We start from the raw sequence: 144179 nt of genomic DNA on the forward strand, positions 1-144179 counted from the left end.
CATCCCAAGACTCACTTTCCAGCTACATGACGACTACAAAATTATTGCAGACCTTAGTTTTTCAAAATTATGAGACTATTTGCTCCCATTTACCCTTATCACTGAAATTTTTTCTTCCCTCTTTTGCCACTGAGTTCTCCACAACTGTATCTGTCTTCAGCACAACTGCTGGGCTCTGCCAGCCTGCACCTGCATGATGAGGGGTTTGGTCAGCCAGGGAAAACTGGTCCCATAATATATTCGGCAGTAAGTGACCAGGAACAGAGTCTTCCAGTGAAAAACATAAGGTAACCATAACCACAGCCAGTACTATCAGTTTCATCTACAACAATGTGCAGGTTTTGTTTTTCAGCAATTTATAAAATGAAAGATTAAAAATTAAATAATACTAAGCTATAATTTATCTGGAACATTAACATACTTACAAATTGCATTTTCGGAATAACTAATTCGTTTATCTCAATCATGAAAATGTATTTATTCTGTACAAAGATTATTTGTGGATGCCCACTTTGGAAGTGGACAATAAAAGAAACTGAAGCAAAGAAAAATAAATGTTCATGTGAGGATTTTGTAAAATTTCTGTGTAATTTATATTCATACTTGAGCTTCTTTTTGAAACAGCCTTATAATGCAGACAGAAGGATTTCTCAGCTTTTGGTAATGAAGCTTTGCATAAACAGTGGCTTAACTCGGCAGGCTGCTTATAGAGTACGTCAATTCCTTACAGATCAGCTCATTTCAGACAGCTTTAATTTTCATTATCCTTTCAAACAGCATGAATTGTTACCTAAAGCAATGTTGTAGGAAAATACAAAATTAACTCAGTCACTGAGGAAGAGGCCCTTCAACCTGGCTATAATTTAAGGCAGGAAAAATTGTGATACTCATGACAAGAGGCACCAGTAACACCAACGAATCACAAATGGCAAGGACAGAAAATAAGTTACTGCTAACAATTCTACAATGTCCCCTTGTATTACATTCAAATTCTAACAGAACACACCTATGCCACACAGTGTGTGCACCTGTATGCTAAACAACTCAAAGCTCTATTTTTCACCTATCCATGATGCAGTTACTTAAGCCCAGACAGGATGCTCCTTGACTTGCTAAAAATGGTACCTCTTCAGCAGAAAGCAATAGGAGATTGAGTACACAAGGATTACAATAGCACAGAACCCCCAGACATGAAGCTATCACATAAAAGGAATAAGGAAACCACAAAACTAAACCACAAAACTAATGTCACCACACTGGAGTAAGCAGGATCAGATCTGCACATCATCTCCTGTACTGGCTACACCGAGTAGCTGATTGGAGGAAAAGCTGTACCACTTTCCCTGACCCAACAGTGATAACACTATAGCAATGCTGGGCACTCTCTGGGTTCAGAGCCAGCCAAGAGCCCTGTGTTGGTACCTAACACAGAGCCCTGTTTCAGAACCTATAGCCTTAGAAGATCACAATTCAGGACAGCACACCACCAGTCTGGTAAACTAGCAAAATGGAATAGCGCAGGCCATCAGGCTGGTCCAAGTTCTCAAGCATGTGGAATTTCCTGCAACAGTTCTCAAATCTGACACTTCCTGGCAGAATGAAAGGAGTTTGTTTCCCTTTGCTTCCCAAGCTGAAACTTGGTATTGCCTTGCTTAGTACTCACAGAAAGAGCTCTCTCCCCACATCTCCTAAGGGGAACTCAAGCTCTCCCATATGGACCCAAGCTCCAGCAGTCTGTTAAGCAGATGCCTGTCTGGACATCAGCAATCATCAGTTACCAAAAATACTTCAAAGCTGTACCTTTCATTTGCATAGGAGACAAAACTAAATGAGCACTTGTCCCTCAGGTAAGGAATGGAATGCCATTTCTCTTCAAAAATCATGCTAGTGCCAGTGAAATAAATAGCTGCATACTAAGAATATCCAGGAAGAATGAAGTCTACATAGTAAGCTTACTGTCAGATAGCTTTTCAGGAATTTAAGGAATGCATGCTGCTATAGGAGAGAGACCTGTGAGACCTCCTATGTCCATTAGATGATCTGATCTGCACAGGCCACTTCAATGGAAGCAGACTGTGGTGGACACTGAACTCAGTAACAGAGCAGAAAACTCTTACTGATCCACTCGTTGAAGGAATGAATTTTTCTTTAGTCTGAAGACATCTCCCAGATGGCAACCCAGTAAGAGACAGACCTCAGAATTTGCTTACACATCTCTTGATGAAGCGAAAAACTCCTAAGACAGAAGATTTTTTGACACTGCCCTGTGCCCCATCCAGAGCCAGACTGTTTTGCAGATCACTGCCAGAGCCAGTTTAGCAGATGGTACCTCTAATGAAGGCTGCAGAGAGATCCAGACTACAAAACAGATCCCATCCCGTTTGCAATAAAACTCTCTGATGACCAAGAACAACAGCATGAAGAAAGATGACCAGCTAGTCAGCATATTTATTATCCTGATGAGCTAGGAACCCTTGGTGCTCAACTGCAATAATCCTTAATAAGATCAAAAGTTCCCTGCAGCTGAGTAAATTTCCTCAGCTGCTGCATAGCAGCAAACACAAAATGTAAAAACAAAGGCATTCTTGACTAAATTCTCCTTCCAATTTCTAGCAGCCAGCAGTTTAAATGTATTTACTGAAAAATAGATATTCTTTTAAAAAGAAACACTAAAGTTCAGGTCCCCATCTCAAACGAAGCAGATGCTTTCCCCCCACAGGCAATTGCATAGGGGAATAAAAATTAATTTTCTTCACACTTGGCAACATTTCTCAAAGATTAGGATGACCATGAAAATCTTCAGACTCTTGACTGGATCCAATATGAATCAGTGGACAACGTTACTGTAGTTTTAACCTTCTTTTCAGCAAAGATAACTAGCTTCTCTTACGCCTTGAGAGCGAGAAAGGCCATGTACAAGTCAGTGAGGGAGGCCTCTGGTCATTCTGGATGGTGTAAAGGATCCCCAGCTCCTCACCATAAATTCAGGCACCCTCCATGCCAGCAGCAGGCAGAGAATACACTCTCCATCAAACCAGAAATCAGATCAGAAAAATCAGGGAGCGATGGATCACTCCTGTTTGCTTTTGAAGAGGGTTGGAACAGGGAACCTGGAATACATGGTTCTCTCCCAATAAAGCCAGGAAGATGAAAAGAAATGGGAGTTACTTCAAATCATGCCTGCATGCAGCCACCTGTGATTACTATCACTGAAGTTAAGCTCTGTCAGCCCAGCACTGACAAACTATCTCCAAAGCTTACTAGTGCCCACTAAGGAAATGGGCAAGCTTAGTCACCAACCTCTCAATCTTTAAGGCAGACGCCTGCTCAAGCAGAAAAACAAAAGAGGACTTATTCTGGAAACGGATCATGATTTACGTATGAGAGAAGAAAAAGGCCAATGAACTACTTGAATTGCCCTGGGAAAGGAACAAAGTCCAAAATGGATAAAGTTGCATTGTTAAATACTAGAGAATCAGATTTCATTCTTTTCTACATCACCAAGCACTGAAAAAAGGGGGAACCATACAACAAAATGCTTTCATACATTTTATGGAAGTATACTACAAAAACCAAAGATTGCTTTATTTCCCAGGAAAATAAAAACCTAAAAGAGTTCCCAAAGTAAGTGACTAAGACTTTCTTAAGGAGGTGACACAGAAGATGACAGATACTCTCCTGAGCTTTGTCATAAATAAATATAAGGGAATCCAGTTCCTCAGTAGAAAAACTAAATCTCACCCATTCCCACACTGCTGTGAACAGCAAACAGAACTAACAGAGCAGGCAGATAACCATTTAAGCCAGGGGCCACACAGACCTCTGAGGCAGAACCTACCACTGTACAAGACCAGAAATTAATCCACAAGTATCTGCAGACACAAGAGGAGAAACCACACACAGAAAAGTTAAAAAGGCTGTAAAAGTGTTTCACTCTACAAAGCAAAACCACTGCCCAATTCCTGCTACCTTCTTTGTCCACACTTCATTATAATCAGTGCTTCCATTACCAGTTTCAGGATATAAACTAGCAAAAAAAATGTACCAAGTATGACTAGTACTTCTGCTTCCTCTAAAGAGAACTTTCTCAATTGCAACTTGTAAATTTCCAAAGTCTATGCAATTTTAATACAGCTCTTCTATAATTATATTAACTTCTCAGAAGACTTAATTACTGAGGTGACACTTACTAATAAACTAAATAAAGAAGGTGGAAAGCCTACACCCTACTTTGAGAAATGCCAAGGCAAAACCATTTTCACTTAGTATTAAAATAGCATCCACATATCACTACAGAATTAGGATAGGCATGAGATCCTGTTGATAGCTGGTGAAAACCAAAAAGTGAACAAACTACATCCCTGTGTCAAAGTCAGTTAAAAAAAATTCAGGAGAGGGAAAGGAGAAAGGTGTATAAGGCATGCAGGTAGGAAAAACATCATTACAGATATGGCAGTTTTCTTTTTAAAAAAGAAACATTTTTATCCTCTTAAACTGAGATTAGAAATGGAGTACTTCAATACACCGTGCCAAAATTAACTGCATCAACATTTGCAAACCTCTTCTAATATAAAAACTGAGCTTTTGAAAAGAAATATCTATATAAATTAACAATACATAAGAAAGAGAAATACCAACTTTGGCCCAAAATCAATGTCACCTTATAAAAGAAGTATTTTCCTTAAGAAATACATACAGAATCTCAACTTTATAAATATTTTTGCTTTCAAGTTCTAAACTACAAATAATTTACTATAAGAAGTAGCAGAATTCAAAAACATCTTGATGGGGAAGTTCATATATATATATATGTGTGTGTGTGTATATATATGCTATATTGTAAACATATGTGACATCCCCAAGAGCAGTTGTGCTTATGAATTAATGCTACACATTAATGTACACTTGTGGGAAATATTTAAAGAACTAAAATAAACCAAGTAAAACTATAAATAATACAATATTGTTTTTTAAACGTGAGATCATAAAGAAAAAGTCTGACACAGAGTAAGCAAAACAGGTGGTTATTGCACACATATACTTCTACTTCTATAAAAGTAAGATCTGATGATGAAAGTATTTTTACCTTGTTCTGAAATGCACAACTGCATTGCTGCCAGAGTACACGTAATATAAATGCAAACAAACTTAGCAGTTTTAAAAACAATACCCATGATGCTATGCACTGAGACAATACTCTGTAAATCAGTTTATTTCCCATGTAGTGGACAAATCCAGTCATTGTAACGATCTTTCTGCATGATGAATCCTAAAATCAAGCTGCTTATTTTCCCACAAGTCACTGTGAGAATAAGGGTCTTGCTATACTTCTTAAAGCTTTCAATTCAAAAGTTAATTCTAGAAATTTGGAACTGTAACATCAGTGTCTTTTGCCATTAATAACAACGACAACGCTACAAATGGCTAAAGAGCAGTTATTTGTAGAACAGTTCAACAGCCCAGTTACGGAAAAGAGTTTTAGTGCACTTTGCTCATTTTAGCCAACGTGCTACATTGCCCTTTTTGCATACAAAGTGGACTCACTGATTTCCACTGTAAGAAAGAATGACTTGGCAAGCAAAACACTGTGTCAGGCTGCCCTTTTTTTCCTTAGACATTTTAAGACAAAAACTTTGCAAGACATGACACAATTCTTTGCTTTTATTATTAAGTGAGGAAGTCTGATTTGTAACACTGCTAGTCAGAAATGCTTCAATGATGGAAGTCAATGCTGGATCAACCCAAGGCCTCATTTTACAACATTTGTCTACAGAGAAATTACAGTGACTTCCAACACACCCAATAAAAAATTCTCTGCTTCCTTCAGAGGTAAGTCCCATCATTCTTCCTGTAGCGAGCATGTTACTCAATAAATTACAGTTTTTGTTTCTGGACAAAATATCCCCAAATCTTCACAAGAACAAATGGGCCTCTACAGGTGTTAGAGAAGTCTTCACACATCATCATCATCTGATGTATCACTGCTGCTTGTCTCAGAATCCTCATTCTCCAGAGCAGGTTTGAAAGTGCTGTTTTTCCAGGGGCTAAATTTAAAATTACAGATGAGGCCATTTTTCAAAATGCCATTTTTCCGAAGGCCATTTTTTTGTAACTGAAATGGGAAAACATGACACATTTAGAGAAAGAAAGTGCCAAACACAATAATCTGTTGCAATTCAACAGTTTGCATCTTTACCACTGGGCTACACTGGATACACAGCTTTTCATATATGCACAGAAAGGAAAACTCCCCTGCGAGCCTTCACTTCTGGCCAGCCACCTGTATCCCAGTGTCTCCAGTTGTGCTGAACTCCTGCAGTGAGAGTTCACCCTGTTCTCCTTGCCCCAGAGATCCCTCCTCCCAAATGGTTTCTCCCTGCAATCCAGTCCCCTTTCCCACAGTGCTGCAAACATCTGTGCTAAGAAGGGCAAGAGGCAATAGGGAAGGAGTTCGGAAGAGATGTTATAGAGCGGAATGCGTATCTCAGCAATTGGAAAGTCAAAGACACTGAAGAGAAAAGAAACAGCTAATTCTGCAAAAAAAGAAATTAATTACGGCATTTTCAAGACCATGCAGAAGGTATGCACTAAGACAAGCACTTGAAAGTTTAATATTCCAAATGCTCAGTGTTTGTGGCTAGAAATGGCAATACAAATGTTCAGATTTAGCATCACACACTAGGCTCCTTCTCACTGACCCCACCAGGTATACGCAACATTTCTTATTTAAAAAAAAAAAAAAGTCTAGATTGCCTTTTCATACTTTGTTACTAGTAAATTAAATGTCCCTCAATTCCCAAAAAAGAAAATGCAGCTCTCAGAGTAGCAAGGAAACTACATAAAAACCTTGAAAGAAGACTCCTTCCTTAGGCTAAGCTGAGGAGCTTGACAGCCTGTGCACTTCTACCACCAATAGTTAAACTACTCAGAAGCACACCCTACCCCTTCCCTTGATACTTTGTGAATAGGCCTGAGCTACAGTCAGCATTGGTATCCTATTTTTTTGAAACAACTATACTTTCAAAAGCACAGTATCAAAATGGTAGTGGAACAGCAACATCCCTAATGATCAAAAATTACTTCAGATCCTCCTCAAAGGTAGGCATCTAGGGTAACCAACTACAGGTTTATAATGCAAAATTAACTTAGTCTTACCTGTTCACTAATGACTTGGAACTCCCTCATCTCATCCTCAGTTAGTGGAGCACACGTTTCATCATTTTCACTGTCTTCCTGCCAGCCCATCTCCTTTAACAACCTTTAAATTAAGGACAACATTAAGGAATTTGCTGCACAGTCAGACATCAAGCTCTGCCTACATACATGTCTAAAGACCTGTAATAAATGCATTGATCAATCAGCCTGTATTTTTTTTAAAAAAAAATCTTACATAAGTGTGAGTTCAAAGTCTTGTAAAAGGTATGTAAAGCATAGAAGCTGAGTCCTCAGGTCCCTCAAAGATTACCCTATCCTAACACTATATGTGGTGAATACTATACCTTCATTCTACAGCAAGTGATCTGTGTCAGATAGAACAGTATGAACGTATTTTCTTAACATAACTTATAAACTGTTAGTGAAGCAGCAATGTACTCCCCTGAGAACTGCATGAAGAGACAAAGACTTTGCAGGTTTTCCTGAATAACAAAGCAGAGCAAAGCACAAGGAATATTGGTGGTGTGTAGTGGTGCGAGAGTTGTTTTATTAAGTTCTTTTTGTAAGATTTGTAAGTTATTTTTGTAATGGTTCTGTCCACTGTACCTCCCTGTGTTCTGGAATGGTTTTCCCCCTTACAAGTTAGGTATATAACCAGATGTTTTATGCCAATCATTCCTCCCCTGCACCTGTCCCTGTCAATCCCCCCTCTCTCCTCTTGGTCGCCCTATCTGTCACTTCGAGACCCTTCCCTGGATTCTGGAAAAATCCAGGAGAGGCGCCGAGTGATAGGCTGGTGCCCGGGGAATCCCCTCCTTCCCTCTTGTGATTTGTTAATGGTTCAGAAGTTGACACCCGCTGTTACACCCCTGTGTTCCCTGGTTGGCTGACCCGTTGTCACCACCCCTGGATCCTCCCCCATTTATAAGTGGCTGTCAAGCTTTGATCTCTGCTCTCTCTGGGCAGCAGTGGTCTGAGACAGAGTTCTTTGCCAGACTCCCCTTAATAAACTACCTTCTACCCTGCCTAAAGAGAGTCGACTCTTTTTCCGTTGCCGCAGTCGCAACTCCATCAGGTCCACTCGCTGGTGTGGGGAACCAGGATCTCACCGGGAGGAGGTTACTCGCCCAGCCTGTAACCCCGACCGATCCACGCTGTCACAGTGCAGAACTGAGCTAGCCTGCGTGCCTGCCAGGCGTGAGGGGACACTGCCATAGTGGTGTCCCTTGATGGAAACCAATTCAGGATGCAATAGCCTCATGTGATTTCTTTTTCATACCACATGCTCTTGTCAACAGCTGCGTCAGGCTTCTTCACAATTGAGTCTCAGCCAACAGCACATGCCTGTATTTTAGCTCAAACAGCTAGGAGTGAATTTTGGGATAAGGGGAAGAAATGAAGACAAGAAAGACTCCTTTTGTAACTAAGCTTGAGATATACAAAGGTGCAATAATCAGCATGTTTTGGCTAGTTCCAAAAGAAGGATGGCAGTATCTGAGCAGGACAGAAGTGGTTTTACATTAGAAGATGCTGTGAGAACAGGGGTTACCTGAGGGTGAAGACACGGTGACATTTAACAATGAAGTTATTAAGTTTGCTTGCTGCATTTTTTTTGCAAAGAGGATTAGCACCTTCTTCAGTCAAGCCAAGTATCTTTTGACCTTAAACATTAAAGCAGACTAAAGCTATTTCACAAAAAAATAAAGTGGTTTCTAAAATGTATGCCAGAGCTGACACTTAAAAGCTAATAAACAGTGAATATATTAAAATAGGGAAGTAAGACAAACATACAGCTGATACCATATACGAAGCACTTCATTTAGGCAGACATCAGCAAAAAATGCCCTTCAATAAAACCCTCCCCACAAAGAACCCTATATCCCAGTACAATGGATGTGCACTGGGCAAATTTGCAGGTAACCAAAGCCACCAATGACTTTTTAGAATCGTAACAAAAGCCTGGAATTGCAGAAGAAGTAAAGCACTATGCTTAACAAAAAATCAGCAGGACAATAACAGAAATGGAAATTGTATCTCCTGTTGCATTCGGACCAAAATGGAAAGCATAACAGGAAGAAACAATCAAATCATCAGGATGCAGCCAAAATGTATGAAAATCATCCAAAACTCTAAGAGAATACATTGTACAGAAAAACACAATGCCAAATTCAGTTCGGTGACAGTTAGTTGAGTTTAAAAGTTTCACTGCAACCAAGCTTAGATATTAACACTGCATTCAGTGAAGTAAACAGTTATAGAGCTGCTGTTAACGTAAGTGAAATTTAGGGTAACGGCTAGCTAACTTTAAAGCAACATTCTATAATGTTAGCAGCACCACTGTCCCTTTAAATTGACACCATTCTAGAATGGTTAAAAGTGTGAATAACATAAAGAAAACTACTTTGGATTAGCAAACTTGATACCAAAGGATTGCTGCCTGTTGGAAACCGCCCCAGCAGGAAGGAAGCCCTTTTGTACCAAATGTTACTAGGTATGCAAAGTAAGCTGGGAGCTAAGATGGTGACCCAAAGTACAAATTACCACAAAAAGGCTAATCGTAACATCTGTCCATATGCATGCTGAACACACAGCCAGAGAGCTAGGGCAGCAAGGACACACAGCCTCTCTGGGATACCACAAAAGAAAGATATTTGCCCAGAAATCCTAACAAAGCTATTTAAAGTAATTTGAATTGAAAAACTGAGTTAGATTTGACTCTCATCTTCCAGTCAAAAAATCATAAGCCTCTAGTGCCAAAGATTTCACAGACTCCCAAAACAGCCTGAGTTGGAAGAGACCCACAAGGAATGCAGTATCCAACTCCTGGCCCTGAACAGAACAACCCCAAGAATCACACCCTATGACTGAGAATGCTGCCCAAACACTTCTTCAAACCTGTCAGGCTTGGTGTTATGATTGCTGCCTGGGAATCCTGTTCCAGCGCCCAACTATCCTCTGGATGAAGAACATTCCCATTCTGAGAGTTACAGATTTTCTCCCTACAATGTCAAGCAGCATTTTTGTAGCCCTCACATGTCCATGTGTGCTGATTTTGACTGATTGACATTTAGTGAGGAGGTAAGAAGCCAGCCACGGAAATTATTTTTTCTAAGAGGAGCTGCTAAGAGTCTCCTCTGTGCCTGACAAAACCAATCAGTGACTAGTTTTGAATACTGACACTTTGTTAAACCCCTAAGAAGTTGAGCACACTTCATGTTAAAAATCACACACACGTTAAAAATTGAACAAATCCCAGGAGAGCTCTTTTTCCTTCCTGCCTGGGAACAGCTAACAGGCCGGCTTGGGCCCCTGCTTGTGGCCAGGCCAGGCAGGCCCTGCCAAGGGGCCGGACCCTTCCTGGGGAGTCCACTGGGCCCCATCCCAGCTGGGCCGGGCTCCAGCGGCTATTAACATCCTCCTGCCGGGCCGGCTCTCCCCTGGCCTCCAGCGTGGGCCTGGCAGGGCCCTGAGATCCTAGCATAGCCCCCAGCGGGGCCTGAATCCTGCTTCGGCTACCGCCAACCATCTTGACCATCTACAGTCCCCAGGCAAGATATTAACTATTGCAGTGCATAGATGAAACTTGCAAGACATTGATTCTCTCTCAAGTGAGAGAAAAGGACAGAGTGAAGACATGTAGAGAAACAACATGAAGACACCAAGGTCAGTGAAGGAGGAGTCAAGCTCAAGATGGGAGGAGAATGAGAAGATGCCTTAGTCTTAGGCTGAAATTCTTTTGCAAGGCCATGGTGATGGACTTAATACACTAAAATATCCCTTTAATTCATGGAAACAGTATGGGGAGAGGGAGTGTTCAAATTGCAGACATGAGCAAAGGCATCTGTGTTGACGCAAGTAGATGTTGAAGTAGCTGTGATCTCATGAGAAGCTTGAACAGAGAGAGATATAAGAGAGATGAAAGACCCTCTGCCCCCCGGGAAGACAACCTCTGTTCCTAGAGATGAAGATGATCTCAGAGATAGATGAAGAGAACCTCTGCTTTTGAACAGCTCATCCTTAAAATAGTACCCCATGAGTCTGACATGGCCCATGAATGCAGCTGTAGGAAGGCTGCATGAGATGGGAGATTGCAAATGCAGATTTCTGGGCAGCTGCTATTTGTGAGAATTGAAGCGACAAGAGAATTGTTTTCTTGTGGAGAAGTCTCCATGACAAAGCAAAGGAGACTCCTCTCCCTAAGAGAACTCATGAAAGACTATTTTAGAGGTGATAAACTGACCTAAGTCCCAGGTTTTGTCTCTCTACATTGCCATAAAAAAAGAAAGAAAAGAAAAGAAAAGAAAAGAAAAGAAAAGAAAAGAAAAGAAAAGAAAAGAAAAGAAAAGAAAAGAAAAGAAAAGAAAAGAAAAGAAAAGAAAAGAAAAGAAAAGAAAAGAAAAGAAAAGAAAAGAAAAGAAAAGAAAAGAAAAGAAAAGAAAAGAAAAGAAAAGAAAAGAAAAGAAAAGAAAAGAAAAGAAAAGAAGGGGGAGGAGAAGTGTTCTGAAGGTTTTAGTCTTCTAAATATTTTTCCTTTTCTTGTAGTTTTGTTAATAAAGCTTTCTTTATACCCTTAAAAGTTTGAGCCTGCTTTGCTCTTCCCCTAATCCTGTCTCACAGAAGAAAAAGAGTAAATAATTCTAGTGGGGGCTCAACCCACCACCTTAGTTAGTGCATTAGCTGGGAAACAAAAATCTGGTGAACCAAAACCACTACACAAAATTGGTGTTTCTGCCTGATTTCAACCTGAAACTCCCACACCGTGGTATTCCAAGTCAATATCCAGCAAGTTGAAGTCCCCCATTAGAACAGCAGCAGTTTATTTAGAGGTGTTCCTTTGTTCCTTAAAGGACAGTCAGTGTCATCATCCTGGGTGGGTGGCCTACAGTGGACACCAACAATGACACCTGCTTTTTCTGTTTGCTCCATAATCCTTATCCAGGGCCTTCAACCATGCTGTCACCATCTGCAAGCTCCATATATTCCCCCCATCCATTAGATACAACACCACACCCCCACCTCTCCTGCCATCTGCACCTCCTGAGGAGCCTGCCATTAACCACAACACTGCAGTGACGGAACTCATCCCACCTGGTGTCACTTATGGCAGTGATGCTCCTACTCCAAGACCAGGCCAAGGCTTTCTGTTTCCAAAGCCAATAGCGGGGAAAAAAGGGAAAAGAGCAGGGTGCTTTGTATCCTTTACACTTATGAAAAATAAGAGGAAATTAAAGTTTCGTCTATAGGCACTACAAAATGAAGAGCTGTCCAGTCGAATATATAGACTGTATCGCCAAAAAAGGCAAAAAAAAAAAAAAAAACTGTCTATCACTGCAATTCTGGAGTTGACAGAAACCATTAGAATCTGAATCAGATTTCATGACTAGCTCATTTCCAGACTGGGTTCTAATTTTCCTGCAGCATCGTTCTCATATCTACCAACTGCTACTGTCACTGCTTTACTGAGATAATAGAATTGTTTCAATTCTTTTTGTGAAATTCCTTTCTCACCTTCCAGTGGACTGTCTTGTAATATCGCTAATAGTGTAAACAAGTCAGCAAAAATAATTAACTACCTTAATAATGATGAAAAGCTCACTGGAATTTTATATAAGCTGCAGCATTTAAAATATTAATAATACAAAAAGCAACTGAACACATCGTTCCTCCCAGACACCTAGACCAATATCAGAGGGATGCTATACGCCTTACTAAGAAATAAACTTTCTTTACTAAAAATTGGATGCAAGTCAGTACACAGGTCTAAGAAACAAAGTATATCTCGTTAAAGTTGTACATGTCTAAAAGATAAATTTGACATTACTCAAGAAACATTTTATGTGTTCTCAATTTTCAGATTCTGACTTCTGAACTAATAAGAATTTATGAACATCCTCAGTTTCCATGAAGGAACTCCCTTTATGTTACATTAAGTACATACCTATGCTCTGCCTCTAGTGAGCTTGAAAGAACATTTGCCTGAGGGAAAGCTGAAGACTGAATGATCTGCTGAGGTGTAATTGAAGCATTGCCATTCTCCTGCAGAATTTCATTTTCAAAGTTTCGGTTTATATCTCTCTCACGATGAGGACTGTTGCTGTTATGCAAGCTGAAGGATTCATCATCCTAAATACAAGAATAATTTTACTTTACAAAATGTGAAAGTGAGTTCCATCCACACGTAAATACCCAGAAGTGCTGCAATTCAGTGGTTTTGTTTAGTTTAAATAAAGTTTAAATGGAGAGACTCTGCGCTTCACAGGTAATTCTCTTCACCCTTTCGGCATTTGCAATACCTGCATACTAGACAATTCCTAAGATACGCTACTGATAAGTAATACAGAAAGCAACTCACATGCTTTTCCACATTTTTTTCTACAAAGTTTCACATATCTTAAAATTCAAACTTACTTCAGCTGTCCTTCATACTTACAAAAATAACAGGCTGTTGAATTTTTAATGTTCCTAATTAAATATCAGAGCTGTATGTGTCAGGAGAAGTCTGAAAGTATGAGTTCTCAAGTTTACTTAGTTTAAGGGACAGGTCATAACACCCATACCTCAAATAGCAAATTCTCTGCCATGAATTCAGAAATACTGCATACTTCTCTTTAAATTCAGACCAGTTCACTTACACACATGCACTCAACCCCAACTTCTCAGGCTGTAAATTATTAGCCATGAAATACAAACCAAGAAGAAAAATCATTTAGAAAGCAGATTGTTCAGGTTCACTCAAAGATTAAAACGTTTTTTGCCTATTAACACAAGGTATTTCTTTCTACTCTACTCATTCAGCAACCTGTAATTCTTATTTATGAATGAGACAAACAGCCTCAGAAGTCTTACCAACTGTAAAAATAAAGAAAAGTACAATCATTATCTATTTAACCCCTTTTCAATAACAAAATCCCTAAACTGGGCATATAACAGCATTACCCATAGCAGAAGGAAATCATGCAATCTTCTGCATCTGTAAGAAATCATACTTCACAGCACCGGTATAAGACCATCACTATTTCCCTCCCACTCACACACAGTCTGCTTTCAGAAATTTTAGAATAGTCAGCAAGATAATGTTAAGAACACATATCCCAGTAAACATATATTCAGCTGTCACATTATAAGCCTGAAGAATATGTCACATAATACAAAGAAAAATGTATAAATTTATTAAGCAACTCTAATATATAGGGCAAGACAGATTCTTCCAAATGTGATTCAGCTGCTGAGTACAATTTGCTTCATTATTTCATAATTCTGAATCTCTAGATTTTTCCTAAGATCTTTCTAATCCTAAATCAAAATCTTTGTATATTTCCTGAACACATGAACGAAGCCACCTCCAATATCCATCTCAGCTCACTCAGTAACAGAACACCTAATGAAAAGGTGTAGGCGTTTTTTAGCTCGCACATACAGCTAAGTTATACAGTCCCATTACAGCAAATTGCATTTTGTCTGAAATAGGAACAGGGTCAGAAAAGTCAATCTCAGTTCTATGAGCAATGTACACTAGCACTGTTTTTCTTTCTAAAATCTCAGAAGCCTAATATCTCTTCCTCAACATCACTTGCTTATCTGGTTGATTTGTACTTTATGGATATTTTTTAATTTCAATATGACATTTTAAACCACTCATTTACAGCAAACAGGCTTGTAATCACCTCATTCAGAATAATAAAATACTTATCTTCACTTGGACTATGTTGGTGGCTGGTAGCATTTGACACAAATATCCTCTAGTATCAATCAAGCACTGCATAAATCAATGCAGACTGAAAAAAACCTGATGCATATTATACACAGCCATTACAGGCTTTCAAGTTCTCAATTAGTAAAAACCAGTGGTTTATGCACATATTGAGCTATTGGTCCTATGATTAGACCAAGAACAGAGAACTTCTGGCTGCCTAAACGCTAATTAGAAAGGAAATGGTTTGAGAAGCAGAAACAACTTTTCTTTTGTTTTGTAGGATAACTAGAAGCCAAGGTATGAAACACTGTCCTCCACAAGTCTGTTGGGGCTAGGTGGGATTCACACAAGAGCAGGAGCTCACAGTTCACTGAGCCACTTTCCATCATTTAACCAGCAGTCCTGGATTACCAGAGAGGTCCCAGGCAACTGGAGGTTGGCAAATGGGAAACCCATTTGCAAAAAAGGGTTGAAAGGCGATTCCAAAGAACTACAGGCTTGTCACACTGGCTGTGGTACCAAGGAAAGTCATCAGCCAGATCACTCTGAGTGCCATCACACAGCACATGCAGGACAACCAGGGGATCAGGCCAGCCAGCATAGATTTGGGAAAGACAAGTCCTGCTTGGCCAACTGTCCTAGGGTAACTTTATGATGCTGGTATCCCCAATCATCTGTTCTGTTTGTGCTGTATATTGAGTCCTGTGCCTTTAAGACTGGTTCTAAGAGCAAGGAGAAGCGCAGAGTTTGTTTTGAGAAAATTGCCTGACTCCTCCACATTCTTCTGCAGATGGGGTGTTCGGTGGAAGCTTGGAGAGACTGCAGGACAGAGATCTTTCCTTGCTTTTAGTTAGTTTCAGCTAGCTGGGGCAGAGAAGTTCCCTGGACTGTTTTTTTTTCCTTTTCCTTGGAACTGTTTAAACCTGCTCTGGACTGAAAAAACCCAGGGGAGCACTGGGGGCTGCACCTGCGGCCCACCGGGGCCTGGACCTCGGCATTTTCCAGCAGCGCCGGAGAGACTGAGACTGAGGAGACGCTGAGAGAGAGCCGAGCTACACCCACGGCAAGGACTTTCTCAATTTGCCATCTCACTTCAGAAGGAGAGGTTTTATTGTTTCATATTATTCGTTCTTTATACTTGTATGCACTTCATTTGTTTAGTAAAATAGTTTTTTCCACTTTTCTCCAAAGAGGTTTTTTTTACTGGACCGGTTGGAGGGAGGGGCCACTTGGGTTTGCTTCCTTAGAGGAATCCTATACAGGGGTTTTCCCCCAAATTTGTCCCAAACCAGGACACCAACCTGATCTCCTTCCATGATGAGGTGACCTACTAAGTGGATGAAGGAAAGGTTGTGGATATTTTGTGCTTGAACTTCAATTAAGCCTTTCTCTGACACAGTTTCCCAGAGAACTGTCCAGCAGAAGCTGGTAGCCCATGGCTTGGACACATGCACTGTTCTCTGGGTAAAAACAGCCTGGATGGCTGAGCCCAGCATGGTGTGACTGGAATTATTTGGTGGTGGCTGGTCATAGGTGGGGTTCCCCTGGGCTCAGTAGTGGGGGCAGTTCCATTTAGTATCTTTATCAATTATGTTGATCAAGTGCACTCTCAGTCCATTTGCAGGCAAAACCAATTTGGGTGGGAGTGTTGGTCTGCTGGAGGGCAGGAAGGCTCTGCAGAGGGATCTGCCCAGGCTGGATCCACGGGCTGAGGCCGATGGTGTGAGGTTCAACAAGGCCCAGGGCCGGGTCCTGCCCTTGGGTCACAGCAGCCCCAGGCAGTGCCACAGGCTGGGACAGAGTGGCTGGAAAGGACCTGGGGGTGCTGGTGCCAGCAGCTGAACGTGAGCCAGGGTGTGCCCAGGGGGCCAAGAAGGGCAATGGCATCCTGGCCTGGATCAGCAATGGTGTGGCCAGCAGGAGCAGGGCAGGGATTGTCCCCCTGTGCTGGGCACTGGTGAGGCCACACCTCGAGTGCTGTGTCCAGGTCTGGGCCCTCAGTGCAAGAAAGACACTGAGGTGTGGAGTGAGTGCAGAGAAGGGCAACAGAGCTGGGGAAGGGTCTGGAGCACCAGTGCTGTGAGGAGCAGCTGAGGGAGCTGAGGGTGTTTAGCCTGGAAAAAGGAGACTCAGAGGAGATGCTATCACTCTCCACAACTGCCTGAAAGGAGGCTGTGGCCAGGTGGGGGCTGGCCAACACTGTGATAGGACAAAAGAAATGGCCACAAGGTGCATCAGGGAAAATTCAGGTTACACATCAGGAAGAGTAGTGAAGCACTGGAATGGGTTATCCAGGGAAGGGGCTAAGTTACCATCCCTGGAGTTATTTAAAAGACGTGTAGATGTGATACTTGAATACATGGTTTACTTGCAGACTTGACAGTATTGAGTTAATGGTTGGACTTGACTATCTCAAAGGTCTTTTCTAACATAAATTCATCTATGATTAGGTTAGTTTATTAAGACTATTTTATCCTCTTTATGTTATTAAAGACACAAGATAATGAACACGCACTATGTCATGAACATGCACTAACAGATACTGCAGAAAGACAAAAAGAAACTACAAAGCAGCACCGGAGAAAGAGGACACTTGCAACAATGCTTTTAAATTCAACAAAAGATAATTTCCTTTCCTCCATTTAGAGATCCAAGACCATTACTTAACAGCTGTTTACAGCAAAATAAAAAGCAGTTTATAGTTTGTCTGAAACCTACTGGATCTACAGTAAGTATGAGCAAAATTACCTTCTCTTGCCCATCATGATTCTCATCTTCATGTTCCTCTTTCACTCTATCTCTTTTCAAAGCTTTCAAAAATTCACTCTTCTTATCAGTCCGCATTCTTGTCAATTTTGTTAAACGAGGTTGACCAGATTTATCAACAGGGGATGAAGAATTTGACCGATTACACTAGTATAGGAAGTCAGAAAGAATGTTAGAAGTGTTTTCATTTATAAAAAATTTAAATAAAGACACAGGTATCTGTTGTTTCAGGTTTCACATATATTCACAGTCAAAAGCAGAGGGAAGATCTGTATTTTGGTAAATACAGTTTGTAGATGTAAACCCAGAGATGCAGGCTTACGGAGCACTGCTAATGAACAGTAAGCCTTCTGAAACATGTAATACCTTTAGCAGTTTTGAAGTCTAAATGTATCAGGATGTACTTCCTAATGTGGGTTTTTATTCCAAATCAAACCTACAAAGGAAACTGTGCCATACTTTAAGGCCAGTGATGTGCCTTCCATCTTTCTCACACATTAAGTTCCAAAAAAAAAAAAAATTCATTTAATACAATTTCGCATAAAATTTACTGACCATCCTCACTTAAATAAATTAAATGTTTTATAGATTTAACTACAGCCACTGCTTTACCTCTTTAACTGAATTTTGTGTTACAGCAAATGCCTTGACAGTTGATTTGAAAGGACTGAAATTGCCAACACCATATGCAGATTCAAGAGGAAACGCATTCCCAAGTTTATTTTCTTTTGCTTGGCTTTTCCACTGTGTGTGCTAGACAGAAATATAAACAGAGATGTAAAGAGTCATTAACTACAAAAGGATTCTGAAGAATCTTCAGAAAAATAATTAAGCAAAAGCAAATCATAACTGCAACCTTAATGTAGTGCAAACATCTGTTTTCTTGTGGAAAAGAGGCTGTTCAGGAGCAATTCATCTGCTCATAAATACTGTTCCCGCTGTTTATATAAAGACTAAAATTTCAAAACAATTAAGATCCTCATATTTGAGGTATTGAAAATGAAATATGGGACTTCAACTGCTGAAAGTATCATTTTAGATTCAAAATGTTACAGAGTTAAGAACTAGTCCATTATATGTTCTCAAGAGCACAGAAAAAATACTGAAACAAAAAAATAGAGATGAAGTCAGTGAGAAGAGCTCAATTGGTTAGAGCCTGGCACTAATGATGCCACAGCTGTGGATTTAAATTCTATATGGACCATTTACTTAAGAGTTGAACTGGATGATTCTTGTGGGTCCCTTCCAACTCAGAATATTCTGTGATTATGCACATAGAAAGTTGCATTTGGAAAGAGACCAGAGTGAAACTAACAGGTCATAGCATCATCTCTGTCTATAACTGAGACAAATTCTGAAGGTATTATTATGCCAACTATACCTCTCCACTATGTACCTAATTTCGTTCTGTTAAAATCATATACAAAAAAGGGACTGCTATTCCATAAGTTTAAAACCACCATTTTTACTCTCACTTGTACAGCTGTTGCACTTCTCAAAAGTGTTAGATGAGAAGCAAAGAGACTAAATTACAATATAAAAAGAAAAATGCAAGAAAGTTGCTTATATTAATTTTTGAGGTGTGTTGCATTTTGCAAGTGTTGGATACATGATAATCTAGGAACAGTATTCTCAGGAATGAAATAAGCACGTTCAGAATTACAGCATGACTTTTCTAGCCATGTTTTTCTTAACACTGGTATCCAATACTCACTTTTGTGGGTGGAGTGACAGGTTTGGGTACTAATCCTTTATAAACACTTGTGCCAGTGCCATTCCTTACTGGCTGTGAGTGAAGACTTCCCACTACTGGGAATCCAGATATCCGCAGTTCTTTCGTACTGCCTTTTTTAATAACCAGCATTCTCTGAGATCTAGGTTTAGGATTTAAAGGGTACTCTGAAAGAAAAAAAAAGAAGTATGTGTTATAGGTAAGTGTATGTGTATGTGCCTGTGTACACAATCTCACTAGTTTTTAATTCATAAGGTACTGTACAACCATATTCTCCAGAGCAAACAGGCAGAAATCAGGAACTTGTATCAGTATTAGTTCCACAAATAACATACTGTGCAAACCTGGAAAAACACGGGTTCCGTTCCATTTTCTACAATAATCATTTTAAAAATATTTCATTTGGCAATGCAGGAATTGCACTTTTGAAATAAAATACATCCTTTAAAGAAGCCTGCTACACAGTTCTGGAGACTGTTGCATAGCAATTCTAAAATCAAAATACTACTTGTTGTTGATAGTTACCCAAACTTCAAAAGAGATTATGGCTTTCATATTCCCTTTAAAGTTTCCTAAAGAATAATTAGTTATACATTTATTGACAGCTCAGTTTAGAGCTATGCACTGAAGTCCTATAAACATGAAACACAATGTGCACTACACCTTAGATCATAACAATGACCAGTTTCTCTCGCTCTATGCTTCAGATGGACATAACAAGACAAAATTTCCATGTTCATTGGAGCACAAATTAGGAGACACACAGTCAATTGTCAAGCTAAGAGAAACTGCCATTTAGCAGTGTTAAGGAACGTCTATTAAAAACAGTTCTGAAATTGTCAAAAAGTGGAAAAAGAAATAATTTTTGTACATGCATTACAACACTGAGTTAAGGGACTTTTCAAGGATTATGTTCTCTCTCTGCAAGCAATTCTACTTCACAGTCACTATACCCTCTGTTAAAAAAAAAAAAAAAATTCAAAAGCATTCATGACTTTTGCTTTAACAGGTAGATGCTACAAAATAGTAATCATAACTGAAAGCTCCATTCTCATTAAACCACATGACAAGATTTTTCAGAATACTCACAGGCTTCCATCACATAGACATAAACTAAAATGGAATCTAAGAGATGCCTACATTTTTAACTGATATTAGAAGGGATTCTAACAGTCCTCTGTCCTGAATATTGTTTCCTTCTAAAGGGAATAATTACAGCCTTAATTTCAGTTTTTCAATTACAAAACAAGACTCTTTTATTGAAAGATAGAGTATCACATGAAAGCTGCTAACAATACAAAATCAGAAAGATGGATATTACCATATTAAATAATATTTAATAATATTGTATTATATATATATAATTACCAAAATTATTTATGATGCTGCAAAGATTTACAGCAATTAGATATTTATATTGAGGGGTTTGCCTATATCTATTGTTACTTTAGCATGCAAAAAATATTGGTTAAGTATGAGAAAAAGAATCAGCAAATTAAAATACCTTTTAAATCTCAGTATTAGCATTAGTTTAAGTAGACAAGTAAAAGTTTTCATGTTTAATTATATTCTTAAAATAATGAGAAATGTTCTTATTTTGAGTACTTTCATTACTTTAAAACCCCTGCCATCTAAAGCTACCACCATCTTAAGGGGTAAATAATTGACTACATAAAGCCCATTAGAATTAGATTAGAAGTAATAGCCAAACATAACTAGCTGAGGATGACTACAGGTCCGCTCAATGCCCATGCTCAGGACTGTATTTGTCGTAAAAATAATACACAAACACAACCAACAGCATAAGACATTTGCTTCCAGAAAGAGACCTTAAATCTCTGAAGCTAACCTACTCTTCCAGCTCTCCCAGGTTTCTCTCCTCCCAGGCTGGAAATTCTTCCGACACATCTAATCAGTCAGAAGCATTCTTTTACAAAGCCTTCAGCTAGCAATCAACACCACTAATTTAGGTGACTAACCTTCATTGCACTTCCTCTTGAAAATAAAGGTGAAGATTTCTTTACATCTTTATAAAAAAAGATGTACACTTGTTCTGGGAAAGAATACTAGTTGTGGTTGCATCTACAGACTAGCTGACTGATACTTATATGAAAAGTGTTATCCTTTAACAAAAAGATACTTACATTGTAATAATATTGAAGTCTTCTCAGTCTCTACCTCTATAATTCTAAAATGAGGTTTGTGTTTCAAATAAAACAACTTCAGATCTCTGCTACATTTTTGCATTTAAAACCATCAAAAATACTCACCCCACACACCTGCAGCTAGAGATTTATTCTGGCTTGGTTCCCTCTCATATTCAGGGTTTAAAGATGGCTGAAAGAAAATTCTGTCATTATTAAAAAAGTAACTCTTGAATTGTGAGATGAATGAAATAAAGAACCACAATAACACCAGCAGCATGACCTCTGCTGACAAATTAAACACCTCCCCCATGAATCAAACAGGTCAATGCTCACTTCTTGTTTCTCTTCAACAAAACATCTCAGGCAGCAGTCAATGTCATTACATGAACTGCCCAGAGAAAGCAAAAAAAAAAAAGCTATGTATTTCTTCAAAAGAGCAAGATCACCCTTCCCTTTACATCCTAATCCTAGGTTGAACCATGGGATCTCAGAAGGCCACAGGCATGAAGATTACATTGTTACCATTTCAGCAATAAGGTAACTGTGTAAAATTTAATATAACCACATATCAAAGTAGACAGGAATCCAACTGTAGTTTCACTTAAATACACAAGTTAACAATAATAAAAATGTCGTGACAAAATCTTAATATAAAATGAGAAACAAGTTAATGGACAAACTACTAACACTCCCTTACCTATGGAAAATTCCTTATATGACAATCTGAAACCGGTGAAATCTCATTAAGTGACTTTTAATGGACAAAACTGTACTTGCAGACAAAATGGCACTTCTTAGATTGTAATTACAATTTACTTACAAAATCCTCAGCCTCAAACTGGTTGGATACTTCTTTGTCTTCCTTTTGCCGTGTTTCATTATCAAGTACACAGTTTTCATGCAGTCCCTGATCTTTTCCACAATGGAAGGTGCTGCTACGGGTACGGGAACCTCCACCATGGTACCCTCCACGATGATTTATATTTTCTGGACCATTTCTGCCTTGTGAACGCCAACCATTCCTCTCTTTTCGCCCAAAATGCCCTTGGATTTTTAAATTTTGAAGAAATTTAATTACAAACTATTTTAAAAGAACATTTTACTCCACAGAATTGTTAAAAAAGGTAAATCACAAACTCTATACACTGGGATAGAGTAGCATAGGAAACAAGTTTTCATTCACATAAGCAGTAGGGAAGAATCTTACAAAACACTGCCAGAGAGAGAAGATAGATAGCAAATGCTACAAGTCAACCTCTTTTTCTGGCTGCTCATTTATATGCTGTTCGCTAGAGTATTAACTTAACATTCTTATTCTACTCAAGAGAGAAGTACACCTGGAATCACATTACTTTAACTAACCCTTAGTGCTCACATCCTCTCCCAGATGTGTCTTTCCATTATCATTCTTTTACTGCAGAAAAAGAATTTAGCATAGATGAGCTATAATCATCAGACTTCCTTTTAGCTAGTGCTACAAAGAAATGATGCAAACATATTCACAGTGTTAGATAAATTATACCTCCATTTGGCCTTCCAGTGTTAGGATCAAACCCCTCTGAAGAATTGTGTCTTCTGCGATTTGCTTCACAACGATTCTCTGTCCATGAAAAATTTTCAGAATGTTTCTCAAAATTCAGCGACGACTGTAAAGAAGAAGAAGCAACATGAGATCTGATTAATAACAAAACTTAATCATCAGAACTGTAACATGCACGTTGTTCATGGTGTATAAAATTCATTCTTCAAAGAACTTTGAATGACAGACCATGAAGCAGTCATGACTGTGTCATGCATTCAGACCTGTGTCATCATCTCTCAGGCTAGCAAAGTGGAAGCTGCATCTTCCCCTCCACGACACCGAAACAGCCCTCAAGTCACATGTCTGTGACACAAGGCAAAAAGCGTCGACTTTGTTTTGGCAGCAAAACAGAGCACAAGCGACATATGTTGCAGTAGAAGAAAAAAAAATTGGAAGGCAGAAAACAAGTCTGAGATCTTAATCTAGATTTTCAGAGACTACATAGATGCATTCTATAGAAAGTAAGGAATCACTTCCACCAAGGCATCTATACCCAAATAAAGCCTAATTCATTAATCTTGTCATTGTAACTTTAAAAGGCAAATACAATTAGTTATGAAATACTAAAAAAATCTAGAATCAGAAGTGTCTAGATTCACAAAGATACTTCAAATTTTCAGCTTATAAACACACATTAGAGAAATTTTAAAGAAATAAATCTTTAATATATCAGTAGGAAGTAATAAACTAAAATCTTATCTTGAGAATAGCACTGAGAAATCAAACTACATCCTGCCTACCATTCATACCCAAAGGGATTAAACCAAAAAACATCTTGCCTTACACAACTCATGTCTACCTCATAACTCTTCTCTGGGTGTACCTTTAAAATTACTTCCTTTTCCCCACCTATTTCACAGAGGAAATCTCACTGTCTTGGTTTTGACAGACAGTTGTCTGCAAAGGAAAGCTAGAGCTTCCCTTGGAATGGAGAATGTAAACCCTCTTCCTTCCAAATTATTATAATTTTGCAATTAGGGGTGTTATACAAAATCAGTAGCCATTTTAATATAAAGTAATTTTATTTTGCCATTGTAAAAATAATAACAGTCTGAAATAGCCACAATAAAAGAAACAACCTCGATCCCAGGTTATCCAAGTTGGGTGAACATAGAGACGGTCACGAATGAACCAGTTCTCCCCCATTCACGATTGCCTAGATCCAGCAGTCAGGTTTTATAGAGATCTTCTCCCCTGAGGCAGTTTTATTGTTAGTTTGTATCTGAAATACATATTCATGTGTTTTCCTTCTCTGGCCACTTGGTCCTGAATGCTCCTTCCCGGCAGAGCTGGACACCGGAATGAGGTTCCAGGAAATCGGTATTCGGATGCTGATGGTGACATTTCTGAGTCCTCCTCTTCTAGCCTGGTATCATGTGTTAATCACCGGAGGAGGCAGATGGCTCTTCCTTGATGGATGGGACATCTCCAGCTTGGCCACTCTTTTTGGTTGCTACTCTGGGCTTCGCCCTGCTATTGTCTGGAGTCTCTACAACTGCAAATCAGTCTTGGCAAACAGGAGGGTTTTCACATCTCAGTCGACACCCTCTGCTCGTAATACATTTTATAGTTTATAACATATAGAACACGAATTTATCACAAAATACCTATCACAGGGGCTTTCAGGCAAAGATATGGGAATAGGAATAACAGTTCTTTACTAGGAAAATTAAAAAAAAAAAATATACAAATATAGTACAAAAAAACAAGCAAGTAAGCAAATAAAAATCCTGGAAAAACCCTGACAGAGTCAGGGATACAACTTGACACCCTGTTGGTCAGGGTGTTGGAAGCAGTCCAAATAAGTCATCCTGGAGTAACAAATGTGGTTCTGTGGAGTAGAGATGGTCCTGTAGAAAGTCCAGTGGTGACGGAATGGGTCCGTTTTTTTTCCTGGGAATCTAGTGGAAAAACTGGATCCCTTGTGTCCTTCAGTCTCAGTTTTTATCTAGCTGGGAACAGCTGGGTCCTCCCCCACTGTGTGGAGCATCTCACAATGGGATGACGGAATGTGTCATGTCATTGGTGGACCCTAATGGCCCATTATCAGAAGATGTCCCCCTGGAGGATGGAGGGGTGGTGAAAGAGATAAGAAACACTGCCCCACCTGGATTTAATGGCTGGGCCATTATCAAGAGACATCCACCTCCCTACCTTCTGGGGTTACAAGAGAAGGATAAAACAACTCCCAAAAAACAGCTTTCAACAGATGAAATAGAATACACTTTTTTTTTTTTGTTATATAACCCAAGACACACACACACACACACACACACACACACACACAAAAGAAGATACCCAAAGCTCTATGGAAAATGCCCCTGTGGAGCTAAAGGTGCTCTTCAATATTCACTGCTTAAAATTCAAACTGAAATAAGTATCTATTTAAAAATCAAAGCATGTATTCTTAAATTGTAGAGAAGTCAAATGTACAGGGACTACACTCTCAATCTGAGACCTGAATTACTTAAACTCTCCTTGGAGAGAGCAAAACCAGAGAACTGGAAAAAAAAAAATAAAAGTACTTCAAAAATTACCACATTAATCTAAATATTTAAATGAAAGAAAATCCTTAAACAGATTTTGACTAAGCTGCCAAAAATTTCAGAAAATTTCAGATATGACAATCATAGGTGGTCAAATTTTAGAAGATGCTTCATGTGTTCATTTATGTACAACAACCCCTTAATTGTTTTGGAATTTAACTGTCATTTATTTGTAATAACTGCAAAACAATCAACATTTTCACAAAGTATAACTGACAGCATTTTATGTACCATGTTTGAGTTGTACATGCTACAACGAATCTGGTGCTTCTAAACAGTGTGCAAAGATCATGCAGTTTGCATTTTCCCCACACGATGGAGGTACCCGTCTATGAAGCCTCTCAAGGCAGAGATGACAGTAAGCTTTGTAACCAAAAGGCAACTTCTGTAAATTGAGAAATTATCCGACTCAGTTCAGCCAATGAAGCAAAAGGGATAGAAACGACACAGATTTTAAGAAATACAGGAAGTCTAACTGCTTAACAAGAAGTAAAAGTGAACTTGTAAAATTGAGTCTATCCATCTGCAATGTCCCATACCCTTTTTACAGCAACACTTTCTTAAAAGTTTTGTCCGTATCCCAAAATGGTTTCACTATTCACAACACCTTCCCATTCCACCTGCCCATCTGCAATATTGCACTGACACAAACACGTTAGTTCCAGACATGAACAAAACCCACTGAGTGACAGACACACCTATTTAGGTGGATTTTGCTGCGTAATTGACAGAGAGATGAGAAAAGCTTGCTGTTAAAAGGAAATCAGCAGCTATAGATGAGATGGATTTCAATCAAGCTGTAATCTGTATGTCACATTAAAAAGTTCATTCACAATCACAGCTTCCTGGCAGCACATTTCTATAATGCCAGCTATATAAGGACAAAAAATCTCAGCTACCAAGGGCTCAAGGAGAAAAAGAGGGGCCTGTAGGTGTAAGACCTGAAAGTGATTACACTTCAGGAATACAAAAACTGACCAAGCAGAGCTCAGTTTCTACTTCTCAAGTCTAAATGTTGATACTACATTGTTGTTGATACTACATGCAGCTCCATTCTGCATGAAACATGAGACACCTTGCCTTCACCTCCTTCCCTCTTATTTGCTGTTCTCTTCTGCTTTTTTGAGATACAAAAGAAAATAAGTCTATTTTAGGAAACAGAGGGGACAGGGGGCCACAAAACTTGAGACCTGTCCTGTGGAGGAATCACAAGTCTTATTCTGTAAACTAAGAACTACAAGCAGACTTTTCAAGCACTTAATATTTAAATGTGCTGTACATCACGGAACGGTCATCATTGAGGGAGCAGGTAATACAGAAAAATAAGGTACATTTCAACAATGACGCACAAATATTACAACAGAGTAAGCATACAACATGGAGCTTTTGAAAGAGAAGAAAATCTAACTAAACTCCATGTGACAAAGAATCATGGAAGAGAACAGGAGCCAAAAAATTGCAACAAATTTTCACGCAATTCAGAAATTAGGGGACAAATACAACGCTTACCTCAGATATTTTCTAGTGGTACTAGAGTACTTCTGGAACTCACTTTTATCCCACTGTGTTGGTATATAAAGCATGCAGGTGAAGCGCTTGCAGCAGACTCTAAATATGTAGTGATGATTGTTTTGCAACTGTGACACCATATCAAATTAAGCGCCAAATACTTTTCCAATTTAAAACATATTACATAACGTGTTTATGTTTGTGTAGACATACAGAATCAAAGTATTAGGAACACAATTAACACTGCCATCTATCTGTGTACTTAACAACACCATAAGCCTACTGCCATAAGTTTCTCAAGGCTAAGCATTTTCCACGCTCATGAAAGACTGCACAAAGCTTATATATTAAAGAAAAGCAAAGCAATTCTCATAGCAGCAGATATAAATATTGAATGCAAACTATTATAATGAAGATAGGTCTACAAATAGGGAAGCAGATGACAGGAGTTTTAATATCCAATACTGATTCTACTTCTGCATTCACACAAATTTAGAAAGAGTAAAAAGATAGGCCAGGAAAAAAACATTTCTGAGACAGACATACTCAAGACTTCCAGGAATATTTACAAATTCTAGCAATTAAGAGATTATTATTTCCCATTTCCAAGCTGTTCCATTATATAAAGTAACAGTAGTCTAGATGAAACAACCTGAGTTGAAAATGCCTAACAGTATGAAAGCTCCACACTCCACCAGCAGCAACAAGCATTCCACCATCAAACGCAGAGGCATTTCAGGAAGTCTAAAAAAGCATAGTTAGCATGGTTTTAATCACCTGTATGACAGAATAATGTTCCTGTAAAATTTACAGGACACAATTAAAAATCAGAAGCAAGAACATCAAGTACACGCTCTGTCTTGGTACTTCTAGCATGGAACACAATAATTAAACACCTGATGAAGGCAATCTTAAACTAACCACAGCCAAGGCCAGGCATGTGCTTGTTCCCATGAACAAAGCTGCTCAAGCAAAAAACTCAACTGTAGTCATCTGTCATCACAGTATTCATGAAGAGATTTGCATTTTTACTGTGATTGAGGTTAGGATATTTGCACTTCCCTGATAATAAGTGTCTTTTCAAAAGAACAATACAAAACATACCTTTGTTGATGATGGTGGAGTAGGAAAATTAAGCCAGGCTGGAGCAAAGTCATGCTGCGCCATTTAGGTCCAGTCTCACCGAATCAATGAAAAAAGGCTTAGCACCTCATGGCAAGTCCCTGTAATCAGAAGAAAAGAAATGAGTCCTTTCAGATGCTCATGCTACAAGGGGATTACTCTTGTCTTTTGTTCAGTACTTCCCTTCTGTTTTCCCATATTATTTTCCTCACTGATCAGGTTTAGAATCTAATCATCCTTATCTCATTTACAGCATCAAACCTGTGCTTTTATTACAAAAGTGTCAGATAAATCAAATATATCACATGAATCATAAAAATATAACTGTAACATTTCTTTATTTCCTCTTATAAATGGAATGAAGTAAGGTCTGATCCAGAACACTATTATATATGGCAAAATTAGCTTGCTGAAATACTTTCTGGTACAATCTAGAAGGGATTTTGCAAGCTATTTTATTAGCTTCCTAGAAGCTGATTTTTTTTCTTTTTTAATTAATCCCTAACAGTTAGTCTCAGTGGCCACATGAAAGTTCCTTATGAAAAACCTAGATACTTGGGCTCATCACAAACCTCACAATGTCTCTAGCCATGTCCAGAGGGTCAAAATCCAGTAAAATTCTCTAGTTTGAAAATGGGCCAAAGAATGCAACAGTTTACAACTAAAACACAAGAATATTTTTCCTACCCTACACTCTTCTCACAGGTAAGAAATTATTTCTTAATAAGCAAGAGAATGCAAGGTACTGTGAACTATGTTACCAGAAACTTAACTGTAGCACACACAGGAAAGAAATTGATTAAACACTTACAAATTATACTAGGGCAACTGAATCATGCTCTGCAGCTAGCCACTGCAAAGTGGCCAATGACTCAAAAATATTTTAAGTACGATATACAAGCTGTTAGAAATCCAGCTAGTGAAAACATAATCAACACCCACACCCATTACAAAGGGAAGCCCAAACAAATGTGAATTCCACATCACTGCATAGCTGAGTTGCAAATCTTTTAGTGAGCACAGATATAGTTCACTTTAACCTATGGCTGCTGTAATGTATTACTAAGAGATGTGGAATCTGAACTTGGTAACTCATAATTATGGTAGTTCTCTGGTCTGAACCGGAATATTGCAGACTACAGCAGATTCCCATTGACAGACAAGACAGCTCCAGCTTCTAAAAGGAAGTCTAACAGATTTGTTAGATTTAACTTAGTGTAAAACTGTACTTAGTTGAGCTGATGTTTCTTTCAGTGAGCTCATATTTAAGCTTTTGGGTACCTCCAATACCATGGTTAAACTGTAAGGTAAGACATATAATTATTACAGTTAAATAGAGACAAGGTTAAAGGTATGTCTCACCCTAATTACTAACTATAAATTACTGTGCTGAAGTCATTGAACTCACTCCTAAACCAATGTCAACAAAAAATTCACAGAAATTTTCCAAGTATTTCCATTTATATCAAACTAGTAAAATATAAATGAACAAAATTCTGGAGTCACAATGAACCACCACAGAAATTGCTTCTCCTTCTAAGAGGAACCATGTTCACCCTCACTGATACATCCCATTCAGCAACAGCATACAAAAGGGCATATGTTTACAAATGAACCAAGAGATGTTAAGAAACGACAAATCTGAACAGATTCCAGCAAGAAAAAATTTTTATTCCCCTTCATTTAGACACAGTTCTCATTTCTAAGCAGAAGAATCACGTAACTTCAGAAATTATCAGGACAGATTTTCAGTACTGAAAGACTGGCATAACAACAACAAAGTCTTCAGACTTACAGTCTGAAAAACAATGAATAAGATTAGGTTTATACCAAGTAAGAACATAAAGATTCCACCAAGTTATTGGTGCTTCAGCTATTAAGTATGGGACAGCAAATCCACCAACAATGTAACTTAATAAATTTATCTTACTGTTTTTAGAAAACTAGTCAAGCTTCCTAACATTATTTATGCAACTGCCATGAGAAGAGTTTGTTATTAATTCACTAACATCCTTACCTTTTATCCTTTGCACAAAAGACAGGGGGATCACCAAGTATGCAAGGACTGGAAAGATGTAAGACCTTTCCCCACAGCTCACTAACACTGGCTACCTATTTCTTCAGGCAAAAAATTTTCTACAAGCAAATTTAAGTCTTCCTCAAGTTCTCAGCTAAAAAAACTATTTTTTTTTTGATAGTGCTGCTCTGTAAGAAGAGTCAGCCCTTTTCTTAGAAAGAAATAAACTTAAATGGTAAAGACAGAGGCATCGGCCAAAACTACCCAATACTCAGAGCACAAAGTCAGCAAAAGAATATATATCCAAGTTTCAACAACCCCATAAAAGACAAAATTTTTGGGCTAATTCTTCCAAATAGTTTTAATTAAAAAAAAAAAAAAAAAAAAAAGAAAGAAAAAAGCATAGATGTATTTCTAGAACACTACCTGACCAAACTCAGAGGTTTGCATTTAAGCATTAACATGAAAAACAACTCCTCTGGATACTCCACACCAAAGTTGAGAAAACATTTTCTTTCACCTAATTGTACAGATGCCGAGTCTAGCAATTAGACATGGGAACAGAGAGTACTTTCATTATTAAACCTCTCTAAGTTTGAATAGGCACAAATATCCCAGCCATAATTAAACTGGGAAACAAAGGGCAGGTCAGGGAAAAATATTTTAAAACTGCTTTAGAGGACATAGCCTGTTGTGTTCCTCTGAGGAATGGTTTTTCCCCCTCAGAATCCCCCTGAAGTCTGCGCTATGTAGTTTAACCCTTTTTCCCTACCATACTTACTCCTGACCCTATTGGCTCAGGGCCAACATCTTTCCTTGGCCCAAAACTAGATAAACCCCTGTCTCTTCCTGCTTCTCTCTCTCTTCTCAGGCTCCTGGAATGTCACATCAAGAATAAAGCTTGGACTAGAGCTTGGGTGAGAGCCACTCTTTTGAAATCTTTATTCTGTCTCTCTGAAATATTTTTCCCTAAAACCCCTGAATAACTGAGCTAGCGAGAGCCGGGGGGGTGGCAAGAGGGAAGTATGTTTTCAATAGCCCACTCAGCTGAAAGTTGCTGGTTCCATATTTTTCCAGGTTTTATAAACATTCTTACTGCTGCTAGCTTTCTGATGGTGCCAACAAGTTTGCCCTATATATATATAAAAACTTGTTATAATCATGATCTCTCTTCATATGATCATATTAGATATGACACATATTAGATAGTTCTAGGATACTCCTCATTCTCAGGAAGGTATTTTTGAAAAACTGAAAATAGATAACAAACCATAAGAATAGGATGTCAGCAAGGCACCTCAGCTGCCATACGGATGATTAACTATGCTTAAATCCTTTGTGATCAGCTTGGTTGCCAACACTAGCGTGTTTCTTGCTTGTTTTCCAACTTAAGATGGACCAACAACTAACAAATTACTCGGCAACAGATTCTAACATTAAAAAGGTTCCTTCTACCTTCTTTCCCTGCTATTCAGGTCCCCTACTAAAGAGTCAGCGTTCTGTGTACACCAATGCATGTGCAACCTTTATTCAGATACATACTATCTACTACTTTTAAATTAAACAAAAACAACATTTAAAGTATTTGAACAGAATGAAAGTCAGTAGCATAAAATTGCTTCTGTTACACTGACATGAAACCATTTGTCTACTAGCAAGTTTTCTCTCGCATACACACCACACAAACGCTGCTCGGTAACACTAACAAAGCAGCTGATGTACTCCCAGCATTAATACAGCTATCAGAAGTAAACTTAGTACAGTAAACACCACAGATTCAGACACAATTCCAGGGCTTTCAGAAACTCTGTTGGTAACAAAAGAGCACGCCCAAAATTTATCATGAATGGTTTAGCCACCATTCCCTAGTAGCACAAATCTGGCATTCTTCAACCGAACTGTGGCAAAAGCTAACTCAGCTCAGGCCTTCAGCTGCTGAAGCAGAGCTGCACAATTCCAGAAAGGTAGGAAAAAGATACTGAACTACTGCTGTCCTCATACTATTAACAGTCAAATCAACACATTTAAATGTCTTTAATCAGACTGATCAAATTACTGCCTCATCTCAGCAACAGCCTCTTGTGACCATTCAAATAATGTGTGACCTTAGTGACATCAGTTAAACAAGTCTTCCATAGCCCATAAATTTAGGTAAAAGTAGTATGTTGACATGTGGATAACAGAATAGTTTAGAGCAAAGAAAGAAATCCTATTCTTAAGTTTTACAGCTTGAGGGGGTATCTGAAAGAAGTCTGTAAAGAATTTTGCTTTAAGTAACATGCAGTAAATAATCTGATATTTAATTAAATAAAATTTAATTCTATAGTTTTGTGAAGTATGATCTTCAATAATAAGGCAGTGACTGCCAAGGAATAACGAACAGCTGGTTCCAGACGATACACAGTGAAGAGATTTTCATCAATATTACTCAGTCATCTACTTTGAGCCACATTTGCAGCTGAAATAAGAACACTGCACCAAATACACTCAACCACCACACAGAAAAGGTTGAGCTGGGTTTTCTTTATGATTGAGTCAATAAGGTTCTTTTGTGACAGAAACTATTTCTCACCAGTTGTAAACCATCAGGAAACTCTAAACAAATTTGTGTTATCTGCATAGCATCTGGGAAAAATTTATGTACTGTCTTATTTTACAAAAATAAGTAACATGCCATGAAAAAGGAATAAGAAGCAACTGCATGAATCAGAAGTCAAGACTTCTGGGAAAAGGCTAAGAAGTTACAAATACCATTGGTTTATCTTGTGATTAGCAAATTAAATGAAGAAACCAAACATTAAAGTATATAGTCAATTTTCCCCACACTACTTCATTTTATTTTTTTTTAATTCCCACAGAACAAGTGAAATCACATTTAAGAATAACAGCACAGGGATTCAAGACTCTATTTGGTGCAATAACAAATTATATCAGCGACATGAAAAATCTAAGGAAACTATCTAGCTTACTTCACCTCACACAGTGAAGACATAAGGGGTATTTAAAAAGTGGTTATGAATATCCAAAGGAGAAAATTTCAGCAAGAAAAGAGATGTGTTAATCCAAAACACCACCAGCACCACAAGGTATCAATCACAGTAGGTTGAAGATGGACAGACATATGGTCCTGAAGATCAGACGAGCAATACTCTGAAACAGCTTTAAGAATTAGACAAATATTTGAACTTGTTGATTTCTACTACACTTCTAAATCAAACCCTAATAATTGCAACTAAAGAGTTTCACATGCAGGATGATGCATTCCACAAAGGTAACACTGTAAAAGCTAATCCACTTTTGCCCTGTTTTCAGTGCTAACCATGCAAGAGTGATGTCTCTCCAGAAACATTTTTCTCTCTCCCCTGCTATATAAAAACAATATACAGTTTTTAAAACTAACTTTTAAAGCAGGAAGAACACTCATTACAGCCATAATGTAAATAAAATTCTGGGGCTTTTCCTGCAATAACACAAATAGAATGCGATATGATACAAAAGCAAAAAACACCCTTCTATTCATGAACTTTCAGATTAGCCTGCTTTCAGATTACTTTAGCCAAGTGCTTCCTCAAACTTCATCTTAATATTAAAATTTTCATCCTATCTGCAGCCGTTAATTCACTATTACTGGGACAAACAAACTTACTAACATTTAAGTTTCATTTGCAAAGCTAGTTTATAAACTAAAACTCCACCACTCAGTTCTCACATAAAACAAGGGCATGAAATACACAGACCAAGGAGATCCAGATAAACAAACTAGCTGAAATAGTGTTATGGAGTACATCTTGGCATTAATAAACACAGTTTGTCACATTTCAATAGAGTTATGTAACTTCTTGCAGAAAAAATTAATGTAATACTTGTTTTTTCCTCATCTATTTACTTATGGGTTTAGGGGGTGACAAGCAGAAAAAATTGGGGCCTGCTGCCACCACAGTCATGTTAATCATGGATTTCATGCCCCTCATTCTGGGGCAATTCCATCAAACAGGCAGACTGGCAGTACCTTCCAACCACTAGTGGAACCCACGACCACCACAGGCTAAGAACAATGCAGGACCCCAGCAAGCATCTGTTACTCCAGATTGTATCTCTGAGTAGCACAAAAAAAATGGGAATACACTGCAGTCACATACCAGACTCAGTACAGGGTTACTGCAGAGCCACTACAGAGAGAATCATGTACTACCTCACTTAAATGCAGCACTATTCCAGGAAGCGGTTGTGCTGCCAAACATTATGAAAAAAAAAAAAAAAAAAAAAAAAAGACGTGAAGACAGACCTAGACTATTTTTCCCCCATGCCAGGCAACTATAGAACACTAGAAGCAATTGGAACAGACAAAGCTTTAAAATAAATAAAATTAAAACTAAAATTAAATTAACTAAAAAATAAGATAAACTAAAAATAAATTACAAGTAAACTAAAAATAAGATTAAAAATAAAAATAATTTTTAAAAAATAAATAAGAAAGTCTCTGGCTCAAACTGGAAAATTTACAGTGTAAGCAGACTACTTTCAGATAGTAGAAATTAATATCACATCTTCTGCACTGCTTCTGACAACACAGTAGAATAGCAAATTCCTTTACAAAGTATTTAATCTGGCCCTAAATGTATCATGAAAACAAAGGCTACTGAGGTCTGGAATAAACTGGTTACACGAAAACATAACTCGGTCATGGTCCCTTTTAAAGACAATCCTTTACCCAGAATTTCCTCTAGTTTTAATTGTATTCCTCAAACCTTTACATCGTTTTAAAAAACCTCTCTCTAAAATTAATACAACACTAAAAATAGCCACAGAGCATCTTTAGAAGAGCACAATAGAGGAACAGGAAAAGTGACTGTTGTGAGAATTGAGCTGGAGGCAAACTCTGCACTGTCTGTGTAAGTGGACACGAGAGCCTATAGATGGCAAGGCAAAAGAAATCACCTTCTGAAATACTGCAAGATTGCAGGGCAGAGAAAGCAGATGTAATCAAAGTATTTGGGATTTCAGTTCTCTTGTACCTACAGTCTCTAGTCCCACCAACAGTATTAACAAAACTAAAGCATCCCTCACCATTTGCACCTTCAAACAATTCTATGTGAGAAGTGAGTTTAATGGCTTACTAAATTTAAATTTGGAAAGAACCTTCTGAAAAATTAAAGTATAACATTCAGAGGTAACTCTGAAAGACTTAACGGCCAACTTGTACTTCCCTGAACTTCAAACCAAGACTAACGGCCAACTTTTATACCTCCTAGAACTTTAAACCAAGTATCAGCCTGTGCCCTTGGAAAGATACTGCAGCCTCTTTATCATCTTTGTGTTCCCTTACTGAACTCTTTCCAAGTCTCACCCTTTCTTGTATCAGGGAGCTTGTAACAGTGTTACACATCCTGGAAGGATGACACAGTGTGGCCTCATTAAGGCTGCATACAGGACAAAGCTGAACTCTCTTTGACCTACCAGCAACACTCTTCATAATGTTGCCCAGAGAGATTTTCATTTCATTCCTTACGAGGATCCACTGCTGCCTCATGGTTGGCTTGCTGTTCAACAGGACTCTCAGGTGTTTCTCTGTAGCTGGCACGTGCAGCTGCTATTGCAAAAAATTCATGCTTTCTCTTCGCTTCATGAGGATCCTCTATCCACATTCTTCCACACAGCACAACAAACACCAAGTGTGTGTATCAGCCAGTTCTCCCTATCTTATATTATCTCCAAACTTGCTGAGGGTAAACTCTGCCCCACTGTCCAGCACTTTAACAAAGATTTTCACTAGCAGAGGCTCCAGTACTGAACCCTGCGGTACAGCTTCTTCCGAACGGCCTTTGTGCCACTGATTGCATCCCTGAGGACCTGCACCTGACCATTCGGAGCTCTGGATACGCCTCACTGGTCACTTCACCACACATACTTGTCGTCTTTTCCATGACAATGTCAAAAGCCTTACTGAGGTCAAGACAAACACCATCCATGTTCTCTGTTCATCTACCAAGCTAGTCCCCTCATTGTAAAGGGTTATTAGCTTGCTGAAGTGTGATTTCCACTTCATAAAGCCATTCTGATTGCTCTCACTCACCTTCCTGTCCTTCAAGTGCTTGGAAACATATTTCCAGGATCAGCTGATGCACAACCTTCCCATGCACTAAAGTGAGGCTGACTGACCTGTAGTTCCCTGGATTCTCCTTCTCATCCTTCCTAATGACAAAATTAGTATTTGCTCCCTTCTCTTACTCAAGAACTCCTCCCAATGACAATTTGACCTCTCAAAGATAATAAGGAATGGCTTTGTAATAACATCAGCACTTATGGAAGAATGGAACACCCATCATGGAACCTTCTGCACCCATGGAAGCATTCTGTCAAGCCCCATGGACTCACAAGTTATTTAAGTGTTCCCTAACCTGACTCTTTGTAGTGGTTTCACGTTCACTAAATTTTGGTCTTGGTACTTACTCTTTCTGTGGGAGAGAGGAGAAAAACAAAGCAGGCTCAACCTTAAAATTATCAAATAGTTTTATTAACAAACATTAAAAGAATAGAAAAAAAAGAAAGTTGGAAAAAAACCCCTAAAACAGAATGAAACTTCAAAAACACTCTTCCCTCCCCTTACAAACTGTTCACTTTCTTACAAAACAACATAAAGAGACAAAACTTGTAACTTTCAGTCAGTTTCACTATCTGACAATAGTCTTTCATCAATTCATTAGGGAAACAGTATCTTCTAGAGTCATGGATCCCACTGACAACTTAGAACAGTTCTCTTGTGGGTTTTAAACTGTCACAAAAACAACTGCCTGGAGAAACCTGCCTTTGTGACCCTCCCAGGAGCAGTTTCTCAAGCTGCTTATGGGTCATGGGTCTTAGACTTTTGCATACTGGGGTGTCACCTTTTAAAGATGAATAACTCCAAAGCAAAGTATTCTTCACCTCAAGGTACAGAGATATCTTCTCACTTCTTCACTGGCACAGGGGGCTTCTCATCTTTATCTCTGTTCAAGCATCTTATAGGATTAATATTACTTAGTCCATCACAAACACCTTTGCTCAAATCCACACACAAATTAAAACAATCATCTCCCCAAATGCATATCTTTCCCATGATTTAAAGGAATGATCTAAATATAGAGTTCATTTCCATGGCTCAAGTAAGAATAGAACAACCAGCTCTTCAACCCTCTGTCCCAACAGTCTTTTCACTCTTGCTCTACTGACTTTCATGCTGTTGTTCTTTATGTTTACTCTGTCCTTTCTTACTCTCTCAGAGAATGGCTAAGCTCTGGAAGCTTCATGTTGCTAAGAAAGAGTTAAATCTGCTCAGAGTCTTTGTCCCTCCCTCTGTAGCTCCTGGTGTTAGATGCTCAAGGCTGCGCTGGTGAGGGAGGAAGAACTCACAGAAACATCAGAGATAGGAGCACTCAGGCAGTCCGGAATCACAAAAACCAGGCAGGATCATAAATGCCTTCTCAGCCACCCCTCAATGTAAATCGGGGTGGCCTCAGCCCAAATGGTGCCCATAGCTCTTATCAGGGGCCCAGCAGAGATCTCTCCCTGCTCCAGAGAAGTCTGAAGAAAGCAGTTGTTGTAAAGCAGCGACCTCTCCTTCCCGTGCCCCCCTTCGCCCGGGAGCCGATGGAATCCGGCCAGGCCTCAGGCCAGCTCCCTCCCAAAAGGCGGGAGCAGCAGGCCCGGCTTGATGTTACCTGTCTCTCTCTGGCCAAAGGAAAGAAGAAAAAGGACCCACCTACAGGAAATTCACGGGGTTTTATATGGTACTTCCCAAAGTCATAGCTAACAATTTCAGTGGTCAGAACAGATGCCAATACTCTAACTAACTCCCTGATAGGTCCCTGTCTCTTCCAAAGCAATTCCCAAGTCCTGACCTGGAGAATTATTCTACATTCTTCTATAACTAAAAAACCAAACTGTACTAACCCATGACGCTCTTTCACTGAGGGTGGAGAAAAAAAAAGCACAGCAGAACTTGAAGATGACAAGGACATGAGACCAGAGACAGTCCCCACCCAATTTTAAGGGGGTTGTTTAACTTGTCTAACCAGTATTCAACAGGCAGAGACAGTCCTGAACAGATACAACCTCATAGAAGTCTCTTCCAGTGAACAAAATAAAAATATTTCCCTAGCCCAGAAACCTGTCTTCAATACTTAAAATTGATTTCATTACTATAGATAAGACACATTTGGTAAAAGTATCTGTCTTAACTGTGAGAATAAATAAAAACAGCTTTGCTTTTTCATAATGTTCTAACATGAAGGAACAGATAAAATAGTGCTATTACTACAATAAGAAAAAACAGGCCAATAATATAGTAAAATAGCATTTTAAAATTTAATCTTCTGAAAGTTATGTGCTTTTGGAATGGCACTACCATAGTATAGCTACATCCTATTTAACTGGAGCTGACCAAAATTCAGAAGACAAGGAAAAAACAGTTCTGTATTTCCAGGTTCTATACTTAAGCTTTGTCTCTGTGTATTCTGTATCATTTCACAGGAAACAATTTCTGTGACACTTGGGAACTTGAGAGATTGTAAGAAGACTATTAAAATAAAAGGCAATATAAACTCAAACAGCTAGGAATACTTGAAGCTTGTGAATGGAATTTCAAATTTAGTAACCATGGGGAGAGGGGAGGAAAGGTTCAAGCCATGAATTCACAGAGTTAGAAATGAGATACAAATTTTGAGATCCTCCCTGAAGACCAGTTTCCAAGTTCAGCCAATTGATTTGCACAAAGATAACACTGAACAGAATAAACACTAAAAGCACTGAGATGTTATACACATTTATATTTTCAAAGGGAATCTAAAATTACTATGCATGCATATCTAAGTGGCACATTCCTATGAGCTCTTATCTAATGCCTCACAGATAATTATCACAGTAAGTACAGCACACCACAAATTACATATGGGACCCTTAACTTCACTTTTCAACTACACACATCTGACAAACCACCCTCACTTTGTCAATGTAATTTTTAGCATAATATTTATAAATGGGGTACAAGAAGGTTGTAAGGCAAAAGAATTAAAGCACACTACAGTGTTGTTATGAGAATATCGGAAATAAAAGGTTATATGCAGTGCCTCGATTTGCTGCTACTGCTTTGCTCCCTTGATAATGAGCTCCAGTATACATATCAAATTCTTATTTCATCAGAAGACAAATAAGAGCATATGTATGAATTCCAGGGGGTCCAACAAAGTAGTCAGAATACTGGCCCTTCAGTCCTCCCATCATGGGCCAGCTTGAAATTTTTTCCTCAACTCTACATGAGCCAAAGGAAAACTACCAAACATTGGTCTGACTTAGGCAAAGAAATTACACGCACAAGACCCCAGCCATCAGCGTACACACTCCTTCTTCATATACAGTATCATTCAGGACTTTTTTCAAACTAAGCAGACCTTCAAAGTAACCCACACCACCAAAAGTTTTTTCTTCTGCTATAAAATACATCTTCTGTCAAAAGAAAATTTTCCAGGGATATTGGATCCTTCTCTGATATCTCTCTCGGCTATCTCTAGTTAAGAGAACACTAATTTGAAATCAAGTTGCTAAACGTAAGGTCTAAACAATACTTTTATTGTTTTATATAAAACTACATATCTCAATTTTCATACCCCTTTTGAAGACATAGTTTATTAGATATTTTCCTTACTATTCTGTGAATCATGTAGGTCCAACAAATCAAAATAAGCTAATTTCAAGTTATTTTGCTATCCAAAATTTGCATGTTAATGAAACAGAAAATAATATTCAAACTCTTACACAAGCTTTATGAAGTTTTTGAAACTCAAAGCATTCATACTGATGACAAATTGCTGCAAAAGCATGACATACATTTCAAGTAAAGATTCTTTCCTTCCTCTCTGTAAATGAAAAGCCACAGCAACAGAGTAAGTTTATGTCTTTACAGTCAAACTTAACACTCTGAAGAGAAAGAGTGTCATGTCACCTCTTGTGGCATTTCAATGAAAAACTATTTTTAAAAAACATTAGGTTTGGGTATGGTAATTCTCTCAAGTTTTTTGGTCCTCTGAAATTTATTGCCTAAGACTCATACCTTCAACAGAATGGTAAGGGAGCTGAACTTTTGAAGGTCTCTCCTGTAAGTTAAACAAAAAATTCTGAAACAGTTCAACTGCAGCTTCTTATTTCTCAATCATGCTACTGCAGAGCACGCAAAATCTCTAATTTTAGTTTTGATGTCCCCACCATCCAATTCAGAACTGTGCTCATAAACATTCTATCACTGGACAACACAGAAGAACAAAAGATATCCATACAATTTATAATTTACCGTCTTGCCTCATGTTTTAAAAAGTATAAGAACTAAGGTTTTCTGCAGAACATTAAGGAAGGAGCAAGGTCTTCTGCTAGATCTGAGCACTGGTTTGGTATGAGAAGTATACAGAGTCAAAATATAGGGGTCAGATTTTTAACCAATTAAAGCCAACATTCTTTAGTACAGCCACAGACTCAATACTTACCTTTACAGAGACTTAGCAAAAAAAACAGAAAACAAACAAAAAAAAATTCACTTTAATTTCAGCTTTGGGCTCAAGTTCAAATGGGAAAATGAACCAACTAAAGCACATTGTGTTTTGCATAAAGATCTAGACTGTGGGCACTGCTCTTTATCATATGGTCCCCTTTTCTATATATAGTTACAGTTCACAAGCAACAGGTTTTAACATCACCTCTGTGAATCAAATATAAACGTCACAACAATCAAAACATCTTTTAAGAAGTGTTTTAGATACAGATCAAGCTGCTAAGTCCTTCAGCTAACATAATGATGACTTTTTAACAAAAAGGTTTTGGTTTTGCACTTTGTAACCAAAATGTACACTAAAAAAAGAAAAAGCGAACTATTTCATAACATAAAATAACTTCACATTTGAACTACAGCCAGGTTTCTCCTACTTCAGAGTCTAACACACTTTGGTGCACAATGATGCCACTAAATGGTACTGATCATTTAGCAAAAGCCTGATAGATGCTCATTTCTTGCATTTTAACAAGGTTCAAATTCAAAAGCTGAAGTATGAGTTCAATTACATCATTGCCCTAGTCAGCATATGTGATGTAGGAAATCACCAGGGATTCTTTAGCATTTTGGAATCGTGACAAGGAAAAAGCAGCAACTGAAAAAGGTAGAAGTTTTGCCCTATGCTGAGCATATAAAGCAGATAAACAACTCCCTAGTTCAGCTGTTTCCCTGACTATGTTCACCCAAGACATGAAAGGAAGAGACTGTGGAAGAGTTGATAGCACCACTTAGGATATTATCATCAGTTACTATATTCAGTTACTCAAACACAGAGTAAGAAAAGAAAAGAAAAGAAAAAAAAAAAAAAGAAAAAAAAAAAAAACCAACCCACACAACACCAAAAAATATGCCAAGTTTCATTCACATCTGTTTACTTCCTCAGATATTATTGATGAACTGTCACTGTAACAGTTCTATCCACACATGTTAAACAGAATAACCTCATTAGAATGGAGGACAAAATAAAAGGAGCACAAAGTACATTAACCTCTAAAACACTAACTATCTGCACAATTTGCCTCTATTATTTTACCATGTAAAATTTTACCAATTACATCTATCACGTAATTCTGTTTCAGCCTTCCTCAAAATTAAAGGGTACTTATTCTCAAAAGTTTCCACCAACAGTTTTTTCACACAGTAGAGCAACCTGAACAATTCTAAAGAATTAGCCAGTACAAATATACCCACTTTATGAACCTACCAGAATAAACACATCAGTAAAAGACACAGCCTGCTTCCCACTACAAAATGGGCTATGTTTACATCAAGGCTTAAAGTATAAGTTCTTGGGAGCAAGGACATTATCTTCATAGTTGTCCACAAAGCTTTTAGCAGACTGTAAGCACTTGAAAAACAAAATTCTAGGGAAGAAATTAAAGTAGACCAGCATACTTGGCATTCTCTCCACAGCAGGTATGAACTTCATTTAGGATACAAGGGCACAGCTGTAAAACATTCCTGAATCCTTGTCAAATACATATGCATACAAAAAAGAAAAAATACGCTTCTATAGAATCCATGAGGATAAGGGGCTAACGTGTATACCTCAAACACCAAGAGCTGGATGACTGCAGAGCCAACCAACAGTTGGTGGTAAATGGGATGTGGCTAGAGAAGGGCCATGCAGAGGTAGGACAGCACTCTTCTGGGACAAACATTCTCATTCTAGTCCACAGAGACACAACAAACAAAAGACAGCACCAGCACAGATGTGGGCAGGAACTGTTGACCAAAGGCCAATGCAGTAGGGGGATAATGACATCACCAGGGGCCCCCCAAAACCCTGCAAGCCATTTCCAGAAAGGCCTCAAACAATGGACATACAAGATAATTGATCTACGACAGAAAATTAAAACCTTAGCTTCTTGGCAAGGAAACTATATATAAAAAGGTATCCCACCAAGCCCTGGCTGCATACCCCAGGACATCCCATCAGTCAGGCCAACACTAGGAACCAGAGCTGCTGATCTCTTTTTCTCTCTTTCTTTTTCTATCTCTCCCACTCCTTAATTCATCTCTTTCCTTCTACCGTACCACTACTATGTAAGCTGTGGGCTTATACAGCAGGCCAGAGACTGCCATACTCATTTCAATGTCAAGTGTGCAATATATGTATAAAATCTGGTGAATTTTTGTGGACCCTCTGACTTATGTTGTCCCTTTCAACCACAAGCATTTATGAATCTTGGGTGCTCCCTTCCCCTTAAGTGGGGGACACTACAACTTCCCAAGTGTAAGTACTGTGAAAGAAATAAAAGAATTATCTTACCAGCAAACACAGAGGTTTAAAGAGAGAATTTAAAGAAGCTAAAAAGCAAACTCCTCAAAACTTCCAGAAGGAGAAGAGTTGAGAAAAATATGTCACCCAAAATAGTAAGTGGGGGATGTAGCTCCTTGATTTAAGTGACAGCATCTTAAGGAGAAAAGGATCTCACACCACTGAAAATTAATACCTTGGAAAAACAAGCAACGCTTCACTTTTTCTAGGAATTAAGAAGTGAATATTTCTATTACTCTCATGAGCATACAATAGATAACAATCAAATTAAATGGCCATTCACACCTGAGCTCTCCATCTACCAAATGCTTTTGAAAAAAAAAACCATACTCATACAAGTTAAGGAATACACAAGATCATTCTTTTCTATTGGTTTGGTTCCTCAACAAGTGGCTCAACTCGCCAGTCAATCCCAGCCACACTTGGACTCAATACAGAAGAGCCACAAGCCACAGCCAGAAATTACAGAAACAGTCCCCTACTCGTGTTCCAGTTTCCATATTTTTAAAACAACAAAACTGAAACAGAAGTTAAAATAACAGCAAGACCATCCAAAGCAGAAAACTGAAGATAGTTCAACTTTTAGATACTGATAACATACAGATAAGAACTTTAGTGAGACCAAGAATCTACAAAATTTATGTAGATGCAAGTCCTTCATTTGTGGTCAAAATAACAAGCTACAGGACTTAAAACACACTGCACTAATTTTTAAATACAATTTCACATGCTTAACTTCTCTTTTTTACAAGGTTTTAACACAAGCAATCTTCCCAAACATCTTTGCACAGCCCTTAGAGAAAACCTTCTTATTTTCATTAGTTCACTCCTACTAATACTTCAGTATTGTTAGAACCTCTCAAAAATATTTCAAAAGGTAACAACTGAGGAAAATGCGTAACCTCCACCAGACGCTTGGTTTAAAGTTTACCCAATAACGCTTTAATTATTTAAAGCCTTATGAATCATCAGGGTGGGGTAAGGGATAGAGAACTTCAGTAAAATTACCACTGACTTTTGAATTAAGTTGCTCTGTCCATCTTAATTTTCTTTCAGGAAGTAGCAGTTCAGTTGAATGCAAACCTAAAAAAAAAATATTATAAACACGTTAACGCTAAAATTAAAAAATATTTAATTACTGTGGGATGAAGGAAACCACAATACATCTAAAGATAACAAGGAAAATAAGCAAATTCACCACTAGATTTAATTTTGAATCATTCCAAGGAGAAGGAGCTTTTTTGAAGAGCAATACTTGCAGACCAGTCAGACTAACTGTCCTGGTTTAGGGACACCCCAGGATACATACTAACACATTCCCATTACAGAACACAAAAATACACTGAAGTCAATCTTAAAATATCAACACAGAAAAAAGCTAGCCTGCATAGACAGTAAAGTATTTTTTCGGTAAAAAACCTCTGGCTTTTATACGTGTCAAAGAGTAGTGGAAAGAAAAATAAATAAATAAACAAACAAACGGTCTATATTATTACTACCCTGATGATGCAAATACATCTAACACAAATGGGAGGACTAGCACACGCAAGCTATTCAGAAGACTTGGTCAAAAGGATGTAACATTCACTGCTGAGACTACAACATTAACGTGAAGGCTAAATTCCTTATGGATTTAATCTAGATATAGCTACTTTTTAATCTCACATAAAAATCACACTCTTACCTACACATTTCTCCTTATACCTGTACTCTTCAAATTCTTAAGGAATTATTCTATTAATTATAAGAGCCAAAAAGTAAAAATTAACAAGCTTCAATATTCAGTGTTCTCAAAAAAAAAAAAAACAAACAAAAAAAAACCTCTGAACAGTACAAATTACTGATTTAACTGTTCCACTGATAAAGTGTAAATCGATTTATGAACACTACAACACTTACCTAATCCAAGAGGACCGCACAAGGTGTTAGTACTGCGTGATCTATATTTTTCCAGTTTGTTTTCCTTGAGATAATATCCCGAGTTCCCGTTGATGCTACATTTGTAGTAGTCTGACAAAGATTTGACCAAACAGAAATCAGCTACCCATCCTTCTCACTTACTGATCCTTCAAGGCTATTTACAAAGTATGTCTTAAAAGTATTTTCTTTTCTCTGACAGTTTCTTCTGTCTATTCCACGTAGATATCACTAAACGCAGCATCAGCTCCAAGTGAAATAAGTACAGGTTTTACTCCACAAACTGTGATGCCAAACACCCAGATTTTACATATGAACTGTAAAACATTTCCTACTTTCCGGTAGCAGAGGCATTTGTAAACAGTTATCTGGATACCTCCATACTGCTTATCGGCAAGAACATTTTTCAACAAAAATATTAAATAAAATACAAAAGAAAAAAGGATAAACAAACATCTATTAATTTTTTCATTTATAATATCGGTCTCAATGCAAAATGAGAGAAGATTATGTCAGAAAATCTAAAAAAAAAAACGAAATAAGGGGAGGGAAAAAATCTGCCATGAAACTTTTCAGCAATGTCTCCACAGTGACTCAGACTACATTTAACCTGGAGTCAGTTAAGAAAACTGGTTATGCCTCTGACTCAGAAAGAATGTTGCCGAGAAGAAAAATATTCCACGTAAAAAGAGGAAAGCACTTTATTTTGGCAGCTGAAGTATTCAGAACTTCAAAAATTTAGCTACGCATCCATGCCATGAGGACAAAAGAATCCAAGGGTGATGTGCTCGACACTGCTAGAAGAAAAAACCTCACGACTTCCTCAATTCTCTTCACAGATGTCTACTGATTGTTTTTGAGGCCTTTTCAGGACGAAGCACGCACAAATAATCCCAGAACAGGGTCCGGTATTTCTTCCCTTTCACCGGAAGCAACTGCTGGTCACTGTCCACCTTTTTTCTTCTCTGCCAGCCGAAGCAGAAGGCTGCAAACATCCAGGACTGACTCTGTCGTTCAAGGCACCTACGGTAAAAAGAACTAGAAAAATCAGTTTTCCCTTTTGAAATCTGGACTGGCGTTAGACAAACACAAAACAAGCAAAACCCGAAAACCCGAATCTTAAAAACAGGAACAAACAGAAACCTGGATCCTAAAGAGCAAACACGGACGCAGCCAGGGAGCCGAACCCGAGGGCGGAAGCCTCGGTTACACCTCCACTCACACCGCGGAGAGGGCGGCAGGAATGTTTGACGGAGGGCGCAGCCTATCAGCAAAAACCTCCTCCTGCCTCTCAATCCCGAGAGAAAAAACAGAGTTGGGGGGGAGCGAGGGGGGCCGGGGAGTGGGGGCTGGGAGGGAAGAGGAGGGAGAAGAACACGGAACGAAGAGTCATTTCTCGTTTTATTGGGAAAGCTGCACATATCTGCGGAAGGCACCCGGGCGGGAAACGCTGACCTGGGTCAGGGACATTTCCCGGAGGGGCGGCGGGAGTCGCCGGGGAAGCCCCGGCGCGGCCCGGGGCATGCTTCCTTTCCCGGGGTGTAGGGTCAGACAGACCCCGCTCCCGGGGTGTGCAGGCACACAGAGCCCCGGCTTTCGGGGTGCGCGACCTCCCGCTGCGGCTCCGCCGAGTGCTCTTCCTCTGCCCTCTCGGGGGCCGCCCCTCTCCGGCCGCCGGGGGCGGCTCTCCCCGCCGTCCCCGAGGGCGGTGGGGGCAGCAAGGCGGGGGAAGGCGAGTGGCGGCCCGGCCGCTCTGTGTCGGCTCCGCGCCCGTCCCGGGGCTGTCCCGGGGCTGTCCCGGGGCGTCCCGAGCGCCCCTCACAGCCCCGCACGCGCGCGCGCGCGCGCGCCTCGCTCTCTCAAAATGGCGGCGCTCTGCGCCGCAGTGCCCCCCGCGCGCGCGCGCACGCGCAGGTTTCGCCAGGGCCCCCGCGGGGGAGCCCGTGGTGGGCCGGGCGGGGCTCCCCTGTTCCTCCCCCGCCGTGACGTCACGGGAACGATCCCGAACCTTCCGCGCGGGACTGGGAATCCCCAGAGCGCGCCCCGCCCCCGCGGCGGGAGTCCCCGGCGCCGCCGTAATTAACCGTGCAGCGGCGCACGCAGAACGAGCGGCGAGGAGGCGCCGGCACGGGGCGCTCCGGCCGAGACGCGGGCTCGGGCCGCGGGGCGTTCGGACCGGCCCGGGCGGACGCCGCGGGACCTCGGCTGGAAGCTCCGTACGCCGCGTATGTAGGCGGGAGCGCGATCAGCCTGGTGCGTGCCGGTGAGACCCCCGCCGTGAGGAAGCGGGGTGCAGCGGGCACCGGGAAGCGCCGGTGCTGTCGCGGCGCCCGGAGCCGCGGGCAGAGCAGCTGCTCCGCTCCGCTCCGCAGCGCCGAGCGCAGCCCGCCCCCGCGGCGCGGCTTAATCGCGGCGCCGGCGGGGCCCGAGGCCAGTAAAAACCAATAACCGGCAACTGATAAAACAAAATACCGGCATCTCCGCTAAATCGACGGACGCGGCGTCGGTGTACAAGCGCGCGAGTGGAAATACCCTGGGGGCCCGCGCAGTTATTCCGCGCTTGCAGTTTTGAGAGAAATGTGGTGGGTAGATTCTTGCTGCCTGGGATCTAAATGTCTAAATCAGCGGTTTGCAATTTTGAAAACCTTTTACCAACGCCACCAAAATTGTTTTTCCAATTAATTAGGTAAAAAAGTAAATTAACAAAATTATATTTAGACGCCGTTAGAAAGAAGGCAGGCAAGTGTTTGTATCACTTGCATTTGATTCTGGATTTTCTTTGGAAGTTTCCTCTGCAAGTTTTAAGTTATTGTAGAAGCTGAGATTATGCACTGACTTTTGAAAAAAATTGTTTCAAACTGTTGGATTCTTTTTTAATATGTATTTCACAGGCTTGTATATGTGGCCAAAGGAAACTACTCTTCATAATTTGATAGAAATCACTAGAAAGAAACAATTACCAGAAACTTTACTAAAAATCAACCACTGAGAAAATAAAGTAGAAAAAGCACATGAAAATTTCATCATTAAAAGAAGCTCTGAAACAATTATGGTCACATTAATCTTCAGCTCAACTCTAAGCAGTTAAACCTCGGTTCTGATTTCTAACACCAGCAGCATTTTTCCAGGTTCCCGTCATAATCTTCACTGCAGTGAAAGCTCCTTTCTTCTCATCCTTGGAATTGTCCTTTTATTTGCCTGTGCTGCAAAAGGGAGGATTCCCAGGAAGGGTGTGAGAGCATTCCCTGTGTCCCTTAGTTATTTGCACAGCCTGATGCCAAACCTGAAACCATGAACAGGAAAAGCAGGGCAGTGCTCTGCCACCTGGCCCATCTGTGAACCAACAGCCCAGCCTTGATGAACCTCACACCACTGGCCTCAGTCCATCAATCCAGCCTGTCCAGATCCTCCCTTCCAGCAGACTAACACTCACACCCAACTTGATGTTGTCTGCAACACTGAGGTTACACACTCAATCCACTTGTCCAGATGACTGATAAAGAGATTAAACAGAAGTGCCCCCAGTACTGAGCCCTGGGGAAGCTCACCCATGACCGGCCACCAGCTGAACGTAACTCCACTCACTGCCACTCCCTGGGCCCGTCCATCCAGGCTGATTTTACCCAGTGAACAGAGTACCTGTCCAAGCCATGGGCTGCCAGCTTTTCCAGGAGAATGGCAATGGAGACAGTATCAAAGGCTTTACTAAAGTCCAAGTAGACGAAATCCACAGCCTTTCTTTCATCCACTGAGCAAGTCACCTGGTCATAGACGGAGATCAGTTTGGCCAAGCAGGACCTACCATGCTGGATGGATCTGATCCATTGGCTGTCCAGCACATGCCATATGATTGCACTGTAGCGCTCAGGATCATCTCTTCCATAATCTCGCCGGGTGCAAGCGTCAGGCCTGTAGCTCCCCAGAACCTCCTTCCAACCCTTCTTGTAGATGGGTGTCAAGTTGACCAGTCTCCACTCAAGTTAACTGGGACCGCCCAGGTTAGCCAGGGCTGTTAGTAAACGACGGAGAGTGTCTTGGTGAGCTCTTGCACCAGCTCCCTCACTATCCTTGGGTGGATTCCATCTGGCCCTCTACACTTTGGAGTGTCTAAGCAGCTCAGTAGGTCACTAACTTCTCATTAATTAAGAGGGGCTCAATTCTGCTCCCTGTCCTTGTCTACCAGCTCACAGGGCTGGTTGCCTTCATAATAACTGTCTTCTTGTTAAAGGTTGAGGCAAAGAAGGCATTAACTACCTCTGCGTTTTTCTCATCCTTATTTACAATGTTTCCCTCTGCATCCAATAAGGTATGGAACTTTTCCTTGGCCCTCTTTTTGTTGTTAATTTTTTAATATAAAAAACTGTTTTAGTTATCTTCCACAGGAGTGGCCAGATTGAGTTCTAGCTGAGCTTTTGCCTTTCTAATTTTCAGTCTAAATTACCTAATAACATCCTTGTACACTTTTGAGTTGCCTTCTTCTAAGAGTCATAAAAATCTCCTTTACAGCCTGAGTTCAAGGAAAAGCTCCCTATTCAGCCAGGCCAGCCTTTTTTCTGCCTATCCCTTCCAGCTCGTCTTTTGGCAAATAGGGAAGGGCTGCTCTCGTGCCTTTAGTATTTCCTTCTTAAAATATGTCCAGTCTTCCTGTTAATTGTTATTAAGGACTGTTTCCCATTGTCCTGAACTGGACAAAGTCTGGCCTCTGGTAGGTCAAGGCAGAAGTTTAGTTGATGCCCTCCCTTCCTTCACCAAGAATTGAAAGCTATCATTTTGTGGTCACTATGCCCAACACAACCTCTGACCATCACATTACCCCAGTCCTTCTCTATTCACAAAGAGCAGGTCCAGTGAGGTCTTCTCTCACTGGCTCACACACATCATCTGCGTGAGGAAATTGTCTTCCTCTCTGCTGTGCTGAGGTTCCCTCAAAAAGTTAAAGCAAAGTCTCCCACAATAACAAGGGCCAGTGATCATGAGGTATTCTCCAGTTGCTTGTAGAATGCTTTGTCTGCCTCATCATCCTGGTCAGGTGGACTCAAACAGGCTACCACTAAGCTATCTGCCTTGCTGGCCATCCCCTTGATTCCTACTCATCAGGACTCAAACTTAGGACATCATTATCCTTGAGCTCTATACAGCTGAAACACTTCTAGTGTACAAAGACACCCCACCACCTCTCCTTCCTCACCTGATGGGATCAAGTATGAGACCGAAAATGCATTTTGGCAGGTACTTGAAATGCCAAAGCATTTCAATTTATAGTAGTGGAATACAAGATACTTACATGAGTATACTACACACTTAGATTGATAATTAAGGAAATACTATAGAAAAATATAGAAACATAATTAATTTCCTACTATTGCACATTTTGTATCACTCCAGAAAATGTACAAACACTTCACCTTTTCTTAAAAACCCAGTATGCCCAATATACAACCAATCTGAACCAAAGGATAAGGCAGAAAGCCAAAATCAAAATTTTCATGTAAGAGGTTTAAATCTGATTAATACAGATTTGATTCAGAAAGCTTCTGATGCAGTGAGCCCAATATTTAAAAATTAGAAGGCAAATGGCCACCTAATGCTAATAATAAAACTCCCAACTCTAATGTATGTTCTTCTTAGCAAATGATAATTTGTATAATCAGCTCCCAAACACAGTGAGAGCTCTCCATACAAACACAGTTCCAATGAACAGTCCTTACTGTAAAGTTTAAAATAACTTCCAGCTGCATATTCACATATATTTTAAGTAGCAAAAATAAAAGAATGGAAGCAGTATTCAAAAGTGCACAGCAACATCCAGTCATTATCATTTGCAATAACATGACAAACACTAGTATAAAGTATATGGGCTTGTCTATTTACCTTCTAGGAAAGAAGGGTAAGGTGGCTTTACCAATTTATTCCAGATTTCAGTGGGTCTGTCCACATAAATAAGACAATGGGATTTGACTGTATTAAATAATTGACTGTTATTATTTGCATTATATATTATGTATAACCTTTAGTTATTTGGTTTTTCAAGAGTTCTCAGCATCTCTGCATCCAATATTATCCACCTCTGCATTTAATATAATAAGCAAGTACCAGACAGGTCTGGAAATTAAAACATAAGTACTTGTTGACTTGTTATTTTCTGGAGAAATTTTATATTAAAATTACCACTGACTTTGACAGGAGCAGTATTTTGAGCAAAGACTTCAATAAAGCTGTAGTTAACAGTCCACATTTTGGAGTAATACCTCAGTATTAATTTTGAATGATAGAATTTTGATCTATACTATTGAAATAAATTTATCATTTTACCTCTCTCATGATAATGTCTGTTCCTATCTCAAATAATCAGTATTGTGGTGACACTAGTGGAAAACCAGGACAAGAAGTGGGAGGCCATGCTTTTTTTTATGCTAATTGGAGATAGAAACTCTTTTGGAACCAAGTTTTTCAAAAAGCAGCTTCTCCATTTCAAGTTCTTCACACATAATGTAACTCAAAATAGCCTGAGGAGTAGTTTTTTCCCCTTCAATAGTAAAAGCGTCCATCTCCAATAACACATTCCATAAACTCTGTGCAGTATTAATCTAAGGACTATTTGAAGCCAATTGAATGGTTTATCTCCATTATCTCATATTCCTTCATCATAAGAGATAATAAACAGACGTTAAAAGGGTGCAACTGTTTTTCAAATATGTCCCAGATGAATGCTGCCTACATTACATTTCTTCTGTTGAAGGACAAAGTCACGGTACATATCTTCTCCAAATTTTTACACATCTGAATTCTAAATGTACTTAACTTTTGCCACCCATGAAGTGGATACAGCAAGTGAATATTCACTGTTCCAAATTTTAAAAAAGACCCTTAAGATAGCAACTGTTAATGACAAGAAACTGTTTAGATGAAAAGGAATTATGTTGAAGGAATTGTGAACTAAATATTCAATACCAAGTGACTAATTTTCCTAAGATGCTTGTCTTTAGCCTACTCTTTCCTCTATAAAGTGAAATTTCTGTGTCTTCCCTTAAATTAGCCTTGCTAACTTGTGAACTTAGTGCATATTTGAAATAAGGAGACAAGATAACTGGCATGATATCAGGATCTTGCACATACCTAAATATAAGCAGATCTCAGTTAATGATACTTCGCTTCATAGCAATTTTATTTGCTTTAGCCCTTTTTCCTTTAAAAAATGTCTATTGGCACCAGCTTGTGCCTTTTTTTTTTTAAATTCCCCCATTTTTAATTAAACTATTTTTATAGTTATATAATTAGTTATATAGTTATATAATTAATTAATTAATTAATTAATTAATTAATTAGACTAATTTAAAAACTTTGCATATCCAAGTAAAATGAAGAAAAACATTTTTGTAAGGATTTTTTGCAAGTTTTGTCCATTTGTATGCACAGTACTAAGTTTTTTGAAAGAGTGTATTTTTGTGAACTCTTTGAAAGACAGTGATGATACTGGCTGTGAATTCGGTCATTTTGGGTACTGAGGGAGCTGGCAGAAGAGATTGCTAATCTGTTCTCTATCATTTATCATCAATCCTGGTTAACTGGGGAGGTTCCAGTTGACTGGATGTTGCCAAATGTGATGCTCATCCCCAAGAAGGGCCAGAAGGACGATCCAGGGAACTACAGGCCTCTCAGCCTGACCTTGGTGCCCAGCAAGTTCAGATCCATGAAGTGTCATCATACAGCACACACAGGACAGCCAAGGGATCAGGCTCAGCCAGCGTGGATCTAGGAAAGGCAGGTCCTGCCTGAGCAGTGCCAAGTTGGAAGGTGTTCAGGAAATTTCTGGACATGGAACTTTGCTCTAATTGACAAAGTGGTGATCAGAGGTTCTACCCTATGATCTCTGATGTTTTTTCCAGCATAAAGGATTCTGTAATTATTACAAATTGGCTCAAAAGAAATAGGCAAAACACCCTCAAAATAAAAGCATAAGGCCTCCTGCTTAGGAAATATTCCTCCCTCCTACTTCTCCCAAAACAAGCATATCTCATTACTGTTGGAGTCCAGGGCATTTCTTTGGCTGCCTTGGAGAGTCAGAGACCTGGACAGGGGGGTCTGGGACCCCAGTCCAGATCTCAGAGAGACACTGGCTTTGATCTCAGTCCATGGGAAAGGCTTCCTGCACTGCAGGAAGCATTGCAGGCCACAAGAGTGTGAAAGATTGTAGTTTAGCTTATCACAGGGTGAAAAAACAGTAATTTTAGGTTTCTAGCATTGAAGTGAATGGGGAGATGATGGAGAATTTGGGGCGTTGTCTCCTTCTTCTTCATCCTTCTTGCCTCACTCCATTTCAGCAGTGACGTTGGCACAAAGTAGTTTGTGAGGATTGGGTCAGAGTAGAGATGACCTGTTTAGCATTAGTGATAGACATTGGTAAGAAATAATAAATAAAGAATATGTAGCAATTAGTATAAAAGATAACGACAGCCCAGTTCGGGAGGAGTCGTCAGAAGTCCAAGCCGCGGCAAACATCTTGTTGGACACTGAGAAAATTGTAAGATAAGAAACAATAAACGAAGTATGCAACCTTGAAAAATCTAAATCTGAAGACTCCATCTCTTCCTTCGGTTTGGCACAGAGCTGTGCAGAGGGCAAAGGACTCTAAAACCACCTGAATCTCGGGGAACAAACCTGACACATTACGCTATAGCAATGTTGCCAGAAAGGCTAATAGAGTATCTTTAATAAGTTAAGTCAAGCTTCTTGAAAATATTTTTTGAATGATGACGCCTATTTTTTATGCATTTAAAATATTTTGAGAGACACAGAAAAACACAAGTTTTTTCCTTCATAATGTGGGACACATCTGCCAGTGTTGTAAAATGAAAATTAACAATGTGCAATACTGAGGAGAAATTATTTCCTATTAGGCTCTTAATTGTTTATAATTGAATTACATACCTACCTTTTCATTAAAAACTTCCTCCTTGTAGGGCATACAGAGGAGGTATTTGATCATCTGTTTCTCTTTGCATAGCTGAGTAAGAGTTCTTTTCAATTATATTGCAAGGGCAATCCCATTTCCGTACAAAGACAATCAGAAAGATGCTTTCTCTAAGCAAAAAGATCTTCCTGGGAAAGCTGTGCCTTTAACAGAGCATAGGGCTCATTCCCTTCACAGCAGGGTTATCCATCCCATAGGTGTTAGAACCTATGGAGGGCTGAAGGTTGCAGCCTAAGGTAGATCCCTGATCTACCTTTTACAGAGGTCATCTAAAGAACCCTTCCTTAGATAACCTCTGTAAAAAATCTCATAAATTAAAATATTCATATTACACCATCTCTTGTGTACATCTCTCATGTAATTAACAGTGCTGTAAATATTTGCGTGTGTAAGTCATATATCTGTAAGTCTGGATAAAACATCTTGCTATAAATCTTCCAGTTTTTGTAAGTTTCACCAAAAGTAAGCTGCTTTGCTCACTACTAAAATCAAATTGTGTTTATTGTTGTTGTTGTTATTATTATTATTATTATTATTATTATTAAATACTTTCCATAGCCAAGGACATTTCAGTGTCCCGTGCTCTGCAGCAATCAGGTGCCCAGGAGGCTGTGGGAGCAGGGCCAGGAGACCTGACCGACCTGGCCAAAGGGATATTCCACACACAGACCGACACGGGCAGGGTGTGAGCTGGGGGGAGCTGGCTGGGAGGTACTGATCGTTGCTGCAGGATGACAGGCTGAACATCTGTCACTGGGTGGTGAGCAACTGCATTTGAGCATCTCTTGCCTTTCTGGGGTTTTATTCCTCTCTCTCTCTGTTTCATTATTATTGTTGATGATGATGATGATATTGTTATAAGTATTACATTTTATCTCAATCTACAAATTTACGTTTTTCCCCTGACTTTTCTCCCTACCTGAGGAAAAATGAGCAGGCAGCTGCCCAGTACGTAGATGCCAACTGAGCTAAACCATGACAAACAACTAGGAGATTTTAAATTTACTCTGCACATGCATTGTGTTGAAATAAAATCTTCAAATCAATGCCATCTGCATAACAAGAAATGTGATTAGGAGTAGTAAACAATGTGCCTAATACACAGATGGGATTCCTTTTATCCTCCCCTCCCAAAGCTCAAAGAATAAAGATTGGTGGGAGACAGTGCCTTGTATTTTTATAGTATTTATTTTTCAGTAAGTTTAATGGTGCTGTGACATGGTCATCCTTGACATCAAACTATTAGGATGGTTCCCGTGTGTTTCATGACCAGCAGCCTTCCTTCTCATTACCATTCAAGTTACTGTGTTCAGCTGTCCACCTACAATAGGTGGTCTCTGCCTGAAGTTGAGGGTTTGGCTGCAGAGAGATGTGCAGTTCTGGACATAAGTTCTGTGTTCTGGACATAAGTTCTGTGCTTCTTGGAGGTTTTTTTGTCAAGTAAATATCCCAGAGCATAGTTATTTACTAGCATAGATACAGCCAAAAGGGCTAAGACCAACTCCATTTTCTGAACAAGCAGGTCTTCTTTTTCTTACGCCTACAGAAAGGGCTGTTTGGGGCCATTACTCTAGAGCCTTGGGCAGCCATTTGCTGGAAGAGTGTGGGCTGAAAAAGTATCACCATATCCACACCACCCAGACACAAACTAAGACTCCAAATATGCTTCTGGTAATCTCTGATCAGCATGTGTCTCTCAGATATGCCCATGACACACACACTAAGAGTGCAGGAAGCAAAAGACTAAATTTTACCCTCCTTTAGGAGTAAAGGAGAAAAAATTGCTACAGATCAAGAGATGTTTTTTCTGAAGCTTCAGCCCTCTTTGTCTTACAATTCCTCATCTATAACTATTCCGTTTCATTGCATTGTTTGGTTTGGTTTTATTCAGGTTTTTTATAATTAATATTAGTGGTTTCCACTTGCTTTACTGGTTTAATAAATTGAATTTTTTTGTTTGTTTGTTTGTTTGTTTGTTTGAGATTAAGTCAGATGATAAAACATAGCCAAAACATATATATAAAATGTATCATCCTCCATTACTTCATAAAATACAGTTTAGGTAGATTTTTGTCCTATCTTTTTGATTCCAGTTCAAGGAAAAGACACCTTGAAATGCAGAACTCCATGGGTTTTAATATGCATGGTAGCTATGGAAAACTGCATCTGCATTGATGCAATTATTTGATTTGCTCTTTATATGCATAGGTATATTTTCTTCTGCCATGTCTAACTGTGAGTCCTTGTAAAATGGAAAGAGCAATCTCGCCTTGCCTTTCTGTTCAGGGAGGCAGGGCAGAGGGCAGAAAAATGCTTGTGAAAGCATTAGGTTCCAGAAGAAGCTCTGCACCAACGCCATACCAGACTCCACCAAAGCACAAGGGTTTGTTTTCAGGCTACATTTTATAAGCATTTCAGGTTCACATCCCTGCTACTGGAGAAAAACTGACAAAGCAGTGGCACAGTTGCATCCCTTTGTCTTTCCATTTCCATTAAGAACAATTCTAGCCCAGTAATTCACCATCCTCACTCTATATCTTGACCTGCACTCAGTAAAAAACACTGTGAGGTAAAATATATTTTAACAGCATAGAATATAAGTGCATTATAGACATTACAATCCAACCCCCACTGTGATACAGGATCACAACATCTCTTTTCAAGTCTTCAAGATCCAGGTATTTTCCTTTTCTTTAAGTATTGGAATATGCAAATATGTGTATGTTTTCCTGTATAGCTACAATTTCTAAGTGTAAAACTAAATCTCAGTGAAAATTCTTTTCCCTCTTATGCTTTAGAATCCAGTAAATTTTATTTTCCTTGCAGTCCCCTGTCCACAGCTCAGAGCACTCATTTTTCCAGAATACTTGCTGCATCTCATATGACAGCTCTGGAATATACATCATGACCTGCCGTGATAGACCTATGAGCTCATAGTATTTTATCAAAGAGAACTGATCAAAAATTTAAGAACTCAGTTCTAAACATGATAAAATATTTTAAGTAGCAAATTAACAACAGAATTTTCTGTAAAATTGCACAGAATTGAAAAGCTTAATGATGGTCAATAGTCAAAAGGCTGAAGTAAACTACTTCAGGCACTAGGAAATATGTACTTGTATGTAAATTGGGGAGAATTCTTATTAATAAAATACTAGCACGTATGTACTTCCCTGAATTGAAGTTTTTTTCCTGCTGCATCTTCTGTGCAATTGTATTGATAAGATGAACAGGCCTGTGTGTATGCTACACATTCTGACTTCATGACAAGCTATTTGCCTTACCCAGTTTGAGGCATCAAGAGAATAGGGGACTGGGTTTTTTGTATTTAGAGGGAACGAAACTTGGAGAATCTAAGTAGCCTTAGTGGGTTATAATGGCATTCTGGATCAAAGGTGGAAAAGATTAAATCTGCTTTCTTAATTTTTGAGTGGAAAGGATCGATTCTTTCTTCTTAACGTTTGAGCATGTGCAGTGTGCCCTGACATAGCCCTTCTGTCTGTTGCTGACCATTTTTATCAGGTAATTTCAAAAAACATGAAGGCTGATCAGGCAACAAAGGTTGAGGTACTGATGAAGCTGCCATAGATTGTGACAGCTTTCCTAAAATATGTGTTTCTGCAAAGACTTGCAATTTTTGTGTTGTCAGCATTCCACCCCAGTTACATTAAGAGCAGTATGACTACATTGTAGCTGCTGTGTAGTTTGAAGGCGTTCAAACAGTTCGAGCACTTGAATTACATTAGACTCCGCAGGGCGGAAAGACACAATTTAATTTACTCAGCTTTTCAGAGCAACAGGTCCCAGCAGAATGAATTGAGCATTGTAGAACTCTCCTGCTCAAATACCTAAACTAACCTGAGATCTCTACACTCTCTTCAAACCGAACTTAAGATTCATCCAAAGCAGCCTTTCACTTTGTGTACAGCCTTGAGCCTCCCCAATGCCCCATGTGGGGACAGCCTGGGGCACTACTGCCTCTGAGTATTGCTGTGACACACACCACCCCTCCAGCAGAGCAATATTCAATATAGCAAGTATGGCCATTGAAATTTGGCCAGAAGCAGAAACTTGTCAATCCAAAATTAAAAGAATCAGTCTTTATAGCCTGGGATGAAGGAATCAAGGTAAAGGCAGCCCAGTGGGACAAAAAATGCTACTAAGAGAACAGGAAGAGTATGGCCAGCAGGTCAAGGGAGGTTGATGCTCTCCCTCTACTTGGCCCTAGTGAAGTCGCATCTGGAGTACAGCATCCAGTTCTGGGCTCCTCAGTACAAAAAAAGACAAGGAGTAAAAGGGACAGTCCAGTGAAGGACAACAAAGATAATGATGGGTCTGGAGCATCTCTCTAATGAGGGGAGACCACAGAACCTGGGCTTGTTTAGTCTAGAGAAGACTGAGAGGAGATTTCATTGATGTGTATAAATATCTCAAAGGCAGGTGCCAACAGGATGGTACCAGACTCTTCTCAGTGGTGCCCAGCAACGGGACAAGACGTAATAACGTAGATTAAAACAAAAAATGTTCCACCTAAACACGAGGAAAAACTTTACATTGAGGGTGGCAGTGGGCTGGAACAGGGTGCCAAGGCAAGTCACGGAGTTGAACATCCACCCTGTGGCAGGGGTTTCGACCAGGGGAATCTCCCGAGGTCCCTTCCAACCCTAACAAGTCTGTGATTCTGTAGAAAGGAGTAGATACAAATTGCACGTAAGAGGCAAGGCACGTTTTAGATAAAAAACACCGCAAAGTAAATTTTACTTTCTCTGTTTGCCAGAGCAGACAGCGCACACCAGAAAGGCTTTGGAGTTCTGTTTCACGTTCCTGACGCTTAGGGCGTGGGGGTCAGCGTGACGCCAGCTCTCCTGCACGCCAGCACCCGGTACCGAGGTGGCACGGCCGGGTCCGCTCCCGCTCGGCGCTCCCAGCCCGGGGTGTCAGAGTCACCCGGCTCCGGGCGCTCCCGAGCGCTCCGCCGGCGCTCCCGGCCGCCGCGCCCGCCGGCGGGGCGGGCGCCCTCTCCGGGCGGGGCCGGGCCGGGGCGGGCCGAGCGCCGTCGCCGGCCGGGGCGGCGCCGCCAGAGGAGGGTCTCGGCGGGTCCCGGCGCTCGCTGCCCCGCCTCCGCCGCCCCGCCCGGCCCGGCCCGGCCCGGCCCGGTCCCTCCGCGCCCGCACGGACGGTCCGGCGGGCCCGCGGCCGCCATTGGCTCACGGCGCCATCCGGGCACTCGGCGCGGCGCCGCCGCTCGGCCCCATCGTCCCAATATGGCGGAGGTGAGCGGGCAGAGCGGGCCGGGCGCGGGACTCGCCCGGCGCCCCGCAGGACCCCGCGCCCGCAGCGTCCCCGCGCCGTCCCGGCACCCCCGGGAGGCGTCCCCGCGGCGGCTCGGCGGGACCGACGGGGGCTGCGGAGCCGGGGCGGCGGAGCCTGCGCGACCAGGCCGTGGGGCGGGCGCGGTGCCGGTGCGCGGCCCGCGGGCGGCCGAGGGACAGCGGGACGCGCCGGCGGTGTCGCCGCTGCGGCGCGGGCCGCGGAGAACCGCCCGCGGGGAGGGAGGAGGAGCGAGCCCCGGGCTAGGAGCGGGGACGAGGCGGCGGCCGGTGCGGTCCGTGACACGTCCCTGCCGGCCGGGGCCGGTCCGGGGAGCGGGAGCGCCGGCCGGGCCTTGCGCGGCCCCGGAGGGGGGCCTTGTGCCGGGGGAGGAGGGACGGAGAGCGACAGGCGGGAGCGAGGGAAGGAGGGACGGGCCAGGGTGAGCGGGATGGAGCGGCCGCCAGGGCGGGACGCTGAGCCTGTGGCTGGAGGGGAGCGGGGAAACGCCGAGTGGCGGGGAAACGGGGCAGCTCCGACGGCTGCGTGAAGTGAAGGGCCCTGCCTGCTGCTGGGCCGCAGGGAGCCCGCTCTCATCTCGCTCTTTTCCCTGCAGGCTTCTTTTGGGAGTTCGAGCCCAGGTTCGTCCTCGCCCACCTCCTGCATCGGCACCCGGCCTGTCGCCCGCACGCCGCTCTCTCCTTGCTGCTCCTTCCCAAATTTATCCCCTCGTAGTTTTCCTAAGGCTTCGTGTGCACGCTGTTAACCACCTGCCAGGTTTTTAAGAGGAGATTTGCGCTGCGGAATCCTTCACTTAAGTCCAATTGCAGTTGGAAATTGTTAGGAGCCAAAAATGAAATCGAAGTTCTGTAGCACTTTTAAGTCAGCATCTCAGTAAAGTCACATAGCCTGGAGAGAGACAGCTTCTCTTGTTGCTGATAACTACAGGCTTGTTTAAATTTTTGACTCCTTGGTAATAACAGAAAATGTTTAAAATCATAACAACAAGTGATTTTTAAGGCAGTAACTAAATGCTGTTAAGTTTCTTTGGAATGCAGCCAAGCATCACTAACATCAGCAGGGCTATTCTCAAATATTTGGGGAACATATTTGCTTCTATGCAGATACACTCTGCAGTGTTTGTTATCATTTTTAACTGCTATGAAGTTTGCTGAGCTTCTATTTTTCAATATAGTTTTGTGTATTTTAAATGGGGTGTTGAACATTCGGAACTGCAAGAGAAATGGGACTTTTTAATGTCTGTGGAACAGAACTTCCCCTTAAGTTAGATGGAAAACTAGTTAGAAAAGCAATTAGAAGCAATAATCTTGAACACACCATAATAAGTATACGCTAGATTTAGCCAGTTGATACTTTCTTAAAACTTGAGCAGGATGTGATGGCCAACAGCAGGAGGATTAAACATATAATGTCATTTTTGGAACTGTAGTAGCATTGTTAGCTATGCTGAAAGTTCTTTGAGACCATAATATGAATAGCATGTGAATAAAAAGCATTTTTGGCCTGTATGTTTCTCTACGGTGTGATATTACAAACTTTGACACCTTTGTCTTAGGCAAGCTGAACAAATTCGATTACCTGCATGTGGAGAATGAATACTTAGTATAAATGATGAAAAATTGCATTCTTTAAGGTTCATGAGTGTTGGTATATACAGCTGTCTCAAGGCTGAAAGCAGTGCAAAGAGGAATATTGTATTATTTTTGAAGAGGGTTGAAAATTTGGAGCTATTCAAAACTTTTGTAGAAGTTCCTTGACAGAAGGATAGTTAGATAGTAGATAGTTCCTTTTCTTTGATGCTTGAAAACTAAGGATTGCAACAGAGCAATAGTATATAAGGGGAAACCAGAAGTGAAAGAGAAATATAGTGATAAGTCTTTTTTCTCCAACCTGAAAGCCATAAAGAAATGAACATTGAAAAGCAAAGCAACCTTGTAATTTGGTGATTCTTTACTGGAGAACACTGACTACTGATGCAGGATATTTTAATCTCAAAAACTGACTGACTCTAATAATAATCTTTCAAATGACAAAGTTCATTTAAAATAATAGTACTTTTTTGGATACATCTATCATCTTCAGTAATTAAAAAGCATCTGTTGGACCACACACTGGGTTGCTTTCACACTGGGTTAATTCATGTGATCCATTAGAAGCATTTTGTTATTTTTATTGTAATTTCCATAGTATTTCTTGAAATTCTTCTGTGTTTCTTCTTCTAGATCAAGTACTACAAATTAATTTTATTAGAAGACCCATTTGTGAGGCTAAAGCAGTTGTAAGAGAGTCTCACTTTATTTTTCTATTAGTAGGATGTGAATTAATAAACTAAGTTACCTGTTTGCCAGTGAAAAACTATGCTTGTTACCATACAAATCACATCAATAAAATCAGAATCTATAGATCACAGTCTTGCAGCTTCTGATATCTTTTGATGTGTGTGCTTTATATCTTAATGATGATTTCAGGGGTGTTTTGAACAAACTTTTATTCAGTACAATATTAATTTGAGAATGTACTCCCTGAAACTTAGTTTTGCTTGTTTAGGTACTTCTCCCTGCTATGCTTTTTGTAGCAAGGGAGAAAGATGTCCTAAAAATAAGGAAAGGAGAGCTCATCTAAAGCAGCTGAATTTGTCAAGTAGTTATGAATTTGTTACTCCACTGAGAGTTCTGACCCTCTTTGTAAGAGAATTCATGCCATTTGTTTTTGCCGGAATTTTATTTCATATGTTGGTTTAGGGGAAAATGTATCTCACATTAAGGTTTTTTTTTTTTTGATAGTTGGCTCTTTATCATCTGAGGATCATGACTTTGACCCATCTGCTGAAATGCTGGTACATGATTATGATGATGAGCGAACTCTTGAAGAAGAGGAAATGATGGAAGAAAGCAAAAATTTCAGCTCTGAAATTGAAGATTTAGAAAAGGTAAGAGCGACTCTCTCCCTTGTGAATCTCCATACATATTGTAACTTTTCTAGTGAAAAGAACATTCAACCTGTCCTTTAATTTATATTGTATAGTGCAGTTTTCTGCAAAAATTCATTTACAGTTTGTTTAAAAGAAAGGTTAGGATGTAGCAGTGCATCAGAAAAGGCTGAACTTAGCTTCTCAAAGGTATTGGTGCTCATATTTTTTTTTTTAGTAGGAGCACATATGCTTTGGTAGAGAAATCACTGACTAGGTTATAGAGGCCTGTCATCTAAGATCACCTGTATCTTGAAACTGTACATTTTGCATACTATTAAAATGACATCTAGCTGTGTTTCATTATGTTGATCAGATTTTACTTTTCCAGTATGCAGACAAACAATCCTGGTTTAGGCATGATGGGTCACATTAATTTTATATGTAAATGATATTTCTATGTCTTAGTTTCATCAGTTTAGTATTCAGTGGATGTACAAAATGATCAGTGTGCTCTTTGGCTTTTCCTATTCCATTTTACATTTCTTAATAAGAAGTTTTTCGTGTTTACTCCTCTTGTTCATCCGTGGCAGTGTACCACACATTCTAAATGCCTGCTGAGTGCTGGACACCCAGAAATTAATGCTGCTTGCATTACCATTTGGCGACCCACTTACACCACTCAGCATAATTGCAAGTTTTGGTCAACAGACCTCCAAAAAAGTGTGGTTTTTAGCATCAGATACAAGGCTGTGTTTATGTACTCCATGTTAAAACAAATTTTCTACCTGTGGAGTTGACAGTGTTTATACTCTTTTTTTTTTTTTTTTTTGTTGCCTTACTGCCTTTGCAATTGCAATTTTGCTGGTTATGAGCTTGCTATTATAGTAGAGAAAGTAGAGAAGCAGTTTGACAGGTCTGATGGTTTAAATGGAGGTTTTACTCCAAAAAAATTCTGTTACTGCTTCTATCATAGATTAAAGAAGAACTGAGAGACACTCATCTTAAAGACTTTATTACTTTAGATCCTTATTCTGGAAAGACTTGGACATGAGTTTCCATTCACCTATTCTGAAAAGTCTTTGCAGGTCTAAGACCTTGCCTGGCTAAAGAAAGAAAAGGAATTTAATCCGTGTATGAGTTCGGCAATAAATTTTTAGAGGTATAACTTTTAAAGGTGTAAATATTTGAAAACATTTTTCGTGCTCCAATGTCTTGAACCAGGTAATTTAAAAAAATCTTCACTGTTCATTGTTTTATTAATTGTATTAGGATGCAAGTATGATGATCGGTATTAAAATCATTTGATCAAAAGCTGTTGAAGACAGGTTAAAAATCAAGCCTTTCTCTTGATTTTTGCCTTTTCTTGGCTTTCTATTGTTACATTCTCAGTGGTTAATATAAAATACGTTGTGCAGGAGATGAAAGGAAGAGCTTAGAAGTTGTGTATTGGTTTACTTTTGTGGGAGTTTTCACATGTGCAGCTGTAGCCATGTAGGAGGAAAATCTTCAAGGTTTAAGATATATTGACAAATCAATCAGATAAGGAGCAAATTTTTAGTACCTACTCTTTAGTTTCATCCACTAAAATGTTTCCCCCAACACCTTGACAGAACTTCAGTATATGCCAGGAAGCATGTTTGTGAACTATTGTTATCATAGAATTGCAGTATTTTATACCTTCAATCATTCCTGCTCTCAGCTGAGATTTTCTTTGATTGCTTTTTATTTCTGTTCCACAAAATACAGTTCAGGCCTGAACTGTTTACAAGTAATTGACAATATGTTGAAGTGTTGTAAATCCTCTTGCATTAGGAAGGAAATATGCCATTGGAAGATTTACTAGCATTCTATGGCTATGAACCCACGATTCCAGTTATGCCAGGTTCCAGTGCAAATAGCTCGCCAAGTGAACTTGCAGATGAACTTCCAGATATGACTCTAGATAAAGTAAGTCAGAACCATTTTCACCTGAATTGTTGTTTAAAAGCAGAAATTACATGTCATACTCTCTTGATGTTACAAAATATGTATCTTTGTTAATTTTGATATACATTGTCACTCTGGGATCCTAGCTTTTCAAGGCTATTGGGCATCTAGTTCTAATAAAGATGTATAGCAACTTTATAGAGTGTCAATATATTAGTACAGAAGAAAACTAAATACATCAATAGTTCTTCTAAAACACATGCTAAGAACTTTTAAGTAGGAGGTTTTTTAGTTGTTTTGGGTTTTTTTAGTCCATAAGTGACATTTTTCGATAATATATGCGATGTCCAGAAATAACTCTGGCTTCCACCACACATCAAGTACCAAAAAATGATATGAAAATAACTTGAAAACGCACTCTTGAATTCTTTGGAATTTTATTTTCAAATGCATATATTTTAGAAAGGTCTCAGCTTTGGGGACTGAGAGATTGTTTTATGTGTAGTGACTATATGTGTTGCATTGGTGATAGATAACCCTGCAACTTCAGCCTTTGTGGTTTGCGAGTTAACTTTAAATTCTGAGATTTTATTCTGATTTTTGGCCACAAAGCATGTGCAGCTTGTAGTTGGGCTTAGGAAGTATGCAAGTAGTAAGTATATGTCTTTTTTTTTCCGGTGAGTATGATGTAATGGTAAACTACACAGAAAGAGGGATATAATGATGGCTCTGCACATCTGATTCTCATTAGGATTCACGATTGTGTTGAGGCTACAAAAATGTAGTCAGCTTGTTGTCTAATACAGTTCTTTTCCTTCCAAATCTCTGTCAGAGGGGTTCAAACACATCTGCTAGGGGAGGAAGTGTGCTTTTTCTTTCTTAATATTGTTTCTTTAACCTACAAAAATGTCAGATCTTTTTGGTGTTTTGTTATGGGGAAGTAGCCTCTCAGCAAAAGTCTACAAAAAACTTGGCCGGGTTTTTTTGGGATTTTTTTTTTTTTTTTGGCTTTTTCCCCAGAGTTTAGGAGCCAGTAGGTTTTTAAAGCTTCTGTGATGCAAAGAATGACAGAACACTAAGTATGTGAGGCAGTTTCTATTGGCGTTTCTTACTGGAACAAGTCAGAGGAACAGCTGAGATTGATGCTTGCAAAATTCTTGTGCATTTATTTTACTAGAAGACAGGGGAACCACTGTGTTTGACTCTGAAATAAATGGTTATATTCCTAAAGTTAGTAGGAGCAAAGTAACTTTTTATTTAAGGGAGTATGGTCTGCTAAATTTTTTTATGGTAGTGTAACTCAGTTTAATTGATGAGGCTTACAACTGGCTGAAGCTAAGTGCTTATCAGTCTATATTTTATAGTCACTCTGAGGTTTTATTTTTTTATTTTAATGATACAGGAGGAAATCGCTAAAGACCTCTTGTCGGGTGATGATGAAGAAACGCAGTCCTCTGCTGATGACTTGACACCATCAGTTACTTCACATGAGGCTACTGACTTCTTTCCTCGGCCACTAAGATGTAGGAAACCTAATTTTATAATTACTCAGAAAGTCATAGCATTATATATAGCTTCATACCTTAAAATATCAAAATTGAGGAGTACTACTCACTGTTGTTGAGAAACAGTGCTTTGCAGGATGCCGTACATGAACATTGCCTTCGGTTGGCATTACTGTGTCTTAAAATACTTGTATTTGGTTCTCTGCTCAAAGCACAAGTAAAATTAATTTCTCTATAAAGACAATGATTTCACAATCAGTAGTTAATAAAGTATTGAGGAACATCCTTCATGATTTTCAGTATGTTAGTGCATTATATGAACATGTAAGCCATTCTTTTAAATTAGTGTTTCTGTACTAAAATTTTTGCTGCTGCTTTTAAGCCAGTGACTTCTCCATGCAGCCTGTGGATGTGAACTGGGACACAGTGTCTTTGTGATTATTTCCCTTCACACATTCAACACTTTTCCACAGGACTTTATGGGATGAGCCAAAGTAGTTTTATATGGAATAGGGCCTGTAAACCCATGACCACCAAAATTTCACTGTCCATGGAGCTGTGATGGGAAAGAGCCAGTGGTTCAGTTACCCAGCCTGGATGAGATATTCCTCATTGCCTGTTGCATCTCATTTGTTCAGTGGTGTACTAGAATTAGGGTAGTATGGAGGACTTTTATCACAGTTCTAATTTGTCAAATATCTTAAGGTATTCCATGGGGGATTTCATTTTTTCAGAGGAGAGAGGGATAAAGGGATTATGCTGCCTCAGTCATGAGCAGTCATAGCCCTTTGCATGCTGCTGTCTGTTAAATGCAGGACATTTGTGTTGAAAGATACAAAAATTGTAATGCCCCTTTTTCAGTTAAACAAACTCTAAAACATGCTGGCACTTGTGAACTGTTAATGAATATGACATTTTAAGTGTGGCAGCTTCATAGGAAAATGTCTTTAGCCCCTCACCTGTACTGAGGATTAAGAAACCATCCTCTTGGTTCTCAGCTGTCATGGTTTTCTTTGAAAATGTTACTTTGTTAGAATATTAAGCTAGACATTTTAAAATCAAGTATCCACCATTTCAAGGAAAGAGATGTCGGTTCTCTGTGCTGTTGGCAGTTCCATCTTTTTTCTGGTCTCTGTACATTTCCCAGATTCTAAGATAACATTAAGTTTTAAGATATGCATAATCTAATATGTAACACAGACTGTTTCCTTAAGTTTACATTAATTGGGCAAAATAATTGCCTGTGATTGTCCAAGCATATTGTTCCATTCATTCAGTTTAGCCCTTTGCTTGCTACTTATAAAACCAAAAGGAGAGGGACTAGTGATTCTACTCACTAAATGACTACAGAAGACCCTCAGTCCATACAGTCATGGATATTGTCTCTGATGTTCATGATGTTTTAGTCATGATGAAGCTAAAATTTTAGCCCAGTTTATGAGTATGTTTTTTCTGAAGTTGGAGAATACAAAATAGCTATAATCCGGTCACAACTGTGGATTCCCTTCTCCTGGGGATTATACAACTATAAAAATAGAACTGCTTCACAACCCAGTACCACAGCATTTCAGATTCTGTGAGTTATTCTATGGAGTAATGTATTTGAATTGTTTGTAGGTCTCTGCTGTATTTCTTCTTAAGGGAAGGGGAAACAAAATTTAAAAAAAAAAAAGATTTAAGAGGAATAAGCAGTCTTTTGCTGTATTTTACTTATTCCATTTTGAGTTTCTTTCCTGTATCTTCATTCTGTGCTAAGGCAGCCTGGTTTAAAGGAATGTTTTGAATGCCGTTTAAAACTTCGGATGAAAGATTTTAGTAGGTAATAAAGGCAATCCTTCAGCTTTACTCTCTTTGTGATTAACTTGAAGCTAGCTCATAGCCCTGGAAGTTTTCTGGTTTTTCTCTAGGTATAAGCTTTTATTTGAGAAAATCAACAACAAAAAAAATGCATCTCATTTCCTTTTGACATTTGGAAATAAAGTAGATTGTGTCGTTTGCAATGATGATAAATGTTTCAGTTCCGCAGTATCAAAATTCAATGTGTTCTGACTTCATTCTAGTTTGGTTTTGCTAGAAATCTAGATCAACAAATGCACAATAAGTGTCTCCTTGAATGAAAGCAGGTGCTCCTTTCAAAAGTAAATGATATCTTGAAGTTCTGTGCTTGAACGGAAAACTCTTCATAGCTAAAAGCAAACTTATTTGTTTCTGAAGCAAACACCACGTGTGATGGAGATAAGGAATCTGATGGTGAAGATATAGAGGCAGACAATGGTAATTCATCTGAAGATTTGAGAAAGGTAATAATTATATTTTTTTAAAAGTTAGAACTTTTTGTTAAGAAAAATCCAGTAAGATTTTTAGTATCTAAAATTGTACTTTCATTCAAGAATTCTATGTTACATGCCAGGTTAATGACATTTTTTAATACTTCCACATACAAAATATTGTTAAAAACTTTTTCTCTTCATTTCTATTACATTTGCAGGAAATAATGGTTGGCTCACAGTACCAGGCTGAAATTCCAGCTTACCTTGGCAGATGCAATGATGATGAGAAGGGTATGTTGTTCTAATTGGTTTACTTCTTATTTTATGTTTATATACAGCACATAGGAAAAATGTTTGAATTTGTAAGGTCAATTCAATTACCTAGCTAAAGTCTCAGAGACCATTAAAAAAACGATACTAGAAAATTGAAGTAGCGCAACTGTATACTTATATGTCAGAAGTGTGAGACTTCAACTTGGAGAGGACATTCTTAAGAGACAAAATTGAGAGTGTTAATTCTAAGTGTCTGGTGATACTAGGTGTCAACTAACTGTGGGTCAAGAATGAGTACTCCTGTTGGAGAATCATAGCTAGTCTATGAGCATGTAACTTAATTTACATCGAAGATGTTCAAAACAGTCTTTTTCCTTGCTTGTTTTTTTTGGCAGGTAAAACCATATGAGTTACCAAATTGGTATGGAAAACAAAGCAATGAAGCTATTTTAAACTTCCTTCTATAGGTCCTGTTATACTGTCTCTTAAAAATGTGGTGTTTTAAACATTATGTTACTCCAGTGCAAATTTAGGTTAAAAATTGCAGTAGTTCAAGTGTGGAAGAAAGAGCCTTTATTTAATAGAGTTTTATGTTGTTTCTTTAGAAACCTAGCACATATAGCTGTAGAATTAAAAATGCAAATAATGCAAAAAAATTTGCTCATGGTTGGAACAGCTATGAAATTAAGAAATGGGTAGGGTGATATAATAATAAATGAAGGGCATTCTGTGGGTTTTTTTCAGTGAATTTTTGATACTCTGTAAGGTGCTTGTGTTCTTTAACATTTAAGGGGTATATGATTTGAAAGAATTGTATTGAGTTTTTTCAATACTGTCACCTGCTCTTTTGAGGAATAATCCTTTGCAATAGGGAAGAAGAATTGTCTGGTAGGGATGGAGCTGGAAGCATTAGGATGTGAATATCTCTTGTGTTGCTTAAGATCTAGGAAAGCCTCAAATTTTTTAAGATTCAAGGATGATGCTAATGGGTTGCAAGAAATGAAGGAGTAAGGACTGGATTTATGTGGGTAGTTCTTCTACTATTTCCACATCTTGACTTCTCCTCAGCAAGAACTAAGGAAGTTCTTACTACCCGAGGATGACCAAGGAGGGGTTCATCTGACAATTGTCTCCCTAATGAGCTGTGAGAACCAGTGAAAGTCTTGTCTGATAGCATGGCCAAGAGCAGAGCGGTAGCTCCCAGATCAGAGAGCTCAAGGAGAATCTTCCAGCAAAAAGCACTGTGTTGTGTTCGTTGATAAAGCTGAAGAGGAGTGTCACCAGCACTCTGGAGGGTTGGCTTGGTTGTAGGGGTGGAGGATTCTGTGAAAGCCTTTTTCTGTATGCCCTGAAGAGTTATCGATGACAAATAGGGGCTTACATTTGTGCTATGTAGTTCAGCTACTAGAATTGAGCTAGAAGGCAGTTCTTCACTCCTATAAACTTTACACTGCAACATGTCTGTCTGAAAGCTTTCCTTCTTGTTAAGCCATAGAAGAACTTTCAGAGGCATCATTTTATTCCTTACCTTAGCCTGATGTTTCCTGTTTTAGGAGAGCTTTGAGTATCTCCATCTTTTGTGCTGTAACAACCATTATGATTCTGTGTTTGAATGAAATAACTCAATTTCTATATTGCCAGGAGAGTACATGAAACATGATGTGCAGTGGTAGTCACATCTATTGATCAGAGTGAAGGATTTGTAATTTAATCTAGTATTGAAACATAGGCACAGACTGACAAAGATTCAGGTCAGCTCTGTGGAAGACTCTGCATTCTAATCACTTAAAGCATTCAACACATCAAGTTCATAACAGCATTCAGTTGCTATTGAACGGAAAAACAAATCACCATTTTGCTGTATAGATTGCCATTCTGTTATGTAATTTTTGGCAAATTGTAGTTGAAAATTAATAAATAGCCAAAGTGATCTGCAGTTTGAAAGTGGTATGATCATGCTTGATTTGACCTGTTCCCTGTATTTGTGAGATAGCTTTTAAAGTTACAGCCTTAAAAATGTTTTACCTGGCATGAATGGATTTCTGTTTTATTAGCTTATGAAAATGAAGACCATTTACTTTGGAAACCTGATGTGATCTCAGAAAGTAAAGTTAAAGAATACCTTTTTGAAACCTCCATAAGAACAGGAAATGAAAAAATGATTGGCAGAATTCCTGAGGGACTACATACACGGGACAATGAACAAGTAGGTTTTATATCCTGTTCCATTTGTGACACAACACTTTGTAATTAACATGTGGTCTCCTTCTCTGCTTTATAATAAAAGGCACCACTACGCAATGTCTTCATTCCTTAGTTGGATATTATAGGGTCAAGATCTTACTGAAAATTCTTAAGCACGTGCTTAAAAATCTTGAGTATTTGAATCTTGGCAGCCTTGTGATCTGTGATGTTTCTGACTGTCATACTGTTGACAAATTCAGGCTTTTTAATAATTGCATGTAATGTTTTACTTTTTTCTTAGCAAAATCTTGCCTCAGCTTTTTGGGTGGTTTTGGTTCTTATTTTTAATATTTCATCATATATAAAGATTTATTTATTTATTTATTTATTTTTCGCTAGATAGGTTCACTGGAAGACTAGTTTTGGTGATCTAGATTGGATATTAGAAAACTTTGACTCTTTTTAAAGACTATTTTTATTTTCTAGGCGCTGTATGAACTTCTTAAATGTAGCCATAATGTTAAAGAAGCAATCGAGAGATACTGCTTAAATGGAAAGGCATCTCAGGGTAAGAAAATATTTGATTTTTCAGAAAAGTGTGGTTAAAAAAAAAAAGGTGATGTGGAAAATCCTTGAGTAGGATCAAGCACACCCCTGTCAAGATGACTTTAGCACAAATTAGTTATAATCTGACAGCCAGTTGGAAGTTCTGCTGCAGAAGTTTGCAGTTTGTAGAAAGGCTGAGGATTTGCTTTTGACCTTCCCTTCTTTTCTTCCTGCATTGGAAAATAGTCTTCCATCTCGTTCGTCCTTTTTATTTATTAATCCCCTAAATGAAAACCAGAGTCTGTCATTTAACAAAGGTGGGGTTTTGTCCTTTATTTTCGTGTGTGTATTGTGTGAAGTGGAATGGGTTATGAGCTCGGCTATAAGTTGATATTCTGGCAGATAGCCCTCTGCTCAGGACCAGATCCAGAGGGAAGTTGAATGTATGTAGTTTGGGTGCTGCGAGAGACAAGTGTCTCCCACAGTGGTTGAATGCCGGCTGGCACCTTAAGTACCACACAGCTGCTCACTCACTCACTCCTGCCCCACCACCTCCTCTCCTGGTGGAGACGAGAATTAGAGGAAAAAAGTAAAACTTTGGGTTGAGCTAAGACCAGTTTAATAATTGAAGCAAAAAAAGAATATAGTAGGAATACTAATGATACTGATGACAATAATAATTGTAATGAAAGGGAGAGACAGAGGGATAAAACCCCCAAGAGGTGAGTGATGCACAGTGACACAGTTGCTCAGCACCTGCTGACCGATGCCCAGCCTGTCCCTCAGCAGGGCCTGGCCCCTCCCAGCCAGCTCCCCCCAGCTCACACCCTGCCCGTGTCGGTCTGTGTGTGGAATATCCCTTTGGCCAGGTCGGGTCAGCTCTCCTGGCCCTGCTCCCACAGCCTCCTGGGCACCTGATTGCTGCAGAGCATGGGACACTGAAATGTCCTTAACTGCACAGTTTGGCACCAACTAAAACATCATGTGTTATCAGTATTACTCTCATGTGGGATCCAAAGCATGGCACTGTGTCAGCTACTAGAAAGAAAGTTATCTCTGCCAAAATCAGGACACTAAGATCAAGCTGAAGGGGGCAGTAAGGACTGTAAGAAGAATGCTTTAAAAAACTTGATGTACACAAAGAGATTGTGTAGACCTTAAAGTATCAGCTGCAGGGCTGTATCCTAAATCCAAATCTAAATCTAAATTCTCTGGAATTTAGATTTATGTTTCAGGATTGAAAAATACCTCTGTCCATTTGTGGCTTAGAGGCCAAAATTCCATCCTAAGGACTACTACTCCTTACCCATACCCCATCCCCAAGTTTGAGTGGAATTGTTATATCCTCATTAAAATGGTAAGGGATAGATAGATGGAGGAGTAAGGCATAGTAGATGAGGGAGAGGCTGTGGATGTTGCCTACCTAGAGGCTTCAGCAGTTGCCTATCTGAGGCACCACAGGCTTCCGTAAAGCCTTTGACACCATTTCCTACAGCATTGTACTGCAGAAGCTGACAGCCCATGGTTTGGACAGGTGTACTCTTCACTGGTGTAAATCCATCTGGATGATGGTAAATGGAATTACATCCAGCTTGTGTGTTCTCCAGGGTTCACATTGTATTGGGGGCAGTTCTGTTTAGTATCTTCATCAATGTTGTGGATCAAGTGCACTGTCAGTCCATTTGCAGGCAAAACCAATTTGGGTGGGAGTGTTGGTCTGCTGGAGGGCAGGAAGGCTCTGCACAGGGATCTGCCCAGGCTGGATCCACGGGCTGAGGCCGATGGTGTGAGGTTCAACAAGGCCCAGGGCCGGGTCCTGCCCTTGGGTCACAGCAGCCCCAGGCAGTGCCACAGGCTGGGACAGAGTGGCTGGAAAGGACCTGGGGGTGCTGGTGCCAGCAGCTGAACGTGAGCCAGGGTGTGCCCAGGGGCCAAGAAGGGCAATGGCATCCTGGCCTGGATCAGCAATGGTGTGGCCAGCAGGAGCAGGGCAGGGATTGTCCCCCTGTGCCGGGCACTGGTGAGGCCACACCTCGAGCGCTGTGTCCAGGTCTGGGCCCTCAGTGCAAGAAAGACACTGAGGTGTGGAGTGAGTGCAGAGAAGGGCAACGGAGCTGGGGAAGGGTCTGGAGCACCAGTGCTGTGAGGAGCAGCTGAGGGAGCTGGGGGTGTTCATCCTGGAGAACAGGAGGCTCAGGGGTGACCTTGTCACTCTCTACAAATGCCTAAGAGGTTGTGGCCAGGTGGTGGTTGGCTTCTTCTCCCAGGTAACCAGTGACAGGATGAGAGGAAATGGCCTCAAGCTGCAGCAGGGGAAGTTTTTATTAGATATTACAAAGAACTTCATGGATGGTATTGTTAAACACTGAAAGGGATTTTCCAGTAAGGTGGTGAAATCACTGTCCCTGGGGATGTTCAAGAAACGACTTGATATAAGGCATTTAGTGCTGTGGTCTACTTGACATGGCGGTGTTTGATCAAAGGTTTGGCTTCATGATGTAGGAGGTCTTTTCCAGTCTTAATGATTCTATGATTCTCTAATGTTGTCAGTGTTTGTCTCTTAGAGTAGCCATCATACTGTGATCTACTGTACTTGCTGAAGCTCACTACTGTTCTCAGTATGGAAATCAAAAATACACCACTGCCAGACAAGTTTCTTAACAGTAAGACTTTACACAGGGGTATTTTTTCCTCTTCAAAGGTTGAGAACTCTGTAGTAAGGAATACAAAATTGATGGGACTGAGAAAGAAAAGAATAGCTGTGCAGTGGAGTGATTATTGCTTTCATCTGGGAGCAGAAGGATCTTGTTTTCAGTGTCTGCTTCCAGAGATACTTTGAAATGTGTGAATGCATTTTCCCCCACTGGCTTTAAATGTTTGTTGAGTGGAAACTTTTGGGATCACCATTATGAATGTAAGAAATCTGAAAAATCCCTCCTTACTTATATATATACACAAAGGTACAATCAAGATACGAAATTAAGAAGAGTCTTGAATGATTTTTGTTGTCATTTGTCAAACCAAAATCTAGTTTTAGAAAATGCAGATTTAATCATTAACATCAACAACAACAAGAAGAGAAGTTTCTCCTTAAGAGACCTGAAGGGGTTAGAAGAGATCTGTGCCTCCTTAGGACCAGGTGGTTATTTGTTTTTTTCTGTATTCCCAGATATCCCATATTTTTCAAAAGCCTGGATCATGTTGAGTGTAGTCCCAGTCAGTTTGTCCTATATGGCTTCCTGATCTAGGTTTAGTGCTGCGGCACTCCTCCATGGTGCATTGTGCCTTTTCCAGAAGTGCACTACCTCACCAGGGTGTTTAGGAGATCAGGCAAGGTGTTGTATGTTCTGGGCAGTCTGTCCTGTGCTGGATCCCTTGGCTGTCTGTGTCAGGTTGCAATTGCCCTCCTGATGACAGTTCATCCCACCCTGTTTCTCAGCTGTGATTTGCCATGCACCAGGGTTGGCATCCAGGCTGGTGGTTGACTCCTGGGTAAGACGTGGCCTGGACTGCTGAGTGCCTGGGAGGGTGTGGGCCTAGCACTGCTCCTGTGGTTGGCACAGCAGGGCTGGGCTCTATCAGGCCTTCTTGTCTCTGATGCTCACTCAGTCAGAACAAGGCCATCCGTCAAAACAGGATTTTCCTTCACTCCTTTTTCCAGCAACCGTTGTTCCTTGTGCCCTGTGTAACAAGAAGTATTGAGAAAAATCATCACACTTACCACCTCAGTGATGTTATCAAACACTATTTTTTGATGACAGACTTATTAAGAACAATAAACCTTTGAAATATCTTTTGCCTTCAAGGATGAAAGATTTCTGAAATCAAACTCTTCTAAATCATTCTTTGTAAAGAAGAATGTTAAATTTCAGGTAGGATAGTTTCTCAGTAGGGGAAATAGCATGGATCTAAATAACTGAATTACTTTTTTTTAAAGAATGCATTTGGATATTCATCCATTAGGAACAAAAATTTTATTATTTGTAAAAGGTTAGTGAAATTGAATTTCTCATGCTACCTTTATAATCGTCTAGAAGAGATGACAGCATGGACAGAAGAAGAATGCAGAAGCTTTGAAAATGCACTTCTGATGTATGGAAAAGACTTTCATCTCATACAGAAAAACAAGGTTGGTATTTTAGAGTTAAATGGAAGAGCTGGTAAATTGTATGATACGTGAAGACAATCTGTTTGTCAGAAGCCGTACAGAAGAGGGAAATAAGAACCATATTAAAATAAATTTGGCATTTTAGAGCTAATTTTTCCTTTCTTTGAGCTAATATTTCCAAATGTCATTGGAAATACTAGGCATTGTGAGATGAGTCAATATGTTGTCTCTGAAATCAGCTTAAGTTGACATTACTTCTCTTTATGCATGTGCATTACAATTCAATTTAAATTTGTGCCTTTCCTGGAACAGTATTTCTATACCATGGCTGTAGGAGGGGAGAATGCATCTTTGCCTAACTTCTTGTGTCACTAGAAAGGCGCAAGTTTACAGAATCAGGCTGATTTCTTTGTTTTCATGAGGTTTAGTCATCCATAATATTCTCCTTTCTGAGCAAAAAAGGAGTTCTAAGCTTGGTTTGGATTGCTTTGATTGACTCCTCTGTGCCTGAAGTACAGGGTTTTTTGTTATTTCTATGAAAAAGCAGTAGTTGACAACATCAGTGTTTCCAAATTTCCTTTATACCTCCTTAATGCTTTTGATACTACACTGAAGAGGTTTTTTCTTTAGGAGTCTGGTGTTTTTATTGTATTTCAGGTGAATATTATAGAGTTGTGGCTGCTGTTCAACAACAGTCTCCTGGTCTTGCCCAATACCTGGTTTAACCCATCCTAAATAATTTGGATAGTTCAGATTTTAAATGGACTTTACAAATAAACATTAACGCATCAGAGACTATAAATATATTTTCCAACATGGAACAGAGCACAGGTGTTGATATGTCTGTCACTATGGACCAGAATTTGTCAAAGAAATCAACTGGGGTTTTTTTTCCCAGGCAAAAGGCAAAGTTTAGGGAAAGTTCTGGGATCCAGCATAAGGCAATGTCACTTGTATACAGCAAGTGTCAGCTAGACAAGATTTAGTGTGTCGGGGAGTTTAACAAGATGTGTTTCCTTATCACTGCAGTGCAAAGCTTTGTTAACTGGGACTTTATGCATTAGCGTATGGACACCTGTTAATTTCCTCCCCTTCCTGGTTTGTCTGTGCCTAAATTAGCAAGGTTTACTACTGCACCCAAGGCATTTTGGATTCACCACTGATGTTTCTGTATGTTTGAAAACACTCAAATATATTTTACTGCCAGACTGGATTGGATAGAGTTGTATATTGGATAGAGTTGTAAAACTGGAACTGTGGGTGATGTGATGATGATGTTTCTGCATCAAAAAGCAGATAGAAGTGGAAGTAATGACTTTTTCCTCCAAGAATCTGACTTCACATAGCCCTTCCATTTTGGGGGAAGAGACAAAGAGTTAACATAGGTCAAAATGAGTCTTTTTCAGTCCTTTATACCTTCTCAACAAGAGTACAGTTTTATGTAAGTATTTACAATTGCAGTTTGACAACTCTGTTGCCAAAGCCTTCACAGTCACGAACTTTCCCCAAAGGAATATGTACCCAGCGTCTTTTGTGCTTCTCTCCTCTTAGATCATTCATTTGCTCAGCTTTTTCCATCATAAGAGAGGGTATATCTTACAGTTTTAAAAATGTTTATGTAATATAAATATTTTAGATGTAGATAGTTCCCATCTAGTTAAAAAAAAAATCCAGTAATGCATTGAGTAGAACAAATGTAATACTTGAAACTGTAGGTCTGTGTGAAGTCTGGAAAGATTTGTTCTCTAACAGTAAAAACTAACAATATTGCAGGAGTGGGAATTGGGAAGATGACAAAGCCTAAGTCTTTGCATTAATCTTGTCAATTCTTCTTGTTGACTTTAGGTAAGAACTAGAACAGTTGCTGAGTGTGTGGCTTTCTACTATATGTGGAAAAAGTCGGAACGTTATGATTACTTTGCTCAGCAAACAAGATTTGGAAAGAAGAAATATAACCATCATCCAGGAGTTACGTAAGTTAAATGTTCTTGGAATGTATTTTCTGTTGCAAATCATAAATGCAGAAGACATCCCCCCCAGCCCACTTCTGTTATTGCACTGTAAATCTTCAGTGGCTGCGGCAACTGAAATTAAATCTATCATCATTTATAGGTCTTGCTTTCCAGTTATATAATACATTATGGATGCAATATTCTTTTAGGGACTACATGGATCGTTTGGTAGATGAAGCAGAATCCCTTGGCGGAGCAGTGCATTCTTCAGCCTTAACATCTAATAGTCGAACTGAAACTATTCCTGATCAACAGCTAAGCATTCTGAACTCTATCACTGCCAATGAGTTGACAGGTAAATCAAGAAAAAAAAAAAATTACCTTGGTTAGAACTACACAAACAACTATTTCATTTGCATTTGTGTTCATCTGTTTTCCAGCACTGACAAACAGTGTAGCTACAGTCTGCCACACTTCCGATGTGAACTGCCTGGATGATGCTTTTCCTCCCATGGACAGCTTACCCCGAGCACCAGTTAATCATGTGCCTGTTGGAACAGAAGAATTGCTTAACTTGCCTAGCAACGGTGAAAGTGATTGTTTTAATTTATTCGAGACTGGCTTTTATCACTCAGAGCTAAACCAAATGAACATGTGCAGTGAGGAGGCAGAAAGACCTGCAAAGAGATTGAAAATGGGGATTGCTGTCCCAGAATCTTTCATGAATGATGTCTCTGTAAATAACCTAGGTGTGGACTTTGAGAACCACACACACCACATTACCAGTGCCAAAATGGCTGTTTCAGTGGCTGACTTCAGCAGTCTATCTGCAAATGAGACAAATGGTTTTATCAATACCCACACTCTCCATCAACATGCTGCCCTTCATTCAGAATGACTGTGGAAAACTAAACAAACAGTGGGTACTTTATGCAGTAGTAAACTTGATGGGAACTATCAGGTTTGCTTAGTCTTTCACTGGAAGTTTGAACTTTATGACATCAGTGATGTCTTTGTATGTATAGAACTATATCTTGATTTATCAAGAGTAATTTCTTTTTTCAGTCCATAAATGTGGAAATGTCATAGGATGTGTGGCAGAGTTTGGGACTAAGAGAACTCTGTGGTGCAGCTTTAAGCTCTGCTTCATTTTTTTTTTTTTCCTAAAGCCTGTAGACGGAGGCCGCCGTTTCAAAACCAGCACAGAAGTTCTGAACAGATTGGAGTGGCTTTTTTAGTCTAAGTTATTTTTGCTGTAATGGATGCAGTGGAATAACAATGTTTACAGGTACCGATCTTGATCCCTGCTCAATGTAGCATTCCCCCCCCCCCCCCTTATAAAGGCAGGGATGGGTTTCTTTATTTTAAACTGCACAAACATACAAGGATGTTTTTTAAAAGGAACCTTCTCTCATGTGATACTAAACTAGAGCACTTCAGTTTACAAAACAGCAAATTCATGTTGGTGGAAGCTAGCACAAGGGACTTAAGATGAGCGAAGTGAAGATCTACACTTGAATGCTGTTGCAAAATTAAAGGACATGGCTACCTTACACAGAAGTAATCATGCTGCCATAGACGTCTGTGTACTTTAAACTTAATGGTTTAAACAGATGAGTTTTAGGCTATAGTGTATTTGGATGGTGTTTTGTCCACAACTTTGAAGAGTAATGCAATCGTGTACCTTAACTTTCCTAAGGCAGCTGATATATAAAGCTACAGTCTGCACAGCTTAGGATTTACCACTAAACAGTCTACATTTGGAAGGCATCTTAAGTTGTTTGGAGCACTGCAGTTCAAAGTGTTACAGATTTGAGGGACTATCTAGTTTATGTAGTAATAGTGGAACCTTGAAGTACATGCTTGAAAGTTTTTATTTAGCGTGGATTGCATTTATTTGTTTTGGCAAGTCATTGGCTTTAAAAGGGCACTTCACTTCCTTGGTCAAATAGTAAAGGATGAGTAAAAATGCATCCCATAAAAGCAACGATTTAACTTCATTACATTTTTTTTTTTTTTTGAACCTTGAGTGCAATTTAGCTATCCAGGATGTTTGTCTTGCAGATGTTTGTTCCAGTTGCTACAGGAACCAAGCATAGTATTGGCTTGTGACATGTCGTAGCATACAACCTGCAGGTTGTTCTAATGAAAGCCTGATCCTCACTTCAGTAGGATTACCCCATCCTTCCATAATTTTTCTTTGCACTGTTTGTATTACAAATTTAATTGCCACTAATTTGTTTTCATTATTCAAGCTATTAAGTTTGCATTACTGATAGTTTTAATAGTTGCTTCAAGGTTGTGCTGAGTAATTAGAAAGTAGTGACTTTAATATTTGAAAGGGAAGAGGGTATTTATTTTGCATACTGTGAACTGCATTGACATCCCAAGTTTCAGATGCAGCATATGGAGTTTTCTTTACAACATTTTAATGAAGATTGCTTTGTTTATGCAATGGCACATTTATCATATTAAAAACAAATTAGTTTAGCACAGTGGACAAAAGTAGGTATGATTTTGTAATCAATTCTTAACTTAAACATCTGAAATATTTAACTTTAGTAAGTACACAGTAAATAACGGGTAGCCTTGGCCCTGTGTTGTACTCTTGACATTTTTAGCCAAGTTCTCAGCTTCTTACTGCTGTGTTTTGTGCTGAACTTTATACGTTGTTTCTTTTGTTTATGAATCAGCCCATTTTAAGTAATTTTGTAAAATTCTGGCCATAATCTTCCATTGCTATACATTCAAGTTTATCTGTGGGTTTACAGTGAGTGGCTGGCCCATATAAAAATCATACAAAGATGACTGAATGCTTTTACCAGTTGCACTTAAATGAACATGCCCATTTTCATTAGTTGATGCAGTAATATACTCAGTTTATCTATGCATTGCTGGGCTCTTAATGTAGGCAGGGACTTGTCTAAGGTTTGGGTTGTCAGCAAGTTGAATGGACACTTTAGTTATTTAATAAAGACTTTGACCAAAATTCAGAAAATGATAGGAGAGAAGAATTATTTCTGGGTAGTCTAATATAAATGCTGATCTTATTTAGCCTGTTGGCTAGCTAGCTGGTATCGTTTACTTTTAATTCCTTGTTAAAATGAGGCAATAATTTGCAAGATTTCGTAAATATGTAAATTCTTCATATCTTTTTAGATATCTCTTTCAATATTTTCTGACTACTTCTGTGTATAGTAACATTTTTGTGCATGCTTGATGTGACATTCATAAATTTGTACCACTATGACTTTATCCATGTAAAATAGCTATTTATTGAACTTTACTTTTAAAAGCTGGACTTACTTTTTTTCTCTCAGTTTAAACATTTAAATGGAGAACTTGTTACTGTTTATTAAAAGAATTGTGTTTTAAAAGTGAGCATGGATATAACTGAATTGCAACCATATGAAGACATTACAATGCCTTGGCTGTTACACAGTGAAGCACAATTCTTGTAACAAACTGTGATGAATTCTTTGTCCTTTGCCACGTGTTTTCTTCATACAAACAAACCAAAAAATCCATAATGGGCAGTTGCAGTGTTGGTAAATGTATCGTTTTTATGTACAGGGAATCTGAAGAGGGTAGCAGATTCATGTAGAAGTGTAACTGGTGCTGTGATTATAGCAATACCACAGTTGGTCACACATCATCTTCCCATGCTAGGTTCTTAAGTGTTTAGTCTTCCTCTTGTAATGCTCAAACTGCTGAATTTACTTGAAGGATGTACAATACTGTTTGAAGAACATGAAATTGTGTACAATTAGGTCAGTGAATTGAATTAGGTCAGCAATTGAAACTGAGAGTCAAAAATATAGGAAAACTTCAGTTCAAGTAGGACGCAGTGATAGTACTTAATTTAACCAAAGTCTCTAACGAGTATTTCTACTTTGAATGTAAACTAATGGATAAACTGACCAACAGGGACGCTATTTGCCCAGCATTACAAGCACATTGTCTACAGACAGGGAAATTAAATACAGTAATTTGTAAGATAATGACAATGTTACTATTTTTATTATTCCTATTTTTCATTGAAAGAAGGAGGAAGATACTATCAATTGTACAATAAAGTAGGAATGGTTATAGTCTTCCTAATAAAATAGAGATTCCAGTTATTCTCAGTTCAAAGTAACTACCCTGTGCATAACAACAAATCAAGTGACAATCGGAACATGTTTTAGTATCAGATGTTCAAGAGGAAGTCGCTGTTGTTGCATTGGTTTTAATATTTGTACATAAACACTGATTTTTTTGAGCATTATTTTGTATTTGTTGTACTTTAATACCTGGTGTACAGTTCCAGAAATAAATGTCTGGAAACCTTTCTTTATTTGTAAAGCTCCTCATGCATCTGCACTGTGTTTGCTACTTCATTTCCAGAGATACTTAGCAGTAACTATGAATGCACTTCTAAGAACTGTGGGTACTACCAAAGCACATGCTGCCATCTACCTGGTGGTGCACGGAGGAGTGAAAAATGCAGCAGGCAGTGATGCAGGTAGCTTATGAGTAATAGTTTCCCTCAGCCTTTTGAAACATTATTATGTTATTATTATTATGGCTAAAGTATAGCAAGTCTCAGATCGGACCTAATGTAGCTTCAAAGTAACACTTTGCAGCAGTGTCACCCGGTGTTCTAAATATACCTAAGCTGTGGGGAGCGAGCACGTACCTGTTCTCTGGGGAAAGAAAACTCACCCAAATTCATAAATCCATGTCAAGCTTGATTACAGCTGTGAATACAAAAATTTTACTTGGCTTATGCCTAAATGTTGAACAATTTGAAATGCTTTTTCCTTGATTCTTCAGTCCCTCAAGACAGCAAACATTAATCTTAGACCCTGAAAAGCTGTAAGATCTTGTGTACCAGTTCTACCAAATGCCAGATGGTGTTAGCAGAGTTTTTCCTAGAACCAACATGATTGTTTTTACAGTGGTGGGCACAGTTAATCTTCAAGTAAAGAAATTATATTTTTAATTAGATGGGAGTACAGGCTGATATAATTCTGAACAGCAGAAGCTGTAATTTGCCAAGTAATGAGCTTTGCTTCCCCTGATGGAGAGATACAAGGATGTCTTTATAATGATGGTCAGTGCAATCTACAAAACAAAATATCTATGCAAAACACTTCAGTTACAAGTTGCACCTCTTTTTTTAGTTGTTTAGCATAAGGGTCAATGCTAGAATAAATGGTAATGACTGACCCCATCTAGTTCTTGTTTTGATGCAACTAATTGTTAGCCTTGCAGTACTCAAGTCTTAGAAATGATTGTAGTTTGGTCTATGTATTTAAACAACTCTCAGTTCAGTTACTTAACTTACACTTCAGTTATATAGGAAACAGTTTCTGCCACTAAAAAGATAATTTTAAGTCCTTACAGTGCTTAGGCAACAAACAGTCAAGTCACAGAATCACAGAATAAGCTGATTTGGAAGGGACCCATCAGGATCATCAAAGTCCAGCTCTGGCCCTGCACACAGTACAGGAATCACACCCTGTGCCTGAGAGCCTTGTTTGAACACTTGCCCAACTCTGTCAGCTTGGTGCTGTGACCCCTGCCCTGGGGGGCTGTCCCAGTGCCCAGCCACCCTCTGGGTGAAGAACATTTTCCTAATACCCAGCCTAAACCTCCCCTGACAGAACTCCAGACCATTCCCTTGATTCCTGTCACTGGTCATCACAGAGCAGAGATCAGTGCCTGCCCCTCCACTTCCTACAAGGAAGTTTTAACTGCAATGAGGCCTCCCCTCTCCCAGGCTGAACAGACCAAGTGACCTCAGCTTCTCCAATTCCTTCAACATCCTCATGGCCCTCTTCTGGATGTTCTCTGGCAGTTTAATGTCTTACACTGTGGCACCCAGATCTGCCCCCAGCCCTGGAAGTGAGGCCGCCCCAGTGCAGAGCAGAGGGGACAATCCCCTCCCTTGCCCGGCTGCCCAGGCTGTCCCTGCTGCCCCCAGGACACGCTTGGCCCTCCTGGCTGCCAGGGCACCGCTGGCTCGTCTTCAACTTGCCACGGACCAGGACCCCAGGGCCCCTTCCATGGCACTGCTCTCCAGCCTCTCATTCCCCAGGCTGTCTGTACATGCAGGGCTGCCCCAGCCCAGGTGCAGAATCTGGCACCAGCCCTCGATGAACTTCACATGGTTGGTGATTGCCCATCTCTAATTTCTTAAGATCTCTCTGCCCTCAAGGGAGTCAATAGTTCCTCCAAATTTAATGTAATCAGCAAACTTACTTATTATTCTTTTTCATCCTGAGTCCAACTCATGTATGCAGGTGTCAAAGGGCTGAGGATGGAGCTCTGTGGAACCCCCCTAATGACAGGTCCCCAGTCTGATGTCACCCCATTCACTCTAACCCTTTGTGCCCAACACATGAGCCAGTCAGTTCTCACCCATCCCATAATGTGTTTGTCCAGTATTCAGCTGGACATTCTGTCCAGAAGGATACAGTGAGAGATAGCAATGAAAGCCTTACTGAAATACAAAAAATTTTGGCTTTCTTTGATCAACTCTGTGTGCTATTTTGTCATAAAAGGAAATCAGGTTCAACAAGCAGGACTTTCATTAAGCCATGCTGGCTGTGACCAGTGACTGAATTGACATCCAACTATTTTTCAATACATACCAGAATAATCTTTTCCATGATTTTACTGGGCACTGAAGTGAGACTGACAGGCCTGTGTTTTCTGGGTTCCTCTTTCTTGCCCTTCTTGAAAATCAGGAACACATGCCAGATTCCAGTCAGCTGGAATCTGGGGCCAGCTCTCCAGATTCCCAAGATTGCTCAAAAATCATTGAAAGTTGCCACATCACGTACCTCTTTTAGGATCCTCTGATGAATCCTGTCAGACCCCATAGATTTGTAGGGATCCAGTTGGAGCAGCAGGTGGGACACAAGCTCAAGGGCAGCTTGGAGCTGATTATTCTCACAGTCATGGTCCTCCAGCTCAGGGCACTGAGACTCCCTTGGTCCATGATCCTATCAGATTATTCCTTGTTACTGGAAGCATCAAGGAAATCACTACCTGTACTCCTGATCCTTCAAACTCCCAACTGTCCCAAGGACCTGAAGGCTCTTTTGATGGCCCTTAGACTTTTGGGTTTTTGGCTCTGCCAGTCTGAACAACCAATACTGTAGTAATCAAATTACTGAATTGGGGAGTTTTCCAGTAACATCCCTTATCCGAGCCCCTGGGAGCCAGCAGACCTCCCTGTGCATTGTGTCCGATTGCATACTGGGCCTTCTGCTCTCCTTAGAGGAGAGCCTCCTATTAAAACTACCCCTCTCTTAAAGGACGTGGTTGTGGTGTGGAGTACAGGTCGTGTTGTTTCACAAGGCCCCACTATTCCAGGAGAATCTTCACCCACCTCATCTGTTGTCTGGACTTGTTCCAAGGCTTCATACCTGTTGTAGCAGGTGCTAGTCCCAATTGTCTTCAGGAGGAGCAACCTTCCTCCTGGTATGTGCAGTGACCTGCTTCCAGCCTTCATCTTCAACAGACCCTTGGCTAATTACCTTGCAGGAATTTAAGTCCATTAGTTTCTTCACTACCATGGAGGTTTGAGACTCCTGAGAGTCTTGAGAGTGTAGCATCTTGAGAGTGTAACTGGTCAATCTCTTATTCACTCAAATACTACATAACTTGTTCATGTCTTCCTCTCCCCCACCTGGTGACGTATCTCTTCAACCACAGCACACCTTCTAGAAAAGAACTGTTTGTTGGCCCAGCCTGAGAGGCATCAGACACTTTGGGCAGTCTGTGACCTGGAGAGACACATCTGTCAGCAGCAGGTGTGTCTGGCTGGAGGCCTCTGCCAAGCCTGGGCCAGTGACTCCAGCAGCTGCAGGGGGATGAGCTCTGTGGTGCAGCAGCACAACTGAAGCTTATGCTAATATTAGTTTATGCTAATAAGACTGGGGCTGAAAGGATCTTTTCATGGTTCTTCGTCACCAGATACAGAGTCTGTTCTGCTTCTCTTGGCTCCCTCCAGAAGGTCAAAGGAGCTCTTCCTGGTCTTCCTGCTGTGCCATGTTCCTGTTCATTGCGCTCTGGACTGCTCAAGCTCCATAGAGCCAATTAAATCTGTCACACTGTTCCCAGAAAAGTGGCTGACTCACTGCTGCAGGATTCTGGGTCCACACAGGGCTTGGGGCTGCGGCTCAGGTGCTGCTGAGCTCGGGAATGCCATGAACAGCATGATCTAACCCTCACCCCCAAACCTACCCAAACAGTCACTGCTGCTCCTTCACCGACTGACTTGGTTTGTTGACAACTGGCAAGGCAGCAAATGCTACAAGCATAAACCCTGGCTATCAGTTTGATAAAACACTTCCTCTGCTAGTTCTTGGATTTCTCTTCCCTCTCTGCAGGGCAAAGTGATTTTAAGCTCCCCGTAGGTCTTGTTCCTCTGACAGGGAGGAGGCTGGGATGCCCCAGCAGAAATGTGCTTCTCGGCTCCCTTCACCGTTGCCAAGCCACGGGCCCACTCCTGCCCTGCAGCATGGCCCCTTATCCCACCTGCTCCTTGGCCACAGCTGGCACACACCCGCTGTGCCAACAGGCCTGACGTGCACAGTGCTCTAAGGTGGCAGAACACCGCCGCTCCCTCCCGCTGCAGCTCCTGGCACGGTTTTCTGTGTTGCCAGGTGAGCTCCAGAACCAGCATGGGGAGGAGCACACGGTGGGGAGCAGAGCAGCCTGGCAGGCAGTGAGATGTCGAGCAAGTACGGCATCACCTTCATGTGCAAAACAGTATTGTCTGAAAGTACAGCTTTGTGAGACCCAGGGAGTAAAGCAGCAACTCTGGCATCACCTGGGGGATTCCTGTGCTCTGGCTCACTCTGACCCTTCCATGAGCTGTTTTCTGTGAGCTGCTTCAGCTCACTGCGATGGAAAAGAACAATACAGCAGAGAGGCCTGGGGTGGTGGTACTGTGCTTAGCAAGTCAGACCAGCTCATGGCATGGGCTGACGAGTAGCGGCCAGGAATGAACAGGAGCTTTAAGAGCAAGAGAAATAAGCAGCAGCACAAACGCAGACACACACCTTTCCTGCTCTCCTCCTTCCAGAGTGCCGTGGGAGCTGCCTGGGGAAACACAGCCCCTACACCAGGAATACTGCAAGTGCCCTTGACATCCAACTTCCTCCTCAGATCAAGAGGTCCCAGTAGCCTCACAGAGAGCTGAGGAGAAGAGTCAGCTCAGGAGAGAAGGACCCCTCAATCAGGGAGGATGACCACCCTCTTCAGCAGGTTGGTGATCACTGCTCTGATCCCTTACCAAACAGTGAAGACACAAAGGATGTCACTAGAAGGTGCCCTCATCACCATGAGACTTGCACAACCAATGTTGAGCCACAATGCCACACTATCCTGGAGCTCTGCTGGTTAACTCCAGCTGAAATAGTCAGCCTCCTCTAGGAGTGAAGGACTTCCAAAGCAATGTGACAGGGCAAGGTTCAGACCGCCTAATGCAGACACCACAAAGCTTTGTGTTCTGAAAAGGAGATGGTGCCTCAGCAGCTAAACAGGGCACTGGCTGCCCCAACCACTAACCAGCTCATAACAGCACAGTATTTCCCAGCTCCTCCACTTTCATGAGCTTAGGCCAACCACAAACTCACCAGGAGGCTTGCTTGGACTTTTGCAGTAAATACTGGTTTCATCTTTCCGAAAGCAGTTTGCAGACAGCAGCAAAAATTAACGCGGGAATAGCAGGCCCTGTTTATACCAGCATTAACAATTAATGAAGTCTTCTTGCAGAATAAAAGCAATGAAAGTTGCCAGATGCAAAGATGAAGAAACTCTCAGTGAATCGCTGGAATCAGGACTGGATGAGGCTTGAGGCATACACATGTTTCCTCCTAAGCCGGGACAGGCACAGCTGAGGGGCCCATCAGCATGGCTCCAAAATGGGCTTCTGTCATGGGCTGGTACAGTTGGGTTTTTTTTTAATTATGCAGAAATGTAGAACATATTTTCAAGTCAGGACCTAGGAATTGCTTTAGAAAGGTCAGGGACCTATCAGAAGGTTAGTTAGACTATTAGCATCTAGTTTGACCACTAAAAATGTCAGTTGTGACTTTGGGAGGACGCACATAAAACCCCTTGATTTCCTGCAGGTCAGCCTCTTTTTTTCTTTGGCCAGAGAGAGGTAACATCGTACAGCAGCCGGGGGTCGGCCGGGCCCCGCTGCCCTGGCCAGGGCCGGGCCGGGCTGAGGCGGGCCCAGAGGAGCGGCCCTGGCCGGGCCGTGCCTCCGGGCCCAGCTGCTGCAGCACGGGGCCGGGCAGGCGCTGCCGGCCAGGCCCTGGTACCAGCTACGGGCCCGGCTGGGCCGGGGCCCGCCCCGATTTAAACTGAGGGTGGGCAAAAAAGGTATCTGTGATCCTGCCTGGTTTTTTGATTCTGGACTGCCTGGTTGCTCTGATCTCTAATGTTTCTGCATGAGTTCTTCCTCCCCTCACCAGCACAGCTTTGAAAATCTTTAACACCATGACCTGCAGGGAAAAAGACTCTGGGCAGATTTAACCCTTTCCTGGAAACATGAAGCTTCCAAAGCCTAACCCTTCCCTGAGAGAGAAAAGTAAAGACACAGAGTGAACATAGAGAGGACACAGCATGAAGCCAGTGGAGCGAGAGTGAAAAGACTATTGGAACAGAGGGTTGAGGAGTTTGTCACTCCATCCTTATTGAGCCATGGACATGATCTTTATATGTAGATTATCCCTTTAAATCATGGAAAGATAATCATTTGGGGAGATGATTGTTTAGATCTGTGTGTAGATTTGAGCAAAGGTGTTTGTGATGGACTACGTGATATTAATCCTAGAAGATGCTTGAACAGAGATAAAGACGAGAAGCCCTCTGCACCAATCAAGAAGTGAGAAGATATCTCTGTACCTTGAGATGAAGAATACTTTGCCTTTGGAGTTACTCATCTTTAAAAGGTGACACCCCAGTATGCAAAAGTCTAAGGCCCATGACCCACGAGCAGGTTTCTCCGGGTGGTTGTTTCTGTGACAGCTAAAAAACCCACAAGAGAACTGTTCTAGGTTGTCAGTGGGATCCACGACTCTAAGAGAGACTCCTCTCCTAAGAATTAATGAAAGACTTTTCAAATGGTGAAACTGACTGAAAATTACAAGTTTTGTCTCTCTATGTTGTTTTACAAGAAAGTTAACAGTTAGGGGACGGAAGAGTGTTATTAGAGTTTAATTCTGTTTAATTTTAGGATTTTCCCAACTTTCTTTTTTCATTCTTTTAGTGTACCTTAATAAAACTATTTGTTCATTTTTAAGCTTGAGCCTACTTTGCTTTTCTCCTAGTCTCCCCCACACAGAAAAAGAGTGAGCACTAAGACCACTAAACTTAGCAACCAGAATTTGGCGAACGTAAAACCACTACATCAATTGGTGTTTCTGCCCGGTTTTGAAATTAAAACCATTACAGCTTTATACAAGATTACAACAACTGCCTGCACTGCTGTGTTTTCTAAAACCAAGAACCAAAGGGGTCAGCTTCAAGAAAACCAAAAAAGACCTAGTAACTAAGTGACCTATGAGGATTAGCATTATATATTATTATACAGTTCAAGAGAAAAGTCAAGAAATTAAATGGAAAAATACTACAACAGTCCCAGATATAGACAACTGTGCAATCTGGTAGATTAGATGACATGTCCAGAACTTAGGTTTTAATTTTATGTTCTGCCCTATGGACACCTGAACACCAATATGCAGAAATATCAACAGCAGCAGAGAGCTGAAAACTTAATGATGGAAATGGTGAAATCTTCACCTGTGCATCAAATGCAGACTATTTTCAGAGAAATTCAAGCCTATAGCTTTGCTTTCTGGATAGTAAACTACAGCTCTCTCTTACACAAAAATTATGATGAAGCTTGTAGTACAGGCACCATACATATTTTATTGACACAGACTTCTTCAGTTTTGAATCTATTCATTCAACTGACAACAGTGTAGTAATTCGAAAAAAGTTCCTCTCCTTGCTTGATGTCTCTGAGAGTGACAAGGACTACACATCTCAAGTGGCTGTAAGAGAAGAAGCAAAACATGTGAAAGTGAACAGTTATATTTTCCTTTGAATTGTTTTCAATTCTTCAAGAAGCTAAACCAGCAGCATCATCCAGATAAGTTTTGAGTAATATGTGTAACGCAGGGCAGGGAACATGGAAAAACAACACTGGAATACAGACAGCAAATATAAGCAAAACCAATATAATTACCAAAAAACCCACAGCCTATTTGGGTATGCAAAAATGTTTCCACTCAATTGCTCTACAGAATCATTCAGAGATGACAAGAATTAGTCAAGACTGCAAGAGACACGCTTACTCAGACAGGAGCAGAAGCTACAGCGAGGTTCATGCAGCAGAAGCCACTCCTGTGGACACGCCTGTCCGCAGGTGCCAGCTGGCACAAGCCTCTCTCCTAAGGCCCAGCACCACCCAGGACGACAGCTCCTAACTGCACCAGAGACCTGCTGCCATCTGCAGTGATGGGCCAGTTATCACAGAATCACTGGCCTGGAAGAGGTCCTCAAGATCATCAAGTCCAACCCAGCCCTAACACCTCAACTAAATCATGGCACCGAGTGCCACATCCAGTCTTTAACTCAGCCAGGGATGGTGACTCCACCTCCCTGGACAGACCATTCCCTGTCTGGATCTATCACCCTGTCCATAAAAAACTTTTTCCTAATACCCAACCTCTATTTCCCTTGGCACAGCTTAAGGCTGTGTCCTCTTGTTCTGTCGGCTGCTGCCTGGAGAAAGAGACCAACCCCCAGGTGACTACAGCCACTTTCAGGAAGCTGTAGAGTGATAAGGTCACCTCTGAGTCTCCTTTCCTCCAGGCTCCCTCAGTCAGCTGAAATCAGGGGCTGGCAGGCAGTTTCTCAAGGAGAAATGAAACCCACCCCTCTAAACTTCCTTTTAGTAAAGGACGATGCCCTAAAGCAGAAGTACGTGTTCTAGGAAGGAGAGCACGTGCTTTGGACACTGATGAACCAGGAGTGGAAAACAGCATCAACCCAAGTCTCCGCAATTAAAAATTTCACGTGAGGCCATTTTGCAACTTGTGAAACAAGGTAAATAAGTACTAAGAACGCTTTTATACGACACAAAAAGATCTAGAAACCAGATAATCTGTGTTGTCAGCATTGTATACATCAGTATCAAAACAAGCACCTACAAGCAGATGGGATCTTCTGGATGGCTGTACACTGGGAGAAATGACAACCAGAACACTCCATTTTCTTGGACACATTCCAAGCAAGAGCAAAATTCCTCCCTCCTGAAGCAGTCCCATAGTTTGTGTGCTTTCACACTTCAAGTACAGCATCCAGGCTTCCTGAGAATTTAGTCCTACTGCTTATTTTATTAGCATTTATTTAATTATCTGCAGATTCCAAGTGCATCTTTATCCTTAAATTTAATCAGAAGAGCCATTTTTCCAATATGCATCCTAACTTTCTCCAATGAGATTTCAGAGTAATTAAATTTAACTCCAGAATTACATTAAAAGTTCAGATGTTCTACTCTAAAATTCTTATACATCCTTGAAATGAAGAGGACTATCTGAGAAGATTTCCATGTGTGCTAATTTCTGAAAAAATGTGGACTTTCAAGTCATAATCAGGATGCTGTAATTTTACTAACTGTACTGTAAGTCCATGCCTTTATATTTTACAGTATTTAATTTGTCTCAATACAATTTTAAGTTTCTTCTTGTAAAGTCACCTGCTTATTTGTCACATAATCAGAAGACATGGCAAAAAGGGAGTAATAAGCCGAAACCTGAATTATCTCAGAAGGGCTTTGGTCAAGGCTGAAACAAATTTGAGACACGTACTGAAAAGCCTCAGTAGTGTAATACAAAGTACAACTAGTGTTTTATGGGATTCAGAAGAATTGCACTATAATTGTTGCATAAGCAACAGCCGCTTGTAAAACTGTGTCTTCAGAGCTCTGCTGATTTCATTAGTGAAAATGTGGAAAAGGAATGAAGGGTCTTGTAATTAATATTGGTCTATTTAGAGAGGTAACTCTCCCACACTTTCGTGTAAGTCAGTTTCGTACAGTTTGTTATTTTCCAACCATGTCTCGTTTCTTTACACAAGCAGAACGCTTTGTATCATACAAATCTATAAGCTCTTTCATTTGCTGCCAACCTTTCTACGTCATGGCTGTAGACGATGTTTGGGAGATACTGTTTCAGTTCTACTGGAAAATGTCTTGGCACATCAAACTCTTGATAACACACGTTTGCTGCTTTTTCTAGGAACAAAACACAAACAAACACGCATGTTATTAGACAGGGCTTACAGATGTGCAAAACCATCAAAGGTACTGCTACAGAACCAGAAGTTTTGTCAAGCCTGAAAACCATTCTTCTGTTGAGGGGTACTGCACTCCTCTGAAGGCCTCTTTTGAATTACACAAGAGGTACGCAATCAGCTATAGGAGCTCTGCCCAGTTACCAACATGACTGTGAAGAGGCACAACTTGTTAAGTGCCAGGGTAGCTTACAGCACTCCTAAATGTTCCAAACACACAAGGTTTGCTTTTACAATTAAAAAAAAAAAAAAATGAAAAATATTTTTGCCTGGTGGCAAAACCTGTTAGACATACAGGCAGGGAGAAGATCACCACTTACAGAGACACAACCTGGAAGAAACAGTTTTATGGGACAGCCCTGTACCACTGTGCCAATCCTTGGTTTCCCCCTCCAGCAACCTTTCTGAATGCTACTTGAAGGCAAAGGAATCTTTAGTGTAATGCAAGCTCTGAAAGCCACTTAGCAGCTGAGTATGCTATCAATTAAACTTTCTGTACAGTACAATGTTCCCATGAATCACTTAAGATCAACACCGACACAGAGTAAGTAGTTACCTTCTTCAGATCCAACACCTGAGATTACAACAAGTTTCCTAGATTTCGTGCATAAATATAAGGAAATCTAAAAAAGATCTTACAGTTCAAAGTGAGCAGTGACAGAATCTTACTGTATGTCACTGTGTGTAGTTTTCTCATGAAGCCTCCCGGAACCACACTGGGGAACTTGATCTGCAACTCTCTACTATCTCAGTCTGGTGGTACTTTGCCAGATATCCTTTCCCACCATCTCACTTTTGGGGTGTGTGCTTTTCGTTCTACTCACCAGGGGGAAACTGGTGCGTCAGTGAGAAAAGTATATTTGAAGTGTTGCTGCATGGAAGGATTCGAACACTCAGCTGTGACAAAAAGCTTCAGAAACCTTTTACTTTCTAAGTGCTTGCTTTAAACAGTGCCCCCATCCCCCACAAGATCAATTTCCTATTCTCTGTGTGATCTTCAAAATAATTTATATCCATGAAGGCAAACTCATAGGTGGAAAATTTACCTGGCAACTTACCATGCGAGCAGTTGTTGACATACTGTCCCACTGCCAGTGGGTTTTGTGGGGTAGCTGTGAGCCAGCTCTCATCACTCATTTGAAAAGGGCCAAGCTGATCTCTTCTGCTGCAAGACCTGAAATGCCCGACAGTGTTAGCGTGGATCACGGCTTCTTCGCCTAACAGGTTATCTCACTTCCTGCAGGAATGGCCACAGTCAGGGCAGAAAGTTACAGCTGCCCAGCCCACCTGGGGTGGAGGGCATGTGCACAGACCAACACCTCCCACTACTCTGGCATCCTTCGGACTCTGGTGGAAGAACCTGCACAAAACTACCACACACTTTTCCACAAATCAACATCTAACATTACCATTACGGAACCGTCAACAGCTTTCACTCATATCTAAAACTGCAAAAATTCATTACAACATCAGCTTTAAACTCATTCCAGAAATGAGAATCTGGTATTAATATTCAAACTACATATTATTTTATATTATTCTCCTAGTTCTTTCCACATCATATTTAAACACTAATTGCAACAAATTATATTTTAAGGTAGATCAACCAGTTAGCTGTGTCAGGGTAAGTCCAGACTGGACATTATGAAAAGACTCTTCACTGAGAGGGAGGCCGGTCACAGGGCTCCTCTAGGGAGTGGTCACAGCACTAAGTCTGTCACAGTTCAAGGTGATGCTCTTAGTCATACCAGGTCAGTTTTAAGTAGCCCTGCAAGGAGCCCTGCAAGGAGTCAGATTTAATTAACTGAAGTAAGCAGGTTTGAGACTGAAGTAAGCAGCTCAGAAACATTTCAATACTTTTACACTGCATCCTGCTCTAGTAGAACTATTTTCTGTACAGGAAGGTCTCTACATCACAATGCATCTCACTGGTGCTACAGATGAAGACACTAGTACATAACGGATCACATCCAGCACCTCTCCTCTTGTGCTGCTTGCATTATGAGCAACACACAGGTGGATGGCAATCATGCACAATTCAAAGTAAGAAACAGGGAACTGAGACTAGGAATACCCCAGTGACAACCCTCTATTTCTTTTGCTTACCTGAACACTGATCTTGAGAGTCCTTTATCGTTCCCATCAATAAGGACACCATCAATGCACCTAAAAATAAAGGGATTGCCAAGGGACTGGAAAAAGATGGGCTCATGCTTTCTGTATACTGTACCTGTTGCAAGACAGATATTATTCAGAAGAAAGTAAGTTAACTGTTACAATGGGCTTTCAGTCCCCTCCACACAGAAACTCAAAGGAGAGACAGAGGAGAGGAGCCCCCTCTCACTTAGTGATACTGACATTTGTAAGCCTACAAGCTTTCAGATACAGCTTTCTGAGATGTAAAAAATCCCCTCTCAACTAATGAGCTGATATATTTCAAAGAAGCCTCAAAGGAAAACATAGAATGACTGGACCAAATATCTTTGCGAGAAGTAGATAAAGCCTCACAGCCAACTAGCGTGCTCCAGAGATGAAAATATCAGGTGATATTTTTTCAGGAAAACACAGCTTAAGATACTAACCTGTTTTGTTACTACTGTGTTAGGACTTCAAAAAACATACACAGATTCAGCAAAGAATCTGAAACACCTCCCTCCACTACCCCAGGGATTTTGTTTGGTCCAGGAGATGAAAAATGACAAACCAAGAACTAATTATTTTAGCAGACTGTTTCCCAAATCTGAGGAGAGGATTAAACCTGCCACGACTTCCAAGCACAGAAAAGCAACAGCTGACTGGCTTGCCATTTTTCATGAAATCGTTGTGCTGCACCACTCACACCCTCTACATCTTCAGCCCCTCTCTGCAGAAACCCTGCACGGCTGTCTCACAAGGAGCCAAAGGCCAGAGGCAGGCTGCGGCCCCAGTACGCAGGGTCCCCTCCCCAGCCCGGCAGGCTCCTTCATCACCCTGAGAAGGCATCTCAACAGCCCACTGTCTCGTTTTGCTGGAAGCGCTGGTACAGGAGACCCTGAACGAGCCTACACTCACACCTCGTATGTGCCTGAAATTTGAAGTGAGGGGCGAAAATGGCAAGCTGTCTCCCTGTCACTCGACAATTAGTCAGTTCACGACTAATCAGCGGCAACACCAGGCACTCCAAAAAAAAAACTGCACTCCACTGCCCAGTGAGTGCCTGGGCTGCTCCCGATCCAGCACTGCTGGCACAAGCCAGAGACCACAGGGGATGATCTTGCTGAAACAAACCCAAAGCAACCAAAGAGTTGCTAGCTTGGTCATACCAACAGAATTACAAACCCTTTTAAGAAATGTATGAAAATACAGTTCCGAGAAATGAGGAATAGAGAAGTATTGATTATTCCAAACATACTTGAAGGAATAAAGTTCTGCTAAATGAAGCTTTTATTTTCATTCCCCATTTTGTACTTCTGTACTTTGAAGAAGCTCATGCAATTGTCTACTGACCTGTGTGGAGATTCAAAACCTCATTTTTCAGATCCTGAACCAAAATGGAAACCCTAAGGAATTAAACTGTACTGTTCACCTACTTTAAATTTCTCCCATGCATTTACATTTAAAGAATCTGGAAGAAGTTTTGCAGCTGCTAGAAAATAAGGCTTTAAGAACTAAAAATTTTCATAAACAAAATCATCCTTCCCAATATTGTATTTTGTATTTCCAAAGTAACCCTAAATAATTTACAAATATTCTCATGCAGCCTAACTGGTGATTTTGCTAAAGAATGACAGAAAGAAAATCCATAAAATAAAAATCAGTGTAGATATTTGGCATTTCATGACCAGATGGTTAAAAGTCCCATTTAACCTAATCAAAAATAAGAACATTCTATTACCAGGATACATAGACACAACCGTCCCCTTCGGTACAAAGCCTTTGGTAACAAAGACTCCAGTTCCAGCAGACACCAGGGAACTCTGGTCCCTGCTAACACTGAACCCAAGTGTGTTAAACAAAACTTCCTCAGGAGTAAACACGTGCTGACCCTGATGGTTACAGGAATTTACTTTTGACCGCTTCTGCTCCACAGTAAGTAATTCCAGATATTGACACTTGACTTCTGGAAGTAAGGCCAGAATATCTGCTTGTCTGCTGAAGTCATTTATGAACAGAGCTTTAAATGTTTTCAGTAGAGTTTCAAAGACGTCTTCATCAGCAATAATTTTGTCTTGAGAGCTTTCAGGAACATATCGAAGGGTCCTGTAAAGAAAATAAAATATTTTAAAATTTGAAACATGTATTAGTCATTTTTCTAAATAGAGAAGGGCCATTTTGCAGCACCAGTAACTTCGATACACTGTTGTTTTTGCAAATCCCAAGCTTTTTTCATGCTTGTTTGAACTGAAGCCACTGTTCTTAACACTAAAAAGGACTGCTTAGTTAAAACCAGTACCTGTTCTACTATAAATCATCACCTCTCAGCATTCACCACAAGTAGGTTAAGCCCTACTGAGCTCTCAGTGAAAAAGGCATGGAATATAAAACATGTTTATTTTAAAAAATACAAATAGTTCATTACACTTTAAATGAGGCGAGACAAACATTACACAGGCAAGGAAGGTTTTAATTTAGTTAGTTATTTTGTTACTTATAATCATGTCCTAATAATTTAAACTCAAACACTATCTTTACAATTAAAATAGGGCATACACATTTTACCAACAAGAAATTATCTATGTTCAACGTTAAACACTATTTTAAGGTATCTAAGATTTCATGCCAGCCAAGGGGCGACCAGCGCTGAAGCACTTCTGAGCGACAAACCCGAGTGAGCTCCTGCGGCGCCCCAGCCCTTTCCCCGCGCCTCACCTGCGCTGGCGGCGGAGGTTGAGGGCGAGCCAGGGCACGAAGCGGTACTTATAGGAGCCCCAGCGCCGCCGCAGCTCCCGCAGCATGGCGGCCCGTCCCTCACGGCGCCGGCCCCGCCCCCCGCCCCGCCGCGCCCGCGCCGGCCGGGACCACCAATCCGCGCTCCGGACACACGCCGGCGCGTTTGTATCCTGAGCTACCATTGGCTGCGAGCGGCAGCCGGGCCGTGACGGGGGAGCCCCTCAGGGCCGAGGATGCGGGCTCGGGGTGCGCCCGCCGAACGGGGAGAGGTGCGGGCGCGGGGAAGGAAAACGCATAGCTCCTGGGTGCACACGTACAGACGTAAATGCACACACTTCTCTGGGAAAAATCTTATCTTTCACCTTCTGTGTTGTACTGACCGACCGAAAAGACAAGATCAGATTAAAGGTGGTTTAAAAATTATCTTGAAGCGGCTATTAAAGACCATTCCTAACGCTGTCAGATCACCTCTCCAAAATCATCCAGTTCCTGCTTCTGGCGATGCTAAGGGCTGTTAATGCCTCAGATGGTCACAGAACGAATTAGGTTGGAAAAGACGTAACAGATCTAGTCCAGCCTATGACCAAACACTGTACCATTGTTCAATCTTCACTTAAACATCTCAAGCTACAGTGACTCCACCACCTCCCCCTGGGCAGCCCATTCGAATGGTTAATCACCCTCCCTGTGAAGAAATTCTTCCTAATACCCGACCGGAATGTCCTGCACCGGAGCTTAAGGCCACATCCTCATGTCCTGTTACCTGGGAGAAGAGGCTGACCCGCGCCTGGCTCCAACCTCCTTTCAGGCAGATCACATCCGAACTTCTTTTTCTCCAGGCTGAGCCCATCCCCACCCCAGCTCCTTCAGCTGCTCCTTGTAAGACTTGTCATGCAGAGTTGTGATCCATGTCATAAAAAGAGTGCCACAGTTACAGACACGAGACCTGTTACTCTTCTGTCCACACTTCTAGCTAGTATTTGGCTGTGATAACGAGACACGAGTTGTACTTCTTAGCATCGTAAGCTACTGTAGATTCAAAGGTGCTTCTCACTGACTGATGTACAGCAAACCGCAGCATCCAAGTAGAGTGAAGGGATATACAAATCACAAGCATTTACAAATAGGCATAAGCTCTTTTGGTGCCACATTCTACCATCACTTAGAGACAAGGTAATCAAAAATCTAGTGAGGAAAACAAACGCTCAGCAACTAGTCTTCAAAAATTAGCAATGGCCCCCAAATCATTCTCTACAAACCACTACAGGTGTAAAGATAAGGGTACGGTTATCATCTTTGGCTACTGTTGTCCTTTGGCTGCTTGGATACCTAGTTTCATAAAACTTTTATTTTTGGATGCTGCTCCTTATCTGCAGTTTTAGTTTACACTACCAGTGAATTGGGAAAATAAAAACATGTATTTTACTTTATTGGGAGAGCAGTTTAAAGAATGTGCAGCATTTGAGAACTGTTTTTGGAGAAAACAGAGAAATCAGACCTCAAAACACTCTAAGGGGTTACACTCCCTCTGCTGCACCTGAAATTTTGACAAGGGTTTGGGAATTTGAGACAGGCCCACCCAAGCAATCTAACTATCAGAATTAACTTCCCATCTCAGAGCTTTACAAATATTTAAAGTTGTGCCTTGATTTATTCTGTAATCACTTTAATTCTACTGTTGGCCTGCCTCTTTTCCAAGAACAGGAGCTGAGTGATGGGCCATTGTGAACTGAAGAAATTGAGGTAAAATGCAGGAAAAGGCACGAAAAGCCACTGTGGCTGCCACAAAGCGCTTCCCTGCCATCTCCTGGCCTCCCTCAGTAATAACAGGGAAGAAAGGTTCCACTTCAGTATTCTCAACTCTGGTTTCCTGTTCGCCACACACGCATATTGTTGCTCTTAAAAACAAGGCAGTCCCAGCGTGATTCAGGTAATTAAGGAAGACTAAGTAATGAGTGAAAAGTTAGTGAAGGAGATACCGAGCTTTGGGAGGCGGACTGTCAGATCAGAACAGCTGTGCACAGAAGTTGCCCACTTTCACACGATCGAAGAATGTACTTGACCCTTGTGACACTTCAACATGTTCTGGAGGCAGTCCTTAGCCTCGAGTGAGAACTCACAAAGATGAAACTCCATCAGACTTCAACCTATGACCAAGATGCAGAAACGTGATTTTATTCCCACCGGAGAAGTCACACCAGGCATAGACAGAGCTTACCCTTTGCCTGCCCTAAGAACTGAACTGACCCTGTGCACATTCTTGGTTGCCCAAGCAGGTGTCTGAAATTTACTGCCAGCTTCTGAGGACCAGTGATCTCTGCCATCCCTTGTTCCTAAAAAGGAGGCTGCAACATCACAAGTACAATACACTGCCACAGGATTCAGAATTTCTGTAGTAAATCCCATAAGGACACTTTATAATCAGTTTATCTCCTACTTAATCCTTGTCATGTGTTTTCCTTTCTGATATTTCACGTAGTACATTTTTCCGTTTTGAGAAATCAGACATTAGAATTTATCTGAAGATTTCTGCTGCCAGTTTTTTTCTGGTAAATTGATACACTCATAACTATTTGCAGAAAGTCTCATACCTAATGAAAATAATAAAAAGTTCATTCCTTCAAAATACAGAATTTGTAGTCACAAAAAAGTCTGTATTTGAAATCAGCTTCCATAAAAAGAAATTAGTTTTTAAAATTTCAAAAATATCTGGAGAAAGACAAGAACTGAAACAAGCCCTAGCTTTGCAATATATGGATTGCCTGAATAAGAAAAGGCTTATGTTTGCTACTAAAATCTTAAGCAACAGAATAATTTCACCAGAAACATTAAATAACAGATTCACTTCCAACACACACTTCAATGGCTTCAGAACTGACCTAACCAGCTCATCTGAATAAGTAATTATTACATTTGCAGTAATGCAAAATTTAAATACTTCTTGGCTTAAAGGCATAATCAAGTGAGGTTTGTAGGTAACAGTGCTGTCATTACAGAAATTCCTATCTTTAACATTATTAAAAAAGAAAATTGTTCTTTGTTGCTACCCTTTATCTAATAAAATTCTTTATTCATTCACCCAAGATGTGTCTATATATATATGTAGGCCAGTATTCACTCACTTGCATAATTTAATATTAGAAACTAAGTATTGATATGTGAAGTGTATGAAATTGTGTATGAACAGTGAAGTGTACCAGAAATATTTCCATCAGTAAAAGGAATGCATCTTACAGTAAGAAAAGGACAAAGTTTGTTCAAAAACTTTTATTTACTATGAAGACAAAAAACACCAAAATACGTACAAATTATACTATATAAAATTGGTTCAATGGGGTAAAAACTTTTAATTAAAATATCTTGATATATTTAAAATAACAAAGGATACAATGAAGCCAAATTTCTTAACCCAGAGATTTCTGTAAAATTTGCTTGCAAAGTAAGGTGCTAATAGAAGTTAGCCCTTAAGCCCTGGAAGTCTTAGGAATCAGTCACATAGCAAATATAATTTCATTGTGAAAGTGAACTTTGGTAGAAGAAACTCTATAGGACACCTGAGGTAGTAGAAACTGGAATAAACAGCAGTAGACGTTATTTACAACTTAAGTACCAAATAACATTAAGAACACAAAAAAATAATTACACAATACAATTTTCAGTCCAGCTTTGATCCAAAGAAAATAAGAATATTACATCACATCTCCATTTTAAAAACACCACAATTACCAGCAAGCCGAGGGAAATGCAAACTCAAACAAATGCATTTGGACACCTAAGAGGCAGTTTGAGTTTGAAATGTGGTAGGCATGGTGATCTACATAGTAATACTGATTAGCTGAGGTTCATCAGTTTATACAGTTTACATTTCTGCCAGAAATAGTATTAATCTGACAAATGATCTTCCAGTACATGAATTGGCAAGAGTGCATCCTTTAAAGCTTGCACATAAGAGAGACTTGGAAACAATCTTATTAGAATGAGAAATTCTAAAGTGGTCAAAAAAAAAAAAGTCAAGTACAAAACAGAGCTACCAAACTTCACATTTCAGTATTATCTTTTTAACTCTTCAAAGTCTGCCAATCTTCAAAAACAAAGGAATGTAAAATTTCCAAAAGAAACACATTCACAACTAATGACATGGGTTGTTTTTTGCTTTTTTTTTTTTTAGTTAGTATGAGCACTATCATTCATGTAAACTTATCTTTAAGATGTCTTGCTTCCAATTTGTATTATACACTTTTAAGATACTATAGCTTATTTAGTTTGTCCTGAGTCTTTGAAAATAACCAATTCTATTTGAGTCCAACAATCCAACTGGCTTCTGAAGAGTTATAACATGAACAGTATTTTTTTTTCAAAATGGATTAAACACAATCATTATTAGATTAAAAAAGATCCCCATTTTTAAAAAAGCAAAAGAAAAAGCTGCCATTTTCCTTCAGAATTACATGCATCAGAATCTAAAAACCTGCCTTTAAAATAATTTTAAAAACCTGTTTAAAAAAAAACCCCACAGCTCCTAAAAACTGACAAGTTTTGCACTAGAGGTGAAGCTTTACTTCACATTTTACTTTATCTTGATCTTCAAGTCCAAGTTTGTTTCTTGTTAAAATAAATACCTTTCTTACGGTAATATTTTTAACATTTTCAAATTAAATTATCACTAATGGCTACAGTAAATAGATGATGTACGGCAGAAGGAAAACAGCAGGTAAAACTTATTATCAGTAGAGAATGTAACCTCAGTTTCTTTACACAAAGAATGAGATTTGCTCATTTGGCACCTGCTCACACTGAAGTACATGCCAAAGTCTCCCATAAAAACTTTAATGGGAGTTGGGTTTGGGGGGCCTTTGACATGAAACTTCTCTACACGATTTGCCAGAAGAAACTGCTATATGAAAAAAAAGGCTCAACAACTTCTAGCAAGGTTCAGACTAAGTTGCTTTATACAGAACAATCTTGTTTATTAAATAACCTATACTATCAGAGCCTTCAACATATCCTTGTTGAAGGTGGCATTTTATCCCAGATTTCCAGCAAATCTGGTTTTAAAACTCTTGTGTCAGGAAAATATTCCATGACACAGCTTGCATCTTTTTTTCTAAAGACTATTTTAAAATATCCCCTTTTCATGAAAGTTAAAAATACAAAGAAAACAAACTTTGATTTCAAAAGAAATTACATGGCCAGCAGTAAATGCACAGTGAACCATGAGTGCTTGCTCTTACTTTATAAGAAGGCAAATGCTTTTTTTAAAGTTTCCGTCAATATTTGGATTTTTTCTCAGAGAACATCATGTAATTAAAAGGGACAGATACAGAATGTCCTTTTAACCACTGCTGAAAACTTACTAATTGCAGAGCATCTACATGTGAAATTGAACAGTGATTGCTATATTAAAATAGATCATGAGCCTCTCAGCTTCTAATACTGCTGAAAAAGTGCTCTAAATAAAATAAAAATCACTTACCTGCTAAATAATCATGCAGAATTAAGGAAAAATGATTTTATGTTACCATAGAGCCAGATGTTTGAAAAGGCACAGTTTAGAAATCTCTGCATGAATTGTCAAATGTTGCATACTGAGCTTAGGTAAAGATCTTGATTTGTCAATCACATACTTAGGTAATGTCCTCCACTGGCCTTTATGTTCTTGATGTAGCTATCATTAAAGCCAGCAGAATAATATAATTTGCTGCACTTAACTGCACTGCAAGACAGTTATTGTATATTCAGTAGCATTTTCTTCAGTATTTCAGCCTTACACTTAAGTAGCTACCATGTAGTACGGAAGACTGGGTGTTTCAGCAGCTCCCTTGAAGGAGGTCTGTCCTGAGGTTGAAGTTCTAAACACCGAAGAGTCACATCTTTCAAGCCTGGAGACAGATGTGTGGGGATTGATGGAGCAGTAGTTGCACTAGCAATCTGAACAAAGGGAAATAACTTTTTAGAAGTCAGTTATTAAGACCCCTCTTCCACCCCAAAATCATTCTACAAACTGATAATTTCAGCTGATGAGTTAGATTTATCAACTTTTCTCCATTCAGCACATACTTAAGTCTGAAGATTACATTACTACATTCAGTTTATTGACCTTATTCCTATTGCTTTTTAATTTGACTCCCTCCTGATGATGCTTTTCTCTAAAAGTTCTTCTCACACCAAGATCCTGCAGTCCTGACCATCTCTGAGCAGGCCATACAGGAAAAGCCCCTACAGCACACATCTGGACATTCTTTAGTCTACAAGCTGCCTTGAGAGATTAAGCTGAACAACATTACACTGCAAGTTAAACTGGGTGTGCTTTCTTGCACTGCTGTTACTGTATTTTTGCTACTACGCCAAAGGCAAGTATTTCTCAGACACAGATCTCTCCCAACGAAATTAATTTTAATTTTATCTGGATGGACTAAAGAAGCATGACTGGGAACACTGGAGTGTCACCACCAGATTCACAGAGACATAGAGTCAAGACAATTACATCTCTCAGCATAAGAGATTATACTTAGAACATCTCTGAGTACTGCTGTGCAATGTCTGTTTTTCTGCAAACGCTTCCTTTATTTGCAGCAGTATTTTCTTCATTCACGCCTACAGTTCAACTGTACCTTTAGAATAAAATATAACTAACTGATTTTAATAAGAAACATGAATGCCATAATGGATGATCTAGCAAAGGAAGGGGCAAAAATCATATACAGTATGGCATAATGGAAAACATCTTTCAGCAAATCTGATCATGGAACATTAGACTTTTACAAAACTACTTTCTCCACTGTGAAATATGAATACATACACAAATGGTTTGTGGTAAAAAAAGCTTCTGTATTGTACAGGATTGAAAGAAAAAGTTTAAATCCCAATCTTCTGCCTAATTTAAGATCAACTCTATTTCTATTTTTTTTAAAGCCTGTTACACTCTATTTTTTTATCTTAGAATAGACCATTTTCAACAACCTGGTCTAGTGGAAGGCACCCCACCACATGGCAGGAAAGGTAGAACTAGATTACCTTTAAGGTCCCTTCCAACACAAACTGTTCTACAATTCTATGATTTTGAGTGTCATGTATTAGTATATTTGGGTTTTGCTATCAGTTTGTTTGGGTTTTTTTAAAGAAGTATGATTATATTGGTACCAGTATTGCTTTTGTACTAACACCTCCAACATAAAAAAAGCCATTGCAACAACCCCTGCTACATACACACTTTTATAAAAGTCGCATTGCTGTACACAAGATTACTTGGCATCTTTTGTAGTGTATTGATAATAACAAAATACCTCACCTTAAATATCAGAGCAAGATGATTGGAGTGTTTCTCCGCATTCCAAGGAGGTTTAGCACAAGCCATTTCTATGACAACACAGCCAACGCTCCACACATCACAGCTCCTTCCATATTGCTGACCTCTCAGGACCTGAACAGACAGACACCAAAAATCAGATAATATGCTTCAAAGCCTCTTAGCGCCAAGTCATTTAGAAGTAAACTTCAACACGTCAAACAAGTGTATTCTGATTAACATTTCAGGCTAACAGAGTGACCAGTGATGTAAATACATGCCACAAGGCTTACACAGGTCTAGAGATCTAGTAAATAAAATACTTGACCAAGTGGCAAGCAAAGTACCTTGCAATGGCTAGCTTTTGAGCAAATGGTCATTTGGGCGTTAGTGACAACACTTGTGATAACTGTATCATGTAGCAAACTACTTAAAGCAACTCTGACAGCAAGAAAGAAATGTCACTATTGCCATGTCAGAATAATTTATCTTTAGAACAAAGACATTTAAAACACATTTGAAGCATATACAGCAATTTTCTATTATTTGGCTACATGAATTAGCTTAAAGAGTTCAAACAAACTTTTTGAAATAACTTTAAAATTGGTTTCTTACCTCCGGTGCCATAAATGCAATAGTTCCCAACAGCTGTCCCTGAAACTCCCCAGCACCAGTTCCTTTTGATGCCAACCTGGCTGCAGCTCCAAAATCAGCAATTCTTAATCTATGACCTGTGCTGTCAATTAGCAAATTGGCACCTGTCAAGAGCACAATAAAAATACTACTAGTTGGCTTTCTATTAAGAGCAAAAGGATGAACAGACACTTGACATTTTTCCACCCTGCACTTTAAAATTATAAAATGGTTTGACACTCCCCACCCCAGTATTAAAGAAATCTAAAAATCAAGGATACGGTCTAATAACCTCACTTTTCTGTTATGCCTGCACACAGCTTGAGGCTGTTAGAGAGGCAGTCAAATTTTCAAAGTAGGGCAAACACACACAATTCTGGAACAATGCCTGGAGATGGTATAATGGACGAAAATGGTGACCTAAAGCCCCAGAGGCTTTCATTGCCTGCAGCTCCTCATGAAATTTAAAGTTATTTCACTATCAAGCAACCCTGAGTTGCTTTAAAGGTAATTACAAGCAATTTCAAGTTTTATAATTTCATAAAGGATTAGTAAAGACAAACTTTTCCCATCAATATGTTCTGCTTATATGAATATATCTCAAGTTCATGGACAGCTATAGTGACATTAAAGGGAAAAGTTCAGTAAGGCTGGTATTTCCCAATAAAGTTCACATGTTAATCAGGGTACAACTGCATTTGTGTTCAATTAGGATGAAGGAAGAAAAGTCATCACCGTATCTCCACACATTAGAAATCTGGCCTCGTTATCTTGTTCACAGATTTTACTATCATTTCAGGGTAAATGATTACATTAATTTAAGTAGCAGTAGTTTTAAAACTGTATGGCAACTTCCTATCTTATTTTAACCCACTCAGAAAGACAGCTTTTTCTAAACTGTTAGAGCAAGTAGCAAATATCCACAAGCTTGCCACAAACATTTTGATTAATTTCAGTAGCATTTTGATTAATTTCAGCAATAGAGTTTCTTAAAAATGATCAGACAAACCCAAAAGTAACACCACTCCTAGGATGGTATCTGAGAGAATCTCAGGCCAAAATAAATGCTGCTTTCTGAATACTCCTTAGAAGAGTTTGTCATTAATTCTCACCTTTAACATCTCTATGGATTATCTGATTCTCATGGAGGTAAGAAAGGCCACGTAACAGTTGTTCAGTGTAATTAATAATAACCGATTCTTTGAAGGCTCCATATTTACTTAACAAATGAGCAACTGAACCTCCTGAAAGATAAAACAGTACATTCTATCAACACTTACACACTCTCCTAATAGAATGCAACACTGCATCCTAAAACTGGAACTTGATATAAGTATTTCTAGTTTATATTTGTCCTTCCACAACCCCTCAAAATTAAAAAAAATTCATAGGCAAAAAGTGATGTAGTTCATTCCTCAATTACTTTCTAAATAGAATTGTACACATTAAAGACAAAAGCCTTCATTCTTCTTAATAATTTTATATTTCCTTAAAAGAAACACTTTATCCACACTTCACATGAATATGTAAACAGCAGAACATTAACTATTTTTGAGGCAATAGTTAAGTGCATACTCCAGCAAGTATTCCCTCTTAGTATCCTAATTTATGTTTTTTATCATCCAATACATAGAACTATGCAGACAAGCAAGGAAAAGCAGTATCATGCTCTGTTTTCTGAAACTGGTAACAGATTCTTAAGATTTTGGATTTCCAATTTATCTCCCCAAGTATTGTAATATAACCTGGGCTTGAATGAGGTAAGCCCAACTCCTGACATTAAACTATCTAAATAATAATATTTCGGAAAAAAATTTACACTTAAAAGGTTTAACATTAAATTTTGAGAAACTATTTCTTGCACAACTTCTTATAATGACACATAGTTGGGAGCTTAGCATGTTAGCACTCTGACCATAAGTTAGCATGCAGTGCTTTCTTTTACAGCAAATAAGAATGTATAAAACACCACTTGGTAACTGGACAGCAGCAACATGCATTACATTCATAAAATTAATAAAACTATTTCTCAAAATAAAGACAGATTTTCTTGTCCCTGCTCCATACAATTATGGAAAGATTTCAAAATTTTTTACTAGATTACCAGTTAAGAGACTTAAGATTTGAATTAATTTTTCCAGAAGCACTACTTACTACTTATTATTTGAAACTTACTTTTCAGTTTTTAAATGCCTCTGCATGTCACTTAACAAAATTGCTATGAAAAAGCTCAGGATGAAAATATGTGACAGGTATATTCCAAACTTTCTAGCAAAGTTATTTTTAATAATGACCTAAAGATATACAGATACACTGAAAATGCAAGTTTGAAAAACTATCACTTCAGCAGGAAATAAATCAAAATTTGTAACTTCTCATTTAGAGTCAGAAATAGAAGGAAAAGTAATAGAATCTTTCTTCAGGGTTTCCAACTGCTTTAACTGTATTACAGGTTAAGTATGGAAAATTCCAAATCACAAAAGGATGCACCATTACGAATATTGCTAAGACCACTTCAGCTGTTCTCTAAGTAGACCTTTACAGTGGTTGCCAACACAGCAATGAAAAAATAAATTCACAACCTCAAGTGATACAACACTAAATTTTTTGAGACTCAAATAGTATTTTCACCAGTTGTTTACCTGCCATCCATTCAATAAAGAGGTTATAGTTGCTCTTCTCGCATGTAGCACCCAACATTCGAATAATGTTAGGATGATTCAGATGACTCATCATCCTTATTTCTTCCCTCAGAGCTTCAACCACCTCTTCTTGCTCAGATGATGTGTTCCTGACATATGTCACCTATTTTGAAATATGGTATTCAGAGTTACCTAATTTAAGTACAAGGCCTGTAATCACCTTTCAGTACAGCAACAAGAATGGATGGTTTTCACTATCCGGAACTTCTTTTTTACATCCAACTCCATCAGCTGAGAACATATCTCCATGTAAGACACTCACAGAAAATTAAGAGCAATCTTCCAGGGAGCAAACGAAAACTTCTACAAGTACAGACTGGGGAAACATCCCTGTTTTCACCTCTGTTTAAACTAGGAAAAAAACCTTGGTTTCCACATATTGAGGAAAAGGAAGAAAGAAAATGCTGGAAATAGGATCCTGAGTGTCACTTATAAAATTCTACCAGTTAAATGATAAATGTTTTGTAACTAAAGCTCTTACAGAAATTCAGCTGAGGGGAGAACTTGTCAGATCAGAAGTAATGGAATTGGAGCCAATCTCAGCTCTGATCCATACTAACTATGGCATACTGCAGGGAATTTCCCCAGGCATCACAATCAGCAACTCTCCAAGACCACAGGGATAGTCCCAGTTTTTCACAAGCAAAAGAGTTTCAAAGGAGCAATACCTGGTGATAGATATTCTTTCCTTGAGCAGTTTCAAAATATTTAATCTATTCCATAGGTATAAGTTCACTGTAGAACAGGTAAGAGTGTTGGGACTAAAATTCCCTCTATTTTGTTACCACTGATTCAGCCCTAGGGCAGCTCTAGTGTAAACAATTTACTCACACCTGAAATCTTCAAAAATCTTGACTGAAGCAGGTGCCTCTTCTCAGCCACACTTCCATATCTATTAATTTAAATAGTAAGAATACTTGCCTCCAAGATGTCTTTAGTTATTTAGCAAAGTTGAATCAGAGGAAACAAGTATTAAACTGTATTTCCTCCACTTAAAGTTACAGGAAAAATATTATTGGTAAGTAAGGAGAAACTATTTTAAATAGCTATCTTGCAAATAGGGCATTAATTTGGAATCAAGATATCTGGGCTCCATTCCTGATTCAGTCAGCATTTTATGAGCTTGATAGACACAAAAATGCACTTGAAGAACTGTGGAAGAAAATGGGCATAGAAATAAGGACTTACTTTTTTCACTCTAAGAAGAATTGAAAAACTTGTCTATATTAATACCATGCACATAATGTTTTTTCAAATTATGTATTATGTCAGGACATGTGACATGGCATAGAAGAAGCAGGAACATGAGAGGTCTGAGAGAACAAACATAAGAAAGTGAGATACTTTCCTGAAGTATTTACCTGTTTTACAGCCATTAATGTCCCTGTTCCCACATCTTGAGCTTGATAACAGGAAGAGAAAGCTCCAAGACCAATTTGCTGACCTTTAAGCCATTCTGCATCTTCCCTGTAATGGTGTTTTGCTTTGGTATGTCCAGGCAGGGTTTCTGGTGTCTGCAAATTAAATTCAAAATCAATTCCAAGTTTACTAACAATTGTGTAAAATACAGACATTCTAATGTGCTAGAAAATATCCAAGCTTATATGCCTCTCCTCTCCCTTGAACTGTTTGTTATCCAGGTCTCAGCTGAGATGAGAGCACCAGTGTATTCTGTAACACTTACTCTATTACAGGAAACAGAGCTTCTCTGTTACTACATGAGGGTGAAAAGCAAGATTTGAGGAGACAAGTAAGAGCACAACTTTTTTTCTATTCCTCATCTCACATCTAGTTAAGGCTTCAGCTCGCACCTACAGTAAACGGGACCAAAATCAGGTTGTTTTCTATTTAACTTTTCCTTCCCATTTTATGCTTTATATGTTGTTACCTCAAAGGATCACAAATAAAATACCCCTGTCTCTATTATTATTTCTTGTGCTTTTTGTCTATTTGCAAATATATAAGTACGTTTTTTCTGACTAATAAGTATCTCATCGTCTTTCAAGACAGGAAGACAAGATCTTTTCCCATTCTTCCTTTCAAAAATTAGTTTGGTTTTGTACAATTGCCTTCAAAATAAATCAGCATTAGGACTCCTCAGTTCTACTCCTGCTTAAAATTTTTGGGTTTATTTCCTGGCTTCCCCAGGAAATTTTACACTTTTTTGTCACTTAAAATGTTGATACATGATAGGGTGTTTCTCTTGCAAACAACTTCTCTGTATTTGTTAGCAACACAGAAGGATTATGTTAGCACCCTCAAGCAGCAGACTGTTTATGTTCAAGTTCCTGTGAAAGGCTATTGAGCACCTTCATGTTTTCTATCCCTTTTGTAATATAACAGCACTGCTTTATAATTTCAGTGACCCTCAGCTGAGACATAACCTAAATTCTCATATGTATACTTACATCCTGCTGAATGATTATAATATCTTCACCATTTTCGACCTGTAGTTGGGGAATTACTGGCAAGGCATCTTGGGATGCCGACATTGCCATAGCAATAGCTAAAGCTTCCTCCTCTTCAGCTTCCATCTTTTCCTTGCATTTTTGATTATGATTTACATCATCTTTGTAAGTATCATCGTTTTCTGCCCGCTCAGGAGAAAGAACTGCAACTTCAGACTTGAATGTAACTGTGCCATCACTTGTTGGCATTGAGGCCTCAAGCAAGTCCTCAATACTGGAATTGAGCTCTGCATTAGCATCCAGCCGGCACTTTTCATCCACTGGTGTGAACACTGTCTCTTCACTTGGTATAACTGCACTGCTATTACCATCACACTGTGAAATATCATTCAGGTCAAGCGTCATACTGCTTTTTAAGGTTTCTCCTTGCTTGTTCACGTCACTTGGGGTGGGTCGTGATGGCTTTGGCCGATGTACGTGACTGGATGGCAATGGCCTGGCTTGGGTGAAAACCGGAGAAAGTTTCTCAGATTCTTTATTTTCAGAACAGTTTCGCTGAAACTGGAGAGAAAGTTTCCGCTGTGTTTGAGGAGAAGGTGAAGGGATTTTGCAGGGAACAAATCCCTGAGGTCTGAGTTTAGAGACATCTGTTACAGTGCCAGCTGGTACAGATGGGTTTGATGGAGACAGAAGTGTTGGGAATAGTGACTGGGAATGACTGGATGAGGGAGAAGAGTTCACACACTGACTGTGGGGTTTTCCTTTTGTTTGAATGGCTGGTTTTGGTTGCTCAGTGGTTACTGATGAAACAGGAAGTCCCATAGCAAGGCCAGCTAGCATCTCAGAAATGTCGTCTGGACTGGCACTCAGTTTTCTGTCACTTACACCTTTCGCACTTTTCCCTGATAACTGGACAGTATTATTAGGAGTATTATTTTCTGTAGTTTCTGGAGAGTTATCTGGCACAGGTAGCTGTAAAAAGTCTTCATGTTGGCATTCCCCAGAGTGCATTTCTTCCATGCCTAGCTGAATGGCTTCTGCAATTTCCATTTCATCTGCTATTGCCATCAGACGTCGACGCATTCTTACATGATGAGTTGAGCTTGTCACACTCAACATATCTAACAGCTTTACAAAAATATGGGGCACTCTTGCTACCATTCTTGCTGCACTCAAAAATACTCTCCGTGACAGTTTGCCAACCATTGAGTGGGAATTGTCAATTGACTGCAAGGCGAAAGTTAAGAGGGAAAAAAGTTTCTTATACCTAAAAAAGAAAAGAGGTCTTTTATACACTGACATGCTCTAGTTAATTAGTACCAAAAAACCCGTTTCAAGATAATGTATTTGGCTGTCAGTTTTACTTCCAGGTAGGAAGGAGATTTGTTATTGCACTGGTGCTTCAAAAATGCTTCACAGGTCAGAAGTTTTTAAAAAGATAACTATTTACTCTGTAAAGCAAGCACACTTTGCATAGAAATATATGTTATTTGTTTAAAGGAATTAGAACAACTACTTCTTTTATGAAATCACCACCACCAAATACAACTACAAAGAGTAACACTTGCATAGTACAGAGAAATACCTGTCATCTATGGTATTAGCCTGCAAGACATCTCCACAGACAATGTGGGGATAAAATTCACCGGGAAATTCCAACAGAAGCCTGTCTATTAGACAAAGTCGCCCCAGCAGTGCTTGCCAGTTGCTTGATTCGATTTCATTTCCAAGAATACAATTTAAGACGTAATCAACACCTCCAATACCAATGGATCCTATAAAAAAGTTGAGAAAATGAAGATTAAGTATAGTGTTCAGAGTCTACACAAAGGTCAGAACCGTACCATACAGAAATTACTCATTGTTTGCCCAAGTTATCCCCTTTCAAACTGTTGAGAGGAATACTGTTCTCTTTGCTATGACTGTACTTGATAAATTCCAGTATTATTTACTTGTAATTATAATTTATTTGTATATGAAGAGTTATTACCAGATTTAAGTATTTCTCTCCCAACTGCCAGCTCGCCTGCTTGACCTTTACACAACTCCAATAGTGTCGAGACTGAAAGTTGACTTGTTCGACTGTAAGAAAGTAAAACAAAAAAAAGAACTCCTTTAGCAAATGCTTTCAAAGAAAAACATTCTATTCATTATACTTAAACAATAATCAGCTAGGAATTATGTGTAAAATGATTTCACATCACTTTAGTCCAGTAAATTTCTATAATCCACTCTTTGTAAGCTACCAGTGGTTGCGACATTTTTACAGTGATACTTCCAGAAATGTAATGTCTATCACTAATATACAAACAAAACCCCCAACTGCCTTGTTCTCTTGCAAAATGTGGCCAAATGCCTAAAACCAGTTCTATTTCACTTACTACTTAACTTTAGATATTCTCTTGCTAGACTGTTGCTGGGGAATCTCTAGCTGCTGTTTCAGAAAAAATGCTGCTTAGAGACTAAACCTTGAGAGACAAAACTCAGGCTGGTGGAGTTCTGCATTTAGTTTGCAGTACAGGAGAAGAAATGGTTGGCCTGGCAGAACAAACAGGGTAGCCTAGGACAGGAAGACAAGCCAAAGGCAATTCACCCTAAACAGCCATTTCCTATCATTACACTCTGTATTACAAATCACAAGTGTTATGCTACTGCTACTACTTCATGGCAAAGACATGTAACAACTGCTGAAGTGGTAAGAATACTGAGAAGTACTTGCTAATAACTCTAAGGAGAGTCACAAAAATTAGACCAAAGCAATAGCAACGGAGATGGAAGGGATGGGTTCATGATCGCACCTAACATCTTCCTTTACTTTAACGGCGGGGAAAAAGCTTTTATGAAAACAAAGTATACAATCACTTGCCATCAAAACCTACATATTTCAAGCCAGAAATTAGCAACAGTTAGGCTAGAAAACAATGACATATATTTAAAATCCACACATTTTATTTTAACACAAACTAGTTACACACAAATTGCAACAAATGAAGCTTTAAGATATTTCAGTAACAATCCAAAATGAAGGTCATGAGACATCATACCTGTTAGCATCTGCACATTTAACTAATATCGTCTCTACAACTGGCTTGAGAAGTCGCTGTAGTTTAGTCCTCTCTGCCAAAGTATGACAGGGAGTGTACACTAGCATGGCTCTTAAAGTTTTCTAAGAGAAAAGAAAAAAACAATACATATGAAATCCAACAAGTTACACAAGTTTTATTTTTCTAAATAAACATTAAAGAGTTGTAGAATTAGTTGCACATAATTTGTGTTCAAAAATGTCAGTGAAATGTTCAAAGAATACCTTATTACATATTCACTGCTAGAGTTAGTCAACGCCTCTTTGAGAGTGAAAAGACATACAAATCCTGTCAATACTTGGCACGATTGGCAAATGCCAGTGAAATCACGTCCTTTCGTTTCACTTACGATGAGAATTTTTATCCTCCTACTTTCCAAGGTTAATTTATCATCCGTGATGCTCAACAACAATTACTAGAATTCCTGATTTCACATCTCTTTTCCCATTCCCTCTCCCTTCAGAAATGAAGTAACTATGAAATTAGTAGAATACAACAAGTAAACAACTACTTACTAAAGCAGCAACATACACTTTGTAGACAGGGTCAGCACAGACCATGGACAGCACACTGCAGCAGGATTCCACCACCACATCTCCTGAGATACTGGTCTGAGATGACCCACTAGCTGCTCCCAGAGCTCCAGCACTTGTGTTGTTTCCATTGCTGCTTCCGGAGTTTCCAGTGCTTTCACCGTTAGCCAGTAATAGAGCACCACTAACATCATGGGAAAGACGTCTAAGTGCCATCTCTCGTATATTCCAGTTTCGAGAAAACAAGCAGCCAACTAGCTCCATCCCAAATACCTGCCAAGGAAGAAAGCAACTTTACAGGAATCAAAATTAATAATGCTGCAACCTAAATACCTGACAAGAGCAATCAAAAAGAGGGAAGATATTTCTAGTTAAAAATCATCAAGGATGACAAAAATATGTCTGAAGATACAGTGTCTTAAAAAAGATTCTGTGATAGAAATAAAACATCATAAATTATATGCTACCTGGTAAAAGTATTTTACTTCTGTAAAAACTCTGCTAAGAGAATTTTAATTATTAAATATGAAGATGGTTTCCAGACATTGATAGCTACAGTCCTGAAATCAAGGTCTGGCTACACCAGACGAAAATAACGGCAAAAATAAAGGAAATACACGTTATCTCATTTTCAAGTGTGTGATCCCATGTTCAGCTGAACCCATCTCTACACGCTAATGGCTATTAGGTATTTTACAAAACAGAATTACCTGAATCCATGGCTCAGCTGAATCTTTATATGTAGAAGGGATCTGCTGGACTCCATAATGAGTAAGGTTAAAATTGCTATCTTGAGTTCTTCTCTGAGACGCAACTGCCGACTGCTGCTGAGATTGTTGCTGAACCACACGGAGAACAGAAGAATCCACAGGGCTTGGCAATTCATGACTATAAATCATGAATAGCACAGATTAACAAATTAAACATCTGATGTAAATAATCCAGCATATTCAGAAATACCAGTTAAAGATCCAGAAACAGATAGTTTATTATACAACAACTGAATCCTCACCTATAGAAATCATGAGATCTCCATTTAGATCTACAAAGTGGACAGATGAGTGGCTCTCTGTTTCTTCTGCATTCTTCTGCCCCTGGAATACAGCAACAGGATCACATACACTTAAGCTTTACAGTGTAAAAAACTGAAGACAGCATAACTACTTCTAAGTTTTACTGAAGAACATTAGTTTACTAATTAATACTTCTAAACTGAGCCACGTTCAACAGCCTGGGCATTAAAATATGGGTGCTTAAACATTTTTTTCTGCATGAAAAAATGCTTCACTTCAGTACTATAATTAATATTTTAAGTTATGAACTGAAATTCAAGTCCTGTTGTACTTCAAATATGAGAAAATGTTATTTGTTAATGCAAACTGTAAATATTTATATACTTAATTTGACAAATTATATAAGCATACTTCAAAATTCATTATATTATCCTAGCTAGCATTGTATGACATTTATGCATTCTAATGACAAGTCACAGGGAGCTGAAAGTCCATTTCTAACCTTGTTCTAATTTGATGTAAACTTTTCAGTCAGGTAAGAGAGGCTTAAACCTCTAGAGCTGCAGGTAACTTCTTTATCAGAGCATCGAATTACAAACTCTATTTGTGAATAACTGATAAAATAAGGTGTATCAATAGTGTCTGAATGATACTAGACTTTCAGTCACCAGCCATCATTTGCAAGCAGATTTCCATTTTATTGAACATAAAACAAACAACCCAAAGCAATACTAAACTATAATACTTTTGCAGATTTATAGTCCCCAGAACTTGACAAAACAGAGGTAACATACATATTGACATGCAGTGGTGGTGTAATTTGTTCCTGCAGCCATCTTCACACACAGTTAGACTCTCTTCATCCAGCATGCCTAACAAACAAATGGGGCACATCTGTTCTTCTTCATCCTTCATACTATAAAAAGAGACATTTATGATTGTAGAAGAGGCATATCAGAATTCAGAACAGGTTTTAACAGTGAAAAAAGATCAACTTTCAGTTTGGAATAGTCACTTCTGGACAACTACAGGCTTTTCATGAATCAGTCTCCTAAACCTTGGTCTGAATAAGTAAGCAACCAGATTTTTAGAAGCACTGCATACAGACAACACTTTGTTGAAATGAAAGGGAAAGTCACAAAACGCGTGACATCTTTTCAAACTAGGTCAGATACCAATTAGAGATTGAAAGGCCAGCTTTGGGCACTTAACATTTTTTTCCCTAAGGCTTCTTTAAACAAACCAACCTTCACTTCTTAATTTATCATTTGGGTTTGAAAAACTAAGGAACTTTCTATATTTTGAAAGCTACCCATGTTCTTTTCCATCACATTCCTTCCAAAGTATGGAGTCACAAGGCAGTCTTTAGCCCTTTACAAGAAATTGCAAATACTCTTTGATGAACATAGTAAAACTCAAAAAAATAAACAACTACTTAAGAATTTTTTGCCACTAACAGAAACTGATGAAATAGATTCACATGAACCCTAACATACATGTCACACAGAGATGTTTAAGAAAACTATTTTTCCTTCTTTTTGCTCGCTGTTTCTATTTTGTTTTTCTCCACTTGAATTTTTAAATTGATATAACCAGAGATTTACCAAAAAATTCTTCTAAACCTAAACAACATGAAAGCCACAGATTTTTGATCTTCTGCAACACTGTTTAAATGTGAAAAACACTAATTAGCTATTGCAAAAAAAATAAATTATAGTTAGTGTGCATCTAAAACTTTGCAGGCACCCTGCATTTGTTCACCAGCAATATATTTTAAAATAAAATTAACTTGTACATGCATTATTTCTATACACATATACATGCATTATTTCTATACACATATACATGTTCCTTTCTATTTCTCTGCAAATGCTTGCAAAGTTATTTATCCTTCCCTTACAGTGAAAAATAAATTTCCACACGTGTGTATATATATTTTAATTAGAAACTTATTTTTTAAGAATTAATAGTAAGCAAAACACAACTGCATGTCACAGGAATTACCAGAACTGAGTAAATTTCTATCTCAAATTACTCTGATGTTCGGTGTTCTTCAATACCTATACCATACAAATTTAGACTTGCACAAAACAGTAGCTTCTCTCATTGAATCAGTATTGTAGAAGAATCAGTATCACCAAGTTTACTGCCAAACAACTGAAAATCTTTCATGCTGCAAGTAGTGATAACTAATGCAGCAAAGTTCACAATCCTATGGAAAAAAAAAAATTCCTACACAAAGTATCAACATAAAAGGAACTGGCTTGCCAGATAAGTAGTTCCATGAGTAAAATTATATATTTAACAACTTTGTTTATGCAACTTATTTATAGTGACACAATTTGGAAAAATAAGTAAAAGATAAAGTGAAATTATGGTCACAGTCTCTATGTCAGAATTAGAAACCTGTCTGAATATATTCATCTTTCTATATGCTCATTATCACAAAGCAACATCAAGTAAGGTACTCCTTAAGCTAGATTCCACTTCACACAAAACAAAGACTTAATTTGGGTTGCCATCTTTGGTCTGGCCTTTCTAAATGATGTACAGTTTATCCACTAAATAATGCAAGAACAGATTATTTGTTTAAAAAATTAATCAGTATCTCTTCAGAACCATGGAAAAGAACATACAAAAGAACTCAAGTAGAAGTCAGTCTAGGAAAAAAATATGAAAGAATATCACATCACTTGAAATTCATAGATGACGCATCAATTCATAGATACAGCATAACTAATAAATTAATAGCTCTCTTTAAATAATTTAATCGCCCATTTTAAATGAAGTAGTTTTAAAAACATATGCTTGATTCTGCGTTTATATTTATGTATGTGATGATATAGAGTGCATTTACCTAAACATTTTTCAGTGTATTCAGAGGCAGAAGCTTTTCTCCAAAGCAGGACAGGAGACAAAAAAATCACGTTTATTCTTTTGTTAACATTTGCACAAGTGTTGTATTTAAAAAAATGCACACAATAGGCTTCCAAAGTTGATATATGCTTCAGTCTTGCACTGAAGTGCAAATTTCAGAAGTTTGTTTTGCAAGATTCATATGGGGTCAAAAACTTTTTACAACTCTACTTAACATTTTCCAAACAGAAGTCACAAAACAAATACGCCCATTGGTACCACAGTGACTAATGTATGCTTGACTTGATTGCTTGCAAATGCAGAGACTTAACGTGGCTTGAAATGAAAGCAGCTTTGAACAAAAAGAATGTAGGTGATTCTGAAACTATAGAATAAAGCTTGTAATTCCTTTTAAAAATACTAACCTGTTTTCTGAACTAGATGTAGAAGTACTAGATGATGACAATGTATGAGAATTTGACATGCGTGAGACAAACTTCTGGATGGTGTTACGAGATGGAGCTTTGATCCTCGAGCTACGCCTACTGTGATATTTCTGGAACAAACTCTCAACCTAACATCAGAAAAAGATAGCAACAGTCTTATTTATGCTATGAATATCTTGTAATTAAAAGTCATATTACCGAAGGATAAACTACTGCCAACAGGAAGAATCTATTCACTTTCACAATAATGCATTAGCAATTTCAGAAGTCTTACTACTAAAAGGATCACAAGAAACATTTTACACCAAGAACTTATCTGCTTATTGAAAATAACTAATAGCTCAAAGTATACCCACAATTACTTCAAAATGCCCATATTTTTTCTTCCTTTTAGCAAATAACTGAGATAGGTTTTTAAATTTTAATAGAAAATCCCACAAGTTGAATCACTCACTAAACTACAGCTCTCTACTATTTATGTCTTATATTTGCAGGTAATTTTTTCCAATTACAGAACTCCTGAGACCAAATTAAAGATATAATTATAAACACACATTTTTGTTGCTTTGAAATCTAATCGTTTTTGGCATTTTTAAGGTAGTGTCCTAAAGACATTATGGAGTGTACTCTAGATCATCATTACATCTGTTAGAAATTGATTACCTCAAAGTTCTTCAGCGTCTTTCTCCACAGCATTGGGTCTGAGGGTTCAAGCTGAAAGACCCTCAGCATAACAAACAGCAGATGAATACAAAATGTCCCACGACCACAGCTACAAGTCTGCAAAGAAAAGTATATGCTAAGGTTCTACTGACTTGGTAGTTCTCCCACATTTTAAGTGTTTGACAGAACATACCCACCCCACAACAAAAAAAAGTATTTCATATATAGGCATAAATATATGTATAGTCTTACAAAAAAAGAGAATTCCTAAAATATTATTCAGAAATGCATACATGATAACATAAAATTACAATACTAGTTTTTAACTTATTTTCTCTCCCCTGCCCTCTTTTTTATTTAAATAAACTGAAGCTATTTTATGCTTCATACTGTAAGGAATTTATGCATATAATCATAAATCCACAACATGACACCAATCAAAATGAGATGCTTCTGTTTATCCAACCTGGATGTGTCCCAATTCTGTATCACATTAGTACCAAGAAACCCTATGAAAAGGATCTCATTAAGGGTATTAATGAAATTATCACACTATAAAGAGAATTATGTCACGTGTTTGTATTCATATACATCCCATGAATAGAGGGATGCATATAAATAACAAAATTTTAGGGAAATTTTAGCCAAGAATATGTGAGACATAATTCAGAGCCACTTCTAGGAATGAGTCTTTTTTTCTTTTAGGAAAGAGAAGCTGTAGACAAATGTAATTTATAAATTACAATCTGATTTTGGTATTACATGAGTACAGATTACAACTTTTAAACATTACTTTATAGAACAGTGATCACCCATTGAACTAATCTAGCTCTGAACAATTTTCCAAGATTAACCATGAATTGATAAAATCTATAAATAAGACAAAAATGCTCCCTACCTGAGGCCCAATAAATACTCTGTATTTATTATCAGGGCTGTCGCCTCCAATTAAGAAAGAGTTGGGTCCTATCTGCTGCAGCAAGTAGAGCCTGGCTCGCATCACTTTGTTGACGCGGCGATTTGTCTCCTCAGGGCTGTACGGAGAGAAGCCATCTGGAGACGGGGCCCGTCGAGGTGGTGTTATCCGCCCGCTCTGAAACTACAGAAGTGCCTCCGTCATGAGCATTCAAAGGACAGAAAAGTGTTTAAATAGGTATGGTTTGTTTATTTCTTTATTTCCAGAGTAAGAGACCCTAAAACCTGAAACTACTACAATCTCTTAGACTGTATGATTTAAAAGCATTACTTTTCTCCCAAGCCCAGAACTCAAGGGCAGAAGAAAACTGTAGCTGAAACTTGTCTGACATTGGGACACAAAGGCAGTCTTTCAAATTGATTCTTACTTTCATGTCGTCACTGGTTGCCTTACCATGCTACTACTGAATTATCAAATATAATTCAAGCTGAAGATATTCAGAGACATTACTCAATAAAGGAGGTTATTCTATAAGGCTGTAACACTAATATATTTTATAAATTAAAAAATACTATGACTACAGTTTATAGAAGGGAATATAAGTTCAACAAAGATCAAAAAGTTTAATAAAATCCCAAAGAAAAGGAAAAAAAGGATACAGCTTTCTCCCTTTTTCACCATGAAAGCAACTTTTACATGAGAATGCTTTTGAGTTTTTTTAATATTGTTTCCCCATAATCAAAAAATCAATGGCCCAAACCTTTTAGGAAAACTGTCATCATTTAAAGTCTCCACATTTCTAACATTATGAGATGCATTAATGGTTCCATCTCATTTCAGATCTTCTGCTTTTATTTGTATGCATTGAATTTCATGTTAGGATGAAAGTAATAATGCACTCACTGTCCATCATATAAGTAAATATAAATTGGATTTTTAATGTTTTCAGTGTGTTTTAATATAAAACAGAAAACACCAACCAAGTAAAAATGGTTGTTTTCTTTTTGTTTTAAGCTTTCAGTTTCTCTTTCCAAGAGGAAAGTACCAGTGCTGCTGTGCTCTAACTTGTGATACTTGTCTCTAGTAAGGAAGAATGACAGTATATATTTTAACTGATACTGGAAAACTTGTTTAGAACAAAGGGAAAATAAAACAAATTACATCTTCTTTATCCTCTAATTGCACTGTGAATTTTAACTGTTGATGAGCATTTTCACAACAAGCTAGTGTGTTAGATACTATTGCTCAGAATATACTCTTGATCTTCTTTAATTATGCCAGTTACTCTTGCTCAAAACATTCTATTCTAGATGTTCTCCAGAATGCAGTGATAGTGATTTTTGACTCCTAACCATGTACATACATAAGTCTTCCCTAATCCGTACATAAAGATAAATTCTGAAATAGAGGATCACAACAGCATACCAGTAAGACTTTTCTACAGGAATTTTAATCTCATCCACAGTCCTACCCTTAATGGAATATATCTGCCCAGAGAACTGACCGGCAGGAGAAATTGATTACAGTTATTAAAAAAAAAGAGAGAGAGAGAGAGAAAGAAAAAGAACCAACAAACCATCAAAAAATCCCAAGCAACAAAAAACCCAGACAAAAATAGAAAAAAAAAAAGAAAAGAAAAAAAAAAGGAAACCAAAAAACTACCAGCACTTCTTCATGCTAATCAAGCTAAGAAAATGTACATGTATTCATGATTCAGCATCTCTATTTCTTCATTTACTTCCTAGCAGTAACAAATGAAAGCAGGACTGAAGGAAAAAGAAAGCACACATGAGAAATACCACATGAAATACATGTATCACGCAAGTGACACCCTGCAATAAACTCTTTATATCAGCATCTTGCTCTACAGAGGGAGGACCAACTGCCCCTATAAGCAAAAGATTGTAGAATATAGCCACATTGAAAATAAGCTTGCAACTTACAGGCACTGGAGATACCCTTTTTCTTCTAACACCTGGTGACTCAGATTTAACGGTTCTAGCAGACGATGAAGAGGAACTGCTAGGAGAAGGACTACGTCTTCCTTTCTGTGTAGGTGAAGAAGCGGTGTTTTGTCCTTCAGCTTGAGGATCTAGGCAGAGTTTGTTCATTTCTGATCCATCTACTTTTCCAGGCATAGGTTTCACCACCTGACAGGAATTAAAGCACATGTTAAAATTATTAATTGGTAATTTTACATTAAAGCAAAGCAAGTTAAACAATAATTCTTTTGTTTAAGCTGTTATACGGATATCTAAATATTCCTTATGCCATACTACTAAAATCTAAGAGGGATTAGCTTACAGATCTACACGCAACACAAAAGTGAGAACATTTCTTCCTGTCCATTTGTGCAGTTCATGTTAGTTGTGGCAGCAACTGATTTGATTCTCAAAGTACTCCTATAATTATCATTCATGATACCTCAAAAAATAGCAGTTTCCCCATCTGGATAGTAGAAGCCAAACAAATTTTCTTCTCTACAGGTACTGCGTCTCTTAAGAGCTATAATACTGGATCCAGCCATTCTACATGGCACCAGCTGAAAAATACTAGGGCTGCTATTTCCTTAGCATAACACTTTTTGCAAAATAAAGACTTCAAAAAGGAGGTAATCCAGCAAAATTAGGTGTGCTGTTCTTAGTAAAAGCTCACTTTTTTGTCTGCCATTCCAGGAAAATTGCTACACCGTATCTGGTACCTGAGCTAACCACTGTGCATGGTGCTGCACAATGTGGATAGACGGGGTGCTCAAGCATTGGGAATACATACACAACAGTGCTTTGCTGCATGAACTTAATTTTGACAGTGAGGATTGGAACATTTCATGACAACTTTCAGCCTTCTGCCAGTCAGACCCATGTAACGCGTAAGAAGAGTAACATCCCTCGGAATCAAATTAAAAAGAGTCATATTGGGAATATTCAGTTTTGGTTCTACATTTCTCAATGTCTCAGAGGCTTGACTCAACACCAGAAGGAAATTCCAAGCAACACCTCAGATAACAGAGCAGATCTCTTAGAAAGTTCCAGAGGTCTCTTAAAGACAAAAAACTGAGAGGAGCTTTCCCTCCTCAGGTTAGGAAGAGACATCTAGACTCAGTGCCCAGTCACAAAAGTGAACAGAATAAAAGAGAAATATAAAGAGCAGTGAAAAGCATTTTTTCCCTCCTACCAATTACAGTAATGCTTCTCCTTGGCTGGAAGATCAAAATGCAAATTCATGCATCCATGGACAAACTACTTGTGTTTAAAAACATCAAAAATGTCAAATTATAGTAATTGAAAATCTGGAGCATCAAATGTTGTATTAAAACACCCAGAAACATCAAGGGGAAGTGGGCTGAACAAGGAAATATTTTCAAGCTATTCAGTAACCCAAAATAATTTGAATTTTTTAAGTTAAAATTGTGTTATTTGATCATCTGAGGTAAGGATGTGGTGCACTTATAAGTATTTTCAACATTATTTCTCATAACAGAACCTTCTTATTTCCGTTCCAGAAACACTTGCCTACTCCATCAGATGGTCTTAACTTTACATTAGCGGCACACTGGAGTCACATCAGCCAACGCAACTACGTTCATAGGTAAGTAATGGCTACTAATTAATCAGCATTACGCCGAATAGAATTGGAACTACCCTTGAAGTATTTCAGGTTTGATCTACCTACGCTTCTTCACAGCACTCCCAAGCGGCTTGTGCCAAAGCAGAACCACAAGGCTAACGGGACCGTGTCCCGCAAGCCCCGGCGGAGCTGAGCGCCGGCGGGAGGAGGAGCGGCCGCGCCTGGCTCCGCTCCCGCCGGCGGCTGCCGCTGGGGGGCAGCAGCGCCGCCAGAACGCCTCCTCCCGGGAACAGAAACACGGCATGCTGCAAAGCCGGACACGCTCTCCTGGAAAACACCGCGCGGGACACGGACAGAGCGCCGGAACCAGGAGCAGAGAAACTTAACAAAAAGAGCCTCCTAACAGAAAGAAATTTAAGTGCTTTGTATTTTTATAATAGCTTCCATCCAGCGCCACTTACCACGGGGCCTCTCCTGCTTCTTCTTTCCAGCCATTCATGCTTCCAGGCTGGCATACACGTTGCCTTGAGTTTCTCCCTGATCATGCGCTCTTCTGGGCGGTCATCCATCTTCTGCAACCCCCTAAGGGTTTCTTTATTCTCCATGTCACGACTACAGCAAAGAAAAAAAAAAAGTCATAAACACAATTAATTTCAGTTAAAGTATAATGCCGCAGCATTATTAAACTTTGTGCCACCCTAGTCTCCCTCTCCTTACAATGCTGCTGCTAAAACATTATTTCCACCAGACTGCAAGAAGCCGTTGAAGAGTTATAACTAACCCCTTATTCTGCCATTTGTAGCAGAATACCTGTTTAGAGGGATATTTCTTTAAAATGTGTGCGCTGCTTGTAGCACTGAACACCCAGTAAAAATGAGTATCTTGGCAAATCCAAAACCGATACAATTACCCTCTATGTAGTGTCATGCCATTCATCAGAGGTTTCACACGTGTTGCAATGGTTCATGCATTCCTATGCAATTCAAAGCTTGCAATCTCCATTTTAAAATAATTTACAAAATTAATATAAAGATGAACATTTCCCATAATCACAGGATGCACAAGCATGAAACTATGTACCTAGTGCCTCTTCATATATTAACTCTGCTCAAAAAAAGAGAGAACTTGTAAACTGATATACAGTAAGTATCAGAGAAAAGTAAAATGGCTTGGGTTGGGAGAAAGATCATCTAGTTCCAACCCTCTTGCTGTGGGCAGGGACACCTCTCGCTAGACTAGGTTGCTCCACCCAGCCTGGCTGAAAATATACTTAAACTAGACACAGACTCACAAAATTAAGGCTAGTGGCCTTGTGAGTTCTTTCCAATGACTAACGACTCAAGAACTATTAAAGTCAGCTATAATAAGAGCAAAATTCACAGCAAGTTCATATCTGTAAAATGAATATTTAGTCCATCTGGGCTTGTACCTTTTCACCTATAGCAAAGTAGTTCCTTGTGACTGCTGGCAACAACAAAAAAGCAGAAAACACTGTCAGGCACTGAGAAACAAATAGGAACAGTCTGAAGATTTCCTGATTCTGTTGCGCTATCTGCTAAATCACCAAGAAAACCACATTCTTAAGCAGCAGCACATGATCCCACCCATCTTCTTGAAGCCAGTGCTCTTTAAAAATAAGCAAGCTTGATTAAGCCAACTGCCAGAATGAGATTTTATTCCAAAAATAAAATCACAATTTAAAGAGGAAGACTATGTAGTAATTTAGCTACATCACTGCTTTCTTTCATGCAATCTCACCTTTCAAAACATTTGACGATGCAGTGACAACTGCATTTATGCACTGTATGACAACTTAAAAATAAATTCCCTGCAATATTCATTGCAATAAAATGATGTCAAGATTACAATTCCTATCTTCAGTAGCACTGTACTAAGGTCATTTATCACAAACCTGCACTTTAAAGAAAATGAAAAGTTTTTGCAGGTCAGAAGGAGAGTAATGTTATTTTTTTTCTCCTCTCATTGTAGAGACAAAGGAAACAAAGGATTCTGAGGCAGGAAATAATTCTTCCTGTTCAGTGCTGAAACGTAATAAGCAGATGGACACTGTAATGAAAATGTATCTTCTTTCAAGCTAACTTCTAAACCTACTGTTAATAACTGATTTTAGATATTTGGAATGCTGTGATCCTAGTGATTAAGGATTTAAAAATGTTTATATAAGTAGAAACACAATCCACCTAAGAATGAATGTTTTTTCAGAGGTTAAGCATTCATGCCTGCTTAATTCTAAAAGCAATGCAAGTGAATTCCATAACATTGCCTTCTAGATATAGAGATAGAAGTAGTGATAATTAACAAAAAACAAAGAGTCCAAATGAAAAACATGCCTGGAAGTTTCAAATGCAGAAAAAAACACTGTGCAAAAGGTCAACTTTAAATTTTTTCCTCAGTCAAAAAAAATCTGTTCAGAGACAAAAGATATTTGGTAAGAACAGAACAGCTCTGAAGCAATATAGGTGCAAGTTAAAATATCATTACTCTATCTTTTATATTCGTTATTTCATGGAATGAACCATCTCAGTTGCATGAATATTTCATACACCAGACAGAAAACACCACAGCAGCAGTGAAAGAATGACACAGTATTTCACTTGTTCATATAACCATGATTAACTTCCCAACTGATATAAAAAAGTCTTTTAGAGGCCCTTGGACTTGAATTCACGAACAATGTAATACAACAGTAGAGGCTTCACAATCTCTGCTTGTTCTCTAAAAAGCAGAAGCAGCTATCTTCCTCTCATGTGACAGCTAAACCGATCTACTCTTGTCTGCACAAAGAACTCTTGTGCTTTCTCTACACGCAGGTGGAAAAGACCAACTGTGTCTGAAAGCTTTTGCTTGGTAAATCAGTTATCTTATGCAGAATTTAAGTTGTATGTATACCTATATATATTTCTTTTTATTTATAGAACACAACTTCTTAAGTGATCAAAGCAATTTTATATTTTAATTCAAGCTTTGGCTAAAATATTTATTAGAATATTCATATCTGTTGGGTCTGTGGAAAAAATATTTTACCTGTGACTGCACCAAACTCCTATATACTGCACGATACTCTCACCTTGTGACCCTGAACCTGCAGGGTTTGGGGTTTGGTTTTTTGGTTGTTTTGTTTTTTACATCATCTTAAACTAACTCCCTCATCTATTCCAGGCAAGCTGATGTTTTTTTTCTACACAGCAATGTCTAGACTGCCAGTCTCTAGGTCACTGTACCTCAGCACAAAACAAAACCAAAAAATCCAGAGCATATTCCACCATGGACTTCATCCTGCAGTGTACAGAGTACTTTGATCTTCATAGAGCAGCACCTATTTGAGATAGCCATGTACTTAAGTGACTCTCAGGTGGTGTTTCATTTGAATCACAGTGCAAAGCTAATGAGCAAGCTAAAAACAAACCTTAGAGAACATGCTTGGACCAAGGGAGCCTTACATTTCTCAACAGCCCACCCCTCTGCTTCATTAGGAAGAAAGGATTTTGCTCTTACATGTTTCAGTTTCTTGTGAGTCAATCAAAAAAAGATAAAAGACAGATTTTTCTGACAAAATTTAACTTTATAACTTTGCCTCCCTCCCCCTTAAGGCAACACCAAGTACCTTCTGAATACTTTGCATTGGTATTTTCAAACTAATAGACACCAGGTTCTGTATTTATAGTCAAGCAGTTCCAAAGAAATGGGTCTAAAATGAGTTCTGGAGTAATGAGCAAGGTCAACAGTGTGACAAATACTAGAGTTTAATGCATAAGATCACTGATCTGCACTTTAATAATTCCATTATTCACTTTGTATTATTTGCTTTATGAACTGCAAAACTCAAACAGTAAGATTAGTGCACTGCATGGAACAATCTACTGCAACATCTTATGCAACAGAGAAGGCAAAATGTCCTTCATTTCTGTGTCTTAATTTTGAAGACTTGCAAACAGCAATTTGAGTAGCTAAATCATTAACAACTTGTTTTTTATAGATCCATGACTCAGTATCTTATAATGAGGTATGCAGTACACATGCTATTGAACTATGGTGAAGTACACAAGCAAACTTTACTTTTAATAGCTCAGTGAATTCAGTATTGATTCTGCAAGTGTTTTTCTTACAAAGGTATATAATGGTAAACAAAAGCTCAACTGCAGCTCTTGTTTATTTGCAAATTGTACGTTTCATTGTACCTCTCAACAGTTACGTGTCCTGGCTTCTCTGCTATCTTATATGGGTAAAAAAGCTTTAGCCAACAGCCAAACTGGACCACATTTTATTAGCAGCACGAAGACAGGAAAAAGGCAAACTCTGAAACAGGAGTCAATTCATCAAGAAAGGGAAGTTCTGTTTGCTATATCCACAAGTACCCAGTCATAGCAAGGAGAAAAATTATTAGCTGCTGCGTTGTTTGGGGTTTGTTGTTGTTGTTGGGATTTTTTTGTGTGTGTGTTGTTTTTGTTGGTTTGTTTTTTTTGTTTTGTTTTTTCTTTTTATCATTCATCTGAAGCAATTTAGTAAAAGTAACTTGCTTAACAGCAGTAGTCAAACCATGGGAAACCACAAGAAACATTATGAACAAAACTGGTCACAAAGCAGCTACATCGGAACAACTTGATGCAGTTAGTAACAGGTTTGATGGCCAGAGCACTGGATGAGAAAGAACAAATACTCCAGACATTATATAATCTGTTCAATACAAATGCCATCTATTGTAACAATCAAAACTGGAAGCGACCTTGGATGGGTTATAATGATCTAATTTTGAAGATCTTAAGCAAGAATTAAGAATATGGTCACCCAGCTAAATGCAACCAAAGCCTCAAAAGGCCCCGAGAACACCATGCTTGGCTTGCCAGCCAGGAGGCACAGCACACGGGAGCAGTGCTCACTGTGAGAACAGGGACAAAAGTTAGCCATTCCCTGAAATGAGGAAGTCAGCTAGTATGTTGGGTAACTTCTTGCCACTAACAGTTCCAGTAGTGCTCACAGTTTCTCTTTTGCCATTAAGTACTTCTAATGAAATCAAGATCTGTAAATAAAAAAGAGAGGAAGACGGACAAGCCATGGTCTGCCCTCCAGTTAAGTCTCCTGTTCCTTCTCCTGTTGATTCACTACTGCTGACATCTATCATCTAACCATATGTGTCCATTCTAACAAAGCAAAAGATCAGGTATGACATATACTGTGAAAAACTTCACAGGGGGCTTTCTCAACCTGGCAATAAAGGACAGCAACTGCCACTTAACAATAGAATTGAATGTGCTACTTCCTAGAGACAAAGCTACCTGGCTTCCTAAAATGGTTAGAGACTTAAGCTGAATGTTACAGCAGTGGGAAATGTAGCTGTATTATTCTGTTAAGAGTACTCTCTTGAAGGGCTGGTATGTCAAAAGGCACAATGCTCAAAGAGAGTATTTCACTGCTAACGGGACAGTATTCTCAGCCAAAGCTCTAACTACACAGACTGAGCTATCCCCTTCAGTGGAACCTCACAGGCCCTGGTCAGGAAGGATCATTCCTTCCTGTGAGCCTCAGCGATGAAGGCTCAGAACTCCAAAGATGGATGTCAGAATATATAGAAGTAGATTTCCTGCACAGATTTTCTACGTCCTATGAAGTCAAATTCACCTATGTAAAATATTTGTTTTGTTTCTTTCTCTGAAAACTCATAGCTAATCCTTTGAGATACATTAATCAGTAACCATGGAAAATGAGTCCTCCTACAAAACAAGAAACAACAGCCTCTGTTTGCAATAGTACTAGCTACGAAGCTAATGAAATGCTTCTCTCCTCTGTATTTCTTAAAAAAGCTATCAGACCTCTCTCACCAGTATTACAGAAAGTTCTTAGGGCTCTCTAATTCTATCATTATTTAGTCAGTCAGTTGCAGTCCAGGTGGACCAGAATGTACACACAGGTGTTCTCAAGATGTGAAAAACAGCAGTAGCATTACATTGTCTCTCATACTCTACACTTTTATACTAAATGCTTTAGAGAGAAAATGCTTTACCTCTAAAACTCTTAAAGTTTATGTCATTATTGAGCAGAATTTCTGGAACTTACAGGAGGTAGATAATTTATATTGATACAAGAGACCCAAAGGTAATAATAATTGTGTAGTTTAGTTATTTTTATTATGAGTTTTGTTTAATATACCCCAAATGAGATGACAAAGGTTCATATATTCATTAGTGTATGACAAACTTCAGCATCCCAGCAGAGAGCAGAACCCAGGATGCCCAGTTCATGTTATGCCAGCTGAAGAGAATACACAAGTCCTGTCCCCATCGTGGTGCAACATAGCACTGGGCCTCACTTCGAAAACAGCAGTAATGTCATGACAAAGACTGAACAGGAGTGCTCACTGACAGCTATATGATTAGTTCACCTGCACCAGGTTAGAGGATCTCAAGCATGGGTGTTAGGGATTCTTTCCCCCAGGTTAGCCCACCAGAGCCATCCTCTAGCTTTTACTGAAGTTTCAGAACAAATTTTTAACTCCCTTTTTAACAGAATCAAATTCCTCACTTCTAGAATGTAGTTTGATCCCTTAAGCACCAAACTGATCTTTTGCCTCAGATTCATCAAAGCTGTCCTAGCTCAAATTAGGTGTACTAGCTGAAATGTGACTGGCCAACACGTAGGAAGGATCAGGTCAGAGCACATTATGGCCCTTGCTGATGCAGAAGTCTGAAGCCATTAGCAGAAAGATGAGAATCAAAGGAAGGGTAAAACCCAAAATACAAGTTCTTAAACAAAATTCTCACTGGAAATGACTTTTGTATGTCAATATGTCAGGTACACCTACTACTGTTTCAAGTGTTTGTCCTATTTTTTAGATAAAATTTCTTAGTGTAGGTGATTAGGTCAGACAAGAATAAAACATCTCCACACATAATGCACAGGATTAAGAGGTTCTTAGCAAATTCTACTCCCCTGTTGCCACTAGAGAACATCAGATATTTCATACAAAAAAATTATGCTTTGAATCAGCTTAAGATACTGGGGCTAAGCAGATAAACCTGCACACTACTTTCTCCACCTTCAATAAGAATCATGGAAATAAGATAGGATACAAAGAACTTGGACAGGATAAGCTACATAGAATTTAAAAGCTACAACCAACTAAATGATTTCTGTAATAGTTATAATAAGAAAAAATTTAGAATGTCTTGACTCTGTTCAAAATGGCAGAATTATCAGCAGATATCAAATATTCAGAGATTACTGCTGTAAAGTTTTCCCAGCAAATATGATCATAAAAATAAACAGTAAAAGAAAGCAAATATATATAAAAAATAAAGGCACATATATTTATATATATTATTTTTAGAAAAGAAACATAACATCCTCTACGAATTTTAAGTCTTAATGTCTGGTTAATCTGGCCTCACAGGAGGACACTACAGATGTAGAAAGAAATTTAACAGGACTCCTCCTGCTCTTTTCTGAAGAATGATCTGACTGACATGCTTTCATGATAATCACTATTTCTCACCAGGGTTATATTTGTTTCTTAGCATACACTGCTGACAATTACAACCAATTATTATTGTTATCAATTGGTTGTACTGAAGTAGCAACTTGGAGTCATGAAGCAGGCCCCTAGTATTCTAAGCATCCCAATTTCATTTTTTAATTTATGTTTTGTTATTTGGTACTCATTTTTTAAAGCTTAAGGTGTTTTTTTATCTCTTTTCATATTTCTTGTCTATATATTTATCAGTCCAAGTCACACTGGGAATTTATATGATTAGTATGAGATCATGATATAAAAACAGTAAGCTATACTAAACAGGCACTGAACTTGCTAAAGAGAGATATGTCTTGCTCACTGACAGTCAGACTCATTCAAAAAGGCTTTGTGCTCTGAAGATTCACGCATACCTGAATTTTGCTCAAAGGGCAAAGTGGGCTTAATGTTTCCACAGAGATTTCTGACTGTCACAAAAAGTTTTCCTACGATGCAGAAATAACATAAAAAATTCCTTGCTAGCCTATTCTGAGTAACTGCTGGATGAAAAAATACAACAACCCCACCAACTCCAAACCACCTATAGTAGATACATATTGAAGAGTGTTATCTTCTATCAGCAGAGAGCCACAGAGGGACTGGCTGTCACCATGAAGATGCAGATTTATGTTCTGCAGATCCTTAATGCTCACACATGCAGTGGCTTTGCAGGTATAGACTGAGCTGTGCTGAAAAGTGTTGTCTCCTTTGGAACAAGAAGACCTTTCGGTGGTATCTGTCAGCTAATCTAACCACAAGCCAACTATACAGTAACTACACCCACTTTAATGATGGCAGCTACTACTGCAAATGTTTACTTTTAAAAGACAACAACAAGCTACCACGGCAAAAATTACAGGAAAAGGCATTCAAACCTTCTGTGAATATATGGCTAAAATTGATACAGCCTGTTTTGTCTTTTTTAACACCGACAGAATAAAGAGAAAATAAGTAACAGGAATATTACCAGATAAGGAAGAGAGTGCTTAGTGAGACAGCTTTTAAACAAAAAAACAAAACAAAAAATCTGTGCAGTTAGCAAGCAATGGAAAATATCTTTCCATAATAATCAACCAGGGCTTTCTAACAAAATGAGAAAGCTGATCCAGGACAGCAAATATACTCCTCAAAAATATACCACGTTTTCTTATAATCTTCAGTGGATTACTGAGATTTTATTTTTAAACTTTGCTGCTTTCACATCTCACTTATAACAGTGTATTTAAGTTTTTAATTTATAGTAATGCATACTCCTTACGATATCTAATTCTTGGTACTAATTAGATATTACATACTGTCCACAGTAAAAATGCAATGAGCTCATTTCCATATGATATAGGTCTAGGTAAAGGAAAATGGGTATCTTCAGTATTTGCTTAAAAACTGACTTAAAAATTGCAGACTCATTCACAAAGCTGTGTGAAAGTATAACACAAGAGAAGCATTACTTTATGAGAATTCCAGTTTGTCACCAGTGGCTTGAGGAAAGGCACCATTCCATGTGAACCACATTTGATCAGAAAGCCTTTGCATTCAAGTTTTCAGATTACCCATTCCATCCCAGGCTTCTAGACACAATAAATTCTACTGTGCACAAGTGACTGTGGATAATAGTATCATAAAACATGGGCACCCCTCCATAAAAAGAGAAAAATAACACTACATAGATCTAGAAAGATGCATCAGAATCTAATTATATAGATTCAAAACATGCTGGTATATGAAAAGGAAGAATTCTGATGAAATCAGAATATGTCTGATTTCATCAGGACATACCATGCAAGAGGAACTAAAAGCAGTATAAAGCTTTATATAGTACTTGAGGGATGATATAAGAGTAAGAGCTATCAGGTCAGCTGATACCAGTTTCCCTATCTGTGAAACAATCTTAAAAAATGAAACTAGCAAAACTAATTAATTTTTATTTAGTGACATGTATGTAGTCCTTCTAAGACCAGGTTCACGAAAGGTAGAAGTATTTGACGTGAAGTGCTAAGTCTTACGGACCCTAGCGGTGAATAAAGATGCCTTAATTATGCTCAGATTTCAGCTAGCACACTAACTGCCAGCAGACTGTTCACAACTGCTGAAGTTTTTGTGGGCCACCAAGAATTATCATCTCTCTGCTTATAAAAACCAGCGTTCAGAACATACAGCTCTACACACTGACTCCCTGCATCCCACTCTGACCACCATCCTGAGTTCTCTAAACCTATGGCTTCCTTAATTACAGAAAAAGTAGTAAGTGGAGATGGGGGCAGGAGGGGGGAAGGTAAACTGCACTTCATGCAAAATGTCATCAGACTTCATCAGCATTCACTTAATGTGAATTTAAAATGTTGTGGGGGAAGCTGTGCGTGGTGCCTTCACTTTTGCCTTTCAGCAGTCCACCAGAAAATGCTTTGGCTACTTGTAATTTCTTGCATTTATTTTGGCAATTTTTGATTCAAGCGTTTTTTAGTATTCTCATGCTTGCCAGCTTTAAGAAATATTATCTTTCCTTCAGGACTGTGTGGAGTGATTGTTTAGCAAAAATTCTTAAAATACCATCACTTTACTGATTACACCATGACTTCGCACACTGAAAGCCGCTCTATGCATAAGGCAGTACAAAAAGATTAAAAGATATAGCTATTGAAAAAAATAAACCACACTGTGGAACAACCCCGAATCTACACTGGCATTTACTCATCTCGCACTACTGCATTATTCAAACATTCTGGTTATAGGTACCTACAAGGTAGTTGGAACAAATCTCTCTCTAACCTCATACAGGACAAATATGTTGAACATAAATAGTAACAATTTAAAACAAGTAACAAACACTAACACAAGTAATGATCATGTCACATCTATGTACAGTTGGCAGAATACTGAACAATTTCCTACTGCTGTAAGAGGAAGAGAGGAACAATTTCCAGAACTGGAGAGTTACTGGATAGGTAAGTTTTACTGTCCTCTCTAATCAGCACCACAACTGAATAAGAGTAATTACTTCTCCTGACTACATTCTGAGATCTCCTCCCACAGGTAACTACATGGGGTTTGGGTGGGAAGGAGTTACAATGATTTAAACTTTCATACATTATTGTTAAATAAAATAGAGTAGGTAAATTTACTTTTTTAAAAATTCATACAGACGAATCAGAGAAGGAGGAAAAAAGTTGTGAAATATGTGAAACTTATAAACAGGAATAAGCACATGCAATCATGGAACACAAGTCTTGAGTTCAAACAACTACAAAAAGTTAAACAATTGAACTGAAAAAAAATCTCTAAAATACTTATTTCAAAAATAATAACAGCAGCACTCACTGCTTGCTTTATTACCATGAATAGGTATTACATTAAAGTAACTTTACAAAAGCTTCTTCATTCGTCCTACCCCACCAGCACAAAAGAAGAAATAATCCTTGTCTTTGAAGAAGCAGCCTCACATTGCTGAAGCTACAAACTAAGTATGAATCCAAAAGAGCTCATTTACTTTCTCATCGAAAAAACTACTGCACTGTTGACAGGACAAGCACCTAAGGTATTTGCAATGGGTTTCATGACAACACAATTATTTGGAGCACAGGAATATACAGGTATATGGGTACGTCAGGCAGAGGAAACATGTTTTCAATTATGAATATATTTCTCTCACCTATTTAACCTTTAAAAAGGAACTTAAGAAGCAAAATTAAAATGATGCACTTAAAATTCAAGTTTAGCTTTATCTGGGATTTAAGTTAAATATTTAGTACTGGCAGTCATCATAAATGCAGTAATTAGTACTTTAAAAATGAATGATGACAGATCCTTCTTTATAACTATCTACCCATTAAACTTCTTGTTTCATCAGAAATTGACTGTCAGCATTCAAGTAAAAAGGTTACGATTTTCTATGTTATTGACCAGTTAAGATATCAGTAACCATTTAAGATTATTTTTCTTTAGTAACTTAAAACCAACAACTACTCAGACCATCTTTTGGCTAGCTGGCAGCAAATCCAAAGTTTTCAACAAGAAAGTCAAAGCAGAACTGCAAGAAAATACAACCCATGAACCAGCAACCAAGAAAAATTTGATTAAGAATTGCCATTAAATTCATCCATACTAAAGGACCCTGAAAGAGTAGAGATATCAAGCACTTACTAACCTTTTGTGCAGTACCCTCAAACACTGCTTCAGCTGGGATAGCTGCACTCAGTAAAGTCCATGGCTTTAAAGAAAAAAATAATTAACACAAAAGTGTACTTTCAGATTTTTAAACTGCTCTCCCACATGGCGTGAAAGACAAACATTGTGTTTGTTCTCCAATACTATACACTAGGCTTTTGTAGACTACTCATGTAAGCTCATCAATGCGATCCTCAAACATCCATCTTCTGTCCACAGTTGTGTTTGACCTCTACAAATTAATTCTGATGGACCAGTTCTCTGGAATTTATACATTATTATTAAGCTTCTCTTTCAAAAACTAAAATAATAATAGCAAAATCCATTCATGAATATTCCGAATATATGGAAGAATGCTGGGATGCTGTCACACGAGGTTCGCAAAGTCTAAATTTTCACACACTGTAATGACAACACTTCCTTGCTTCACTACTGCCTCCACACCCAAAGAAACTAGCTTAAAATTTTGATATAAAACATGTCAGGCTCTCATGAAACACTAAAGCTTACTTGAACTTTACAGTGACATGAAAGCAGTGTAGTCACTTCTGTGAGACCAGAGAAGCTGAATGTACTAAAGTTTTTATAACACTAACTCTACTAATAAAATTTAAGGTATGCATAAATGTAAACTTTATCCAATGTGCCAAAATTAAAATAATTATAAACATTTTTGATAGGCTAAAACATCACTTAACCTCACATATAAGCAAAGAAGTGCCAGGGTTTTCTCAAATTTCTGAAGAAACATATTTGAGAAACTTGAGAAAACAAACATCTGTCTGGAAGATGACATTTCACTATTACACATAAGAAGAAAGGCCATATTGAAATTAGAATTTCAAGTAAGTAAAACTGGGCATGTAGAGAAAGCCTTCTAAAGTAATTTTACAGCATGGTTTTCAAACATCTTTATTTGCAGACTTTATTTCAAAACTCTAGCTTTGCACAGAGAAGCCCTGCCTTTCTTATTTTTGCTCAATTTGTTAAATAAGCTGTTAATTCTGGAGAAATATGGTTCAGAAGTACCTGTTCTACAACAGAAATGGATCAAGTCAAATGCCAATATCCACCTTTTTTCCTTTTTTTTTTTTTTTTAAGATGTCTCCCCTCACTGTGCAGATTTGAAGACTACTCATATAATTCATGTGGTTGCATTTTATTCATTTATATTTGGCCCTTGATACTTTTAGCTCGGAAGTCAACTCTCAAAAGCATCCTCAACTGAAAGTACTTAATTAGCCCAACTACAGTTTTTCCACAGTTCTCAGCATGCGTTCCTGAAAAAACAACATGCAAGGTCTGCCATCCTTTGGAATAGCCAATCTAAAATAAGGAAAAGTCAAATTACAAGTATTTTGGTTTTATTCCACCAACTGATTAACAACAGTCATTATAAGGAATTAGTATGATTCAGACATTGCTGTAATTTACTCAAAAGAGCTCAAAAGAAACTTCAGTCCTGAATAGCAAATGCTTTATTCACATACTTTTCTTTTTGCAAGGAAGTATCAGAACTTTGATTTTCAGTTTCACATGTACTGTACTTGTAATATTTTGGGGGTTCTGTTGTTTGCTTTTTATTGGGGGTGGTGGTTGTTAAGTAAGAAAATAACTTTCAGGGGAAATTAAAGCATGGGAAAAGCATGTGTTTTCATGGGAAAAGCATGTGTTCTTTGTCAATCCCTGGTGTAAGTGGCTCATTTACAAAAGGACCATGAAATAAAAGTATTTAATATTCCATTTTGTTGCCACCAATACATAAAGCATTTTAAAAATCCACATGTTAAGCAGAAAGCCTACTACATAAAGCTCTATGTCCAGGATAGCATCTTCATAGTTTTTAAGTTTTAAAGCAAGACAAAAGAACTTTGTATGCTGCTGCAAGCATATCATATATATTTCTCCCTACAAGGAAACTTTAACATGAGTACTTCTTTAATGCAGGTATGTTTTACACATTACCTCCATCTTCCTATATACCTATTATATTCCTTTAATGCTGCCCGCAGCAGTGTTGTATTTCAGATGGTTTCACAATCAACACTTTAACAACAAAAGGTAAGAAAATGTGGCCTTGTTCATGTACACATCTACCTGCTCTAGAGTGATATAGTACAACTGCAGCTCCCATCTCCTAGAGCAGACTGGTTTTTAATTTACTATTTAACACTGTCAGTGCAATCAGTGTGACACAAAATTCAGCACTGGATGGAACACATGAACCACAGACTGGAGGCCGTGCCACTGTTGAGTGCCACACTTAAACGTAGTTTGGGTGTTTGTGACAAAATGGAGTTACAGCAGTGTGATGTGCATCTACGCTCAAAGACTGCTGTGCTCCCCTTCTCAGGGCAGGGCACACTTAGATGTGACATAAAAAACTAGCATAAGATTTTGATCTGAAGCCGCAATTGAAAGCTTTGTTTTCTATGCAGTTCACTTCAAAATAACTACTTCCTGAGGTCCCTTTTTAAAAAAATTCATCTTCCTAAAATTCAATATATTGTGAAATATTGTTAGGCTCTAAAGAAAAAAAAAAAAACCCTGTGTAATTATTTTTTTTAAATCTGTCATGCAAAAAAAAAAAAAAAAAAAAAAAAAGGCAACATTTTCCCTAGTTAGCTCAGTTGAAAACACAAAATCAACTAGGAATGCTGAGTGTTGTCTCAAACTCAAGTACAGCTGACAATTTTCTTCAGAATGTTTCAACTCAATCATGTACTCATACAATAAAGGGGAAATTCGACAAAGTCTACCCTATTGAATTGAACTAGATCATAAAACAGAAAAATCAGCAATACTACATTTTTCTGCCACATAAAGCAGCTTCCAGCAGGCTGCAATAAAGTTCTAAAACCTGCCTATGTGTAAGTGGAATGTGACAGAGATATTCAGCATTTTTAGCATTACAATGTAGTCTTTAAAAAAAGCTGAAGTGAGTCTCAGGGGATGTTATCAAACTGAATGTCACATGGAACATGCGTAAATTGGAGGAGGCTCCAACAGGTTACTGAAAGTTTATTCCAGCTGACAACACAGAAAAAGTAAAAATTCCAAGTTTTTCATTTCTTTACCAAGCAGCTTTCAAAAATTTGAGGAATGAAAAGCAACAAAGACAAAATGGTTTTTCGGAGTATTCATCTGAAAGCAAACCTACTTAAGGAACTCACCCAAATTTCATTTCTTCTTAATTCCCTCTCTGCCATTCTGTATCAATTAAAGAAAAGCCAAGGTGCTGGGTGTACTCTGTTTGGTAATGGATCTCAACCTCAGACATAAACATCTAAGATTTATAGATCAAGGTGCTTTTAAGCATTAAAGACATACCAAGTATTTAAAAAATAATAATCAAACAGTAAATAGTACCTAAAATATTTATATACAAGTAGAATCTTGAATTTGCTGCTAGAATACTCTTAGATCAAGTACTAACATTACAACTAGAGTGGTAAGAAGCCTAGAATCACTCTAGGTAATACCCAGGCTCTGAAAAACAGCTATTTATGCCAATCCAAGGGATGAAGGGGCCAGAAGCTATTGTAACTTGGGTAGTTAACCTGTTGAAAGAGTTCCACATACCATCTCTGCAGACACAAGGTCAGTTTAAGGAGTTCCTATTCCCTACCAAAGCTATTAATTTCTTATTATCCCTACTGATATTGATCTGACTTCAGAACCAAATCCCAAACCACCACCACACATTTTGAAACTGTAAGTTGGAGAGGAGAAAATGGAAAACTGATGGTCTGGATGTGATCTCCAACCTAATTCATGTGGTGCTCCAACAATTTCCCAGGAAAACAAAACAGGATGACACTTCTGACAAGCAAGTTTCTTTTACAGAACTCATGCTTTGTAATACAGATTTATTCCAGCAGAGAAAATTTTTCACATGCAGAAATTACATTTACCATATTAAAGATTACAGTTCTGCAGGATGAAGAAAGTCTTATTACTAAAATAAATCTGCCAGAGCAGAAACAACAGTCCTCAAAAGCTGAAATCTTGTTCTCCTTCAAACCAGCAAGATAGCAGGGGTTATGACCTTCAGCCATGAGATTAAATGTATTAGAAAGCTTAACACTGAAAGCAAGTCATACTACCTTTTTACCTGTTTTCTGTTCAAGAAGTTACCCCCAAAAGTAACAACTTCCTTTTCTTATTTATTGGAGGAAGAAAATGCTACATTTCCAGGACAAAAAGGAAACATGTCAGTATGACCAAGCATAAGAACAGCGCTTACAGACAGCTGCAGACCCTGTGCATTCACAAGGCTCCCAGCTGCACAGTCTGTCACTCCACAGGATCTCCCCACTGAAGCATCTTTGTAAGTCCAAGCTGCAAGTCCATCCAGTCTAGCATCCTATGTCAAACTGCAACTATCTGTGCATGCTGTGATAAAACCACAGAATAATCTCTGAGCAACTCCTCCCACTAGATTCTTCCCTGCTTTCACCAGCCAATACGTGGCTTCATGGATGAAATAGAGGACAACACCTCCACAGGAATTCGTTTGATTTATTTTTTATCTGGTGTATCTTTCATCTGTTGGTTTATATGTAGACTGCACTCAAGAAACTGAAGGCATGCCATGTAAAATGACCCAAGGTTTAAGAGGTTTAAAAGACACTGAGCTGAACTCCAGGAAAAAGTAAAAATTGTGTTCACTCACCACAAAACGAAAATAACCCCCTTATGCTGAAAATAACTGCAGTACAGAAAATCCTTAAGATACACACTAGAGATAAATGCCCATTGTTTTGAATATATATGCCACCTTTGTGTTCAAATGTAGGTCAGGGAACACATCCCCACTGTTATAAATCAGAAAGACTGTAGGCTGGGGAATACAGCAACTTAAAAAAATTACCATAAAGGCACACACACCCCTTGAGTTTCCTGCTTCTTCTAAAAACCTCATACAAGTATTAAAAGAGTTGTAACCATCAAATCTGCTCCTGCAGGCAAGTCAAAAGAGAGGAGAGTGCTCAGGTATCCTCCTGGCACTCATCCAAAGGTACAGGCTTTGCTTTTCTTATTTTTGCTTTGACTAAGTTTATCTTGAAAAGGTCCTTGACTTCCCTAGGAAGAAGACGTTGCATGTCGTTGACTACATGCCACTCTATTTGCATTATTACACAAGAATGAGGCAAGAAATTCCACTGTTTCAATGTTCAGAAAATGTTACACCAGAAATGCCATTATATGCAACTGAATTTGAACTACACTAAGAAATTATCCAATGAGTAAGTTCCGCTCAAATCAAACTGGCAGAGAAAAAAACCCAAGTGACCTAATTAATCTTTTGGGGACGGAAGAAGGAGAAACTGTAGAACTAGAGTTTATGTTAAAACTCGAAAGGAAGCTGTCTGTGCCAGCAGACATTCAACAAACACATCTGTCAGTGTTATCATGTATTTACAACCCAGAAGAGAAGAAAAGCAACTTCTGCATTATGAAGGTTTTCCCTTGGGTAACTGTACTAATTTGTAACAACAAATTCTTAAAAATAAGGTCTGTTTGCACCATGGCATGTTAAAAAATTACCTCTAAGCTACAAAAGAAGGAATCAGAAGACAATTATAATTACTAAAAACTATAAAAGTAATAACAACAAAAAAAACCCCAACAAAACAAACAAACAAAAAAATCAACCAAATTCCCCCCTCAAAAAATCCAACAAAAAAGCTACTACCATCACTACCACCAACCAAAAACAAATCAAAACAAACACACACCCCCCCCCCCCCAAAAAAAACCAACCACCCAAAACACCAAAAAACCCAAAACAAGTGTTCAGTTAACTTCTTCCCAAACAGTAAAGTTAAAACAGAAACACTTCGTTTCCTGTAACATGTTCCTTGGGATCTCAGTAGCTCTTCCTGCTGTAGTCACTGAAGTTTCTGACAAAGCATAAGAAGTCTGTAATTTCCTGCTTAGCAAAACTATCAAAACAACTGTCACCTTTTCAGCATTTAACAAGCAGACAGTAACAGATTACTGTACTCAGATGGTGCTAGTGTTTTATCATCACACTGGAAATGGAACCTCAGCAACGAAGGGAAGTTGGCAGCAGAATTTAAGATATACAAAACCAAAAAAAACTCAGATTTCTGAGGGAATGTACAATAAAAAGGCTGGCTCCTCCCAAAGCCCAGAGAGGCTGATCAAGAAAGATGCATTCACATAATCTCTCAAACAGAGAATTCAATACACACACATTAGGTGGTATTTGTCATAACAGAGGCAGCATTAAGACAAAGAACATTACCAATGAAAGTTTAAGAAAGCTTCACCAGGTCACCTTCTCTTGCAAAGCCAGGGTACGAAAAAGCATTCTGCCAAAGTCAGCTGCATGCTTTCTGTTTCTCTTATCCGACTAAGAAAAAGCCCTTCTCTTTTCTTGCATTGCAACTTACAAAAAATTTCTATGAAAAACAGTTCTTGAGAGGCAGATATCTGAAAAACAGAAGCTACTTTCAAGCACTGTTAAAATATCTGAGCATGTTTTACAAACCAATTTGTTTATTACATTAAAAAAAAACTAAAATGGCCAGACAGAAATATAACAGTTTGTTTCAAAAACTACAAGAGGGAAATGTGTGTGTGATCTAGTCTTACATGACTTTTGTACCGCATTGTTATAAATAGCACAGTGCACTAGTCGACTTGAAGTACATCATAATTAAAAGGTATGATCAGCACAGAACTGGATTTTACTATACGATGTCACAGTTCAGCTTCCCCTTAGATGGCTTGTTGAAGTAATAAACAATTTACTACAACAGAGCTGTTAAAAACACAACAGAAGTATTTTGCTGGAGATGAGGACTTCTTCTTCCACTGAAGAACACACTCACTGGGACTGTTCTCTGTGTTACTTCTTTCTCAATTTTGCATCAAGTCCACAGCAAACTCACCATCTGCTAAAGAATCAGCTGCATGAGGTAAGCTAAAAATAGTGCAAGGTACTTGTTACTGTAATTTTTCTCAGAAGACTTTCATAATAGTAATTTTAAAGATTCATCTAGGAGGAAAAAAAACCCTTAGATCTGCCTTCTTTTTTAGGGAAAGTTGTGTCCCAGTTCATAAAACACAAATATTTATCCAATAAAGCAAAAGAAAACTTTCTTTTTGGCAAAAGAAAACTTGTGTCATTCACATGTAATACCTTTAGTTGAAAGTGGTAAAGAAAACATCATCTAATTTAGATGTTACTGTGTAACTAGCAGCTGCACATTCGATTTAGAACTTATTTCCAGTTTCATGGTGCATTAGAAAGCTACTTATCCATATCCCATGGATATCTCTCATCCACAGCACAGCATATCATACTCCTCTCAGTACAGGACCCAATAAGAAAAGAGAGGTGTTCATATTTATATAACAGCAATAATTTAAAAGTAATGTTCCTACTAAGAAGAAAAAAGATGAAATCTAGCCCATGAATGGAAGCATTGTCAAAAAATTATGATTAATGTGGTAAGCAAGTTATCTGAACTTTTTAATTTTATTTTATTAAATCAGCATATCCATCATTTTTCTCCCTTATGAAGGGCAGCAAAATACACACATATGAGAAAAATAGGCAAAAATGTCTATGCCTAATTTAAAATACAAAGCAAAAGTGCCAGTAGTGTCTGGGGTGAGGCGGGGGGGCAGGGAAGAGAGTGTTATCTTTGTCTGAATCTTCTTCTTATTTCATATATTCACCAGTTAGTAAAATTTTAAGCAAATTGTGATATTTTAATGTATACCCCCTCACTACTTCATTTCATCATTAAAAGCACCATTTCTAATGTGAAACATTGTTAAGTTGTCATAAGACCAAAATATATTAGAGCTATTCCTGTATTAATGTTGGGATCTAAGTAGGTATGTACTTTTCAGGACCTACTTGGTAAAAGACACTATTAAAGTGAATTCAGTAAATTTAACTAAGTTTTAGACTGAAACATAGGCGTAATAAGGAAAGAATATGCACTTAGTTTTGAATCTTATGTTTGAAAGTAGTCTATATAGTTGTACACCTACAAGAACAACTCTATTTAAACTAGCCCAGCATGAGTGTGAGCTTTTTTTCAGGTAAGAAAGCCAGTATCATAAGCCCACCTTCCCAAAATCTAGTACAGAACTTAACTAGAGAAATATTTTGTCAATCCTTTTCTCCCTACTGTTTAGTGCAGTGAAGAACAACAAATGGAAAACACCTGAAACACCAACAAAAGCAAACACAGAACAGGCCACAAATGATAATGTGAAGAGGTCCAGAGCTTCAGTGAAGCCAAGCCCCAACTCTTTCCCTTTCCACATCCCACTGGCAGACACAAATCTTTACCAACATAGACTACAAGTTTCATGGCTGGCTGAGAAACCATCTTGTCTTCCAAGTAGTCTGGTCCAGTAGATACATGGTTTGCAAGTGTTGTCATTTCACTTCACAACTAACCTAAAAGTTCTAAGCCTAGTAACCTCACAGAACTTAATTCACTGAGATACTTTCTGTGTTGTAGTTTTGACAAGAATTTCTGAAACTAACGCACATCAGTGAGTTTTTACTTCAAATTATTACTGATTTCTCCTGAAATCTCAAAGTTTTGACCACCACAATGCTCTAAAATTGGAGAGGCAGTAAGTGAATTCTGTGCTTTCAAGTGTGTCTTAATTTGGTTTCCAGAGCTTTTCCACTTAATCTTATTTCAGGGTTCTAAGGGAAGGTTAAACTAACACTGACTGAATTTTCTATTTGTGTTTAAAAAACATCTTATAATTTCTTGATGCAACAACAAATCCTGGTCCATTAAAATGACAACCAAAAAAAAAAAAAAAAAAGGCAAGACAGTAAAACTTACTGACTTACTGGCTCAAATTGGTGGATGAAGCCAGTTCTCATCACAGACATTTGACCAAAAGCACCTCAAGCAAGATACGTATTTTGAGAAAAGCATTTTTTCTGCATTATTCTTGGAAGAGTCTTAACTACTTCCAACTTCAGAGTAATTATGTAAATAACATTTAATACTGTGTACTCATTCCTTAACAAGTCGGAATAAACCACATCACTCAGAGCAAATTGGCTGATAAATGAACTCTTGTGGTGCTTTGTTTCCACTTTTAAAAAAAAGGCACTACATTTCTGAAAAAGGTGAAAGACTACTAGTGACTATTTTGCTGTATTGTTTCCTTCCCTGCCTTTACATTAAAATAGCTTCCTAATTCATATGAAAGTATCCAAGGAGCAGTTTCATTTTCCAAAAAATGTCAAGCCTCCCAAAGCAGTTTCCAAATTTAGGCTTCACATTTAAGTAACGAAATCTGTATTTCAGCTGTATTCAAAACCAACCTTCACTTTCAGCACAAGCAATTCTAGTTAAAGATGGCACAGCAAAGAAAAAAAAAAACAGAAGAAGCATTCCTCTCCAGAGAACACATAAATCAAATACCAACATGAGAAATTCTTAACTATTAAAAATGTAATTACAAAAATAAAAAATGTTTAAAAAATTATTGAGAAACTAAAGTTAGGTTTCTTTTCTGTATGAACATTCAGACAGAAGTGTATCAACCTAGAAAGGAGCAATATAAGACAAGCACGTGTTTTAAAACTCCAGTATTAAATAAAACACCACCACCACAAAAAAAAAAACAAACCACCACCAACAACAAACCACCCACCCGCAAAAAACCTCTGAATAAGGGATAAAACAGATAAAACAGTTACTTTGGGAAAAAAGTTCACAGTACGAATGAGACTACAATGAATGAGAATCCAATTGGATATTAAAAAAAAAAAAAAAAAAAGCCAAGGTTTCTGAGCCTTTTACAAGTACCAGCAAGTACTTAAGGCACAGGTGAGGCCCAGCTCATTTAATCCTTTTTTGATTTGATGAAGCCAAATTCATCCACAACTGCTTTCTGTAATTCTCTATATACACAATTACATTAAAGTATCTTCAGGAAGTAAAAATCTAAATTAAACAGTTCAAAAGAGTACTTATCTTTGCGCTTTATTGTTTAATTCCTTCTGAAGCAAATTCCTCACTCTTTGTATTAGACTCACTGGACCAATCTACAGATTTTAAAGTGACTTCATGTATTTGCCAGCAGCCATAACTGCCTTTACTCTAAATTA

General features: G+C 38.9%; 4 protein-coding genes across 9 annotated transcripts in view; 1 reads left to right on the forward strand and 3 right to left on the reverse strand.

The window, feature by feature from the left end:
• Positions 1-4997: 4997 nt before the first annotated feature.
• Positions 4998-46769, reverse strand: GPBP1 (GC-rich promoter binding protein 1). Of its 3 annotated transcripts, none has more exons than XM_040090874.2 (13): positions 46496-46769; positions 45023-46063; positions 44139-44206; positions 28235-28353; positions 23016-23139; positions 22314-22537; positions 21617-21683; positions 19329-19513; positions 18227-18367; positions 17597-17761; positions 13094-13278; positions 7156-7258; positions 4998-6112 (listed from the first exon to the last, which is right to left on the reverse strand). In XM_040090874.2, the coding sequence occupies exons 4-13, from the start codon at positions 28295-28297 to the stop codon at positions 5954-5956; spliced, it is 1416 nt and encodes a 471-aa protein (XP_039946808.1). In that variant the 5' UTR covers positions 28298-28353; positions 44139-44206; positions 45023-46063; positions 46496-46769; the 3' UTR covers positions 4998-5953. The 3 variants fall into 3 exon arrangements, with proteins under 3 accessions (XP_039946808.1, XP_039946807.1, XP_039946809.1); XM_040090873.2 differs by lacking the exon at positions 46496-46769 and adding an exon at positions 46184-46262; XM_040090875.2 differs by lacking the exons at positions 44139-44206; positions 45023-46063; positions 46496-46769 and having other exon boundaries at positions 23016-23167; positions 28235-28287.
• A 12439-nt stretch (positions 46770-59208) lies between these two features.
• On the forward strand, positions 59209-81328 carry MIER3 (MIER family member 3). 2 transcript variants are annotated; one of them, XM_040090589.2, is made up of 13 exons: positions 59209-59284; positions 59938-59962; positions 62126-62271; positions 64066-64200; positions 65582-65702; positions 67899-67984; positions 68173-68245; positions 70282-70433; positions 70898-70979; positions 74992-75086; positions 76911-77038; positions 77227-77372; positions 77458-81328. In XM_040090589.2, the coding sequence occupies exons 1-13, from the start codon at positions 59276-59278 to the stop codon at positions 77913-77915; spliced, it is 1656 nt and encodes a 551-aa protein (XP_039946523.1). In that variant the 5' UTR covers positions 59209-59275; the 3' UTR covers positions 77916-81328. The 2 variants fall into 2 exon arrangements, with proteins under 2 accessions (XP_039946523.1, XP_039946525.1); XM_040090591.2 differs by having other exon boundaries at positions 59260-59284; positions 74995-75086; positions 77458-81322.
• Positions 81329-88946: 7618 nt separating this feature from the next.
• Positions 88947-96349, reverse strand: SETD9 (SET domain containing 9). Of its 2 annotated transcripts, none has more exons than XM_040091087.1 (6): positions 96236-96349; positions 95412-95626; positions 93494-93617; positions 92446-92561; positions 91223-91328; positions 88947-89082 (listed from the first exon to the last, which is right to left on the reverse strand). In XM_040091087.1, the coding sequence occupies exons 1-6, from the start codon at positions 96319-96321 to the stop codon at positions 88995-88997; spliced, it is 735 nt and encodes a 244-aa protein (XP_039947021.1). In that variant the 5' UTR covers positions 96322-96349; the 3' UTR covers positions 88947-88994. The 2 variants fall into 2 exon arrangements, with proteins under 2 accessions (XP_039947021.1, XP_039947020.1); XM_040091086.1 differs by having other exon boundaries at positions 95262-95626.
• A 3170-nt stretch (positions 96350-99519) lies between these two features.
• MAP3K1 (mitogen-activated protein kinase kinase kinase 1) overlaps positions 99520-144179 on the reverse strand; it is a 58872-nt gene continuing 14212 nt past the window's right edge. For both annotated transcript variants that reach the window (XM_040089803.2, XM_058424062.1), the window contains 19 exons: positions 122823-122973; positions 120738-120944; positions 118777-118977; positions 117879-117995; positions 117195-117343; positions 114708-114829; positions 113913-113994; positions 113611-113788; positions 112883-113173; positions 112329-112450; positions 111275-111366; positions 110870-111059; positions 109285-110551; positions 108238-108390; positions 106817-106979; positions 105287-105418; positions 104157-104299; positions 103545-103676; positions 99520-102184 (listed from right to left, as the gene is read on the reverse strand). In XM_040089803.2, coding sequence (XP_039945737.1) covers positions 102035-102184; positions 103545-103676; positions 104157-104299; positions 105287-105418; positions 106817-106979; positions 108238-108390; positions 109285-110551; positions 110870-111059; positions 111275-111366; positions 112329-112450; positions 112883-113173; positions 113611-113788; positions 113913-113994; positions 114708-114829; positions 117195-117343; positions 117879-117995; positions 118777-118977; positions 120738-120944; positions 122823-122966 — 4035 coding nt within the window. In that variant the 5' untranslated portion in view covers positions 122967-122973 and the 3' untranslated portion in view covers positions 99520-102034. The remainder of the gene's footprint in view (positions 102185-103544; positions 103677-104156; positions 104300-105286; positions 105419-106816; positions 106980-108237; positions 108391-109284; positions 110552-110869; positions 111060-111274; positions 111367-112328; positions 112451-112882; positions 113174-113610; positions 113789-113912; positions 113995-114707; positions 114830-117194; positions 117344-117878; positions 117996-118776; positions 118978-120737; positions 120945-122822; positions 122974-144179) is intronic.

The sequence above is a fragment of the Hirundo rustica genome, chromosome Z, assembly GCF_015227805.2.
Source record: "Hirundo rustica isolate bHirRus1 chromosome Z, bHirRus1.pri.v3, whole genome shotgun sequence".
Taxonomy (NCBI): Eukaryota; Metazoa; Chordata; class Aves; order Passeriformes; family Hirundinidae; genus Hirundo; species Hirundo rustica.

Bases quoted from the DNA above. Each gene is read 5' to 3' on its own strand.
- GPBP1 (XM_040090875.2), bottom strand. From the start codon at position 28,287: ATGACTTTGCTCCAGCCTGGCTTAATTTTCCTACTCCACCATCATCAA. The intron at 21,684-22,313 runs GTAAGTAAATTG...ATTTTCTTTCAG, and splicing joins AGTTTGAGGCTGAGGATTTT to CCATCTTTAAACCCTGAATA. The intron at 18,368-19,328 runs GTGAGTATTGGA...ATTTCTGTCTAG, and splicing joins CTGTCACTCCACCCACAAAA to CACACACAGTGGAAAAGCCA.
- SETD9 (XM_040091086.1), bottom strand. From the start codon at position 96,321: ATGCTGCGGGAGCTGCGGCGGCGCTGGGGCTCCTATAAGTACCGCTTC. The intron at 93,618-95,261 runs GTAATAGAATGT...GTCTTGCAACAG, and splicing joins GGTTGTGTCTATGTATCCTG to GTACAGTATACAGAAAGCAT. The intron at 91,329-92,445 runs GTAAGTTGCCAG...TTTTGTTCCTAG, and splicing joins TGTCAACAACTGCTCGCATG to AAAAAGCAGCAAACGTGTGT.
- MIER3 (XM_040090589.2), top strand. The intron at 59,963-62,125 runs GTTCGTCCTCGC...TTTTTTTGATAG, and splicing joins TTTTGGGAGTTCGAGCCCAG to TTGGCTCTTTATCATCTGAG. The intron at 75,087-76,910 runs GTTGGTATTTTA...TGTTGACTTTAG, and splicing joins ATCTCATACAGAAAAACAAG to GTAAGAACTAGAACAGTTGC.